The sequence below is a fragment of the Peromyscus californicus genome, unplaced genomic scaffold (genome assembly GCF_007827085.1).
Source record: "Peromyscus californicus insignis strain IS unplaced genomic scaffold, ASM782708v3 Scaffold_24__1_contigs__length_46423439, whole genome shotgun sequence".
Lineage (NCBI taxonomy): Eukaryota > Metazoa > Chordata > Mammalia > Rodentia > Cricetidae > Peromyscus > Peromyscus californicus.
The window spans coordinates 43,923,292-44,048,231 of record NW_026294535.1 but is presented as its reverse complement, the minus strand read 5'-3'; the positions used below and the strand labels follow the sequence as shown (position 1 = coordinate 44,048,231).

The 124,940-nt window shown below is 50.5% G+C and overlaps 7 protein-coding genes across 9 annotated transcripts; 2 read left to right on the top strand and 5 right to left on the bottom strand.

Moving 5' to 3' along the window:
• The first annotated feature begins 6,443 nt into the window (after nucleotides 1-6,443).
• On the top strand, nucleotides 6,444-8,610 carry Gpr182 (G protein-coupled receptor 182). The gene is made up of 2 exons (XM_052753781.1): nucleotides 6,444-6,584; nucleotides 6,984-8,610. The coding sequence occupies exon 2, from the start codon at nucleotides 6,994-6,996 to the stop codon at nucleotides 8,203-8,205; it is 1,212 nt and encodes a 403-aa protein (XP_052609741.1). The 5' UTR covers nucleotides 6,444-6,584; nucleotides 6,984-6,993; the 3' UTR covers nucleotides 8,206-8,610.
• A 1,950-nt stretch (nucleotides 8,611-10,560) lies between these two features.
• Zbtb39 (zinc finger and BTB domain containing 39) lies at nucleotides 10,561-18,268 on the bottom strand. Its single transcript, XM_052753611.1, has 2 exons — nucleotides 18,130-18,268; nucleotides 10,561-16,313 (listed from the first exon to the last, which is right to left on the bottom strand). Exon 2 carries the CDS (start codon nucleotides 16,269-16,271, stop codon nucleotides 14,136-14,138), a length of 2,136 nt encoding a protein of 711 aa, XP_052609571.1. The 5' UTR covers nucleotides 16,272-16,313; nucleotides 18,130-18,268; the 3' UTR covers nucleotides 10,561-14,135.
• A 9,903-nt stretch (nucleotides 18,269-28,171) lies between these two features.
• Nucleotides 28,172-34,751, bottom strand: Tac3 (tachykinin precursor 3). Its single transcript, XM_052753610.1, has 7 exons — nucleotides 34,618-34,751; nucleotides 33,911-34,029; nucleotides 31,678-31,783; nucleotides 31,489-31,518; nucleotides 30,825-30,878; nucleotides 30,465-30,537; nucleotides 28,172-28,426 (listed from the first exon to the last, which is right to left on the bottom strand). The coding sequence occupies exons 2-6, from the start codon at nucleotides 34,022-34,024 to the stop codon at nucleotides 30,482-30,484; spliced, it is 360 nt and encodes a 119-aa protein (XP_052609570.1). The 5' UTR covers nucleotides 34,025-34,029; nucleotides 34,618-34,751; the 3' UTR covers nucleotides 28,172-28,426; nucleotides 30,465-30,481.
• A 4,750-nt stretch (nucleotides 34,752-39,501) lies between these two features.
• Myo1a (myosin IA) lies at nucleotides 39,502-54,697 on the bottom strand. Its single transcript, XM_052753779.1, has 24 exons — nucleotides 54,588-54,697; nucleotides 54,346-54,392; nucleotides 54,164-54,227; nucleotides 53,918-54,016; nucleotides 51,402-51,505; nucleotides 51,145-51,292; nucleotides 50,610-50,728; nucleotides 50,444-50,530; nucleotides 49,358-49,423; nucleotides 49,128-49,232; nucleotides 46,639-46,701; nucleotides 46,262-46,462; nucleotides 45,920-46,146; nucleotides 45,399-45,599; nucleotides 45,133-45,226; nucleotides 44,683-44,832; nucleotides 44,516-44,584; nucleotides 44,148-44,222; nucleotides 41,806-41,940; nucleotides 41,053-41,159; nucleotides 40,660-40,792; nucleotides 40,387-40,539; nucleotides 40,141-40,268; nucleotides 39,502-39,830 (listed from the first exon to the last, which is right to left on the bottom strand). Exons 1-24 carry the CDS (start codon nucleotides 54,673-54,675, stop codon nucleotides 39,704-39,706), a joined length of 2,790 nt encoding a protein of 929 aa, XP_052609739.1. The 5' UTR covers nucleotides 54,676-54,697; the 3' UTR covers nucleotides 39,502-39,703.
• Nucleotides 54,698-60,656: 5,959 nt separating this feature from the next.
• Nemp1 (nuclear envelope integral membrane protein 1) lies at nucleotides 60,657-87,213 on the bottom strand. Its single transcript, XM_052753609.1, has 9 exons — nucleotides 87,062-87,213; nucleotides 77,604-77,725; nucleotides 76,506-76,725; nucleotides 75,209-75,281; nucleotides 68,753-68,846; nucleotides 68,213-68,327; nucleotides 66,988-67,213; nucleotides 66,087-66,260; nucleotides 60,657-65,379 (listed from the first exon to the last, which is right to left on the bottom strand). Exons 1-9 carry the CDS (start codon nucleotides 87,186-87,188, stop codon nucleotides 65,211-65,213), a joined length of 1,320 nt encoding a protein of 439 aa, XP_052609569.1. The 5' UTR covers nucleotides 87,189-87,213; the 3' UTR covers nucleotides 60,657-65,210.
• Nucleotides 87,214-96,327: 9,114 nt separating this feature from the next.
• Nab2 (NGFI-A binding protein 2) lies at nucleotides 96,328-103,150 on the top strand. Its single transcript, XM_052752891.1, has 9 exons — nucleotides 96,328-96,334; nucleotides 96,475-96,504; nucleotides 96,703-97,594; nucleotides 98,928-99,801; nucleotides 100,180-100,313; nucleotides 100,618-100,669; nucleotides 100,764-100,896; nucleotides 101,100-101,291; nucleotides 102,291-103,150. Exons 1-9 carry the CDS (start codon nucleotides 96,328-96,330, stop codon nucleotides 102,398-102,400), a joined length of 2,424 nt encoding a protein of 807 aa, XP_052608851.1. The 3' UTR covers nucleotides 102,401-103,150.
• Nucleotides 103,074-122,490, bottom strand: Stat6 (signal transducer and activator of transcription 6). 3 transcript variants are annotated; one of them, XM_052753606.1, is made up of 22 exons: nucleotides 121,855-122,490; nucleotides 117,518-117,654; nucleotides 117,054-117,192; nucleotides 116,670-116,753; nucleotides 114,512-114,650; nucleotides 114,337-114,389; nucleotides 114,050-114,198; nucleotides 112,768-112,899; nucleotides 112,424-112,612; nucleotides 111,362-111,449; nucleotides 111,111-111,233; nucleotides 109,405-109,497; nucleotides 108,876-109,082; nucleotides 107,224-107,318; nucleotides 106,989-107,125; nucleotides 106,531-106,677; nucleotides 106,277-106,340; nucleotides 106,069-106,173; nucleotides 105,866-105,949; nucleotides 104,666-104,731; nucleotides 104,449-104,577; nucleotides 103,074-104,371 (listed from the first exon to the last, which is right to left on the bottom strand). In XM_052753606.1, exons 2-22 carry the CDS (start codon nucleotides 117,631-117,633, stop codon nucleotides 104,182-104,184), a joined length of 2,529 nt encoding a protein of 842 aa, XP_052609566.1. In that variant the 5' UTR covers nucleotides 117,634-117,654; nucleotides 121,855-122,490; the 3' UTR covers nucleotides 103,074-104,181. The 3 variants fall into 3 exon arrangements, with proteins under 3 accessions (XP_052609566.1, XP_052609568.1, XP_052609565.1); XM_052753608.1 differs by lacking the exon at nucleotides 121,855-122,490 and adding an exon at nucleotides 121,672-121,764; XM_052753605.1 differs by lacking the exon at nucleotides 121,855-122,490 and adding an exon at nucleotides 121,398-121,419.
• Nucleotides 122,491-124,940: the final 2,450 nt, after the last annotated feature.

Here is a 124,940-nt window from a genome sequence, read left to right as displayed (position 1 = left end):
TTGTAAGGGCGTACTCCCCTGTGCTCAGGCATTCTTCATCTTCCAAAGCTGGTAAAGATCTGAGCTACACATGATTATTCAAATCAGTTTCTAGCCCTCAAGGCTACAACATCCTTCTAAGTCAGGGACAGGAACCCACATCTGAAAGGATGTCCTTCTTCCTGTCAGCCATCAATGATCTAGAACTAAACTGGATATAGTAGCATGGGTCTGTAATTCTGGCACTTATCAGGCATAGGCAGGGTGATTGCAAGTTTGAGACCGGCCTAAGCTACCTGGCGAGACCTCATTTCAGTAGAGTCAAGACAGCAAAGCAGGGAAGTGAGGCCTTTTCCTCATGGCGCCCACACATTATGACCCTACTGCTCAGATCTACTGGGCTAGATCTGGCCTCTTTCCTAAAAGGGCTCCAGGAGGGGCCCACACCTCTGGAACATCTTCCCTTGAAGCTCCAAATAGCTCAATAACAAATGCCTTTCTCGGAGAAAAATGGAAGCTTTTTTTGTAGGAACTCCATCTCAGACCTAGCATGGCTTCATTTCCCCGAAGGAACAAGATGGTGTTCTGAGTGGGCCAAACAGTAAAGCTTTGGTGGGCTTAGAGACCCCCCCAGGACAAGATCTGACAACCATTCTGTGTTTAAAGCTGCCCACACCCAACATCCAGCATAGGTGAATAGATAATAAATAAAGTTGAGACAGATGACTTTCCACTTCTACCTTGTCTGACGATATGGGATTCCCTAATGCCTTCATTTTCTTCATCTTTATAATGAGTAAGAATCCAGATGACCTCAGCAAGTCCCCCCAGCTCTAACTTTTTGGGGAGTCTAAGATTCTACCTCCTTTGCAAAATGGCAGAAACAAAAATTGAAGGCCACAGGAAACCCTGGAGAAGCCAGAGAAAGTTCTGTAAGCTGGAACCGAAAAGCTCTGGAGTCGGCGGCGAGAGGTTGTCACCACATCCACAGAGCAGCTGGGGCAGGGGGGCATGGGAAAGGAAGAGGGTGCAAAGGGAGCATGCTGGGAGAGCTCTGGGCGGTGTCATGGTTGGGGAGCCGGGGCTGGTATCTGGTGCCCTGTGGGCCTCTTATCTTTCTAAGTTTCCTCTTCCTTTGCTGGAGTTGCACCTCCCCATTTCCTGCTCAGGAAGGCAGAGAGAGTTAGTAAACCGCTGTCCTTAACCTTGTGGAAGGGTGCAATGGCCATTCCCCCTCCCCGGCCCCTTTCCAGACCACCTCAAACCCACAGGTGGCCTGAGGAGACTTCCCAGGATTCCCAGTGCTGAGTCACCTCCAGAGGTAGGTGTCCAGCTCTATCTTTTCATCCTAGCTGGTGTCCATGAACAGTCATAACATCTGGACATCTTGGACCCCTTTGAGAATCTAAGAAAGTCCTGATTTAAAAAAAAAAAAAAAAAAAAAAAAGTCCACAGCAGACAAAATGTGTGTGTGCAGGGGTCATGTCTGAAGCCATTGTGTTACCAGACAGGCTTACTGAACCGCTGACCACGTGACCTGGGCAGGTTAACCTCTCTGTATATTGTCTCATCACCTACGATAATGTTCATTTTGCAAATTATGAGATTTTTCTTGAGCTAATGTCCTTTACAGCTGTGTCCAAAAAATTCAGTTCCTGTCAGCTGCTACTGTCGCATCTAATCTCTGGAGACTCACAGTGGCCTTCGGGGATGTTTCCATACTTCTGAGAAATGCAACTCAGACAACAAATTAGAAGAGGAGGTTGGTATTGACCCAATTTAGAGGAAAATGGCTGGTGAGTGAAGAGACCAGAGAGGAAGGCTTCCAGGCTCCTGCCAACTTACGTTTACTGTCTACCGTGCTTCTGTGGCGGAAGTATTGCTGTCCTACCAAACAGAAAACAAACACACACATAGAAAAGCGGAGACTGGAAGCCGGAGTGACTTGTCCATCTACACAGCTACTCAGTAGAATCAACGAAATCGGGTTTGGTGGTGTTGCTGTGTTGTGAATGAGCCCAAAGAGCCAAGTATATGGGGGTAGGGCCCATTCTTTGGGGAGTCTGAGGGCAAAGTAGCTCTTGAGGCCACACTTGGCCTCTCGCTCAGTAAACTTCTAGAAGCTGACGCTGGGTAGTTGCCAGTCTTCAGCCCTGACCTTTCCATTACCTACCTGCCCCTACCACACAGGCCAGGCAAGTCAGGCAGGATCCTGGGACTGCGTGTCTCAGCCTTTCTTCAGGGTCAAAACATAAGCCCTTTGCCCAGGCCAACTCTGAGAAGCTGCCAGACTTTATCTCTGCTTCTCAATATCTCTTCCCTCCTACCTTCCTTCCTCTGTAATGTTGATTATAAGGTCTTCTCTATACTTTGGGACGGGGAAAAAAAAAAAGTGTAGTTAGACAGGGAGGGAGAAAGTGAATTTCCAGGAATTGTTTCAAGGTGGCTGCTCTTGCTGCCTAAGGCAAAACTGTATGCCTCAGGATGGCAGGGAGCCTACACACATTCACACACACACACACACACACACACACACACACACACACACGGAAGGGGAAACTATCTAAACTGAAAGCTGCAGAATTTGCACTAATTCCTTCCTTAAGGCGTAGCTGTCCCTCTGAGAGTCTGTCCGAAGGTGCCACCAGGACTCCCTCTTGCTGCAAATGGGGAGTACAAAGAGGAAGGAGGGCCAGCACACAGAGAGGCAAGGCTGCTTAGCGGGAGATGTCCCCTCCTGTGAGGGCAGACTCAGAGAGCCCAGAGGACACCAAGGCATGGCCCTGGTATTCGGTGTATGAATGTGGAGAGGCCAGAGAAAGGCCTTCCTTGGAAGGAAGTGTGGTCCAGCAGAGGCTCCCCCTGTGCGGCTTAAAGGCATAGAGGAATGAGGGCTGGGCATGGTGGTCCACAGTTATGGTCCCAGCACTGACGAGGCAGAGGCTAGAGAATCAACAGTTCAAGGCCAACCTGTGCTACATACTGAATTCCAGACCAGCCTAAGCTATGAGGAAACTTTGCCCCCCAAAAAATGAAGGAAAAAGATGGCAGGGGAAGGGCAGGATAGCCTTGTGGGTAGAGAAGACAGAAGTGCCCAGGGAGAGCAGAGACAGGAGAATTCCAGTGGTTCACTGATCAGCTGACAGGGGAGCTACAAATCCAATGAGTGACACCATCAAAAAAAAATAATGATAATAATAAGGTGCAGGTGAAGTTGGAGAGTTCGCTGCCCTTCCCACGGTCCTGAGTTCGGTTGGACGCATTCATGTCGAGTGGCTCACAACCACATGTAACTCCAGCTCCTCCAGGGGGTCCAACACCCTCTCCTGGCCTTCAAGGACACTCACAAACATGTTGCTCATACATGTACGGACAAACACGTAAAAAAATAAATCATTTAAAATATATAAATAAATAAAGTGGAGAGCAACAGAGAAAAACAGGTAACGTTGGCCTCTGGCTACCACAGGCACACACCTGCGTGTATATACACACACACACAAATAATAATAATAACAAAAACTTTCTGAAGATTTTTAAATGATCAAGAGCCCTCAAGGGGGAGGGAGAAGGAAGTTACAGAGCTACAGCGTCCTCTGGTACGGAGACGGACAGGACAGTGGTGTGGCCGCACTGAACTGTACCCTTTAAAATGATTTAGGTGATAGATGTTTTATCTGGATTCACCACAAGGAAAGACTAATTAGCAAATTTTAAAAATCCCCTTTCTCGGGCGAATAAATACAATGTGGGTGGCATGTACATACAATGGAACATTTACACAGCCATGAAAGGTCCTAAGTGTCAACACATATTCCAGTGTGAACCAGCTCTGGAAACACAAAGCCCCACAGGCGGAGAGCAGATTGGCCGTGGGCAGCTGCCTCCATCACAGCTAAGATCACAGCCTCCCACTGGCCTCAGGATCCGTGGACAGAAGAAATTCATCCCACGTGTATGGAAAGTGTCACAAGGACAGTGTGGATTACCCAAGCAGCATGTCCTTATCAAGGACACTGGGAAGAGAGCAAGGCTGAGAGGCAGAGGAAGCCATTCACTGCTGCGGGGGGCATCCCCCACTACCACCACCCCAATCCGTTCCGTACTGTAGCAAGGAGACCCGGCTCAGCACTGGCAGGGTTCTTGCTGAGGGCAGGGTGCCCGCGGGTACTGTCTGTGCTGCCGGAAGGAGAACGTGGTGAGTGGTGGTAGCTAGACTGAGTCTCCAGAATGACAAATGCCACTGTCGACCGGCAACCACGATGATGGGTAACAAGCTGCCCTCAGCTCGGTAAAGGTAATTTCCTCTGCCAAAAAAAAAAAAAAGAGTAGTGGTTGGTGAGGAACCCTGGGGTAACTGAACTGTTAAACCCATCCTAAAAACCAGCCATACTTACCACAGTAAAAAGGCAAAAAGGAACTGCTGCTGGCCACATGTGCAGCCTGTGCCCATAAACCCTGTGAAGCACCCTTCCTGCGTGGTGGTGGTCATTCGAGTGTGAGCAAACCACCCACAGAGAGGCTACCTGCCAGCCAAGGTAGGTCTCAGCACTGCCCACTGGACCTGGCATCTCCGTGGTACTGCAACTATGTGGACGAGAGAAAGCTGGAGTGGAGAGGTTCCCTAGAGTTTGTCCTGCCACTCAAAAACAAGAAACAGGAAGAGGCCCAAGTAGAGATCCCCATTTAACTAATGCAGAGGTTTTCGGAGGGACAATGACTTAGAAGTGTGCATGAGTCTTAGTTAGGGTGACTACTGTGGTGACGAAACGCCATGGCCGAAAGCAACCTGGGAAGGAAAGGATTTATTTGGTTTCCACATGGTAGCCCATCACTGAAGGAAGTCAAGACAGGAACTCAAGCAGGGCAGGACCCTGGAGGCGGGAGCTGATGCAGAAACCATGGAGGGATCCTGCTTACTGGCTTGTTCATCATGGCTTGTTCAGCCTGCTTTCTTATAGAACCCAGGACACCAGCCCAGGGATGGCACCACCCACAATGGGCTGGACCCTCCCCCATCAGTCACTAATTAAGAAAATGCCTGACAGCCAGATCTTATGGAGGCATTTTCTCAGTTGAGGTTCCCTCCTTTCAGATGACTCTAGCTTGTGTTATGCTCACATAAAACTAGCCAGCATGGAATGTACTGAATGTCATTGAATTATACAGTTTAAAATGGTTCATTTGGAGGCTGGAGAGATGGCTCAGCATCTAAGAGCACTGGCTGCTCTTTCAGAGGACCTGAGTTTGGTTCCCAATACCCACATGGAGTGACTCACAGCCTGTAACTTTGGCTCCAGGGATCCAACACCCTCTTCTGGCTTCTGTTAGGCACCAGCACACATACGGTATACACACACACACACACACACACACACACACACACACACACACACACCATACATTCACACAGATACACATATGAATGTTGTATTTTATTTTTGCTTTTTTGAGGGCCCGCCACCCATCTCCCAAATAAATCACACACAGAGGCTTATTCTGAATTATGAATGCCTGGCCTCAGCTTGTCTTGTTGCTTGCCAGCTTTCCTTAACTTTAAATTACCCCGTTCTCTTATTTCTGTAAATCCCACTCTTACTCCATGGCTTACTGCGCAGCTGTACCTGGAGTCCTCCTCCTCCTCCTCTGACAGATTCTTTCTTCTCCTCTTTCCCAGGTTTCTCCTTCTATCTATTCTCTCTGCCTGCCAGCCCTGCCTATCCTCTCTCCTGCCTCGCTATTGGCCGTTCCGATCTTTATTAGACCATCAGGTGTTTTCCACAGACACAGTAACACAGCTCCACAGAGTTGAACAAATGCAACACAAACAAAAGTAACACACCTTAAATTAATATTCTACTACAGTTGGGAGAGATGAAAGCGTGCGTCTCTGTATTCCTAGAAGACATTTGCCATGGGGGCCGGAGGGATGGCAGTTGGGAGCACTTGCTGCTCTTACAGAGGCCCCAGGTGTGGTTCCCAGCACCCACATGGTGGCTCACAACCACCCATAACTCCAGTTCCAGGAGAGCCAACCTCTTCTATCGTCCTCAGTCACCAGACACACACATGGCGCCTATATGTACATGCAGGCAAAATAAACTCACACACATAAAGTAAATAAATCTTTTTTTTCCTTAGAGAAAAAAAATTTGCCATGAGGCCTTTTTTTTTTAATTTTTAATTCGATTATTTATTTATTTATTTATTTATTTAGCTTTCAGATCTCACTTCTACTAGATGCTGTAGTTGCCCCCATTTTGCAGAGGTGGGAAGAACTGAGGCTTAAGGAGGCCAGTTCACACTGCCAGCGAGTCTGGGTTTCGATGCTTGCAGTTTGACACACACACACACACACACACACACACACACACACACACACACACACTGTCAGTCTTTCTGGGACATCCTGTCCCCTTGGACTGGATTGGGAGGATACAGGAAAAAAACCCAGCCCTCTCCCACAGAGCCTCAGCCAGTGACAGCCACTTCCAGCTACCGAGCTCCGGAGCCGGCTGCACACACCGGCAACCTCTGCAGCCCCCTGGCCGCCAACAGCCCCATCCACAGGCTCTCCGGGAGAGGTGCTCCCAGGAGAGATCCAGGTGAGAACTGTCTTCTCCCTGGGAAGACGGCAGGAAGAGACTGGAGACAAATGGCTTTCCCAGGGGTGCCTCAAAGGTGTGAGGGGGTGGGTGGGTGTCTGTCTGTCTGTGCATCTGTGTTGGAGACCACTGGGGCTGGTGGCAAGCCCGCACTGCCAATGCTGGGATGAAACCTTGTCGGGAGCAATTAACACTGATGTTGCTACAAAATCTCTGTTCTTGGGTCAAACTTAAGCAGTCACTGTTTGAGTTCTAAACATACTTTTCCTGTCTCTTCAGCCCCAGAATCTTTCCCAGATTCCCTTAGCCGCTGTGGCTTTTAGCTGGGGGGTACAGAGGCTGCCTTCAGGAGAACTCTCTCTCTTCTTTCTTTTACAACCCTCCCTTCTTTTCCAACAGGCTGGTCCTCATGTCAGTCAAACCCAGCCCTGGCCCCGACCCGGACCCCGACCATGACTCCACTTTGGCACCCAGCAATGATTTTGGGGAGATTCACAACTGGACGGAACTGCTCCACCTTTTCAACCATACCTTTTCTGATTGCCACACGGAACTCAACGAGAACGCCAAACAAGTAGTCCTCTTTGTCCTCTACCTGGCCATCTTCGTGGTAGGGTTAGTGGAGAACATCGTGGTGATATGTGTCAACTGGCGCCGCTCGGGCCGGGCGGGGCTGCTGAACTTATACATCCTCAACATAGCCATCGCGGACCTGGGCATCATCCTGTCCCTGCCCGTCTGGATGCTGGAGGTCATGCTGGACTACACCTGGCTCTGGGGCAGCTTCTCCTGCCGCTTCACTCATTACTTCTACCTTGCCAACATGTACAGCAGCATCTTCTTCCTCACGTGCCTCAGCGTGGACCGCTACGTCAGCCTCACCAACGCCTCTCCCTCCTGGCAGCGCCACCAGCACCGAATACGGAGGGCCGTGTGCGCAGGCGTCTGGGTCCTCTCGGCCATCATCCCACTGCCCGAGGTGGTGCATATTCAGCTGATGGATGGCTCCGAGCCCATGTGCCTCTTCCTGGCACCTTTTGAAACGTACAGCACCTGGGCCCTGGCAGTGGCCCTGTCTGCTACCGTGCTGGGCTTCCTACTGCCCTTCCCTCTCATTGCCATTTTCAACATCCTGACAGCCTGCCGGCTTCGGAAGCAAGGGCGGCCAGAGAGCAGGCGCCACTGCGTGCTGATGTGGGCCTACATAGCTGTCTTTGTCGTCTGCTGGCTGCCCTACCATGTGACGATGCTGCTGCTCACTCTGCACGCGACCCACATCTTCCTCCACTGCCACCTGGTTAACCTGCTCTACTTCTTCTACGAAATCATTGACTGCTTCTCCATGCTGCACTGTGTCCTCAACCCCATCCTTTACAACTTTCTCAGCCCAAGCTTCCGGGGCCGGCTGCTGAGCCTTGTGGTCCGTTACCTTCCCAAGGAGCAGGCCAGGGCAGCAGGCGGAAGGGCTTCCTCTTCGTCATCCACCCAGCACTCCATCATCATTACCAAAGAGGGCAGCCTGCCCTCTGCAGATCTCCACCCCCAACCCATCCGAAACGCTCAGGCATCCTCTCTGCCTCCAAACACCTCATCTACACTCTGCAGTTCCATAGCCAGCTAAGGTAGATTCCAGACTCCTTCCATCAGTAACAAAGTCCGGATCTGGGGGAGGGGACAGGGGAGGATTTGTTTGTTCTGGGTCAATTTTTTTTTTCCTTTGGTTTTTGAGACAGGGTTTCTCTGTGTAGCTTTGGAGCCTGTCCTGGAACTCGCTCTGTAGACCAAGCTGGCCTCGAACTCACAGAAATCCGCCTGGCTCTGCCTCCCTAGTGCTGGGATTAAAGGCATGCGCCACCACCCCCCGGCTCAGGGTCGATTTTAAATATATCAAAATGTTGCTGTGGGGAGAGGGAGAAGGGTTGGGAAGAACAGAGTATAGGTCCTCTGTTGGTGGTATACTATTTGTTTGGGTCCTCTTCGCTAAGGGAGCCACACAGTTGGGGGGGGGGGTGTGAAATAAATAAATATGTAGAGACGCTTGTACTGGGAATCTCTGAGAACTGTGCACTTCCAGCCGGGCTCGGGAAGGCAGGGAAGCTAAGGGATGTCCTGCAGAGGGAACGAGATGCCCCTGTCTCATAAATCACCCAGGCCGGAAAGCGCCCCACAGGAACCTTACGAAACTTGGCTTTTGTGTCTGCGTGGCTGTTGATGTCCAGCTCACTATGCAAGTTGTGGGGACAGGAGGCCAGAGGCCAAGGACCCAGGAGGCTTCTGCAGGACGCTCCTGAAGAAGCGTGCATCATCAAGTGTGATAAGTGGAGGGGGTGGGGATTACAGCCTGGAGAGCTGGGTCTCAGGCAGGCACCCTGCGCTGGCTCAGCAGGATAGTCCCTCCACCCAGTCATCCAGGAAATGTGGCTCCATTTCCCTGTGGTACCCTCACCCTCCCCCACCCATCCTGCTCCTCCTCACGATGACCTCAGGAGGCACACAGCCACCAGTGACCCCTCCCCCACCCCATCTCCCAGATCACGGCAAAGTATCAGGGAGCATTCACTCTGTGCCTCTGACTTGGTCCCCTGCAGGGAGAGGGAAGGCCAAAGACTGACTTCCCCATTTCCAGGACTCCAGAGTAAGTTCTCTCTAGCCAAGTCTTTTCATAATTTCCCTGTCCGGCACCTTGTCTATTAACACTATGGATAAGATGTCCTCTTGTTAACAAGTGAGCCTCTGGCAAAGGCTCTTTCACCACACCTGGGACACGAGGGTGGAGGACATGAAGAACTCTGACGTAAAAGATTTAAACTCCAGCTTCTGCCTTGCGTCCTTGGCCTCTGGATACCATCTGGAGACTGATGGATTTACATATGCGACCACCCAGTCTGCTCTGGGAATGGGTGCCCCCATAATTTCCTCTGATCTCCTCACTCTCTCTCTCTCTGGTTCTGCTCACCTCAGTGTACCTGCAATGGGGGGTGTGTGTGTGTGTGCGTGTGAACACAAGTTCATGTGTGTGCATGTGTACACCAAAGGTCAACACCAGATGTCTTCATCAGTTGCTCTCCAACTTCTTTTCTGAGGCAGGGTCTCTCACTGAACGCGAGTTCGTCACTGGCTGGCCTGGCCGGCCGGCAAGCTTCAGGGACCTTCCTGTTAACCATGTTTGCTTTCGGGAGCCTCACCCTTTCTTACCAGACAAATTCCTCACACGTTCCAACGGTGCACGCGCTGTCAAGTGTGCTGAGGGAAACCAGTGTTGACTCTGCTCACGGGTTCCAAAGCTAAAAGGGTCTTAAGTTATAGACTGCTACTCAGTGGCAGAGCTCAAGCCTTTTTGACCCAGAAGTCTTAGTGGCTGCTTAAGGCACAGTAAAAATTTAACCAGTAATGCAGAAATGACATTAAGAAGACCTTCTTCACTTGTCCCCACTTACAGTGTAGGTTAAGTCCGGATGCCTGTGCCACTGGTGTGAGCGCTGGTACTTCATCCTAAAGAACCTCAGAAGCCACCTCCCTGAGACCAGGTGTCACTGAATGAATCTCCTGGGGGCCGTCCCACTGTGGAAGGGATGAGCAGAAGCTAGCTATACTGACTACAAGGCTGTTCTGCTTAGCAGACCTTTACCAAGCACAGATGACTGGCCAGGCCTCAGGCTTCAGGACCACAAGGCCATGCTTTCTGACTGTTTGGGCTGAGTCCCTCTGCAGAGGCCCACTGTTCTCTCCAAACTGAGAGGTCACCTCAGGGATGTTTCCCTGATTCATTGAGTCCTTGACCTCAATTCCCACTAAAAAAACAGTCAACAAGCCAGTCCTGGGAAATTCCAGCTGCAGGAAAACACAATGTGTTGCCTGAAAGAATCCTGGCATCTGCCGGGCTGGTGTGAGCTCCTGAGGCTGGCCAGAGCCAGATGTCTGAACTCCAGGACTGAGCGAATGTGCGTACACATGGAAAAAGAACTCCCACTTCAAATCCCTTTCTTTTTTTCTTTTTTATTCTAAATAAAAACCACACTTTGTGCTGAACAATGGAATATAAAAGAATCAGATGTACGATTTCAGATGCCTACTATTTGGGGAAAAAGGTTTACAAAATATACAAAACTTTACAGCAGATAGTAAACACTTAAATATTAGGAGGTCAGTACTTAATTTAATGGAAGGAGTTAGGCAGCAGCGGCTTCTCTGCTTTGTAAGAGACTTGAGCTACTCCAGGTGGGGAGGGTCAAGACATCATCATCACAAGTGTTGTCTCTGTCCTGACCTTGATGATGATCTATGTAACGTTGAAGCGAATGCTGTGCACCCTCTTCCTGACTCACCTGGTGCAGATCTGGGGGAGAGGACATGGAGGTACTCCCGAATAGGCAGAGACCACGTCACAGGGCCCACTCCCATGCCAACAAACTCAGTGTCCGTCTAGAAAGGTTAAATTAACTTTCAAAGTTGAGTAGTCTAGGGTCTGGTGGAAAGGGCACAGCAGAAAGCCAGAAAGGAAGACAATCAGTAGCAAAATCCTGCCTGGATAAAAAGTACTGAAGTTTACAGGTCTGCCCTGTAGACAAGGGGCTGTGAACATGTCACAATAAAGTAAAATGTAATTCTTACCTATTTCCTGGTTCTCAGGGTTACCTGACCCCCACCACCACCACCTCTTTTCTTCCCAACTAATCATGAACTGCGGGGACTCCACAGAATCTTAAAACTTAGAACCAAACACTGGGGTTCATTCAGTAGAGCTTCCAGCCAGTGTGTGGCATCACTGAGCCATCAGGGGTCACCCTCCTGCAAGAACATAGCCTGTCCTCTGGCCACAAGCAGTCCACGCTGTTTATGCCAGCATGCCAAACGAACATTACAGTTCCCCTTAGGAACCAAGCTAGGGATGTCCTAGTCTGGCTTAATGCTCTTCAAACAGCCAACTAGACAGCCCTAATGATTGCTGGACAAGGGAGTTCTGAAACTGTGCAGCTGGTCCTGAGTACAGACCTGGGGGGGGCGGGGGGCGCCAGGCAAAGCTGGAACATTCAAGGGTCAGAGAGAACGCTAAAGCAATACAGCAAGGAATAGTACTAAGTGGGAATCCAGAAGGGAGGGGTATGAAATGAAAAACTAAACACGCAAAATAAAACTGACACCGTCCACCAGGCAGCCTTGAGTACCCTTCACTACCGTGTACTGTTTCAAGTAAATCAACTCAAGAGGAGGAGGAACTGGCTTCAGGAAAAGCAAACACAACTTCACACACGGGGGGAGACAGGTGTGAACGAGGGGCTACCCCCAGGGGCATGGTTTGGACAGGGAACCGCATGAGCCTCTGATTCCGCTTGCTACATGTCTGACTGGGACCAATTGGACCTCCCTGATCAACTAACCTGACGGGATCAGAGGGTACAGTTTGGTTTTTAGTGTTTAAAGGGCAAAACTTCAAAGATCTGCTTTTTGGTTTATGGCAAAAAGGGAAAACTTCACAGTTTCAGGTTAAGTACACAGACCACCCAGCATCCATGATGCCATATGCTAAGGAAAAGGGTTTCTCCACTCTCAGCGACCTGGCTGAGATCAGGTAAGGACAGCCTCTCAAATCAGACATCCCATACTCTTCACCAGCAGTCTTGGGAGGGTCTCCTACATTTGGAAAGTTCAGCAGATACATAATGGTAGCTTGTTACACATCCCCAGCATAAGAAAATGGGAAGTCTGAAACTTAAAAGTCACAGCAATGATTTCCGGATGAAAATGTCACAAGTTTAGACAGCGAAGGCGGCCTTTGACTGGCCACATTCAAGGCTCACTGTTTGAGTTCACCAGAATGCCCTGAGCATTAACTCACAGGCTTTCTCAGTCCACGGCTGGGCAAAGGGGCAGCCGGCCCGACAAGGACACAGCTTTGGTTTGCCTGTCTTAGCACATGGACAGGAGGCTCCCCAAGCCGGAGGGTAAAAAAACTTCTCCGTGTTACTTGATCTAGACTTGTTCTGCTAGAGACTACGCCTGGAGCAACGAAAATGTGCTGTTTCAAAGGCCTGGCACATTCTCTCCCAGTTACACCCCCGTTCTCCAAATCCACAGCCATACCCAATGGCAGAATATGGTTCCTGGCTTGAGAGAAACTAATTTTCCTAAAGACACTTATCAAAAAGAGATGCTGGGTAGTATGTATACAAAACAAAACAAAAAATAAATAAATATTTAATGTCTAAAAAGGCTTTGTGAGTTAATCAAAACCACTCGTTTATGAAACAGCCCAGAGTGCTGCTGAGTCCCACGGGGCAGTGTCAGTGGCCGGGCCCAAAACGAGGGACTCTCAGAGCTCACCTGAGCAGGCTGAGGTAGTGTGAGCTACTGAAGTGCCATCTTAAGTATGCAAGATCAAGGGTCCTCTCCTCCTGCCTCTTTTGGGCAGGGCCCCTTCAAAGACTAAGAAAGGAGCCAAACAGCCACGGAAGGCCTAAGCCTGCTAGCATCCAAGAGCGCCCCCTGGAGGCCAAACAATGACATGGGGATCAACTGCCAAACTCCCACACTTTCACCACCAAGTAAACAAGTTACCCGAGTGGGACAGCGGGCACGCACGCACGCACGCACGCACGCACGCCCTGCGGTAGGAACGCACGCCCTGCGGCATGCCACCAGTTACTCCGGTCCCTTTCATCACAAAGGGCTCTTCTCATCTACACTGCAGGTCAAACCACCCTGAGGGGGGACTCGATGTGAATTAAGGCAAGACTGCTGCTGTCAGAGGGGCCTCCGCCGTGCCCAGGAGGCAGCCAGGTGATACTGAACTGGCCCTGACTCTCTGCTCGTGACAGAAGGTTTGACATCCAGGGTTGCACTCTAAAAAAATCATGTTTCTTTGGAAACAAGGAAAAAGAGGGGCATCTTCTTCCATCCATCCAGGCTCCCCATCTGTGGCACCATGGGACACCCAAAGCTTTCCAACCTAAATAGAAAGCTTGGTCCTCAGTTTGGATCTAGCTGCCAAGAGATTTTCACTGTCCAATCAGGCAATCTGACCTGCGGAGCAAGCAACGCCCTCAGCTCCCGACACCTTGTCCCCACTGAGGAGGGAGGGAGGACCCGAGATGAACTACCCTGCTGCCAGCCCCTTCTGAATGACCACATCCCCAAACCTTCTCATAGCTGTTGTCCCCCAAAATCGGGCAGTCACACCCACAGTGAAAACCTCTCTCCACTTCTTCTATCCAGTGAGGCTGTTGGTCAGATTCTTAGCAGCATAAAAACTATCAGTAAACTAAAACTAGAGAAACTGGCAAGGGGACCTAGTTTGCAGGGCCACTTGACTAGATCCTAAAGACCAGCCTCAAAAGAATCAAGACTAGAACAGGTAAGGAGGTAAATGTAACAGGGCTGTTGCTTCTCAGAAACAGTAACAGCTTATGTGCTATTTCTTCTTTCAACACAATACAGAATAGAATTCTTAGCAAGGCAAAACTGTAGCATCAGCTGGGGCAGGACCAACAGCCTTTAGAGAAGCAGTATCCCGGCTGCCACCTGGGAGCTCCCTCTGGCTCCGCAGAGACCCAGTCAGCTGTCCGGGTTCTTTTCAGTCTCTTTGGAATGGATAATGTACATGAAGGTCTGCTCGATGGTGAAGTCAGGCGGAAGGCTGCCTTTGTGCACACCGACATGTTTGCTCATAAGGTTAAGGGTGGAACTGTAGTGGCCACAGACGGTACAGCGGTACATGAGTGCCCCCGAGTGCGTCTTGAGGTGGCACTTGATGGTCGAGCGACCGCGGAAGAATTTGTGGCAGACCTTACACTGGTAAGGTTTCTCGCCCGTGTGGATCCGCCGGTGGTAGTTGAACTCACTCGTGTGGGCAAACCTTTTCCCACAGACCTTGCAGCTGTACTTGCTGTTCCCGGGCTGGCCCTGCAAAGCTAGCTCCTCACTCAAAAACTCCTCTGCCGCCGCCGGCAGCTTCCGCTTCTGGAGGGCTAGGTGCTGCAGCCCCAAACCAGGCCGTGCATCGAGGCCACTGTTGCATTTGTGCTGGCTGACGTGGTAGCGGTAGGCAGCCTCGGACCTGAAGCTCTGGCTGCACAGGTGGCAGCGGAACAGGGTGTCCTCCAGGCTTTGGTGCACAGCCATGTGCTTCTCCAGAAGGTGCCCGTCCACGAAGCTACTGGCACAGACTGAACAGGAGAAAACCGAAATGCCCAGATGAGAGAGCGTGTGCCACATGAGGCTGCAGAGGTTGAGGTGGCGCTGGTCACAGACACTGCAGGCCTGGCCCTTCAAGTTCAGATGGTCAAGGATGTGGCCTCGGACCACATGGAAATCTTTGGCCAATGCTTTCCCACAAGCGGCACATTTCAACTCGGGGGAGGCTGCCCCTGAAAAGAGACCTAGTTTCCCAGAGAGGGGCTCATTAGGGTGGACAACGATGTTGTTCTCAAATATCCCATCCCGTCGATGCAGGGTTAACTGCCACTGGGTAAAGAACTTGGTTTCACACATGTCACAGGAGAACAGGAAGATACCAATGTGGGACAGGACATGGGTCACCCGGGAGTTCCGGTCCTGGAAGTGGGTCTCACAGACCTTGCAGTTGCCCGTGAGCAAGTCCACGTGGTCCCGAGCATGCTGCCGAATCAGCTGAATGTTGGGCTCTAGAACCTTCCTGCATACCTGGCAGGGCATGGCCTTGCTCTCCCGGCTGTCGCTCTCACCAAAAGTCAGGTCGTCCTCGCTGTCATCGCTCAGCTCGATCACCTCCTCAGCTGTCCCCATCTCTTCAGCCGGGTCCTCGAACTGCAAATCATCTTCCCCCAGGTCCTCCAGCTGGAGCTCATCCACCTGCCCGAAGCCCGGATCCTTGCAGTGGTCACTGTTGCTCAGACAGGAGTTGGTCCCGGTTGTAATGTCTACGGCATGGTCAGAGGGGAAGAAGCTGTTTTTACTGAAGTCTCCGTTGCTCTGAACTTTGTATGGCTGGCAAGAACTTGGGCCGGTCTGGATGCCCGTGCTGACAGTGCCTAGGACTGGCTGGGTCACCATACTAGGAACAGACGTGAACGGAACAGGGGCGTCATGGTCTTCCGTCTTTGGTGGCAGTTGTGGCAGGGGCAAGCTGTGATTAGTGTCACTGGCCACACTCCTCTCTTCCTCTTTATAGCTCCCTCCAGCATCAGTAGGCAACACATAGTTTCTCTCAGGACCAAAGTGTTCCCCACTCCCCCGGAGCTCCCCCAGGGGGTGGGTGGGATCTACTGAAGGACACCTCAGAGCAGCAGACTGGCTGTCACCGGTGCTGGTCAAGGACTTGGCCACCGCGGTGCTCTCTAGGTCGGGAAATGTAGAGTGGCAGGCCTGAAGCAGGTCTTCCATACCCAGGCGCTCGGCGACCTCATAGATGACCCCAACGTTGATCAGGTCTGTGAAAAGCTCTGAGGTGTAGACGAAGCTCAGAATCTTCTCAAAGTTGGCAGGAGTAATGAAGTCCACCACATAGGTCCGGGCGGCGTCGAGCCCGGTATTCAGGAAGAGGTTCTGGAAGTAACCCGCTGCGCACGCCAACACGGCCTTGTGGGCGGGGAAGGAGCGGCTCCCCACCACGATCGTGACGTCGCACATGGTCTCCGACAACCGGCACTTGTTGAGTTCCTTCAGCAGGTTGTTGGGGTGGTTGCTGCTTTGCAGCTTGATTCTCATGCCCATCTTAGCAGCTCCTAGGAAGTTGCCTCTATCAGCAAGGTCAATCTGTGGACAAGAAGACAAAAAAAAAAGTAGACAAAGATCCCTAAGAAAAGGGCTCTGTGCGGGAGAAAATACCACTGTTCTGTACGTGAACGGACAAGGAAACCCAGAGAACAAGAGGAAGAGAATGATCCGTTCCCTGCATACACCCAACTAGAGAACCATCAGGAGAAAACCCCAAAGGGATGAGAAAAAAAATCCATTAGCTTGGTCTTGAAACCCTAAGAAGCTGGGATTGCAGGAACAGCTTTGCCATTCACGCAGAGGACCCAGGTTCCATGCCTGGCACCCACATGTCCGTAATTCTAGTTCTAGACCTCTTCAGGCAACAGAACCACACGGTACACTTACATACATGTAGGGGAACACTCATACACACAAAACAAAAATAAACAAATCCTTTTTAAAAACCTAAGAGGCCAGGTGCAATAGCGTATACATAGAATTGTAGCACTTGGAAAGCTGGGCCAGGAGTATCAATCAGCAGTTCTAGGACAGTCTGGGCTATGAAGCCAGGCTGTAGGTCTTAAAAGGAGGGGCGTGGGCTCTGAGTGTCAAGCTAGGAGTCTTCCAAACGAGTGAGAGATCTACTGAACACAGTCCTCTGTACTACCAAAACAACAGGGTCGGGTCTTTGTATTAACTTCCTAAAGTTTCTTTTGTCATTAAAAGTCTATCCTCTTCCCTGACAATGCCAAATGCCACAAACAGACTTGAACACCATCACACAGCTCCCTTCGCTACCGAGGAAGGGGTAAGGATTGCATTTTTAGCTGTCTATCAATGTTGTCCTTTCAAACCTCCAAATAAAACTCACTTTTTCTTTCTTTCTTTTTTTTTTTTTTTTTTTTTTTTTTTTTTGGAGACAGGGCCTTATGCAGCCCAGGCTGACTTTGAAATTGCTCTGTTACTAAAGGATGGCCTTGAACTCAGGATCCTCCTGCCTCCACCTCCCAAATGCTGGATTATAGACAGGAGCCACCAGACGCAGCTCAACCCATCTCTGGCCCTTCCCAGACCCATTCCGGACGCTGCTTTCTCAATGTTACTGTATTCTCTGGATGAATTAAACTCATAACCAAAGAAAGCAAAGCGAACACAACCGCGATGTTTCACAGTACTTAGGCACGCTGTGTTTCTCCTTACTGACCTTATAGCAACAACTGGATGCCTCATGAAAGACATCGATGGCACAGGAAAGATTCTTTTTAGTACTTTTTCCCCTTTCGGCTCCCGCACACCTCGGAAGAACAGCCAGCTGGCGGGTCACATGCTTGCCCGTCTCACAACTCGCCCTGAGCAGCAAACACATCCCCTTTCTCCGTCGCACCAGCCAGGTCCTACCAACAATTCCCAACTTTTTTTTTCCCCCCCGGGGGCCCAGCACTCAGTCTGAGTATTACTGGGTACCAACCCCGCGGCTCCCCGGGCCCCGGCGGTCACTCATTCACCGTGGGGAGGGCCGGGGTACCCGGTGGCTTTGGAACTTGCAAAGGAGTGCGTCCCCACGGTCTGGCGGCGGCGCCGCGGTCTCCCCGCCCTCCGTGCAACCGCGAAGGCAGGGGCAGGGCTGGGCTGGGGCGCGCCGCCGCGGGGAGGGGACACCTCTGTCGCCCCAGGCAGCGCGGGCCGCCCCCGTGAAGCCCCAGGCCGGGCGCCGCGGGAGCCGGCCGAGTCCGAGGCCCGAGAGCCGCGGCCCGGCCCGGGGCCGGGAGGGAGCCGGCTGGGGACACCGGCAGGGCGCGCCCAGCCAGGGCGACAGAAAGGCCGAGCGGGAGTCCGGCTCGGCCGGGGGCAGCCCTCACCCGGCCGCGCTTACCCGGCTCCGCGGGGTCCGAGCACCATCGCCGCCGCCGCCTTCACACAAAGGCCCCGGCCCGCCGTGCCCGGCCCGACGAGGAGGCGGCGCCGCCGGCCGCGGCCAGACTCTCCATCCGCCGAGCCGCTCGCCGTGCCGGCCCGGGCCGCCCCCGCCGCCCGGCCCGCAGCGCCCCCCGCCGTCCCGGAGGAGGCAGCGCCCCCCGCCGCCCGGCCCGCAGCGCCCCCCGCCGTCCCGGAGGAGGCAGCGCCCCCCGACGGCCAGGCGGAGCCAAGAGCCCACGCTTTAGCCCCTGGGGCGTGAAAAGCTAGCTGCCCGGGTCCCAGCCTGGCTTCCAACAGCTTTGCAAAAACTTAACGCGCTTGGGTGGTTTCACCTATGTCTTCCCCCTGTGAGCTTTCTGAAGGCAGGACTCTGGTTTTGCAAGAGCCCTTATTTCGTGTTTTGCTTGTCACACTTCCTAGGTGCTTTCTAAAAGCCCGTGTTGGGGTGTGGGGGTGTGAGTGTGTGGGATGCGGGGTGGTGGGGCGGGTGGGGAGGGTGAACGGATGAACGAACGGGATATTTCAGGTGAGGTCCCTGGGAAGCTCTTCTGATAATCCAAAACTGACCGTCTGTCCTCCTAGGTGGCCAGATGGAGTCACAGGATTCCCTGTACCTTGGCAACCTCGGTCACTTCCTAAACTGGTCGGTCTCCCTGACTAGAACTCCATCTCTGGCCTTCCCTTCTCCTGAACCCTGTCTTCAAATAAATGTCCCTGCTCAAGACTAGCCATAAAACCAAAACCATCTCCCCTGCCTACATCCTGCCCGGAGGGAGTGGACATCCAGGCCCAGCTCCAGAACAGGCACACGGCAGGATTTGGTCATTCTTGATGGGTACGTGGGAAGGAGAGGACAACAGCGGGTGTCGTTAACTGATCTAAGCAAGTTTGGTCACTTATCAGTAATTCTTTAGTTTGGTAAATGGTGTGTTTCCATCCCCACTACCAAGTGGTAGATGCCACGGAAAGCCAAGTGGTGTGTCAAAGGCTCCAAATACATAGGTTTTATTAGCCAGGACTGTCCTCTGGCAAAGACGAGGCCGTTGCCCTTTTGAACTGTCAGCAGCTCAGATCACAAGACTGGGCCCCTTGACTGGGGGGGGAGGGGGGGCTTAAGCCCTGCCCCCTCCCTGATTTCTGGGAAAGGTCTCCTCTTCCTCCTCTTCTATAATTAGCTACAAAGCAATGAATGGGTTTCCTTACGACGTTTTTATGTCTATTTAGTTTTGTTTGTTTCATTTTTATCTTTTCTATTTTTTTTTTTTTGGTTTTTCGAGACAGGGTTTCTCTGTGTAGCTTTGCGCCTGGCCTGGATCTCGCTCTGTAGAGTTTGACCCACTGCCCGCCACCACCTCTTCTCTTCCTCCTCCTCCCTGTTCCTCGCTCCTGCCGAAGCCCCTCCATCCCTAGGATTCTTCCACTTTCAAATTACATGTGCTCTGTTATCCACCCCGCCACCCATCTCCCTTATGGCCTCCTTTTTTGTCCTCTCCTGTGTGAGACCCTTTCTAGTTCCCTTGTCTCTAAACACACTCCCACCCAAATACAAATACATAAAAGTTAGAAATTAGAAGGACCTTCATATAAGAGAGAATGTGTGATGTTTGTATTTCTGAGCCTGGGCCACCTTGCTTAATAATTATACAATATACATATACAACATTTTCATTGTCTGCCCGTTGATGGGCATCTAGGTTGGTTCTGTTCCCTTGGTGTTATGAATACAGCAACAATAAATACACGTGCAAATATCTCTGTAGTAGGACAGCAGATCCTTTGACCCAGAAGTGATATGTCCAGGTTGTAAGGTAATTCTATTTTTAGTTTTTTAAGAAACACTCTGCGGGCTGTGGTGGCGCACGCCTTTAATCCCAGCACTTGGGAGACAGAGCCAGGCAGATCTCTGTGAGTTCGAGGCCAGCCTGGTCTACAGAGTGAGTTCCAGGAAAGGCGCAAAGCTACATGGAGAAACCCTGTCTCGAAAAAAACAAAAAAACAAAACACTCTGATTTCCATAGTGGTCACACCAGTTTACAACTCCCACCCCACAGTGAATGAGGGCGTGCAATGGCCTGTCTTCTTGCTTCACTTGCACTGACCTTGCTGTGGGTAAAAAGGCACACCACTAAGGCTGTTCCTCCGATGGTGGAGCAGTGACTCAGGGTGGCTGTCTTCATCTACGTGATACGGAGTGGCAAGCCTCCTTGATGAATGAGTCTCCCACAAGAGTGCAAGGACATCACCACAGTGACAGACTAGATTATGTATTACAATCCCGAAAAGTAGCGCACATGGAACGGGAGTTGGAATGGAAACAGCTGTGGCGTCAGGTGCATAGTCCCTGTCCTGGGCAATAAGAGATGCAACTGAGCCTCAGCTATCCACCCAGAAACTGGCCCACGTAAGGGAGGAATTACTGTTAGGGTTTGGCAATGGAAGAGTACCTTGGCAGATGGGGGCCAAAGAATGTCGCAGATATCACACCACACCACACACCAGCTCTCATGCCAGAGGTTTATTGGGGATGGAGAGTGAGCAAGGACAAGAGAGTGACAGAAACAGAGAGCGAACCCATGTATGAGCAAAGGGCATATAGATAGTAGACTCCGAATTGGTGGAGCTGGGGTTGGGGGTCGCTGGCTTGCAATTTACGTGGTTGGGGGAAAGAGAATGTGAATTATATCATGAACTGAGGCCGTTGCTCAGTCGGAAGAATGCTTGCCTAGAATGTATGAGACCCTGGTTTTGATCCCTAGGGGCCACAGAAACCTGGGGTGTAGTGGTGTACGTTCGTAATCCCAGAATTCAGCAGGTAAAGACAGAAGGTGTCAGGTCCAAAGGACATTCCATTTCCCAAAATTCCAAAAGGCAGTCCAAATATCTAGACATGGGCTCAACCTGGTTATTGGAGGATGTCTGGCCGTTATAAGCCAGCACTCCTCAGGAACTTGTAAAGCTGGTTCCCCTCTACTGAAAGAGTCATTTCCCTTATCTCTGGCAGAAGGGACATATGGCTACCCTGTGGTGCCAATCAGCATACCAAAACACAGGCTGGCCTCCAGGCTCCCCTAGTATCACAAATACCTGCTGCACTTTTCAGTCCATGCTAACCCTTCTCACCTCCTCCCTTACCCTAACCCCCACCCTCCTGGAGGACTTCCCTCCTACCCGCTACTCATCTCCCTTATAACCCCGCTGTGTTTCCTCTCCTCTCTGATCCCTCGGGTCCTGCTTCTCTCATGGTCAAGTCCATGGCCAGATTCAGTCTACTTCTTTCTCTACTTTGGACTCTTTCAGATTCCTCTATGTCTATTTCTCTCTCGTATCTACAATAAAAATACCTTCCCTTTTAACCATACCATGGAACGGTCATGTTGTCAGTATATACACAATTATCAGAAGGTCAAGGTCTTCCTCAGCTACAGCTATACAGCAAATTTAAAGCTAGCCAGGGTTACATGAAAGCCTGTCTCAAAGAAAAAAAAAAAATCTGTGCTGACACCCCCTCCTGGGTTCCTAAAACTTGAAACCAGTGGAAGAATTGGACAGTGAGGAGGGGGTGAAGCAGAAGTGATAGAGACATCTCTCAGGCCCAACCTTTAATTCAGAGGAAGGCAAAACCTGTGGCACAGCATCCACACAGGGGCCTTAAAGGCCCAGTACATGAAACTATGATAATCAGAACGTATTCTCTTTGAACTGCTTGTACTGGGACTTCTGGGCCAGAGGAGTTCAGCGTCTAGTTTGACTTTACAACAGCATTAACCGTCTCTCTGACGAAGCCATGCCTGATGGGATCTTTGGCAGGATCCAGCTCAGCTCCTACTGCTTGTTGTGGCAGGGCATGCCAGCTGGGTTCTTTGCAGAGAAAATCCTGCCTCTTTCGTTTTCTGGGGCTCTTTCTCTTGTTTCCCCACTCAGTGCCTTTTTACCTTGATGTCCTTACACCCATACTCCTGGTCTCACAGACACGGTTTCTGACTCACCATCCTCATCACCCCATTTTCTCAAACTGCCTTCCAAACATTGATGTTTATGCCCATATTTTATTGTCGACGTCATCCTTGGCCAGGAAAGCTGCTTTTTGTAGTGGTCAGTGGTTAAGTGCAGACTCATAACTGATAACTGCTGAGTGGTTATTGGATGCTCAGTCCTGAGTGAGATGTCCACAGTAACCCCTCCAGGACTCAAGGAATTGTGAGACCAAAACAGGAACAATACGCCTCGCAAGTTAATGGGAAACCAAAACAGGAAAATTGTACCTTGCAGGTTAAGAGTCCTGTTTGCAGTGAAGACAGATAAGGAATAAGTTCCTGTTTGCCCTGTGTTAAGTCCTTGCGAGTTAAGGTTTCCAGCTGTAATTAAGAAGTTCCTGTTTGTCCTGTGTTAAATCCTAGTTAAAGAATAAGTTCCTGTTTGTCCTGTGTTAAATCCTTGCAAAATAAGGTTTCTATTTGTAATTAGAAAGAAGTTCCTGTTTCTAAGGTCTGATGCAAACTGCTTGCACCCCCATTTCTGCCCTTCTCACTGGGTCCTTCTAACAATGTGCGACTGCCAACCCTCTCATCCTTGTGAACCTTACTTATCTCTCCTATGAGGGACTTCAGGAGGCCAGTGGGAGCTGCTCTCTCAAATCCTGACTTAGGGTGAGGCAGCCAGTCCTGGGTGCACCCCGAAATACAGCTTGCTTTAATTGGACAGCCATGGGCTTGGGGTTTTTTTTCTCCTCACAAATCTCAGGGTTAACAGAATGGCACAGAAGGGTCCGGGGAAAGGGGCCGTGTTGGGGATCACCGTCCTCAGAGCATGATAAGGCAACTGCCCTCCTGAATCTTTCTGTAGCTGTGACTAACTAGATCTGCATAAGACTGGGCCCATTAGTGCCTGTCACGGGTGGGGTACTCACGAGGCCCCACTGCTTTCCGGGACATATCGGTAGTGTTTTTGTTAGGGTGTGTATTGCTGTGATAAAAAACACCATGACCAAAAACAACTTGTGGGGTGTTAGGAACCAGGTCCCCTTCCCCACCAACCCCTCATCCCTCACCCCCTCACAACCCCCACCCTGCCCCAGCCTCCCTCGGCAGCTCAGCACCAGCAGCCAAATGCGAAATGTCATCACCAGCCACCAAATATGAAACACATGCCGTTTAAAAAGTCCACGCCATCGCTGGCCCACTCTTCTCTCGCTCTTGTCCGGGATCAGAGGTGGCCTTTCGCTCCCCCACACCCCCCCCCCCAATAAATCTCTTGCGTGATCTGTTGCGTAGTGTGATTCCTGCGGCATTCCTTGGCCCTGATATGCCAAGGTACCCTTCTGCCGCTAAACCCTAACGTTGGGGAAAGGGTTTATCTGACTCACAGTTTATGGTTCATCATGAAGGGAGGCCAGGGCAGGAACCCAGAGGCGGAAACTGAAGCAGAGGCCGTGGAGAAACACTGCAAACAGGCTTGCTTCTCCCCATGACCTCGTGCCTAGGGGTGGCACCACCCACACTGGGCTAGGCCCTCCCACATACACCTTCAACAAGAAAATGCTCCCTCGGGCTTACCCATAGCCTGATCTCATGGAGGCATTGTCTCAATTGAGATTCCCTTCTCCAGGGTGACTCTAGCTTGGGACACGCTGTCAAGAAGCTAGCTGGCATGGGCAGTTAGTGGTTGCTGGTGTAGAGGGCACCCACTTACCTGAGGGTGTATGATCAGTTAACGACTGTCGAGACATTTTCTTCGGTGACGTAGCCCCTGTAAGTTACCCAGACGCCTGTAAATAATCCCTCGCTCATGTTCCTGTAACTAACCCTAATTAAACTCGTTGGTTTACCAAGCTGTTAGGTTCCAAACCTGGGACAAATAGAGGAGGTGCCATTTTAACATATCAAAGCAGACACCACCCACCAGATTCTCCCTCAGCCCCTACCTGTTACAGGGCCCTTCTGGCTTGCACACCCCATCCCCACCCTAACTTTCCAGCCCAGGGGTCTGGGCTGCCTTTCCCTATATAATCCAGTTATTTTGGTCTCCCACTCTTTTTGAACCTCCTGGCTGCTGCACTGGGTTCCCCTGCTCTCCTCTCTCCCTTCCCCTCCCCCTCTCCCCACACGGCCCAGCTTAGTCTGGTCATGTCCACTCTGGACTCTCCCAGATGTCCATGCCTCTGGCTATGTCTCCCTTTTACCTACAATAAACCTCCTCCACAAGGAACAGTCATGTTTCCTTCTTTTTTTTTTCTTTTTTTTTTTTTAAATTTCTTTTTCTTTTTTTCCATTCACAAACCAAGCAGACTCGAGTGGAGTTATTTCTTTGGTCTGCCATTGGTGACTTCTCTGGGGTGAAAAGACATTTGCCTCCCACAAAAATTCACACAACAGTCAAGCAAACCTGTTCTTTTTTTTTTTTTTTTTTTGGTTTTTCGAGACAGGGTTTCTCTGTGTAGCTTTGCGCCTTTCCTGGATCTCGCTCTGTAGACCAGGCTGGCCTCGAACTCACAGAGATCCGCCTGCCTCTGCCTCCCGAGTGCTGGGATTACCACCACCACCCGGCAAACCCGTTCTTATAGTTTGGGGTGGGGAATTTCACTTTGCTCTGTAGTGGAAGAGTTCCTCGAAGGTCGATGCTGTATTCCGACAACGGGTCCAGCTCCCACAGCTGGGCAAGGCAGCCCCAAAGCTCCCTAACCCTAACCCTGATGAGACAGGCACAGGTCTCGCAAGATCTGCTCATCCTCTCTCACCAGCTGCCTTAGCCATCTTTGGAGTATGAAGCCTAGTCAACTTCACCAGCTATGGAATCACCTGGAAGGTGTAGACCAAAGTGTATATTGTTTATTATCTAGCGCTGTTAAAAGAAAATCACCACACACACAGTCGCAATGATACGTGCGCACAAGGGTACAAGGGAAGAAGGGATCTGGAATTTAGTAGAGGGATTAGGTCTCTGTAGACTTCAACCTCTTTATAACAGGAAGAAGAGGGACTCAATCCTGCGCCCTTCTCCAAGTACAGTAAATAGGAATTTGAGAAGACGGATGTGGTAGGAAGATTTGGGGAATTTGAGGCCAGCCTGGGCTACGTAGTGAGGAAAGGAAGAGAGGGAAGGGAGGGGAAGGGGGAGAGATTGGTTTTAGAGACTGATTTTCCCGAGATCACTGGCGCTGTAGTATTTGCCTGCTCCACCAGAGAGCAACCTCTCTACATTCATGTTCTACTTAGCAGACCATGGTCGCCGCTCAGCACACATGGCAGACTCCAGGTTTGAGCAGAGCCAACTCATGGGGCTTTCACAGACCCAAAACATTCCCCTAGACCCTGCAAAAGTGTCTCAAATACCCTGTAGATAGCTCATTTTGAGAGGTCCAATAGATGACCTCTGGGGAGTGGCTCTAGAATCTGGAGTACTGCCACTTTTTTTTTTTTTGGCAACATAATATTCTTATTGATTATTTGGGAATTTCATACAGTTCGCCTCAATCACACACTTCCCCTTCCTCCCAGGTCCACCCTCCCACCCTTGCCCCCCCCCAAAATGGACCAAATGCAGTCTGTGCTGCCCATGTACTCATCGGAGCATGGCTAGCCCCTCAAAGATGACTGAGTCCTCTTCCCTCCCCCCCCCACACACCAGAAGCCAACTGCGAAGAGCTACACTTCAGCATCTCCATCACATCCTTAAGGACCCGACCCTCCCCAACAGACCTGTCCCTCCCCACCCCCCACCTTTCCTCGGGTGAGAGAGAGGTTGTCACTGAAACCCTTAACGTCTCTCCTCTCTCGTTCTCGACACCAAGTGCGCTCACTTTTGACCTGGCTGTGAATGGGAGCTTTCTCTCCCTTCCCCACCTAAACTGTGTAGCTGTCCGTCAAAAGGAAACCCAGTTGGGAAACTGGAACTTTCCCTGGGGTGAGAAGGACTACAGGAAGCGGCACCTGGCTCCAAAACCTGGTCCTGACGGTGCCTTGGGAAGGCTAAACGTCATCTTTGCATTTCTCCAGCTCCAGTGCACAAACAACTACATAACACCTAGCTGAGGCTGGGAGCTCGGGGATTTCCCATGATGCTCCACTGGGGTACAGAGCCACCCCTTGGGATCAGTGGGGCTGTGATCCTTAGCACATCAGACTGATAAAAGACACCCACGCCCGTGACATGGAAGGCCACATTCTGGGGTCTACTATGCCAGTATTGAAAGGGCTGGTAATGGGCACACTGTAAAGGAAGAATCAGATCAGCCCTTTCTATGACGACAGCAGCTAAGACTGAGGACGTTGCATCTCTTTCGGCCTCTGTAATAGCCTCCCTGTCTAGCCTTCTCACCCCAACCAGATCAAGCTGTGTTTGCTTGTCCATAACCCTGCCATACTACAAAATCCATGAATGAGTGTTGTGGGTTTTTTTTTGGGTGGGGGGGCAATTTTTATTGGTCCCAGAGCAACAACATACCAAAGAGACAATCGTGTCTACGGTCAGCTTGGTAAACCTATGAGTTTGGAGTTTGAGGTTCCTTCCAGGAGCAGGTTACTTGGAGAGCTATGTTATGGGAAAGCTTCCCCCCAACACCCCACCCCAGTATGGGTAACAGTCACGAAAGCTGCATCCCAGGGAGCTTCCTGGCAGCGGAACTAGAAAGAGCTACTCAAGGTCCCCTGCCATAGTTCACCACTTCACATCCTTGGGGAGGAACAGGGATTCTTGGCCTTCCCCTCCCTCCCTTCACACGGGAATGTTAATAAGCCAGCCTCAGGAGGGCTGCATGTGGAGGATCACAGCTGCCCTTGACTGCAGACAGCAATGATCAGATGTAACCAGGAGGGAACAGCCACCCGGCAGTGGTTACCATCTCATCCCCGGGACCTGTTAGAACCCACGCTAACATTGGGGGGCGGGGGCAGAGTCTTTCCACAGTCCCCTAAGTGCGCGCGGGAGTTGCTGACTGAATTTCCCCGTTTCTGAAACTCACCTCTGACTTTGTTACAAACTATCCAAATGTGTTGCGGTTTTTTTCTTGAAACAGAGTCTCCCTTTTGTGACCCAGACTAAGAGCTGGGGTGTACCAGGCTTTTTCTTTGGGGCCACCAATCAGCTCCCAAATCATGACACAGACAATTATTAGTTTTGAATGCTCGGCCTAGCTTAGGCTTCTTTCTGGCTAGCTCTTCTAACTTAACCTGTTTCTGTTCATCTATGTTTTGCCTTGGGGCATTTTATCTTCTTTCTTTCTGTATAGCTTACTTCGACTGCGGCTGACTTAACACCCCTGGTGTGCCCCTCTTTCTCTCCTCTTTTTCCCAGTCTTCCTTCTATTTATTCCCTCTGCCGCCTAGCCTTTCTCTTCCCAGCTATTGGCCATTCAGCTCTTTATTAGACCAATCGGGTGCCTTAGGCAGGCAAGTGAAACAGCTTTTCGTAATTAAACAAATGCAACACAAACAAAAGTAGCCCACCTTTACACAGTTAAAGTCATATTCTGCAGCATAAACAAATGCAACACATCTTTGCCCAGTTAAAATAACATTCCACAATACTGAGGTACAGGAATAACATTCCACAATACTGAGGTACAGGTGTGTGCCACCACACTGCTGTACATTTGTTCTTTTAATCACCAAATCTGATGTTAATTGTGTGAAGAATTGTTTAGGGTTCTAGTAGAACAATTAATATGTATCCAAGATGAAGATATGTCTATTTAACTATCATGTGTAGTGGTTTTTGTTTAAGTGTGTGTGTGTGTGTGTGTGTGTGTGTGTGTGTGTGTGTGTGTGTGTGTGTAAGAGAAAGGGCCCATGCCATGACACAATGTGGAGATCAAAAGACAATCTTTGAGACTCCATTCTCTTCCTTCCATGGTGGATTCCAGGTATTGAACTCAGGTAATCAGGCCTGTGTGGCAAGCTCCTTTACCTGCTAAACCACAATGCAAGCACTATCATCTTTTTGTGTATATGTGTTTCTGAAGAAAAAAAAAAACCATTCTTTCATCAACTAATCTCTCACTTCGCTCCTTTGTAAAAATCCTTTATTGTGGAAGAGGAAACACTGTATTTTAAATGCAGGACACTACAGAAACCATACTGAATACTTAGTGCCCAGGGGATTGAGGCTATTCACATGCAGCTTCTATGCTAAGGAGGAGAGGGAATCAAAAGGAGGATGGCACAAGCTTGGGAAAGAGAAAGGGAATCAGGAGAGCATGCACTGGGATTGGTACATGGACTATGTCTTTATGATGCAGTCCGGGGTCCAGAAGTGGAGTGCTAAAGACAAAAATAAACAAATAAAACTTTAAAATCAGATCGTTGTCCCACAAAGCGCCCACTGTCCCACCCACTGAGGGGAACAAGGGATGGCCACCTCTGCCGAAGGGAAAGCTTAACTCTCAGCTGTCCCAGCAGCCTTTGGGCTGGGGGACTAACTGCTGGCAGCAGGTGCCTGCCCCTTCCCCGATGTGCTAAACACTGTGTCCTGGTCTGTGGAGTGCATGCAGAAAAGTGAAGTCACCAGTTCCTATCACCCAGCACTCCCAGGAGGCTGGCACAGACACAGCCGGTCCACAGTGACCGGTCCCGTCCCCCCGTCCCCCGCCCTGTCCCGCCCGTCCCCGTCCCCCCTCCCTGTTTAACCCAGTCCTTCTTCCCAGACAGGCTCTGAATGACTTCCGTTTCAGTAGCTTCATGTGAATGAAATAAAATGACGCAGTGTTGATCCACTTCCTCTAATCGCCTTTAAATGCTAGCCCCTGGGGACTGCATGTCCCATCTGTCTGCACCTAACAGGCTTAGAATACCGTCAGTGGTGAGATTAGGAAGGCAGCAATTACTGGCTCAGTCCCACTGAAAGAACTTGGATTCACCAGCAAATATTAAAAGTAGATTTCCACAATGCACTTGCATTTACCATTTGTATAAAATACGATGGCAAAATTGCACTGTAATTATCTTTATGGCCAGTGCATAACGTTGGAGGAGAGTATGTCACCCAGATATAGCTACCCGTATAATTATCTGGCCATCGGCAGGACTGAAATAACCATCTAATGAGAGCAAAATGATATGGTAAGCACCATGTAATCAGCAAGTTACAGTTATTACAGTCCTTTGTGCCCTCTCACCCAACAGTAAATGGGGGACCGGAACTGGTCCGGGGTCGGAGGGAGTCATGAACAGGTGGTATCAAGGGTCAGCTTCTGGGGTCTCAAACTGGCCACCCTGAAACCAGTGACTGTGAATTCCCAGAGCAAGGAGAGAAAGGAAGGAGCCTGTGTAGACCGCAGAGGCTTCCCAGGGTCCCCATTCACTCTTGTCTTCCTTCTCTTTAGAAGCCAGAAAAAAAGGAAGGCATCAATTAAGCTGCTGTTGCCGTGTGTGGGTAGACTGCATCAAGGCAGAAGTTTCTGTGTTTTGACTAGACTTCCCCGAGGGACTTTCACACTAGTGGACAAGTGAGGAATCTCTCAGCCCACTCAGTCCTGAGGTCTGGCCTAGATGGCTTTCAGCAGTCAGACAAAAGCCAGCCAGGGGAACACATGAGGACATTCTCCACCCACCGTTGCCAACACTCAGCTTCCAGACCTGAAGAGCCATAATATAGAAGACTCCCAGTGTGCCAGGAACCGTTATGAAGGTCTGTAAAACCGCAACCTTGGGAGATTTTATCACCATCCTTATATTCCAGATGGGGAAACTGAGGCACGGTGTTAAGTCACGTGGCCAAGGAGACACAGCCAGAGAAAGGCAGGCCAGGATTGAATGTAAATCCTGTTCTAATACATTCTGCTGCAGTGGGTGGCTAAGACGTGGTTTCCAGCTATTTCCAGACTTTTAGCATCCCTGAATCTCTTCCTAAATCATAACTGTACTGACTGCATTCTGAGGCTGTAACCCAGCACAGTTCAACCTCTTCGGGAGAGCAAACGCTTCAGCTGTGAATCAGACTCACAGTGACTGAAAGATGATTTCACCATCTTTTGTATAGATCACAAGAAGATAGTGTCTTAAAAAAAAAACAAAACCCACCAGCTGACCATTGGAGAAGCCTCCACAGGATCCCTCTCCCTGTTTCCTACCACACTCACTCTGTCTGCTCAATAATCAACAGAGTCCATGACACAGGAGAAGGAGATGAAACAGAGCAGTGGGGACAAGTACGTGCCCCTCTCTCTGGGCATCATTGCATTTGACGCTCGGTGTGCTGGACACCGGCAGTGTGTCTGTGTTTTAGGGCATTGGTAGTATCTGTGAGCACCACAGCTGGCAGCCCCCGCCCCCTCACCCCCTCACCCCCAACAGTGCTTACCTTATTCTCACGGGTGCCTATTTGAGGGTGCGGAAGCTGGGGGTATTCTCTTCAGTCACATCAGTGGGAGTGTCTGGGTTGGAGCAAGCGGGACAGTTAGGAAGAATTCTGAATCAGTGAAGGGCTGGCTATGAAAGACAGCACCGGAACACAGGGCTGGGAGAACGGGCAGGAGGCAGACCCTTCTGTCCCTCAGCCACAGCAGGGCTGTCCTACTGTGCTCAGGGAAATGGCTGAGGAAGGAAGAGACGCACTCACTACAACGGAGAAAAGTCTGATCTTCCTCTCTGGTGACGAATTGGGAGGCACCTCTGACATATCCTTGGCAGTACCCAGACCTTCTTGCTGGGTGTACCCTACCTGGCTGGCTGTTCCTCTTGCCCATGAGTCCCACAAAGAAATCATGCATGTCACCTGAAAGAAAAGGCCAATGTTGTCCACATACATGTCAAGACTTCTGAGACTGGAATTCATCCTCTCTCTGTCCCTGTCCCTCTCCCTCTCCAGTCTAAGTATCCTACACTGCCCTGGAATTTCTGGTGTAGCCCAGGCTAGCCTGTACTTTCCATCTCTCCTTTCTTAACCTCTGAGCTCTGGAATTACAAATGTGTGTCGTCGCCACATCTGGCTCCTCTGTATCCCCTTGGGGCCTGAACTCCACAGCCAGCAGGGATATTATCCGCCCGTCCTCTCTTCCCGCCCCCGCCCCCCAGCACTCACACACCCACATCTCATCACTTTTCTACCACAGCAGGTGCCTGGCTTAGGACCTTTACTGCCATCAGGAGAGCCCCTCAGTTCCCAGTGACCAGCCAGTGAGGGATGGGGCAGCCTCCCACGCCCCTCACACCTGCTCTCTCCTTGTTCCCTGGCACCATCTCCCCCTCAGAAAGGCTGGCTAGGCAATTGCAGCTGGCGCATTGTCTGCACCGGCTGAGATGAGGTCAGCCAAAATGGCTTGCTGGCTTCGTGCCCGCGGAACTTTGGGCAAATGGTCAGCACAGATGATGGAGAAGCTACTCACGTTTCTGAGGAAGCGATGTCTCCTTAGGTCCTGTGACGCCAAGCACAAGAGTGTAGGAAGCAACAATTAGAGAGAAATTCAAATCACAGCCCTCACCAACTCACTAGGACACCCCCCCCGTCCCCCTCCCCCCAAGGGGTTCCCCAGGCCCTGCCCCTGTGCCCCTCCCTCTCCAGAGCTTCCTCCTACCCACGCTAGCCTTGCTCAGCACTTTCAGCAACCCTTCCAGAGAGACTGAGCGGCTGTCATAGAGTCTCCGGAGCAAAGACTGGGGCAGCTGGTAGTGGTCAGAGTCCTTGTAGGGGAGAGGAGCAGAGAGCTGAGGGGCAAGGTCCACACCCCATCCACCTGCTCTCTTCTGGCACAAAATAGCCTTGCCCCAAACCCCACCACAGTTGAATCCAATACCCCACTTCCTTCAGGATTTCCTCTGGCTTAGCCTGGAAGAGAAATGGGTGTGTAAAGTGTGATGGGTGAGCAGGGGCAGCAGCCCTGGGATTGTGTTAGAAATGCAGAATCCTACCTGAAACCTGGACAGGACCTGAATCTGAATGTGACCCCATGGTGCTCGTGTACATGGTGGAGTTCAGAGCCATGTAGAGACTTCCGGATGGCTGGCCTGTTGGCCTGGCCTTGGACTGACTTCCTGGGGTGCTGACCATGCTGTCCCCCAAGACCAAGGATGATTGTCTCCTAGAACCCCCCACCCAGCTCCTGCCACCTCTCAGTGACAAAGTCAGAGCTTCAGAAACCAGCTTGCTCAAAGATGGGGTTAGTCCATGGAGTGAACCATGACCTCCCCACACCCAAGCAAGGCCCATCACACTTAGCAGGTGTCCTCTAACCTGAATCTCAGCTATGCCCTTCTCTAGCGTCCTAGTATCCTTGGGCTGCAGGGGACACCCAGGATACAACCCAAACAAGTCACCCAGGCACCACCCCACACATGTATTCCACCCAGTATTTCTGGTACCCACAGACCTTGGGGAGAGAGATGGTCTCTTTTGTTGACCAAGAGGGGAGGAGGGGTTTCCTTGGTACTCTAGCACTGTAGTGGGCTTGTCTCTGAAGAACCCAGATCATCGGACCACCCTGACTACACAGGGTCCAGCTGGACTTGACACTTACGGGGCAGTGGGTTTTGTCTGGATCTGGTGCGCAACTGCCGCTACCGGCACAGCTGCCCGGGAGAGCATGCATGTTCTCCGTGTGCGTGTGTGCGCGTGTGCATGTGTGCGTGTGTGTGCATGCGTGTGTGTGTGTGCGCGCGTGCGCGCACAGCGCACGCGCGTGCTCTCTCTCTCTCTCTCTCTGTCTCTGTCTCTGTCTCTCTCCCTCTCTCTCCCTCTCCTTCTCCCCGCTCCTCTCTCTGCCCAGCACGTAGCTTCCCAGAAGCCACTTTTTCCAAATTGTTCGAATACTCAGCCCACCTCCTGTAATGAGATGCTAAGCAGATTGGAGCTGGAGAGGCAGAAGGCTTCACACGCTGAATTTGTAATAAGTCCCACCTGTAATCATCTTAAAAGCATTTGTACCAATGTAACTGCTGTCAACTCAAACCCCTAAAAAGACTTCCTCCCTGCACTCCCCCTACACCGACCCTGACAAGTCCTCTTCTTTTTCTTAGAGGAACTTTGGAAATCCAGGCTCGCCCTGGCTTGCTTTTTGATTTCTGTGTTACCAGTCTAAGCAGAGGCTCGAAGTAGGCAAGGGAGAGAAGAGAAAAGGAAACCTTGGGACTTAGACACTCCTGAGACTGTGGGAGGTGGGCGCGCGCAGAGGATGGGGGCGGTATCTGCATCTTGAAAATAAAAGAACACGTGTCACCGATAGATGAAATAGTCTGCAGAGGGCCACTTGGGAAAGAAATGCTGCCTGCCTCTGGCTCCGTCGAGGGAGGGAGATCTGTCCCTTGCCAAGAGACAGAGCTGAGCCAGACTACAGAGAACTTACGTAGCCAACTTACCCACAGCACCGCTCCATCACCATGTCACCAGCCAACAACTGAACAACATATTCTTTAATTTTAAAAAATTAAATTAAAATATAATTACATTATTTCTCCCATTTCCTTTCTTTTCTCCAACCTCTCCCATGTGCTCCCCTCTTGCTCTCTCAAATCCATGCTCCTCTTTAATTGTTGTGATACATATGTATATATATATGCAATGTATAGATAAATGCAAACTGCTCAGTCCATAGAATGCTGAGCAATATTTTTTAAGGTACACGTTATCTACCAGATATCCAAGACACGGAGAGATGCCCTGGATACAACAGAAATAGGAGAGGACCAGAAATACTGAGAAATTTAGAAACAAAATGCCCAACCCCACCAGCCCACCTCCCTTCCTCCAGCTATCCAGACAGACAGAATCCCAAGTCTCCCTGAGGGACTGGACTCTGTCAGGGGACATCTTACCTTACTGTGCCTCCCACCAGGTGCCACCTGCTCCTGAGACTCCTCACAGACAGCCCCAAAGCTGCAAGCCAAGCTGAGCGCCAGGATGGCAGCGAACAGCATGGCGCACCTCATGGTGTCTAAAGGACAAAGGTGAGAATCAGGGAAGACACAGCCTGGTGGGAACCCGGCGGGCCCTCCTGACCAGCGGCCCTCCCTCCTGACCAGCGGCCCTCCCTCCTGACCAGCGGCCCTCCCTCCTGACCAGCGGCCCTCCTAACCAGCACCTGGGCTCCACCGTGTTTTTCCAGCTCTTCTCCTCCCCTATCCAAGCCCTGATCTGAAGAGGTGAGACGCACCTCTGAGAAGGGGGTCCCCCTATTAAACAGCTCCCCAGGATCTGCCTACCAATGAGCAATGATGTGGTGTTGGGGGTCTCTAGATGATAAGGATGATAGATTCACAGGACATGATCTGGTCTGTGTCTTTAGCTTAAGAAGAGACCCCAGTTACTGTCTCACAGTACAAGATAACCCCAGACTTAAAGAAAAACTTTCTAACCTCTAAGAATCAGTCTCAGTTCTGGCCCCAGACACCTCTCCATCTTGGGGCCTTTTCTGATTGCCTACCTGCCTATCAGAGGCTGCCCTCTCCTTTATCCCCTTCTGGTTCTCAGCCATCATCCTCATGCCAGCTTCAGCCCACCACACTATCCTCCCAGGACCTACCTGTGGAGCTGGCTGGACGGTAGGATCAGGGAGCTGGCTGGTGCTGCTCGGGAGACAAGCGAGTGCAGGGGCTCTGGAAGGTGGCAGGAACCAGTCCCAGCTCCCTGATAAAGGTTCTGGGAGGGTTTGGGGGAGCCAAGGGGAGGGGCTGAGAGTCACCAATCCCAGGGTGGCTGGAGGGGAGGAGGAGAGCTGGTAGGGTAGAAGATGCAGGCTGTAGTCACATACTCAGACACGCAGGCGCATGCACATACACACACACACACACACACACACACACACACACACACACACACACACACACACACACACACACACGCCAGAACCAGCAGGGAGCTACAGTTGTCCAGCAGCCCACTTCCCAAAGGCACCCAAGGCAGGCACTCTGGAGAATGCCGTTGTGTGTGATTTCTCACAAAACTGCCTGCCAGGTCCAGCTCAATAGGTGTGTCTCCTGGACCTTCTTCTCATAACTCACCAGCTCCTCTCCCTTTAAACCTCCGAGCAGCTTAGACCGGTGTCTCTGTCCCTTTGGGGCTGAGGCCCCACTTGAAGACTGGGGGTGACTCTGGCTCCTTCCGCCCTCCTCCTTCTGGTGGATGCTGTCCCATGTCCTGGTCCTTACCCCAAGGGGGAAGCAGAGCTGCTGGGGTGAGGACTGAGACCCTCCCCTCTGCCCGCCCCCCCATATCCCCACCCTTTTCAAGCTTCCTGACTGAATCAGCTGCCTCTTGCAGGAGTTCCACCTTCCCTCCGTCCTGCTCCTGAGGACTGCTCAGCTTGTCCTCACCTTGCTCTGCTTGGCAATGTCCATGTCTTAATTACCTCCTTTTTTTTTTTTTTTCCTCAAAGCTCAGACATCCTCTTCTCTGATCCTTCTCCCTCTTGTCTACATACCACACAGATGAGGGGGGCTTTTCTGTAGTTTCTTAGCCCAGAACAGAGAACCAGAGGAGGAGAGCCAGGGTCAGAATTAGAACTCAGAGAGGGCCAGTAATGCACTGGGAAAGCAGCAGCTGGAACCTGGCCAGAGTGTGGATACACACATCAGGAGCTTAAATATGCAGTGGGATTTGATTTTTCCTCACCTCCACAATAGAAGCAAGAAATATGCCCATTTTTCTGGTTAGGAAACTGAGGCCAGGGAGGTTCAGTGACTTGCTCCAGTGTACACAGCAATCTGGCTCTTCTTACTCCAAATCTCTCGGATTGTTTGTTTGTTTGTTTGTTTCAAGACAGGGTTTCTCTTTGTAACAGCCCTAGCTGTCCTGGAACTCACACTGTAGACTAGGCTGGCCTCGAACTCACAGAGATCCTGCCTCTCCCTCAGGAGTGCTGGGATTAAAGGTGTGCACCACCACCACCCAGCTAAGTCTCTCGATCACTGCACGGGCATGTTGACCTTTGAGGGAACTATTTGCTCTTCCAGGAGGACACAGAGGGACATCTTTCTGAGTCTCAGGGATTTGGAAACTACAACCCTTTTATATCTTGGGATGAGAAGGGAGTAGTATGTGCTCCCTGATCACCATAGACTCCTCCAATCACCCTATTTAAAACTGCTTTCACCGTGAACTCCCCCTACCCCCTTCTTCCAGCACTTATTATATCCAACATGCTGATAATTTATTTCTGTCTCTGTCAAATATACCAACCCCACCAAGCATCGCATGGACAAGAATTTTTGTCTGTTATTGTAATCCCTCACTCTATAGTATTTGGCATATCATAGATGCTCAATAAAACTTTATGAAAAAGGAAGCCAGAGCCAGGTTGGTTGGCTGGCTTTTGTAAATTTCTACCCCCAAACATGAACACCACTAGCACTAATGGAGTCCTGAAGTCCTTCCTCCCCATGCCACACACCCTGGGACTCGGGTCATAGTGACAGAACGTCACCCTGGCTGCACAGGGCCCCTTGTTCACCCCAGAATGTGGGTAACAGCTGGGTATCAAGGTCTCTTTATGATATGAGAGGCTCATGGGGCCTCATTAAAAGCTTCTCATTACCCAGTTAATTGCAGGACTGTGTGTGCACAGAACATGGGCCAGCACCCAGAGCTGTGAACATTTGGTGGGCTGAGGAATAGAAGTGGGAGGCTGTTTATATGCAAATAGTATAACACATTCATTCCTTCGAGGAGCCCAGGTACTGTTTCTAATTGGACCTAGCCTAGACGGCTCCCTCTTCCTCCTCTCCCATCTGCAACAATCTAGAGACAGAAGACCAAGCTGGGCAGGCCAAGGGAGTTGGCTGTGCAGATGAGTTCAAAAGCTCAAGACCAAAAGCCTGGTGGCCCCAGCTCTGTCAAACCCTTCCCCCAAGGCAGCCATCCCCATCCCGAGCCCTGACATCAGGGAAGCAGGGCTTCAGCAAAGGTCCCACCATGAATAATGTCCTTTGATGATGCTGTATCTCACAGAGGATGGCAGGAGTCGAGGTTGGGAGGGGGCTGATCACCCTTGATCTCCGGGATTAGCAAAGACTTGAAAGGGCCGATGCTGACCCAAGCTAGTGAGGTGATGAAGGAGGGAGGCAGGAGAAGCCGGAGCAGGAAGCTTCATTTTGCCCACAAATCATATGCAAATGGCACGTAAAGTGTCTGTTGCAGGAATGGAGCTGCTATGGAGCTATTGAGTTTTGTTTTTTCTTTGCACATTTCTTTATTTGAGGCACATCTCGGATGCTGTCTCCATAGAGGAGAAAGTACATAAAGTCCAGAGTCTATAACAGCAGGTACCCGCCTACCCGTCCCTGACTCCACTGTATTTATGTATGTATGTTCAGTTGTACCGAGGTGAGACGTTAGATGACCAGTCTCTAGGGGGACATGCTTGTGTGGACAACACCACACGGGCTTGTCCACCATGTACTCAACTGTGGACTCCCTTGGTATCTCGGGGCTGGACCCTGTGTGACCTGGACAGAGAAGGAAGACAGTTCTCTATCAGCCAGGATGTGCATGAAGAACTAGGAAGAGGCCCTGAGGGCACGGAGGAGCCATGACTGAGCCTGGACTGTGTTAGAGCCGGATTAAGCTGGGAGGCCCTGGAGTGGCTCCTCGGTGTGGGGGAAGTCCAAGATAGCTTGTGTAGCCTATACTTTGAGAATGCTGGACGTGCTGAGGCAGAAGGCTGGGGCAGGACTGATGGCAAAACCAATTCCCCTAGTGAAAAAGCCAATTCTAGCTCTTTTCCATAGGTGGGAAATCCATAGGTAGGAAAATAGAACCCTATAGACTTCAGGACCCTGGGCTCCGGAAGAAAGGAAAGGCAAAGACAGCAGAGAGGAGGCGGGGGAGGGGGGGAGGCCCGAGGAGGGGGGTGGTGGTGAGCCCCACCCATCCTCGAGCTAGCATCCATCAACATGTTGGAAGAATGATGCCCGACCGATTTAGCCCACCCCTCCCCTCCCCCACCCCCTCCCCACCCCCTCCTCACCCCACCCCCACCCAGGGAGCTGGCGGCTCCCTCAGCCCTGGGAAAAGAAAAGCAGGATTGGAAGCAGCAGCTGCATTTTCTCCTGAAATTGCCTCTGAAAATGACCAGACACTTCACTGGGAAAGTGACGACAATTTGGGCCCTGGGAGCAGGAGATGAGGCGGAGAGCGGGGGCGATCGGGCTCAGGTCACCACCCGCTCCCAGCCAGCCAGGAGCAGTCAAGGCTGGAGTCGTCATCTGGGGAGTGGGAGGCTAGCCAGAGCCCCAGTTACCTGTCCTCCAGCCCCAGCCCTGACAGGACAGGCTTAGCTTCTGTCTGCCCAGGGCCCATTGTAGCCCAGAGCTGGGGGCTCGGGCTGAGAGAGAGAGAGAGAGAGAGGAGGAGAGAGAGAGAGAGAGAGAGAGAGAGATTAATCTGCAGGCAGGAAGGATAGTTAATCAGGTCTCCCTGCCAGCATGATTACTTGGACCCGTGAGCTGCCTACCGATGGAGGCTGTGAGGGACCCAGCCTCAGAGCTTAGTGGAGGAGGCAGGGAGGGTGGAGGTGGAGGAGACACCCAGAGACAGGGACAACGGCAGCCCTTCCTAATCTCTCTCTGGGTACAGATCTAAATTTCATGGCTATACGCAGCATGTTCCCCAAAGATAGAACAGGGTAGTGAGACAAGACCGTCTCTGAGGACAGGAAGATGAAGGACAGCGGGGAAAGGGTACAAGAGATACTACAGATTAACAGGGACAAAGCCCACACAGACTGAGACAGTGAGGTGGCGTGGCACAGTCCAAGACCGACACAGAAAATGAAGGAGGACAAGAGGAAAGGGGTCAGTCCGAGAGACGAGCACGTCTGAGTCAGGGAGTCTGCCCCTGCCGGGGGCTGCCAGCTACGGGACAGTGACTGGCAGCAGCTTGGCATCTCAGAGGCATGGAGAGGAAGAGGGTTCCTGGGAGGCGAGTGTGATACAGCCCATCTCTGGGGTGGAGGGTGACGGAGACTCCAGGAGCAGGGTCCTGGCACACCCTAGTTTGCCTCAGCTTGCATGAACCCTGCACCTTAGGCTTCCTTTTCAGGCTACATCTCCAAGGAGCCTAGTCTCCAAGACAGGCATCCTCAAGTCTTCCCTCCAGGGACACACTTAATGAACCAGCTCATTGGCCACCTGCGACCTGAGCCCTATCCCGGACTCCTACACCCCCACCCTAGTCTCTCTAAACTCCGCCAGAGCTCAGCCGGTCAAGGAGGCCAGAGACAATTCCCCTTCTTTTCCTTATTGTCTGCACTATCTGGTTCCCAGGAGCCTAAGGGGCACACGGCCTGGGGGAGTGGGGGTGGAGAGTCCAAGGATAACTGGGTGAAAATCAGTCGAGTAAATAAGTAAGCATACACAACCAGGCAAGGACGTAAGTAAACATGGACCGGCCAACGCTGCCCACACCTTTCTGAACCACATGATTTATTGGTGGGCAAATGGGCTGAAACTGGGCGGATGCTACATTTGGAAAAGGATTCTGGGAAGGTCCAGGGAACAGAAAGGCCATCTTCAAAGATCCTTCAGCTCTAAGCGCCACTTCATGACCAGGAGAGCTGGACAAAAGTTCTGGTCCAGAGGAAGAAGCTGCGTCTCCAGGAGGCCCCAACCTCCTCACTGTACAGTCACCTCCATGGAATGACTCCCCTTCTTCTTGCAAATCAACTTGCCGTTCCTGCTCCCCTCGGGGCCCTGGATAACCTTCACGGCCACACTGCTGTCCTTGAACCTCACTGAGAACCTGGAGGGAGAAGAGACAGAGAAACCGGAGCTGGGGCCTCGGTTCTCTCACCAGATGACTTTCCTCTCCCTGGAGCAAGCAGACAGACAGTACACCCCCACCCATCCGATGACTCAAGACCCGAGAGAGCTTGGTGCACAGAGTCCTGTGGTGAGGGGAGGGAGGTGTGGTCAGCCCTAAGAAAAACCTCCGAGCCCTGCCCTGACACAGGCTGTTTCACTTTCTGATGACACGAATTTCCCGGTCACCATGACCAGGAAGTCCGGTCATCTGTCCCAGGCTGTCCCTCATCACCAGCTCATGGCCTTACTTCTCAGTCACAGTGACAGAGAGCTGCCTCTGTGTAGCATCCAGCACGGCTTGGTACATCTTTGCCAGCAGTTCAACCACATGGTCACTGACCAGCAGGATGTCCCCCTTGGAGTCTGCCGATGACGTCTGAGGAATAGTAGAGATTAATTAACCCCCCCACACACACCTCGGGAGCAGTCACAGTGAGAAGTTTGGCTCCAGCATATCCAGTCCACCCCGGTCCCAGGGTCCCCACTCCAGTGACCTCACTCAGGTGCAAGCTGAAGAGCCCATCCTGAAGGCTGGTGACTGACACCCCAGCCACATTCTCCAGGCCAATCACGATTTGGGCCTGGGACTTCTTGGCATCGGTGAGAATCACATGGCCCTTGGTGAGGAGGAGAATCCGGGCAGATGTCTAGAGAGGACACAGAGAATGGTGAGGACTGGCATCGTCACCCACCCCCTCCACTGGACGGAGGAGCATGCGCAGCTGGCCCCGGGCCACTTCCCACCCTGGGGCGCAGCGGCTCCTCACCTTGCCATTGCCTCGGTTGACCTTCCTCACGGTGTCCGCCACCAGGACAGGCCCTTCCTCCTTGCCCTTCAGTCTCTGCAGCTTGGGGTTTCCCTGCAGCCCGATGTAATCACCGCGGAATGGGATCGGGACGCTGGGGACACACGAGAGGCGGGCAGTGAGAACGAGGCCCCGCTCACCCAGTGCCACGGTCATCTTGTTTCAGTGATCCAGCCATACGGTCCGGGACCAGGCCCATCGACACCACAGTGTCCCCTCCCCACCCCTGCGGGGTCTGAGGCGTTAAGGGGGACACAGACAGGTGTCTCCCGTCCTCCCAGGCTTCTCTGATGCAGGCTCAAGCTTGAGAGGCGCTGGGTGAGGGAAATGACGGCAGCACTGGCAGGCCCTCACCTCTGAGGGTAGGAAGCCTTCTTGCCCTTGAAGAGCTCACTGGCGCAAAGCTTTTCCCTCAGTATCTGCACCTGCCTCGGGGACAGCTGGTCACGGAACTTCTTGCACTACGAGGAAGAAGAGAACGCTGGATCGCGGAGGTGGAAGGCAAGGGGGCCAGAGGGGGCCAGACAGAGACTGGACACGGGAAGGGGCCTGGAGGACTAGTGAGGGAGACAGAAACTGAGGGGTGTTGAGGAGAAAGCGGACACCAGCAAATCCAAGCCCCGTGAGAGCACAATGCCCAGCACACAGGCCCAGGCTTAGCCTACGCGGGCAGCATCCTGAAGCACTTCCTGAGGGAAAGAACAGATCACACTATGATGTGAAGGAAGTCAGTCGGACACAGAAAGGACAAATATTGTGTGGTTGCCACTTACAAGAGTCCCCTACAAAAGCGAAAGTCATCGAAACAGAAAGTAGACTACTCCTGGTTATGGGGGAGGGGGGCAGGGCAGGGCTAGAGGGCAAAGAGCAGAAGCATGAAGATGGCTGGTGGCGATGGCTTTGTGACAACCTGAACGTGCTTATTGCCGGAACTCCACACTCAGAAATGGGAACGTAACAGATGCCACTTATGTATATTTTACCACAATAAAGAAAGAGGAAACCAGGAGGAAAATCAGGTGTGTGTGCGTGTGCGTGTGCGTGTGCGTGTGCGTGTGTGTGTGTGTGTGTGCGTGTCACAACAGAGAAGGGAGGTGTGGACCTCACCTTCCACTGGCAGAAGAGGCGCCGCAGCTCCTGATTGGCTGTGTTGAAGCATCGGTACGGGGCAGCTGGCCATGTGTTGTCCAAGACTTTGGTGGATGGCAAATTCTTCCTCAGATCCAAGAGAAATTTCTGTGCCTGTGGTGAAAGCGGAGTGTTAGGAGCGGAATCATGAGAGGAGTCACTTTCAGGCGGGTGGAGTCACACCCAGGTCCTGCCACTCAGAGGAAAGCCACCCCCTCGTGAGAAGCAAGAGCAGAGCTGAAGAGGTGGGACAGATTGCCTCTTGGGTCTCTGTCCCTGTGCACTGTGCTTTGGGGCAGAAAGGTAAGGACAGAAATGGAAAGCAGTGGGACATGAGGACCTGACACCCAGGGCAGTGAGGCGCAGTGATTCCACGACAAAGCTAGTCTCTATGTATCGTTCCCCTGGCTTTCTCGTCTCTCGGGTCACAGTGACCTACAGCTGGGATCATCGTCCGTGTTAGTTATTGGATAGACACCAAATCTGCCCCCTCTCTACTCAACTGTGCATAACACCTCAGATAGGTTCCTGCCACAGTCCTTTGTGCTCTCAGGGACAATGACACTCAGTCTACTTCTTACTGATCTGAGAGTTCAACTCCGCCCCCCAGGATTCTGCTGGTGTGTGAGCTGCAGCTGGAAGCCCCCCCCCCCCTACGCTCCAGCATCTCCCACATGAGCCTTCCAGCCAGTGTGGGGTTGCCCAGTGCTTACTTTTTCTAATTCTCCAGAGTCTAAGCCTGCCTAGAGCCACGGGCTGCCAGAACTTCTGTTAGATAGACAATCTTAGGCAGTGGCTGGCAGCTCAGAAATCAAATGCTTTACATTCCAGCTCTACCATTTATCAGCCACAGGGCCTGAGGCGAACTACTCAGCCTCCCTAAGTCTTAGCTTGTTTTATTTTGTTTTTATGAGATAGGATCTCACTATGGAGCTCTGGCTGAACTGGCACTTGCTATGTAGACCAGGCTGATCTCCAACTCACAGAGATTTGCCTGCCTCTACCTCCCAAATGGAGTTAAAGGCGCACGCCACCACACCTGGCCTGAGTCTTAGTTTTTTAACCTGTCAGGTTAAAAGGGGAAAGCAGAGGGCCTGCGTAACAGGGCTGTTAGAAGCCCTGGCGTTGAGCATGGGAAGAGCGTAGCATATTGCCTGTGTTCAAAGGCAATGGCACTGGATTAAAGGCCGCGGCAAAGTGCCAGAAGCATTGGGAGAACCAGTGACCCAGGATTCTTAGGGTGTGATTTATTGAACCACACAGCTCGGGGTGATGTTCAGCAGCTGCCTGACAAAGTCCAGGTGAAGGAAAAGTTGAAAGAAGGAACTGTCAGGAGATAAGCGCAAAATCGGATTGAAGAGCTCAGGTGTCCAGCGAGACAGCACGTACTGGGGGAAGAGAGGAGGCGGTGGGGCCAGCCCAGCAGGCCAGCCCAGCAGGCCAGGCTAGCGCGGGGCCAGGGAGGAACAGGGAAGAAGGGCAGAGGAGGCCACACGCCGCTGCCTCCTCCTCCTCCTCCTCCTCCTCCTCCTCCTCCTCCTCCTCCTCCTCCTCTGCTTCAGAACTCCCACCCTCCCCCGGTCATATAGCCCAGGCTTCAGGAGGACAGAGTACCAAATGAAGGCACTTCGTGCCCAACTGAGCACACTTGGTGAGGGGCCGAAAAACTAACAAAGGCAGTTGCCTAAGATCAGCTACACATTCTTGCAGCCCTCAGGCTAAGGCCCCTACGTTCCCATCTTGTCTGGCCTTTCCCCAAGGCTTCACTGGGGTACTGTTTCCTCTGTGGCTTTGGCAATATCCTCTGGGAAGCGCCACCTCTATCTAACAGACATCCTGCTGGAAGCCATCCACAGCTGGAGGCATCCTCTGTCAGATCCTTCCAGAGATGTCCCTCCTTATTTGCCTGGGGGTTCAGGGGAGACAGGAGGGAGATGTGATCCTTCCACCTCAAAATGGATCTTGGAGTCCAGGCTGGTTAATCCTGTGTCCTCATCAAGCACTTCCAAAAGAAGGCCCCCCCTCCCCTTGCCCTGCCCCTGCCCCAGCCTGTCTGTCCCCAGGTCTATGTGTCCACGGCTCAGATGAGAATACCAGGACTCTTCATTGGCACAGGATACAAACAGCATCTACCTGAGACAAGTGATGTCTGATGTGGCTCCGGCCACAGACACCAGAGCCTGCTCCGTCTCATAGTGTGAAGACGCTCCAAGGGGAAGCTTGGAGTCAAACACCCCCCACCCCACCCCCACCCCCGCCCCATCCTCTCCCAAGACTGTCCCAACTCCTCCGCCGACTCGCACCTTAGCCCTGACACTTACTATGCTCTTATAGATAAAATTCGCCAAGGTTAGGGCAGCGCCTGACCGGAAGTATTTTCGATAATTCTTGCGGGCCTAGAAGGGATGTGTGAGGAAGACGTCAGCAGTGAGACAGAGTCTAGAAGAAGTTCCACTATTTTTTTTTCCCAACCAAAGTACAGAGTCAGAAAACAGATAAATAAACAAATGAAGGGCTAAGATTATAACAGGAAAAATGATTAGAAGTCACCAACAGATAAAGGCAGAAGCACACCCAGACCCGTACACCGTCGCCCGGCTGCACATCCACAGCCCGACAGGCCGGAGCAGGAGGGTGGCCTCAGTGTCACAGCATGACCATAACCCAATGACCCGTCTGCCCTTCATACCTTCCACCCTCTCACGAAAGCCTGGATCAGCAGGGCTGACGCCTTTATCTTGCCATAGTGCTTTTTTTGCTGTAGGAAACAGGGCACTGTTAGAAAAAGCCACACCCTAAACCACGCGCCCCTGCAGCGGGAGTGACAAGGGTGGTGCTTGGGGAGTGACGTGGCACCTTGTTGCCCCGAAACCAAGCAGCGATGAGGATCTGACTCTTGCGCATCTGTTGGTAGTGGGTCCGACAGCGCCAGCCCCGGTAAACCTTCTGTATGAGGGTGGCCAGCTGCTCAATCCTCAGACGCCTTTGTTCCTCCAGGTAGAAAAGCTGGGGTGGGGGCAAACAGGGGCTTGCTCTCCCTTGCACTACACCGGACGGAAGCTCCCCAGCCTGCCTCTTACATGATCACCCACCTTTCAGTGTCTACTACAGCCAGGCCAGGCCCCGGGGTGAACTCCTGGCTTAGGGCAGAAGGTCAAGCACTCAGTTCCCAGGGTGGCACCTTCCTCATGGGCCATCCAGTCCTGCACTGGATGCTGCTTTCCCGGCTAGCCTCTTTCTCAGGTGAGCTAGTCACAGCTCCACATTCTCACCCCACCAAATGCAGCCCCCCACTTTCTGACTCACAGTCTTGGGGCTTCTGATGAAGATCTTTGTCTTCCCATAGGCCAGCTCTTCTGAGGACACAGTCAGGGACTCTAGGACCTTCTCCACACCTTCCCTACAGGGGCAGATGGAAGAGAGAGCTGTAGGTGAGGTACGCCAGGCAGAGTCCTCCTCCACATCTCCCCTATCCCTCTGAAGCCCTGTTGGAGAGAAGCGTCATTTTCCCAAGAACCCATGCACCCTCTTCAGCAGATTTGCCCAGCCCCTCTCTCCCCACTGGGTCTTACCGGTCTCCCCCATTCCAGTGAGGCCAGGTGCTCCGGCTCAGCAATCGGTACCTTTCGAGGAAAGGCTTATAGCTCTGGCGGTGGGCATAGCCAGCCCTCCGCACCCGAACGTTCTCCAGCAACCCCAGGTATCGAGCCTGGACCACAACCAGCTCTGAGGAGAACCTGCCTTGCCGTTGCTGGTCATTGGGCTTTATGCACCTGGTCAGGAAGTCGGGAAGACGCAGGCTCAGGAGCAGACTCCACGCTAGTGACACTGCCCTCGTCCTCGCATGCCTGCTCCCCACACCCCCTGAGGTGGGAGTTTCAGTAGAAGTGAAAGGAGACCCTTCCCAGTTTCACTCTCCTGATACCACTCTGTCGGCCACAGGATGCTCAGCTAGCTCCTCATCTGCTCCCGTCTCCCGTCGACAAAGAGCCTCTAGAATCCTATTCCAGAGACTCCCCGACACAGACATGTTCTACCAGGCTCGGACCCCACCCCACGTGAAGGATGTTCCCCTGTGTGCCCAGCTTTTCACCTGATGTAGTTGGGGTTCTTAGAATACAGGTTCTTCATGAGTATGGCCACTGAATTCTTAAACTGGGCGCCCGCGGTCGGGGGTCGTTTGAGAGAGGCGTCCTTGGGATTACCCTCTGGGAACAAGGACCGAAGGAGGGGGTGTTGGGCCTTCCACATTGTCTGGGATAGGTCTCGGAAGAGCAGGTCATTATTCTTGTCGATGAAGCCGGCCACGTTGTACGTCACCTGCAGAGGAGCAGATGTGGGTTCAGATCCCGTATGTAGCCTTCTTCCAGCACTTGGGTTTTCACTTCCGGACCCGCCTCTGCCTCCGAGTCCCACCACAGCCCTACGACATCACCTTGCCCGCATAGTGGCAGATGCGGAAGCAGCTGAGGCCCATGGTGCGGTCGTACTGGCGCTGGGCATTCTGGGTGACTTTGCTCTCATAGTGACTGTGCTTAGAGAAGAGCTGATTCAGCTTCGCTAGGAAAGTGGAGTCGCTGACCACCCCGGGTCTCAGACACTCCTCGTCCAGCATGGCCAGGATGCCTCGCTGACTCTAGGTCACGAGAACAAGATGGATGTAAGCTTGATCTGGTCCTTCAAGATGTCCACATTATCACTGCCGTCCCCTCCACCCTCTCTCACCAAGTTGGGGAAAGGGAGACAGGGAGACAGGGGAGGGAGGATGTTAGGCAGTCTGGAAAGGGAGGTCCCAGAGCTGAGACCACTCACATGCTCGATGAGGTTACAGATGATGCCGTTGTCAAAGTATTCCACCTTTGTCCATGGTATGCCCTGGCAAAGGGAGTCATCAGTTACAGAAACAAGGCCCAGGACATTTCTTTTCTTTTTTTTTTTGGTTTTTCGAGACAGGGTTTCTCTGTGTAGCTTTGCGCCTTTCCTGGAACTTGCTTTGGAGACCAGGCTGGCCTTGAACTCATAGAGGTCCGCCTGGCTCTGCCTCCCGAGTGCTGGGATTAAAGGCGTGCGCCACCACCGCCCGGCTGCCCAGGACATTTCTAAAGGCTCCCTTTAACCCACCCTAAAAGGAACTAGGGGCTGGAGAGATGACTCAGTGGTTAAGAGCACTGGCTGCTCTTCCAGAGGACCCTGGTTAATTCTCAGCACCCACATGGCAGCTCACGACTGTCTGTAACTCCAGTTCCAGGGATCTGACACCTTCACACCAATGCACATAAAATAAACTTTAAAAAAAATATTTTTTTAAAAAAGGAACTTTAGAAAGGCCTGTCACTCAGAGAGGACCTTGGTTTGACTCAGTTTACAACCCATCCCTCCCAGGTTGGTGAAGAATGTGCGCGTGTGTGTGTGTGTGTGTGTGTGTGTGTGTGTGTGTGTGTGTAGAACCCAGAGCACCTGAAAGAGGAGAGACAAGATCTGGAGACGGTGCAGGCTGGGAGGGGACAGGCTGTGTCAGGTGCAGGCTGGGAGGGGACGAGCCCATCACCGGGAGTAGAGAAGGACCCTGTACACGGGGAAGAGGAGGGGCCACAGTGCTTTGACGTGATCAGTACGTCTAGAGAGCGTGAATCAGGGCTGTCACCCAGCAACAAAGTCAAACCGTGATGCAGCTCCAAAGATCTACACTGTGGTTTTATTCGACGGTGCTCACCGCACACTTGCTAGAACAAGGCTGCTCCTTCCCTGCGCTGTTTCCAACTCAGCATGTCTGGGATGCACCCAGGAGTTTCCAACCTGCCCCCAGTGGTTGAGTTGCTTCCAGCCCAGGACCCCACTGGTGATCAAAAACTGCTGATCCGGGCCTGAGATGTCTCTGAGGATAAACGTGCTTGCTGCCAAGCCTGAGGCCCTGAGTTCAATCCCCAGGTCCCACATGCTTCACGGACAGAGTCAACTTCTCCAAGCTGTCCTCTGACCTCCACACAAAGTCTGGGACACATACATGCCCAACACTCACACAAATAAATAAAATAAAATAAAAACCACTGATAAACACCTATTTTTAGAGCATATAATTTTTTAAAGTAAGGATCGCTCTCTGCTTTGAGCTCCTGCTGAACATCAGGCTTACAGGAGGCTACATCATCATCCCTCCCAGCGGCCAGACAACTCAGGCGGGGTCAGACCCAAATGTAGGCTAAGGTGCACAGTCTTCCCCTCTTCCCTCACAGTTTCTTAGAGAGAAGAGATGGAAACCAACAGGCTAAATGTAAGATGGCACCTTGTGGTACCACACAGCCACAAAGAGGATTACCTTGCTAAGCAATGACAAGGTACAGAACAGAGTGCATTTACTGGCTTTTATATATGTTTTATATATTTTTTTTAAAAGTCTATTTACATATTTGCATGTAAACAGGTAAAAGACCTTCTGGTCTTTGTGGGAAGGAAAAAAAAATGAGAGTTTAGGGGCAGAGGCAAAAGGAGACTTTTACTCACCTATTTTTAAAAGTTTTTTGAATTCTGAAATATAGGAATGTCTCATCTTTGAGCATTTAAGTTGTTAAAACAAAAGATCCGTGAAACAACTTTTTTAAAAGTCTTTGCATTGTAGCCGTGTTGCTGGAAGCCCTGCTGTAGAGACCACAGCTCACAGGGAGCATCTCTGGAAGGTTTAAGGAGTGAGACTCGGCGCTCACACTTGGAAGCGGATTGGCTTAACCAGCGAGCTTTTCTAACACCTAGCCATGGGGTTCACACCGAGTACACTGACTCACACTGAGGGGTTCACACTTAGTCAGAGAAGGGGTGTGGAAACCCGGCTCCGCAGGGCACTTCTGGTGAGTAAGTCTAGAACAATGCAGCTCCAACAGCAACATCATCCAGTGCCCCGGGGAAGGCAAAGGATTCTGATGCATCAGAGAAAGGAGCGGAAAGGGATGTGCAGGGTACCAAGCCCAGGAGAAGTGTCCCTCTCAGTTTGTCTTACAGACTGCCAGGGGCCAAGCAGAGCTGTCCACTCTTATCAGAACTCTCCACACACAAACACCCTTCCATCCATCTGCGCCCTGTCTGAACTGGCCTGGAGTGGAAGGCTGGGGATGTGGAAGATGGGAATCGGACTGTTGGGGTGAGCTGGAAATGCTGAATGCTCAGCTGTGAGAGGGAAACATTTTGTCCTTTATGTTCCCATCTGGGGACAATTAGAAGGAAATTGTGATCAAGAAGAAAGGCGCACATCTGGAAGGGCAGGCAGGAGCCTGGGCTTAGGAAGTCCCTTAGCAGGAGGCTGGGCTTACTTCTCTCTTATACTCCTCCTGTTCCTCCTTCAAGGTCAGCTCTATGAACACCTGCTGTAGTTTCTCGTTACAGTAGTTGATCACGAACTGCTCAAAGCTATTGTCCTGTGAGTGAAAGGAAGGGGGCTTGCCTCAGACCCGTCCTCCCTCACGGCCCCTCTCTCACCCACGGCCAGCCTGTCCCCCTAAATGGGGAGGCAGGCCGCTAAGGCTGGTTGATGCGCTCTCACCTCCAATATCTCAAATCCGTAGATGTCCAGGACCCCCATAACCTTCCTCTTCTCCCCAGTGCCCACCTGAAGAGGAGGGAGGGCACACGTGAGGAGTGGCCCCCAGTGCCCACCAGGGGTGAGAGTTAGAGCAGGGACAAACAGAATGCCATGAGCTGGACCAAGCTGGAGAGGAGCTGGGGCGTCTACCCTCCTCCTACATGGACCGCGGTACAAGCAGAGGAGGAGGAGGTGGAGGAGGGGGAGGAAAGGGAAGATGCAAATGGATTCCATGGTGGTTCCCACGACACGAAGAAGAAAGACATTAAATGCTCTTAGGACAGTGGCTCTGAGCCTTCCTAACGCTGTGACCCTGTAATACAGTTCCTCACGGTGTGCGGGCCTCCAACATTATCTTCATTGCCAGCTCATAACTGTAGTCTTGCTACCGTTACGAATCATAATGTAGGTATCTGTGCTTTCTAATGGTCCTCGGTGACCCCTGTGAAAGGGTCATTCAACCCCCAAAGGGGCCACGACCCGCAGGTTGGGAAATACTGCAGTATAGGGATGATGAACGCAGAAGGTACGCACAACGTGGCTTTTATTCAGCCGTAAAAAAAGAATCGGCCGGGCGGTGGTGGCACACGCCTTTAATCCCAGCACTCGGGAGGCAGAGGCAGGTGGATCTCTGTGAGTTCAAGGCCAGCCTGGTCTACAGAGCAAGATCCAGGAAAGGCATAAAGCTACACAGAGAAACCCTGTCTCGGAAAACCAAAAAAACAAACAAAAAAAAAGAATTGAATTATATCATTTGTATTGATGTGAGTGGGACTTCTGAGTCACACAGCAGCCACGTACATTCTGATCTGCAGGCAGGCATTCACAGTTGTGAGTGGATGTTGCCAAATCGGGAAACTGAGGCTCGGGGTCTTTGTGAGGGTGAGAGACATGTAAATAGCTGGACCAGACTGTGGACCTCAAACTCCTAGAAGCAAGTGTTCCTTTCTCTTCGTGTCCCTCTCTCTTGCATCTCAGAAACCAGAGAATGGAGCTGGCAGCCAGGGCAGGAAGGTGAAGCAGGCTTTGGGGAAGGGCATCTCTCACCTTGATGCTCTCATTGATGCGATTCACTATCCAGTCAAAGAGGCGGCTGTAAACATTCTTAGCCAGGGCATCCCGAGCATACTGAGCCTGGGGTGTGGGGCACGGTCTCATTAATGTGGCAGCCACAGAACAGCCTCAAAGTCAGCTCCTTCAAGAGGGCTCTTACCTGCGTGACATTCAGTACAGTGACCACTTTTTCTTTGGCTGTCTCCATGGTTCTTGAGCACAAAGCCTTCTCTAATTCTACTGAGCTCAAACCCATCATCTCCCCAATCTCCCGAACACCTAGAATGACAAAGAAGTACAAGGCAGCTGGAGAGGGACCTTGTCTCAGTGGAGGAAGAGCCAGGATGACTAATGACCCACTTTGGCGGGGGAAGTCACTGCAGTTGACCCAGGAGGAATGAGACACACTGCCTGTACTATCTACTTTCCTATGAGGATCTCCTGAAACAGGCCAGATTGTCCCCAAATCTCAGAAGATTCGGCTAAGGCTCTGACAGTCACAGGTCAAAGCCTAAACATTTTCAGAAGCTCATTCCAAAGCGCTTCAGTAGAGTCATCGGGAAGCCTCTTCGGAGGAGACTGCAGGAGTGGGCTGAGGGGAAGGGCACCAGGTGACATCAGTCACGTGGGAGCTGGTCCCAAGGCTGGACTCGGGGTAGGAGATTCAGAGTGGGCCCCAACAAGGCGGTACCAACCTTTCCCATCACTGATGCCGCTTGCTGGTATCCCATTAGCCTGGAACTCATCTGTCAGCTCCACGTTCCCCAGCTTCAGCACCAGCGCGGTCACCTCCAGCACTTGTCTGACTTCATCCTCTGAGAACCCAATCACTGACATTGCACTCTTGGGAAGAAAGCAGGGACCAGCTGAGCTGATGCATCCAGTCCAGTGCCTCCATTCACAAATCCCGGGCTCAGAGGATGGCCTGAGGACCCCAGTCCGCCCCACTCACCTGCACAGCCCTGAAGTTGGAGGCGTCATCCATACCATCCACTCTGGACACTTCCTTGTTCAGGTAGGTATAGCTGCTTGTATCCTGCTCAAGCTTCAGGGCCTCTGGTTGGGCAGGTATGGAAAAAAAGGGTTAGCATGTGCTGTCTGGAATACACCAGCCCGACACCCCACGACCCTTGCCCTGGGTCATATTTTAGGTCCATCTCTTGTCTCCTTTGGATGGGGTTAATAGATTTCCATGATGATAAACTAACTCTTTTTTTTTTTTTTTTTTTTTTTTTTTTTTTGGTTTTTCGAGACAGGGTTTCTCTGTGCAGCTTTGCGCCTTTCCTGGGACTCACTTGGTAGCCCAGGCTGGCCTCGAACTCACAGAGATCCGCCTGGCTCTGCCTCCCGAGTGCTGGGATTAAAGGCGTGCGCCACCAGCGCCCGGCGATAAACTAACTTTTAAAGTGCTTTTTAGGGCTTGGGTATTCATACCTGTGAGAGCTCCACAAGGGTCTCACTGATTTTTTTATTCCAACCCTCTGGGTCTAAACAATGAAAACAATCAGGCAAACCCTCCCTCTCTCCTACCAAGGCAAGAAGGTGAGGGAAGAAGGGAAAACACCCATCTGCCCCGACTCAATGCCCTGGGCTGTGTCTGTCAACACATCCAGTATCTGTTCACTGGCCCTGATGCCTCCTCTGGAAGGTGCTCTCCACTGCTGACAGCTGAGCCGAATGGCTTCTTGTGTTCCCCTGAGGTAAATAAGACTCTCCCAGCCCACATCATGAGAGCTAGGTTTTGATTTTTTTTTCCCCCTATCATCCCCCCAATAAGTGATTTGTGTGTTGGGACTGCTTTTCATCTCCATATTCTGTGTTCCTGGTTGGTAAACGGGATTTTTTTTTTTTTCATTTTAATAAATGAGTCAAGGAAATGTCCCAAGCTGTTTACTTAAGATAGGAAGAGTTAGGCTGATCATAGACTAGATGCATGTCAATATTTTATGCAAATGGTCTGAGAACCAGGGTAGTGAGCGTCAGACTGGGTTTTAGCAGCAGCCCCTCTATCACACAGATTCTGAAATAGAAGCTTACTAAGGAAGGGAAGCGAGAGAGAATGAGTCAGAAAACTTGGGAATAATGACTCCAGGGGGATTCACCCAGACTCAACTTAAACTAACAGACATGGACCCAGTCAGAACAAAACCCTAGTGCCTGTGAGTCATATGCATTGAACAGCATAAAGGCCATTATGGCAAGAAGTGGGAGGATAAGACCTACGGAGTCTCCTGAACCAGAGAGATTTCAAGGAGCAGAAAAAAGCTATGCAAAAGTAAAGCATAGCATAACAAGGAATCAAAGAGGTGGCTCCCTGGGGGCTAGGAACCCATGGTTCTCACAGCTGGACACGAGACTGAGACAAGCTCTCAAGAGCAAAGTCCCACCTGACCCCTCAGTGAGGCTCACTTGGAGCCACCTCTGGCCAGTCCAGTTCTCAGGCTGTTGTGGACTCTCCTTCAGGACAGGCAAGGAGATTCACGATGTCTACTCCTAAGGCTGTCTGCTCAGGCTTACTGGTACCAACCACACCACACCTGCCATCCCTACGAGACTGAGTTCTTTGATGACAGGGCCCATGTCATCCTCAGCTCTATCGCTCAACCCTAACATAATGCTGATTAGGTGTTCAAGAGGTCCTTGATGAATGGATGAATGAAGGAAACCTCTATAGAGCTAAGAAAAGAAAACGAGGGCTGGAGAGACGGCTCAGAGGTTAAGAGCAACTGACTGCTCTTCCAAAGGTCCTGAGTTCAATTCCCAGCACCCACATGGTGGCTCACAACCATCTGTAATGAGGTCTGGCGCCCTCTTCTGGCCTGCAGGGATACATGTAGGCAGAATACTGTATGCATGATAAATGAATCTTAAAAAAAAAAAAAGAAAAGAAAACCAGGGAAGACTGCAGGTGGTGGTGGTCCACACCTTTAATCCCTCAGGCAGACGGATCTCTGTGAGTTCGAGGCCAGGCTGATCTACAGAGAGAGATTCAGGACAGCCAGGGCTACACAGAGAGACCTGGTCTCAAAAAATAAAATAAAATAAAACAAACAAACAAAAACCAAAAAGAAAGAAAAGAAAAAAAGAAACCCTGGCAAGCTCTTAGGTGAGGTGGGTGTACCCGCCCAGGCACTGTCACTAAAGTGCGTGCGTGTAAGTCTTTGAACACTCACTATCCTTGAACACTCACTATCCTGCACACTCACTATCCTGCCGCTTCTCTGTGTAACTGTCAACAGAACCAGGCAGGGAAAAAAGGCCCATCTCTGGCAATCCTCCAGCTCCTCCAGACAACGGAGCAGGCACAGGATTCGCTCTCAACCGGGAGTCATGAGGCTCTGAGCGGGGATGCGGGCAAGGGGAAATGGGGAGGGGGCTTGAGAGGAGGCAGCAAGAGGAGTCTAGCGTCCTGGGCACGGGACGAGGTTGGGGCGTTTTGCCACGTGTCCAGGATGAACGAACACGTACTCAGCAGCTGTGCGTCGGCTCCCGCCAGCAGCTGGTAGAAGATGTGGAAGTTCCTTTCTCCTTTGAGCTGCTTTACCACTCGGGACTTCTCCAGCAGATCTGGGAGAGAGTGGGGAGACATCCTCCTCAGAGTCCAGGAGACAGCACCACACCCCTCTAATTCCGCCCTGAGCCCCTGGTTCCCAAGGGTGGGAGGCGGGCGGGAGGGGGGTGGGGCAGAGTTGGCAGGTGGGAGGGGACACATACAGTTTGTGATGACACCGCCCAGGGGGGATCCTTTGAAGTCAAACTCAATATCCATGTATTTTCCCTTCAGAGAGAGACCAGAGGAAGCCTTGGCTCTCCTCCCCTCACCGCTGTGCGGAGGTGCTGCCCGGCTCACTCTCCGCACCCCCCACTCCTCCTCCCGGGCAGATGCCCTCACTCACAAATCGAGAGGAGTTGTCATTGCGGATGGTCTTGGCATTGCCGAACGCTGTGGAAATGAAGGAAGGGAAGGAGAGGGGCTGCAGCTTCGGAGGGTGGGACTCCAGAGGAGGGAAGTCCTGCGCGGTCAGCCCCCGCCTCCAGTCTACTAACCATGGTTCTATTTTGGAATAAATGGTGATTTGGGAAGCATGTCTAAGGCGGAGAGACTGGGGGTGGGGGGAGTAGGGACCAGAGTGCTCACCCTCCAGCACCGGGTTCGACTGGAGCAGCTGTTCCTTTACTGAATTCACCTGCTCTCCTTTCCCGCAGACGGCAGCAACATAGGACATCACCAGCTTGCTCGCCTCTGTGCATAGGAAGCTCTGAGTCCCCAGCCACAGCACCCTCGCTCCCACACCCTTAACTACCACAGAGTCCCCTGCCAGGGCACACCCACTTCTATCTCCCTGACTCCCGACACTGCACCACAGCAGTAAGAAAAAGAGGAAAGATGCCTCAGTGGTTAAGAACACTTACTATGCCAAGTGTGGTGGTGCACGCCTTTAATCCCAGCACCAGGGAGGCAGAGGCAGGAAGGTCTCTGTGAGTTCGAGGCCAGCCTGGTCTACAGAGTGAGTTCCAGGACAGGCACCAAAACTACAGAGAAACCCTGTCTCAAAAAACCATTTAAAAAAAAAAAAAAATGCCGGGCGGTGGTGGCGCACGCCTTTAATCCCAGCACTCGGGAGGCAGAGCCAGGCGGATCTCTGTGAGTTTGAGGCCAGCCTGGTCTCCAAAGCGAGTTCCAGGAAAGGCGCAAAGCTACACAGAGAAACCCTGTCTCGAAAAACCAAAAAAAAAAAAAAAAAAAAAAACAAAAACACTTGCCCCCCCTCTCTCTCTCTCTCTCTCTCTCTCTCTCTCTCTCTCTCTCTCTCTCTCTCTCTCTCTCTCTCTCTCTCTCTCTCTCTCTCAGTAGCCTTGGCTGTCCTGGAACTCACTCTGTAGACCAGGCTGGCTTCAAACTCACAGAGATCCACCTGCCTCTGCCTCCCGAGTGCTGGGATTAAAGGCGTGCGCCACCACTGTCCAGTGTTACTTGTTACTCTTGTAGAAGACCTAGGTTGAGTTCTCAGCACCCACATTAGGTGGCTCAAAACCACCTGGAACTCCAGTTCCAGAGGACCTGACACCCTCTTCTGGATTCTTCAGGCACCTGCACATATGTGGTGCAAATACACACACACACACACACACACACACACACACACACACACACTCTCTCTCTCACTCAACCATACATATAAAATAAACACATCCCTAAAGAAGGAAGAGGAAAAAAAAAAAACTAAAGAGGAAGCAGGGGGTTGAGGACAGGGACAGGCCTGTCTTGGAGAGAGGAGGAGACAATTCCAGACATGAGTCCCTGGTCCCCCCAAGCCAGACGCCACCTCACCTGTCTTCCCAGCTCCACTCTCACCCGTGATGAGGATACACTGGTCTCGGTCCCGATCCCTCAGTGACTGGTAGGCCATATTTGCCAAAGCATAGCTTGCAGGAAGGAAGTAGACAATAACAGATGTGAGGCCAGCCCAAGACAGCATCTTTCCATCCACAGCACTAGGTTCGTCCACCCTTCTCACATGGATGAGATTAGGCCGGAAGTGACAGGTCTTGGAAGGATTCTTAGGGGAAGAAGGATGCTGGAGAACCTCTTTGGGGGAGGGGATGGGGGAATTAAGATGCTCCGTGGACACCACGCTAGAGCTTTGTCAACCCTCCTCTGGTCCTTTACTCACATGTGGGGCTTCAGCTCATAGAAAGTGTAGTCCCGGTATTTGGCAATGAACTCTGGGCCATAGATGGGAAGCTGCTGGTAGGGATTCACTGAGATCACCACATTCCCAATGTAGGTCTGGGGTGGGGGGGGGAGGGAGTTGAAGCAAATGAGCCTGGCAGGAGGAATACCAAACCCTCTGGGTACCCCACCGCCTGGCACCCCTGAGCTCACATAAATTTCCTTGTTTTCATAACGAAGCTGGAGGTTCTTGATCAGAGAGTCCTCGTCCAGGGGTTCCAGGAGGACAAGGTCTTCCACCCCCACGGGGCCTTCCAGGAGAGGCATGTCAAGAGGGTTGAGGATCCTAGGCGTAAACATGGCAAATTGCTGTTGCTTGCTCAGCTTAAGGGCTAAGTCATGGAGGAAGGAGGAGAGGGCAGAAGTCCCTACAAGTGCCCTCTTTTTCCTCTCTGCGGAAGAGCCGTCTAGTCACAAGGGCCTCTGGACTAGCCTGGCCAACCAGGGAGGTGGAGGGACCCTCTAACCCCTAGGTAGGGGTGGGATGGCCGTTAGATAGGCCCATGTCTGCCCACCTGCCTGGGGAAGGGTGGCATCAGTGGGCACTGATATAGGAGCAGAACTGTGCTTGAAGGGCAGGGCTGAAGTGTGACCCAAGCTTCGTTCCTCAGCTGAGCACCCAAAGTACCCTCCCTCCTCAGGGAGTGCTCCCTGGCAGCTTGCCCAGTGCTCGTACTCCACCCCATTTCAGGCACCTAATCCCTCCACAATGCCTGTCTCCAGAGGCCTCTCTTCCCTGTCATTACCAGTGAACTTCATTTTTAGATGATGTTGGACAAGGTGATGAGTTCAAGAATACAGATAGTCCTCCACAAAAGATGGAAACTGTCATGTCTCTCTGGCTATCCCTCCTGCCCTGTCTTTAATTGTAAAATCTTCAGATTTTATACCCATCCCTATCATCTTCTGGCATGGACTTTGCCTGCAGACACACCCCATTCTTTAGTAGCTGGTGGGGGTGAACAAGAAGGAGCGCTACAGGAAGGGCTGTGGGCCCGGCTGCACGCAGCAGGCAGGGGGCAGGTGTTTCTGCAGGAAGAAACACGCCCTCTTCATGTGGACTGAGCAGGCGGGTGGCAGAATTAGTACAGTGGTCACTGCTACTCCCGAGCAGGACTCTTAACACATCCCCCATTCTCCTGCTCCTCTGAACCTAGACCAACAGGGATACCATGTGGGGCAAGGAAGGGAGCCGGCCTTCTTTTCCCTCCATTCTGCTTTTCCCAAGCTCCAGTAACTTCCTACATTCCTAGGCTGCAATGTGAACATTGGTAACAGCAGCCTCTGGGAAGCATGCAGCACTCATCACAGGCCAGGCAGTTACAATAGCCCATGAAGTCCATACTCTTAGCATCCCTTGTATTTCAGATTAAAGCTAAGTAGCCATGCATGGTGGCTTATACCTGTAATCACAATATTCAGGAGGCCAAGGCAGGAGGATTGCCATGAGTCTGAGGCCAACCGGAGTTACACAGTGAATTCCAGACCACCCTGAAGTGCAAAGTAAGATCCAGTACACACACACACACACACACACACACACACACACACACACACACACAGAGAGAGAGACGCACACATAAAGAGAGGGGGAGGGGGAGAGTTTAAAGCCACTTGGCAGGGAAGGGTGTGAGACAGGTAGGGAAGGAGTACACATCTTTGAGTCTGAATTGAGAGGAGTTAAGAATAGGGCTTTGGAAGTGAGAAGGGAGAAATAGAAACAGATCCCAGAAGTGGCACCCCAGGGTGACAGGTCAAGGCAGGACTTACCCGACACTGGAACAAGAGTGTACTTCGGTGCCCCTCGGAAAACGGGGGTGGGGAGTCTCAGTCTGTCAGACAGTGGAGGAGCCACAGATGCCGAGCGAGGAGAGGCGGCCTCCTTAGCAGGAGCTGTCCATGGTGTCAGGGAAGCCTGGTGTCCCTCATCCGACCTTCCTCTGTGCTGCCTCCTTTAGTCCAGGCTCCCTGTGCCACTCAGGCCAGAGATGGCTGCTCAGCACAAAGTCCAGAGCTGTTCCTGCTGAGGGTGTGGCTCCCTTAACCCTTCACAAGCCCATGACGCGCAGCCTCCCTGCATTTAGGGAAAGGATCTCTGCCTGGCTTTTGCTGAGGGGGCCCCAATAGAGATGAGTTCATGCCCCACTATTGCAAGAATTTGGAAATAAGAGCAAAAGAAAGAGAATTTGTAGCCAAGGAAAAAGATTTTCAAAAAAAAGGGTTGGAAATTTTGCCATGGGTGGAAACAGGCTGGGGGTGGGGGTCTTCCTAGCAGAGAAATAGTATCTCCCTTAAATCTACCTTTCCTATCTTCCTGGGAGACCCAGAGTTCTCAGATTACTTGGAGGGCCAGTGACAAAATTCCAAATCCTGTCCATTTCCCTTCCCTTGAGACCTCATTATAGAGACCCACAGATTAAAAGCAGAGCTGTGACTCCTTACATTTCATGGACCTACCACCCAAATCATGAACGAGTAGCCCACCCTTAGAGGCAGGCAGTGCAGATAATTCATTCTGCGGGAAAATGGAGGCCGACACCATGCTCACAAGTAACACCCAGTTCTACAGCTAACACATCAGGAACCAGGAACAGGACACACTTCTCAATCTTGCCTACCAAAGAATGCAGCCTCAGTTCTGAGGTTTCTGTCTTAATCATTTCTCAGCAGTAGGATACCAAGTAAGATCCCGAGATGCTGTTTCCTGGGCATTAGTCCAGCAGAAGATGGCTCCCCAGACAGGTAAAAGCTTATAAAATCCAATTTCCCAACATGCCTTCACCCATCCAGGTCAATTCCTAAACAGCATGCCCCTCTGCCTACTCTCTTCTCTCAGAGACACGCACAAAGAGAAAAATTAGGTGATTGTATCACTTAACTAACATGGAGACCTCATTTTCCAACTCTCAGCTTTTGCTGCTTGGTTCAAGGTCCGAGCTCTATTACTCCAGCAGAAGCACTCTGCATAAACCTGGTACATCAGCAGTTCCGTTTTCAACCTGCCCATACATAATTTATTGATTTACTACATCTACTTGAAGGAAGGGAAGCCAGGTAGGGAGAAAGCTGAGCAGACGTGGTATCAAAACATAATCCCCTATTACGGGGGGGTGGGGGTCCTGTGATTGTGTCAGAGCCAGGGCGACTACTGATCCCACAGACCTAGAGTAAGAAACTCTTTCCCAGGACCACACCACTGCAAACCTCCACAGCAGGGACTAGAGCCTGGGGTCTTAGGTGCACAGCTAGGAGTCCAAAGCCACTTGGGGCTTGTCTCCTCTACCCATTCACTCATGTATGTGCCTACTGCATGACTTAAAACAAGATGGCACTTTGGTTTTAAAACAATACTAACATTACAGCTCCTGCTACCAACCATGCTGGCCTGCCTGGGACCCCCAGTGGACTCCTACATAGCTGGAATCTACGAGCTAAAATGAGGGAAGTCCATGACGGAATGCTGGCACACTTTTAATCCCGGCACTGGGAAGGCAGAGGCAGGTTTGAAGCCAGACTAGTCTACACAGGGAGTTCAGGTCAGCCAGCGCTGCAGAGTGAGACCCTGTCCTTCACCCTACCATAAACCAGGGAAGACCTGGGGAAATGTGGAACGGGACACTCTCAAGTATACAACATATGAAACACACATCCAAGTCAGCTGGGATTCTAACATCTGCCATGCGGAAGTGGGGTGGGCTGGCACAGCACTGTCATCTGCTTCCCAACTGACTTCTAATCACCTTCCTTTGTCCCTATCTACACCAGGGACAGGCATGGCTCAGTGGGAGCCTGTGGCTAGCAGAGTTCAAGCATGACCCAACCTGAGAAAGGGAACAAGCCTGTTCCATACAGTGAGTGTAGAGGAACCTGTGGGATGCAGAAATGGCTCATCAGTGACTGTATGATTATACAAATGACTGCCAAAACTCAGCCCAACTATACAGTAAACGTAGACTTTACTGTTTATGTAACTTACACTCTCAAGCAGCAGACAAAAAGACAATGAGGAATTCCAATCCTGATAGCTGACCACCATTTGGGCACACTGACTCACTCAACAAGCCTCCCAGCCATAACTTCTTAGAAGATGCTAGGCGTGGTGGCTCATGCCTTTGATCCCAGCACTCCTGAGACAGGAAAATAAGGAGTTCAAGGCCACCTGGGCCTCATGAGACAGTCTCAACACGTGCCCCCGCCCCAGGCTCCAAGACAGCAAACCAATACCCAGGACAGTGAGTTGTGGTTACTAAAAGGTAAATACATAGTATCTGAAAGCATGAGATTCACACAAAAATGAATGTTCATTAACAGAGAGACTCAGTGGGCAAGGGCGCCTGCTGCCAAGCCTGATGACCTGAGTTTGACCCCTGGAACCCACACGGTGGGAAGAGAGACACTCACACAAGTTGTCCTCTGATGCCCACGTGTCCAGCATGAGCACACTCACATACAAATTAATATACATACACAAGCCAAATATTGAGTATTTTAATTTAAAAAAGACCACTATACAGCATATAAAACTTTATTAAAATTGGGATAATTTACAAGCCATATAATAATAATAATAATAAAAAAATACACAGCATCACTTTTTCTTACAGAAAGGTAGGGGGAAGTGAAGAGCCATGGCAAACAGCCATCCCTGATAATTTTGTTCTTCCTGAACATTCTTTAACATTTATGAAGTATAAGTGACAAATATTTTATCTAAATAACACTAAGGCATTACCCACAGGCTAACTTACCTAGTAGTTCCTTGGCCTTGTTATTTCAGCATCAATTCCATAGACATGAAACTGTGGCCACTGTGGGTTTAACAGGCTTTGAGGTCCACATTGGCGGCAATCTGCCACACAGTGATGCTCATGCTTCCCAGAAGTTCAAAGCCAACTGGTTTCACCATTTTCAAGTTATTGTCAAGAATATGAAAGAGGACGCTGGACATGGTGGCTCATGCCTATAATCCCAGCAATCCAGACCAAGGCAGGGCTGCCGTGAGTTCTAGGCAAGCCTGGGCAATATATTGAGTGAGTTCCAGGCTACAGACTGGCACCCTGTCTAAATAACAAAGTGTGTCAAAGGATGACGACGCATGTGGGATGTGTATGGGTCCAAAGCCTCACGTGTGAGTCTGTGACCACACCTGACCCTGCTGAGGTACAGGGCTAACACTGGTGTTTGTATGCTTTGCTTATTCACAGGGTTCTACGTCCTGCCATGTAAGGCACCAAACACTCTCTATTTTAAGATGGGGATCTCCTTTGCTGCCCCTACTAATTTAAAATGTCCAGACTCAAGTGATCCTCTCACTCACCTTTCCAAGTTCAAGTATACACTACCATGCCAGACTTCCAAACCACCTTTTCAAGGCAGTAGCCATCCTGACTCCAACAGCAACAGTATCCATAGTTAAGCCACTACGATACCACTGGGTAACCACAGTTGTTTAAGTTCCCCCAAAAGAAATCATTTCTGCTACATGGAAGGCTTAGGCAAAGCTGTGCCGTGCAACTGCTACCTTGTGTATTTATCCCTTGCTCTCAGTGCCTCGCTAATGTGAGAGCTCAGTAAATCTGCCCCACTGTCCTTCCTGTGTTCAGATAAAATTCTCCATTAAAATGCAGACGACTGTCTCATACACTAGACCTGAGTCCAGAGGAATACTAGAAGGGGTGTATCTTCTGCCCTCCTACTTCAACTCTTACGAGGACACCGCTAGGGACCATTTTAACACAGACATCCATCTCAGCTCATCCTTTTTTTCTGGAACAAAAGATTGAGGGCAATTACATAACTCATTCCCAAACCCTTCAAGGGTATCAAGGCCTCGGGGGATTCTCTGGCCTATTTGGGTCCTTTCATTCATCAAACCTCCATCACCTATGCCAAGTGGGGTAGGCTAAAGGGAACACAATTGATTAATAGAGGGCTGTGCCCTAGGATAGGATGTGATGTGATAAAATACAACAGTGGGACCCCAAGAGCCATCACCAGCAAAATCTCCACTGTTGCTCTAACAAGAAGGCAGGTGGGAGAAACCAGTTCCTCCTATTTCAAGTCATCGAAGTTGCTAAATCTTTTTGGCTTTGGTCATCATGTTCTAATGAGGAAAGGGACATTATAAATTCTTATGCCAACTGCCTCTTACGTTCTCATTAGTGGCAGCCATGTTCTATAAACTCGAGTCAGACCCATTAGAAGCAATAGATTTCCAATGATGAGACCCTGAGCCCTGGAACCAATTTATGGCTTGACAGCCGCTGAGCACAGAGGCTGACAGGGCACAGCCACGGCTCCAGTGCCCAGCTCGCCCCCGTCCTCCCTCCACCCCTGCTGCGATCCGTCAGACACGCAGGCAGGTGGGCAGGGCAAGGGTACACAGCACTCAAAAGCAGCACACCCTTCACTGACAGCAGCTCTCACCACTCAGTTCTCCAACTCCCAGACTCAGGGTAAGAAAGTGAGCTGGGTTTCCTCACCCCAAATTCAAACACAGTTCAAGAGACAAATGGCCTTGAAATGAAATCCGTATTTCACTGGGAGCTCACCACACAGAAGAGCAAAGTCATTCACAGTGATTTCTCATTAAAATAAACATCTAAGTCAGAAGTCCCCTCCCCTTTGGCAAGCTGCCGTCCTCAGGGAGTGAAGTGGGGAAAGGCACCAAGGGCTTCCAGGACCTAACGCCACTTGTACAGTTGAACTGGCTTTTACACTAAAATATACTGGGTATCAACTTCTATAAAGGAGGTTCCAAATAGTGTGTTTTAGAGGCTTTTGTTGTTAGCAATGGGTCTTGTTTTTGTGATGCCAGGAACTGAACCCCAGCCTTGTGCCTGCTAGACAAGCATGTACTTCCTCTGAGCTTCATCCCCACCTTTTCAGAAGCTGTGATGGTTCTTTGAAAAGGGACAGATTTTTACCATATTCCTAATTCACAAAGACATCTTGTACTCTGCAGCTTTAACCCACAGCACCTGCTCAGATACTGCTCACGTCCCGTCTCTCCTGCTTCACTTTCTACCAGTTGAGGTAGTTGTCACTTTAGGACAATTTAAGGCTATGGGGAACAATGGTTGAAATAACCCACTGCCACCTGGAGATGCGACTCAGCCGGCATTTTGGATGCTAGCAGTAGAGCCCAGGGTCTTTCAAAACTAGCAGGTCTGAAGAAACCCTAAGATATTCTTGAAAACACCATCTTCCTTCTCGATGATCCTGAGACAATGAGTCTGATGCTGTATACCTGAGTCAGCACCCCCCTTCCTGGCTGAAGGAATCACAGAAGTAAGTCACACGCTTCTTCTAATGTGACGGTGGAGATCACAATGAAAGAGCCAAGCAAACGGCAGAGCCTTGGGAGTCTGCTCCCTCATAAACGACACCGTTAGCTTTTAAGGGTGTCTGCAACGGCAAGGGATTCTCAACTGTAAATAAGGACTGTCAATTCAGGGAGAACGTGTCTGGTGCTGGCAGCTGAATGAGCGTCAGAGGCAGGAAGATCGCCTTAAGGTCTATGATCCGACATGCAAAGTCCGTCCGGCAGCTACATAACCCAAACTGCATATTAAGAACTTAACAGGTGGTTTCAGGACTTACAAATTACCAGTCTGGGAACATGCAGGCAGTGAGAAGGCGGAATGAACAGAATGGGTATATGAGAGGAGACAGGGACAAGGAGGTAGGGTTGGTTTTGTTTTGTTGTGGTGCTAAAGATCCAACCAGGGCCTTGCATCCCGAGCCAGTAAGCGCTCTACCACTGAGCTACATCCCCAGCCCTGGGATAGTTTCTTGATTGTGTAGTAAGTCATATGAAATCTGATGGAGAAAAAGAGGTAAACAAGACTTCTCTCCCTAGTTATAATGTAGGAACCAAGATAAAGGGATATATAAAGGATATATATATTAAAAAAATAAGGCAAGAAGGTTGGCATGCCAGGTGTGGTGGCACACACTTTCGATCCCAGCACTCGGGAGGCAAAGGCAGGAGGATCTCTCTGAGTTCAAGGCCAGCCTGGTCTACAGAGTGAGTTCCAGGACAGCCAGGGCTACACAGAGAAACCCTGTCTCAAAAAAAGAAAAAAAAGAAGCTTGGCATGGCAGCATAGGCTTAAGATCCCAGCACTGAGAGGCTTTGATCAAAGGACTGACAGCTTCAGACCAGCCTGAGTTACAAGGCAAGACCCTGGCCCTGAGAGAAAAAACTCAAAACAAAATGGTCAGAAGGGGAGGAACCTCCATGTTAGGAAGGGGAGGGAGGGAGCAGAGAAGAAGAAAACCCGCACACGCGGCACAGGTCAGGAGCCAGGTCAGGAGCCGTGGTGAGAAAACGCAGATGTTAAACCACGAGCTCAGGGGAGCAGCACCACAGAAGGCTGGCAGACGTCGTTCTAAATGTTAAGTAAAACCCAGAATAGCAGATTCATGAGAATCCAAGGCTCAACACAACAGCTCCAGGGGTTTTCATGGAGATCTGTACCAATAAATATCCGGGGGTCAGCAGAGTTTGTCACTCTGGAGCACTTATTGGTTCTAAAACATGAATTTGCTGCATTTAAAAAAATAATTTGTTTAAAAAACAAGATAGGCAACCATCTATTTTTCCTTAAGTCAAGGCTTAAGATCCCAGCACTTGTCACTTAAGAAGCAGACAAGTAAAAATGGCTCAAATTTGTAGATTTCTCTTTAGGAGATGCAGTCTATGATCTGAATGCATTACTGCACTTAATTTCTGAGGGTTTGTCACAGTGATGGAATCACCATCACTCAGTGAACTTTCAAACAGGAGCTAGACTATCATGCTGGCTGTGGCCAACCAGTTTCTTCAAGAATAGCAAAGTGGACCAATAGCTCAACTGTCAGAATCAAGTGACCACGGCACTCACTCCTTCCTCCACTCTTTCCTCAGGGATCCCTTGGAGACCACCAAAGCACTGCCAGGGTGACACCCCCAGTCCTCGGCTTTCAGCAGGCGAGCTTCTGCACCCTCGCACACCAGTCTACATGAAAATAACCGATTCCCAACTAAGTCAGGAAGCTGTTCTGGGTGACCACAGCAGGGTACTCTGAGCCTTCCTCCTCTGAGGACAGCTCCTCATCCTGGGCAATAATGCTCCCTAATCCATACTCCTGCTCGTGAACAGAGACTTCATTTGGCGTGAGGTGAAAAGAACCTTCCACAAAGTCAGCGAATCTGCAAAAGAGAGGGTTGCTCATTAAGAAGCTGCTTGTCCTTCCTGAACGGCTCTCAAAATAAGAACAGACTGAAAGGCTCAGCATGCCTGCAGTTCAAATGATACTGAATCTAACTGAAATTCCTGTCCTTGCTTTGGCAGACATATAGACTGAAGAAATCGGCAGGAAACAAGGCTGGGCTCATAAGCCAACATGTTGGGCATTCTCCTCCTGCTGACAGTGGCTCCCTGTCCTCAGTTACGAAGTGCTAAGGTTCCTTCAGTCGCCATATTCCTGATAAGAGACTGGGACACTACAGTTCTTTGCATTTATGGCCCTATAAACTTTATGCTATCATGATTCCAAATTAAACTTCACATACAACCACTCCCAACCATAGGGGGCCAGGGGGCAACTCAGGACAGCTAGGACTACATGGACCGTCTCAAAAACCTGAAATATAAAAAATAAGTACAACATCTATGTCAAACTTAAAAGGGCCACATTTAAATATAGTACTGAAGTCTTCACATGTTAATGCCTTGGGGAAACAGGAAATAGATTACTTCTAATACATGATGACACAGATAACTTTCTCTTGTCTACTCCTAGGTTAGCAATAATCAAAGGGCAAAATATATCACAGTTATCTAGAAGTATGATCTCTGTTAGAACTCATGGTCATTAACTACCATAAATACCTGGCTTATCAGGCCAAGCATTTACCTTTTTGGAGACTGAATCCGAGATATAGTCTTCCAGGCAGAGCACTCTGGACTATTACAAAACTCTCGGAGCTCCTGTAAAGCTTTTTGGGTCTCCACCTCTCCTTGTATCCGATACTCTTCTTCTGTCAGGAGGCGAGGGGGGACAGGCTTTTCTGTTGCTTTACACATCTTTCTGTGCTCACCAAAATAACATCATGAATCATTAATCAGCAATCCATATCCATCCTTACCTCCACGGTTTCAGAAGACCAAGCACACACCCGACAAGACTAAACACTGGGAGTCATCACCCCCCCTCTCTTCTATACACATCCTTCATTCTAGCGCACTCCTGACATACCAAACTGAGGGAAAAACCAGAGTAGTCAAACTCACTTATTTTCCAATAAATGTCAAACAAAGTATTTATTTTCCGATAAATGGAAAAACAACAACAAAATGATGTCATAATATGGTTCGCGAACTCCGTTTCTGAAACTAAAGGTTCCACTTTGATTATCTGCAATGGAACAGCCACTGACAACCTCAGAATCAAGGACCATTCCATATTTACTCTCTTTAAAGATAACATGCTATGAATTACATCTTAAAATAAGATTGGGATTTTTGGAGCAATCTGGCAGTCAGTGTGAAATGATCTGAAACCTGAACCTGAGGCCTAGGGTTAAAAACAAAAACACCTATAATTTGCACCACCTAGTGGTAACAGGAACACATGACACTTTACTGGATGCTTTTATTTTTATAAAAAAGAAAAAACAGACTCAACTAAGAAAGAACAAGAGTGGAAACCCAGCCCAGCGATTTCTCACTTACAAAGAAAAGCTCTGTCTCCCTGTGCTGCAAGTGTGCCCACACCTCACATGTCAACCCAGAACGACGACACTGCCTTTAGTCACCTGTAGGTGGTGTACAGCCAGTGAATGGGATACTCCAGGTTCTTGGTACACAGTGCAATGATGACCAGCGCAAAAGCAATGTGTGGCATCTGGATGCTGGAGTACATGAAGCCCAGGCCCAGCAGCTGCAGTGTCCAAGTCAGCAGGTTGATGCTCCTCTCATTCTCCAAGGGCCCGTACTTGTAGCACACTGCAAAACTCATGAATCCAACTGTGAGGACGTAGCCTATCAAAGGAGACAGCACAAGACATTCTTTTCCAGCTATTACGTGGAAAGCGGTAGTGAGTTCACTAGACGGCATCAAACAAGCCAGATGAGATAAGACCTGTACTTTATTGTGTACCTATTTCACACACACACACACACACACACACACACACACACACACACACTCGCATCTTATCCTTTGTGTAACAGATGGGTTCCCATAACAAAGGTGTTGAAGAGAGGCTCAGAGGTTAGGAGCACTGATGCTCTTCCAGAGGACCCAAGTGCAGTTCCCAGCACCACATGGTGGCTCCAGGGGATCTGACCCTACAGGCACCAGCACTTGACTGCACATACCCACACACATAATTAAAAACTCAATCTTTTTAAAAAGCTACATGTTGAACATTTATAAAATTGTCTATTTTAACCCCAAAATATAAAAATCCATAGTAATGTTCTCAAATAATAGATCGAGTTCCTATCAAGAAAAAGTTTCTATCTGCATGATCAAAGGATTCTTTTTTGTGTGTGACGGGAGGGTTTCAAGAGGGTTTCTCTGTGCAGCTTTGGTGCCTGTCCTGGATCTCACCCTGTAGACTAGGCTAGCCTAGAACTCACTGATCTGCCTGGCTCTGCCTCCCGAGTGTTGAGATTAAAGGCGTGCACCACCACCGCCCGGTGATCAAAGGATTCTTACTGTTTACAAGATTCATGGTGGTCTTACTTCTCCAGGTCCCCAAGCATTATTTAAATTAACATTAATAAAGACAATTTAAAGGTTTTAAATTTTGCTTAATGTAGAATAAACATCAGCAAATTAAAGTTTTATTCTTACCAACAGCATCTAAATTTAAAAGATGTTAAGATGATGTTAAGATGCAGTATTAGAAATAAGTAGGGAATTATAATATTTACAAGTTAGCCTTCTTTGTTGGCAGGCAACATCTTCTCACAATCAAATTAACCAACAGCCTATCAACACAAACAAAGGAAAGCAAAGCCACCAATACTTACTTAGAAGATAATGCCAATAACATCTCCATATCTCCTGTAAATTCTTAAAAACTAGCTGAATGAGGTACAGAGAAAAGGACCAGCCTCCTACCAGGATGACGTAAATGGGACTTCTCTAGACAAAGTAAGAATGAAAGAAAAAGTTACAAGACTTTTATAAAAGCAAAGGGGGTAATTTTTTTCTTAAAACTCAACCTACTCAAAATGCATAAAAACATTTCTCTTAAAAAAATATGCTGCTTTATAATACCTAAAAAGGTACAGTCTGCAAGGAACACCAGAAGATGAGATGCTAATAACTGGAAGGCCTGAGTGTGCAGTTAGAGAACAGAAAGTGGCCCTCAGTTCCCACTGAGCACGATTTCAAATAAAGAGTCTGCAGGCTCGAGGTCTTCCCATGCAAGTACTTTACAGAATCACGCAAGAGGACAGACGCTGACTCATCAGCCATCAATGCAAATGTTCGTATTCTAAGATTTGAAGACTATCCTCCAGCTATCCAAGCGTGTCCTAAAGACTTAGGAGGACTGGACCACTTACCTTGGGCATAAACTTGGAGAGCATAAAAATGATGATTAGCAGAGAGGCCACAATTCCCACACTCACTCCAGTGGAATAGTAGAAAAGCTGACTCCTGCAGAGAAAGTCATTGTTCTTGACTGTGGAATACTGTGGTTCAAGTAAGCACTGATGAAATCACAAGTGACTAGAAAAGTTCCAAGACAGGAACTAGAGAAGGAATCTGCCCACTAGTTAAAGCTGCAGAACTACAGGCTGATGTAGCTGCTGACAGACCATGAAGATCAGTATCAACAAGGTCCTCTCAAATCTCACTCCCATCTCCATCGCTCTTTAAATCCACCACATGTTATAGACATGGGGCATAGAAAAATCAAGTTGGAACTGGGTTGGAAGCTCCCTTCCTGCTGGGTAGCCTTCATGGTGCCAGAATGGGCTGTGGAGATGCTAGGGGAGAACTCCCACCAACAGTCTCACTCAGCTGTGGACCCTGTGTGCAGCAATACTGACCTAGTCAGGATGAGCACACTGCAGCAGTGCACATAAATCTGCTGTAGGAGGAACCAGCCACTTCAGGACTGGATTTGATGCCCATTCCACAGAACACTGTATACATAATAAATAAATAAAATCTTAAAAAAAAAAAAAGTCTCCCAACCAAAAGAAGACCAGGGTCAGACAGTTTTAGCACAGAATCCTCCCAGACTTTCAAAGAGTTAATACCAATACTCCCCTCAAATTATTCCACAAAACAGAAACAGAAGGAACATTGCCAAATTCATTTTATATGGCTACAGTCACCCAATACGCAAACCACAGAAAGATTCAAGAAAGAGAATTACAGACCAATTTCCCTCATGAACATTAATGCAAAAATACTCAATAAAATACTTGCAAACCGAATCCAAGCACACATCAAAAAGATCATCTACCATGCTCAAGTAGGTTTCATCCCAGAGATGCAGGGATGGTTCAACACAGGAAAATCTGTCAATGTAATCCACCATACAAACAAAATGAAAGAAAATTACATATGATTATCTCATGAGATGCTGAAAAAGCCTTTGGCAAAATCCAACACCCCTGCATAATGAAAGTCTTGGAGAGATCAGGGATTCAAGGGACATACCTAAAAATAATAAAGGCAATTTATAGCAAGCCTATAGCTAACATCAAATTTAATAGAGAGAGAGAAACTCAAAGCAATTCTGCTAAAATCAGCAACAAGACAAGGCTGTCCACTCTCTCCCTATCTATTCAATATAGTACTCAAAGTTCTAGCTAGAGCAATAAGACAACAAAAGGAGATCAAGGGGATATAAATTGGAAAATCAAAAGTATCGCTATTTGTAAACGATATGACAGTATACTTAAGCAACTCCAAAAATTCTATCTGGGAATTCCTACAGCGGATAAACACCTTCAGCAAAGTAGCTGGATAAAAGATTAACTCAAAAATCAGTAGCCCTCCTATATACAAATGACAAATGGGCCAAGAAAGAAATAAGGGAAACAACACCCATCACAATAGCCACAAATAGTATAAAATATCTTGGGGTAACTCTAACCAAGCAAGTAAAAGACCTGTGTGAAAAAACTTCAAGCCTTTGAAGAGGATATCAGAAGATAGATCTCCCATGTTCATGGGTCTGTAGGATTAACACAGTAAAAATGGCCATCTTACCAAAAGCAATCTACAGATTCGACACAATCCCCACCAAAATCCCAACAAAATTCTTCACAGACCTTGAAAGAACAATACTCAATTTCATATGGAAAAAATAAATAAACCCAGGCTAGCTAAAACAATCCTGTACAATAAAAGAACTTCTAGAGGTATCACCATCCCTGATTTCAAGCTGTACTGCAGAGCTACAGTAATAAAAACAGCATGGCATTGGCATAAAAACAGACAGGTCAATCAATGGAATCAAATTGAAGACCCAGACATAAATCCCCACTCCTATGGACATCTGACTTTTGGTGAAGAAGTGAGATGTACAATGGGAAAAAAGTAAGTATCTTCAGCAAATGTTGCTGGTTTAGCTGGATGCTGGCATGTAGAAGAATCTAAATAGATCCTATCTATTACCCTGCACAAAACTCCATCAAAGACCTCAACATAAACCAGGCACACTGAACTTGACAGAAGAGCAAGTGGGGAACAGCCTTGAACACACTGGCACAGGAGACCACTTCCTGAACAGAACACCAACAGTGCAGACACTAAGGTCAACAACTAATACATGGAACCTCGGTGGGCAGTGGTGGCGCACGTCTTTAATCCTAGCACTTGAGAGGCAAAGGTAGGTGGATCTCCACAAAGCTAGTTCCAGAACAGCCAGAGCTACACAGAGAAACTCTCTTGAAAACCCAAAAATAAATAAATAAATAGACAGGATCTCATGAAACGGAAAAGCTTCTATAAGGCAAAGGACACCATCAAAAGAACAAAATGGCAGCCTACAGAATGGGAAAAGATTTTCACCAACCCTGACAAAGGGCTAATATTCAAAATATATAAAGAACTCAAGAAACTAGACATCAACAAACCAAATAATCAAATTAAAAAATGGGGTCAGATCTAAATAGAGAATTCTCAACAGAAGAATATCAAATGACCGAGAAGCACTTAAAGAATGTTCAACACAGGAGGTTGGAGTGCACACCTGTGATCCCAGCACTCAGGAGGCAAAGGCACGCAGATCTCTGTGAGTTCAAGGCCAGCCTGGCCTATATAGTGAGTTCCAGGATAGTCAGAGCTATTACACAGTGAAATTCTGTCTCAAAAAAACCAAAGAAAGAAAGAAAGAAATGTTCAACATCCTTAGTCATCAGGGAAATGCAAATCAAAAAACTCTGAGATTCCATCTTACACCTGTCAGAATGGCTAAGATCAAAAACACCATGACAGCTTATGTTGCAGAGGATGTAGAGCAAGGGGAACACTCCTCCACTGCTGGTGGGAGTGCAAACTTGTACAGCCACTATGGAAATCAATACAGTGGTTCACCAGAAAACTGGGAATCTACCTCAAGACCCAGCTATACCACTCTTGAGCATATACCAAATGGCCTCCACAAGGACACTTGTTCCACCATGTTCATTGTGGTATTATTCATAGCAGCCAGAAACTGGAAACACCCTGGGTGTCCTTCAACTGAAGAACGGATAAAGAAAATATGGTATATATCCACAATGGAGTATTACTCAGCTATTAAAAGAATATAACATCACAAAAAAAATGGATGGAACTAGAAAAAAAAATCATCCTGAGTGAGGTAACCCAGACCCAAAAAGACAAACAAGGTATGTACTCACTTATAAGTGGCTATCAGCTATAAAGTTAAAGGATAATCATGCTACAATCCACAGATCCAGAGAGGCTAAGTAACAAGGAAGGCTCAGGAGGGATGCATGAATATCCCTGGGAAGGGAAAATAGATTTCATGGGTAGACTGCGGGCAGGTGGGGATAGGACAGGATGGTTTCAGGGGGAAGAGTACTGCGAGAGACGACTGGAATGGGGGGCGCATTTTGGAGGTGAGACAGAAACCTAGTGCAACGGAAACTCCTAGAAACCCACAAGGGTGACACTAGTGAAGACTCCTAGCAATGAGGGACATGGAACCTAAACTGGCCATCTTCTGTAACCAGGCAAGGCTTCCAGTGGAAGAACTGGGACACCAACCCCACCACAAAACCTTCCACCTACAATTAGTCCTGACTGCAAGACGTGCCAGGGTAATGGTGGCACAGAACTCATGGAAGTGCCCAACCAATAACTGGTCGAAATTGAGACCGACATCACGAGAGGGAGCCCATGCCAGACAATGCCTGGAGGGCAAGGAACTAGAGTCTGGACAACCCAGACCAAGGATGGAACCAAACAGGACAGGCAAAAAAAAAAAAAAAAAGTCAATGAAATGATTCCTAATGATGATATGTTCAGATCACTCATAAACCAGTGCCTAGCACAATCATCATCAGAGAGGCTTCACCCAGCAACCGATGGGAGCAGATGCAGAGACCCACAGCCAAGCATTAGGCAGAGCTCGGGGAATCCTGCAAGAGGGCAAGGAAGGATTGTAGGATCCAGAGGGGTCACGAACACAAGAAATAAGCCAACAGAACCAATTAACCAGGCCCATAGGGGCTCACAGAGACTCAACTGACAATCAGGGGGCCTGAATGGGTCTGACCTAGGTCCTCTGCACATATGTTATGGTTGTGCACCTTGGTCTTCTTGTGGGACTCCTCACAGTGGGAGTGGGGGCTGTCTCTGACTCTTCTGCCTGCTCTGGGGACCTTTTTCCTTCTACTGGGTTGTCCATCCAGCCTTAATGAGGGGAGGTGCCTAGTCTTATTGTAACCTGACATGCCATCTTTGGTTGATACCCCTGGAAGGCCTGCCCTTTTCTGAAGGGAAAGGAGGAGTTGATATGGGGGCAGGGGATATGAGGGAAGGGACTGGGAGGAGAGGAGGGAGGGGAAAACCACAGTGGAGATGCAATATAGGAGAGAAGAATTTAAAAAAAAAAAGCATGGCTAGTTGGGTCCTGGGGTAAACATGATCAAAATTAATTATGTACATGTACAGGCATGTCAACAATGTAACCCATCCTTATATACAATCACTACATGCTAATAAAAACATTTTTAAAAGAAACAATATAACTCTTCTGAGGAACTGGACACCTTGTCTAGGAAGAGAGGAGCAAATCCAAGCAGAGACTGAAAAGTGAATGGAGCTGATTACCCAGGACAGACAGATCCTACTGCCATTCCAAGGGTTACTTTTCCCTGAATGTGAGTTTCCCTCAGGAGTCCCAAAATAAAGAACAACTTCTCAGCCAGGCGGTGGTGGCGCACGCCTTTAATCCCAGCACTTGGGAGGCAGAGGCAGGCGGATCTCTCTGAGTTCGAGGCCAACCTGGGCTACAGAGTGAGTTCCAGGACAGGCACAAAGCTACACAGAGAAACCCTGTCTCGAAAAACCAAAAAAAAAAGAACAACTTCTCTCAAGCCCAACATAGCTCAACTTCAAATTCCAATTGTTTACCTTTCACTTATGAACTTAATGTTGATTCAACCTTCACTCAGTATTTACTTAACCATATATTTATTTAAATCTTTTTCATACAAAAATACCAGAACAAAAAGTACACACACACACACACACAAAAAAAAAAACCCAAAACAAGGGGCTGGAGAGATGGCTCAGAGGTTAAGAGCACTGGCTGTTCTTCCAGAGGTCCTGAGTTCAATTCCCAGCACCCACATGGTGGCTCACAACCATCTGTAATGAGATCTGGTGCCCTCTTCCGACCTGCAAGGACACATGCAGGCAGAACACTGTGTGCATAATATATAAATCTAAAAAAAACAAAAACAAAAATCCAAAACAGCAACAAAACAGCCCCCAAGGAGTCCTTTTTGTGTTGGTCAACTACTCCTGGGAATGAAACCTGTCCCCAAGTGTGGCTGATGGACCCAGTGACACTGCTAGAGAAAACTCATGTTCCCTTTCCCAGCAGGTATCAATTGCAAACAGTTTCTTGGCTAGGGGTGGGACTCTGCATCCATTTCCCCTCTCAGTGCTGGGATTTTGAGTGGCTGGAGTTTGTGTAGGACTTGTTGACACTGCCATCACCCCTGCTGTGTCTTGGAGTCATCCACCACCTCTGGCTCTTACAATCTCACCTCCTCTTCCTCAGGATCCCTGAGCCCTGAGGGGAGGAGTCTGATAGACCCCATCCTCCCTGTCCTCTGTGGGTCTGTGCGTTATTACAGGCCGAGCGGAGTGGAGCGCCAGGTCACCAGGAGTCACTGTACTGCAGTGCTCTCTCAGCAGGACAGCAACGCTAGCTCTCCTCTAGCCCACAACTTACCCAGTCCCAGCTTCTCAGCTGCTTCAGCAGTATTTAGTTTTATCTCAGAGAGTGGGCCTTTATATTAGAGCATGTCAATTTTACCTATCACAGCTAGTCGGTTTCTCAAAAAAGAAAATGGGCAAGTAATTGATGTTTGTCTCCCTCTCTCTGAACAGTAGGAAACCATCAATGTGTAACTTGGCAGCGATTTCATTAGAGGCGCAATCACTGCCTGTAATTCCAGGTCCAGAGGACCCAATGCCCTCTCTCTTTCAGTCTCTGCAGGCACCACATACCACACATGGACAGAGGCACAGATACACACTGAAAGAAAAAAGCTGGGCATGGTGGCACACACCTTTAATCCCATCACGTGGGCGGCAGGACAGCGGAGCTTTGTGGCCGGTCTGGACTACACACTGGGTTTAGGCCAGCCAGCACTGAAAGTGAGACCTTCTCTCAAACAAACAAAACAAATAAGTCTAAAAAGTACCCAAGCAGGTAACATCTAAGCCATACAGATCCTGGAGAAGGGAATGGCAGTACTTACAATTCTTATGATGAAAGTCAAATAATGTTAGTGTCTTATCAAGTCCACACCTACCTGCTCAACAAGTCTCCACAAAAAAATAGCGTAAGTCCAAGGAGGAAAATAAGGAAGAGTTTGGGGTCAAATCCTGAAACAAATGAAATGTTTGTTTAATAGAAGAGCCAGTTAAAGGTATTATAAAAGGTGACATTAGTATTACTGGTCAACTACAGTAAGGCAAAGAGCCCAGTTAAATGCAGTAGAGAGATCACACGGAATCCTGGCACTCTTCCAAAGAGAAAACACTGTTAGGTTTCTGTCTAACCTGTACCTTTCTAAATATCTTATTTTGATTTTAGCTTCCTCCACTAAGGATTTAAAAAAAAAAAAAGGAACCACTGGAATAAGCTAAACATGACGCCATCATCACCTCATACAGTCACACAATGTTTACAGGCTTTTTTTTTCTGGCTGTTCAGCTCACTATTACACCAACCAGGTGCCTTAGGCAGGCAAGGTAAAACAGATACAACATATCTTTACATAATTAATCGAATGCAGCATAAACCAATGGAACACATCTTTGTCTAGTTAAAGTCATGTTCCACAACACCACACACATCAGTAGAGCCCGACAGTAGGAAACTGTCGGCATAACCTTTTATAGCAAACCTATAAGCATGAACCCTGAGCAGTAACCAAGAGAAACCAAATCAGGATCTGATGGTATCTACCTCCTCTAAAACTCTCAGATGCCTTCAAAGAAGGAAAAACTTTTCCCACATCCAGCAAATAAGCCTTAAACTACAGTGTCTTCATCTTTAATCATGATTTCACAAGCACTCTTGTGAATTTACTAGTTTTACTGTTCACTTTTCCTGTCTTCAAATACAGACCTGAACATAGTCAAGGAGTCTCCAGAAGGCATGGATACAAAAGTCTGACATACTCCAGTAGTGCTGACCATATCAACTGAGGACCTGCCGATTCTAGGCAATGAGTTACTGAGCTAGACTCTAGGTTCTTTTTTTTTTTTTTTTTTGGTTTTGCGAGACAAGGTTTCTCTGTGTAGCTTTGGTGCCTGTCCTGGATCTCGCTCTGTAGACCAGGCTGGCCTCGAACTCACAGAGATCCGCCTGGCTCTGCCTCCCAAGTACTGGGATTGAAGACGTGCGCCACCACCGCCCGGCACAGGCCTAGAGTCTTATGTGTGGTGGAGTCTCCATAGCTGGCTAGTGCCATGGTATAGTCAAGTTGGTAATCAAAACCAAAATGGAGTTGTCTTGGACTGACTTCTCTGTCTAATTATACCCTCCAAAGCTCTGTCCCAGCTCATTATAGAATCCATCAGAAAAACCAAGGTGAGACTTACTCCGGGTCACAATGACACTGTATTTGGTGTCCTTCTCTATAATCTCAACTTTGAGGCAGGTTTTTGTGCTGTATAGACCCACGTTAACATAGGTGTCATTCAATTTCTCTTTTAAAAAGGAAGAAAAAAAGTTCCAGATACTAAACTGCTCTAGCTCCTTCAGCTTCTCCTCATTGTCCACCTGGGTGACTCGGACCAATTTGGAACTATTTACCCGGACCTGTAACACAGACAAAATTAGGATGAAAAGTAAGAAATTTTCATAAACATAATTTAAAAAACCCTTACTGGAAATATACAGATGCAGCAAAAACATGATTTGGAAAATGACGCTGCTCTAATAGAGGCAGCTGCCACAATTTCTTCTTAACATTGTCTGAATCACTATTAGGCCAGAAAAGGGGGTGGGGGTGGGGAGGAGATCCCAAGCAGAAAGAGTATCAATACAGCTATTTATGCACGAGATCATACAAAGCAAGGATCTGGAATATTAAGAAAATTGCCAGTCATAAACAGCCCCAGAAAACTGAAAGTGTTTCCATAATGACAGGCTGAGACGCTCAACACATTGTCACAAATCACTGATTAGGGATAAATGTTGGCTATAATGTGCCCCAGATACAGTACGAATTTTGTATCAGAAAATTAAAAAAAGAGAGAGAATGTTAAAAAGCCTGCAAGCCCAGCTCTCGAGTGTTGATGTGAACAGCAAACACCCTCACCAGTGTCCGTCACAGTTACTGCATAGTTACTGCAGCAGCTCCAAAAGGCTCCTTTTGTTCAATCACTACTACAGCCAGAAACTCTCCTGACAGTGCTATGAAACAGTCCAAAGTCGTTCTACACAGAGGGAACTTCTCTCACAGAGTCCAAACAGAATGAGAACCACAAGTCAAGAGTTTACGTTCAAACAGGCACCCCAGATTCCGGCCCAAAGAAGGCAGTCACTTCACAGGAGGCCTGAGTGTGCACACTGCAGAGGGAGGCAGTGTGTGCAGAGGGAGGCGCAGAGAAGGAGGACAAACGTTTCCCTCAGGGTCACACTACTCTAAGCTGGTAAAGGGAGCTGAGATACCCAGGGAAGGGGCTTCCATTTACCTGTATCCGTGTCCATATATCATACCACTTTGGGATAAGCACATTTTTATAACAGAATTGTTGGTTGGAATTCATATCAACTTGGGACTCCTGAAGCATGACCACATTTACATCAATTCCAGCTTTATGCAAAAAAAAAAAGGGGAAATAAGAATTAAGTAGAACAGAACAAGCTCATAACTATAACTCATATTATAAAAAGAATTAAACTGACCACTTTACTACATTTGGGCTTAAAACATGAACCAGACCAAAAAAGAAAACCTGAGATGAAAGAAATAAAGAAATAAAACACTTTTATCTCTGTCCAATTTGTGTGTGTGCACACACTCACTCACATGTGTGCTTGCTTATGACTGACTAGAGGATATCAAATACACTAAACATATGCTGTCACTAACTTACACTCAACCTTTAATTATCTATCACAGATAGTTAATATAACTCAGAAAAATAATAAAAGCTACTTTTTAAGTTTCATTTTATGTGTATTATGTTTTACCTGTGTGTGTGACTGCTCACCACATGAGTACAGTGCCCAGAGGGGATGTCAGATCCCCTAGAACTGGAGTCACATGTGGTTCTGGGCCCTGGGAACCAAACCCGGGTCATTTGCAAGAGCAGCCAGTGCTCTTAAGTGCTGAGCCATCTCTCCAGCCCCGTAAGAACTACTTCTAAGTGTTTCTTTACACAGAGAATGCTGTCTGCTTCACTTAACCCTCCCAACAACGGTAGGCATTTTCGTAATCTCTATTTTACAAACAAGGAAACTGATGTCTAAGGAAAATTAATTCCCAAGTCACACAGCTAGTAACAGTCCGTGATCCTCACATCTAATCCAACTTCCCCCTTAACTATCAATACTCTTCCTCCCTTACAACAGGACAGAGTGACCGACAATAACCCATCTGATGGTTTTCTCCACCCCTTTGCTGAGTAGAATGGACAGAACTGGCAGAGGTTTGGTTGGGTTTATTTTTTTATAAATTTATTTATCTCTATTTATTTATTACGTATACCGTGTTCTCTCTGCATGTATGTCTACAGGCCAGAAGAGGGTACCAGATCTCATTACAGATGGTTGTGAGCCACCATGTAGTTGCTGGGAACTGAACTCAGGACCTCTGGAAGAGCAGCTCATGTTCTTAACTGCTGAGCCATCTCTCCAGCCCCTTGGTTGGGTTTTCAAGAGCCCACTAAGTGGCACTAAAGGACTACAAGGCGGCTGTTCTGTTCCAGCTGTTTGCTCCAGCTGTTCTGCTCCAGCAGTTTGCTCCAGCCAATGATTATCCATCACTCTTTGGATTCAAACTATCAGACTCTGCCTCAGTTTATAATTGTTCTTACAAGATTTGAGAGAAACCACTCTCCCCACCTTCCCGCCCAACCTACCTTCTTTAACACAAACATTTAAATAACTTTTTCCTTTGTGGTATTAAGAGATTAAACCCAGAACCTCTATTCTAACTATTTCTTTGTTGAATTTCTATATGATGAAGAACTTTAAAAAATATTTTGTTTCTGCCATGCAGTGGTGGCGCACGCCTTTAATCTCACCACTCAGGAGGTAGAGGCAGGGGGATCTCTGTGAGTGTTAGGCTCAAATAGTCTACAGAGCTAGTCCAGGACAGCCAAGGCTACAGAGAAACCCTGTCCCCAAAAAACAAAAACAAAAAGCATGAATGCCCACCAAGCTAAAATGGGTTTTTTGAAAATAATTTCCTTATTGTATTTTATTTATTTACTCTGGCGGGGTATTTATTTACTCTGCCATAGTGTGGAGGCCAGAAGGCAACTTCCAGGAGTCAGTTCTCTTCATCCATGGCTCTCAGGGACTGAATTCAGGTCGTTATACTTGATGGGCAAGAACCTTTACCCACCGGGCCATCTTGCTAGCCAAAATGGTTTTAAGTGAAACTAAGACTAATTTTCCTTTTCATTGCTGAGAATCCACAGGGCTTTCTTTGTACATGCTTAACAATGTACATTGCTACAAAGCTGCTAGGCAACTCTACCACTGAGAGACATCCTCAACTCCAAACTAAGACTAACTTTGAAGTAGGTAAAGCATTGGCCGCTCATGAGGACCTGAGTTCAAATCTCCAGAACCTAGATAATGCCAGGCATGGTAGTACACATCTGTAACCCCAGTGCTCCTGCAGCAAGGCCGAGTTGGAGACGGAACCCCTAGAAGATTGCGGCTGTTGTAAGCAAAAGCAAATGAGATCTTGTTTCAAACATGATGGAATGTGAAGGACCAGCACCCAAGACTGTCCTCTGACCTCCACAGACATCACAACATACACATACCCAAACACCCTCGCACATCACACACACACACACACACACACACACACACACACACACACACACAGAGCCAGGTATGACAACATGCATCTGTAATGTGACAGACACTCTCTGGTCAGCTCACTGGTCTAGCTGAACTAGTGAGCTCCATTTTCAGTGAAAGACCCTGTCTCAAAAGATGGAGCCAGGAATGGGCACATAACTTTAATCCCAGCACTCGGGAGGCAGAGGCAGGTGGATCTCTGAGTTTGAGGCCAGCCTGGTCTACAGAGTGAGTTCCAGGACACCCAGGACTACATAACACATAACAGACACCCTGTCTCAAAAAAAAAAAAAAAAAATGGAAAGTAACTGAGAAAGAGCTGTGATGTTATCCTCTGGCCTCCCATGAACAGGTACACACACGTCAAACAAGAACCCATCACTTCCTTAAAACAAAGTGCAGTCTATTTACAAACTCCAAGTAAAAACACCCATTGCCAAACCAATATACACGTATTAGCAACTGTTCTCTCGCCTTTCAAAGTCCATTACTGTCATCAAGCGGGTGGTGAGACACAAAGAATGTGTCGGTAATGCCAGCCACTTGAAACATTTAATGCCAGGAAAGTTACTCTAACTTTAACATTCTACAATGGGGCAGTGCACAGTGGTGCACTCCTTTAACCCCAGCACTCAGGAGGCAGAGACTGGTGGATCTCTGTGAATTTGAAGCTCGCCTAGTCTACATAGCAAGCACCAGGCCAGCCAAGGCCACATAGTGAGACTCTGCCTCTAAATAAATAAATAAATAAATTTATTAATAAGAACTTTTAAGACTCCTGCTACATCTGGCGCCCAATGTTCATGGTTTGAATTCAAGAAAAAGCTGCTTGCCTGTGGCCTTGTGGGCCCCAGCTCAGATCTGAGCTACAAAAAGCCGGTTGTGGTGGCTCACGCCAGCAGGATTTGCTGAAGAAGGCAAAAGCAGGAGGATCCCGAGTTTGAGGCCGACCTAGGAGGCTTGCTAAGGAAAAGTTTCGGCCCGGAACCTGGCCACAAGCTGTAGCAGTGGGACCATGGAGGCAGCGGCTGCTGCTCCAAGTCGCCGGCTGCTTCTTTTTGTGTTGGTGACTGCGGTGATGCTGCTACCTGGGACGAAGGGTTTACTGCTGCTTGTTCAGAGAAGAATTACAAGAGAGCATCGGCAAAGGTCAGTTTGGAAAAGTTTGGCAAGACAAATGGTGGGGAGAAATTGCTGTGAAGATTTTCTCTTCTAGGGAAGAACACTCATGGTTCCAAGAGACAGACAGACATTTATCAGACTGTGATTGCTCCAAACCACATAGGAGGCACAAAAAAAAAAAAAAAGCCTGCAGGGAACCATGACCACACCTAACACCAAATTTGAAATCTTCAAAAGGATGACAGGACCCCACAAAGATGATTCCACAGAAAGATCAGCTTTGGACTACAAACTACTCAGAACAATCTTGAGATGGCTAGCTGAGATGATCCAGTCTGACGGACTACTCGAACAAGGACTTGTAACAAACCCTGAAATTTCCCATTATGCAGAGAGTGGACAAATGATACAGGACTTGACAATTAACACCCCCAAAAATTTCTTTTCAGGATCCCCTAAAGATGTCTTCGCCCCTAGAAAGCAGGAAGTAATTTTAAGAACATGACGTCCACATACCCAAGAGGTGGGGTGGGTGATTTTTCATCATTTAATGAGTTATGGATATTGTCATTGTTTACAATGGTTGGTTACAAGTTGTTAATTGTTATTGTCAGGAAAAAAGCTGAACATGGGGGCTGGAGAGATGGCTCAGCCGTTAAAGGCTAGGCTCACAACCAAAAGCTGAACATGGAGATTAGATTCAGAGGTTTTGTTTAAAAAAAAAAGGAAAAAGAAAGAAGAGAATATAGATATGAGGTAGATCATTGACTCTACTCTGAGAAAAAAAATAAAGGAATAACAGGATAAATGGGAAGATCAATGAATCTACTCTAAAAAGAAAAAGGGGAAGATATAAAAATGACAATAGGTAGATTATTGAATCTATTATGAAAAGAAAAAAGGGAATATGGATATAAGATAAAAAGGTCAATTATTGCCGGGCGGTGGTGGCGCACGCGCGCACGCCTTTAATCCCAGCACTCGGGAGGCAGAGCCAGGCGGATCTCTGTGAGTTCGAGGCCAGCCTGGACTACCGAGTGAGTTCCAGGAAAGGCGCAAAGCTACACAGAGAAACCCTGTCTCGAAAAACCAAAAAAAAAAAAAAAAAAAAAAAAAAGGTCAATTATTAAAATATAAAATCTACTTTTAAAAAGGAACTACTTGTTTTAAATAGGATAAGTAATGAAATATTTTGTCTGAGTTTATCAAATGTTACTGGACTGGACATTGTTATATATTAATGAAGTTTTTCGTCTGAATCTGTCAAACGTTAATGGACTAGACATTGTTAATGTAATTCTTGACTGTATATATTGTATATATTTATTGGATATAGTTTTTCTTGTATTAGTTATAAGCTTTTTTTAATTTTAGACAAAAAAGGGGAAAAGTGGTGGTATTGTATTCCCCAAAATATTGTGCATGCTAATAAAGTTATCTGGGGTCAGAGAACAGAACAGCTACAATATTAAACATAGAGGATAGGCAATGGTAGCATACGCCTTTAATCCTAGCATTCCAGAGGCAGAGATCTACCTGGATCTCTGTGTGTTCAAGGATACAGCCAAGCATGGTGACTCACACCTTTAATCTGAGAAAGTGAGCCTTTAATCCCAAGGAGCGATGGTAGAAAGCAGAAAGGTATATAAGGCGCGAGGACCAGGAACTAGAGCTGGTTAAGCTTTTAGGCTTTTGAGCAGCAGTTCAGCTGAGATCGATTTGGACAAGGACACAGGAGTTTCCAGTCTGAGCAAACAGGATCAGCTGAGGAACTGGCAAGGTGAGGTAGCTGTGGCTTGTTCTGCTTCTCTGATCTTCCAGCATTCACCCCAATACCTGGCTCCCAGGTTTGTTTTTATTAATACGACCTTTTAGATTCGGGCAACATCTGTACGATGAGGGCTGGAGAGATGGCCCAGCAGTTAAGAGCACTAGCTGCTCTTCCAGAGAACCAGGATTCAATTCCCAACACCCGTATGGTAGCTTATAACCATCTCTAACTTCAGTTCTAGGGAATCTGATGCCCTCCTCTGGCCTCAATGGTACCAGGCATGCACATGGTGCACAGACACACATGCAAACACTCATACACAGAAAATAATTAAATAAATTAAATTCTCCAATATTATATCTTACACAGATATCCAATAAGATAGTTCTGCAAGTAAAGGCACTTGCCACCAAGTCTGAAGCTTTATCCCAGGACTCACATGAAGATATCTGACTCCCACAAGTTGTCCTCTGACCTCCACATGAAAGCTGTGTGGCACACATGCTCACACCCACACCCACAATCATAAGTAAATAATAAATCGTAATAAAAAAGTTAACTGCTGTGCTGGACAGTTTTATGGCAACTTGACATAAGTTAGAGTCAACAGAAAGGACGGCGCCTCAGTTGAGAAAATAACTCCACATGAATGGGCTGTAGACAAGCATGTAGAGTATTTTCTTAATTAGTGATTAACAGGGAAGGGCCCAGCTTATGGTGGGTGGTGCCATCCCTGAGCTGGTGGTCCTGGGTTCTATAAAGAAAGCAGGCTGAGCAAGCCAGTAAGCAGCTCCCCTCCATGGCCTCTGCATCAGCTCCTGCCTCCAGGTTCCTGCCCTGTGTGAGTCCCTGCCCTGACGTCCTTCCATAACAGACAGTGCTGTGGAGGTGCAGGCTGTGTCTCATCACTTCAATGACAACCCTAACCAGGACAACTGCACTCCTCCTCCAAAGAAAATCCACCTTAACCCACCATGATTCAGCTAGCCCCAAAGCTGCCATCATTCTAGGCTCCACTAGGTAATTCCAAATCCATGACCATAGCCACGGCCCCAGCTAAAGTCAGGGACAAAGCAAACAAAAGTGTACGAATTAGGGAAAGGGACTTGCAGGGAGGAGCACGGGCTGAGTGGGGCTAGAGAGTGTGGGAGGGAATGGTAATCAGAACAGACAGACAGCACATGTATGAATTTGTCAAAGAACAAATTTAATAAAAGCTGTTTTTAAAACTTACCATCTTCAATAAGTGGGTTTAGTAAAGTATTATTAAATTACATGCTGGGACAAATGATTATTTGAAAAATAAACCAGATCCTCACCTCACACCAATACAAATTATAAATTAAAAATAAAGAGGCAGGGATACCTTAGTAAGACCCTGTTCAAAAAATAAATTAAAAGGGCTAGAACTGAAATTCAGTGGTAGAGCACTAACATTGAATGCCTGAGGCCCTAGGTTCAATCCCCAGCTTTGCTACTAATATTAGTAAAGTTAAAATTTATCCTTCAAAGTCCAAATATAAAATATGAATTTAACCTTAGCGATCTCTTTTTAATCTTATTGTTACCATTACTGTGTATATGTAGGATGTATGTGAATGTGTGTGTACACATCCTGGTATACATGTGGAGAACAGAGGACACAATGCAGTCAGTTATCACCTTCCATTATTAGTTTCATGGATCCAACTCTAACCAAATCTCTAAGATCCAGGCCCAGTGAGGGAGCCTGTCCCAAAAATACGGTAGACAGGGATTTACATAGACAACAGATCCCAACCTTTGGCCTACACATGCTCACATGTGCACACGAACCCTCCTGAATATGCTCCAACACAAGAACACAGACACAACTGAAATAAACTGCAAGGGTTTTGCCTCCTTCTTTATACCTAACTGGATTAATACTTGCCAAATAGTCTAAAAACACCAATTATTCTTAGAATTAAATGTTTCCAGAATTTAGAGTGACAAGAAATGAACCTTTGAATAAAATTCCATTCTACCATTTGAGCACCTAGCTTTTTTTTTTTTTTTTTAAGATTTATTTATTATGTATACAATGTATGCCAGAAGAGGGCACCAGATCTCATTACTGATGGCTGTGAGCCACCATGTGGTGGCTGGGAATTAAACTTAGGATCTCTGGAAGAACAGCCAGTGCTCTTAACCTCTGAGACATCTCTCCAGCCTGAGCACCTAGCTTTTAAGAAGTCACAAGACTGTTTTTTTTTTTTTTAGGCTTTTCGAGATAGGGTTTCTCTGTGTAACAAGGCTGTCCTGGAACTCACTTTGTAGATCAGACTGGCTTTGAACTCACAGAGATCCACCTGCCTCTGCCTCCCAAGTGCTGGGATTAAAGGCGTGCGCCACCACGACGCTCTTTATGGCTGATACACACACAATCGGGTCATCATTCCCTGAGCTGTCCCTGGAGATTACTTGTCTGCAAAGGCCCTGAGCCTCCCTTCCCAGAAGGAACTTTGGAGCCTGGCTGTGATGCTTGTGACCCCAGAATTCTGGAGGATGAGGCAGCAAGATCTTGAGTTGCAAGCTAGCTAGAACTACACAGTGAGTTCCAAAGCAGCCTGAGCAACACGCTAAGACCCTGACTAAATAAAAGGGCAGGGAATCAAGCAGGCAGAAAAGTTTGCTTTAGGGTTCTTTTTATTGTTTGTTTTGAGGCAGGGCCTCACTCTGTAGTGCCAGCTGTCCTAAAACTCACTACGTAGACCATGTTGGCCTCAAACTCAAACGATCCACCTACCTTGGCCTCCCAAGTGCTGAGACTAAAGTCGTGTGCCACTTAAACCTGGCTTTTTGCTTTAGGTTTTAATCCCCAGTACCCTGTAAAAGAAACTTCAAAGATGGGAACTGCTTATGGTTCTTGTTTTGGTTTGGTTTTTTTGAGACAGGGTTTCTCTGTGTAGTTTTGGAACCTGTCCTGGAACTCGCTCTGTAGACCAGGCTGGCCTCGAACTCACAGAGATCCACCTGGCTCTGCCTCCCGAGTGCTGGGATTAAAGGCATGCGCCACCACTGCCCGGCTTTGCTTATTGTTCTTAATATTTTCTTATTTCCTCACAACCCAAGACCCCATTCCAAAAGTTCATTCAGATATTAGTTCTTCCAAATGCTATTCTAGGCCTCTGGGCCCTGCATCTGTCAAAGTGTCCTTCCTGGACACCTACTCCCTTCGCAAAAAGAAGTTTTCAGTCCCTTTTGAACAACATACTATGGGTGTGTTAAACGATCTAAGCCACAAACGAGAGCGTGTGATAGGCAGGAACAGGAGGGGGCGCTATGAGTACATAACGTGTGCTTATAAGCGCCGATTATTTTCTGGAGTTGCTACTCCCTCCAGTGGACGTTGGCCAACATCGCTTATTTTCCTGTCCACTAATTTTAACGAGAATAATAATAATAATAATAATAATAATAATAATAATAATAATAATAATAATAATCTATTTCTTACAAGCTTTTTAATTTTTTTCTGGACGGGAGCACAAAATAAGTTTCCTACCCAGTCCAGAGTTGACTGTTCAGCAGCAGGTACAAAATGAACGTGCTTGAAAAGAGTAAACTTAGGGAAAGATGCCCTTACTCAAAGCCGGTGGCCCGTCTATCTTTTCTGAGCAACTGGACGATAACCATCCCAGGGCTGTTCTGGAGGAGGGTCCTAACAAGAGCAGTAGTCACCGGGCCGGTGGTGGCGACACACGCCTTTAATCCCAGCACTCGGGAGGCAGAGGCAGGAGGATCTCTGTGAGTTCGAGGCCAGCCTGGGCTACAGAGCGAGATGCAGGACAGCCGGGGCTGCACAGAGAAAACCTGTCTCGAGAAACCGTTTAGGAGAAGTCTAACCTATTCCACAGTGTCGAGCCTGGACGCACCTCTCCCTGCGGTGTTCTGGGTAAACTGAGTGCGCGGGGCGTTTCTTTCTCACGGTCCCCACACCTCGTCCGGGGACCCCAGCAGCACCACGCCGTCAGTCCCGCCCGGCCAGGCCTCCCTTCCTCGGGCGGGCTCCGACCGAGGGCAGCCCCGGGACCTGCCCTCGGTCCGGACGACCGCCGGCCCCCGACGCGCGTCCCTCGGCATCCCGCGCCGCCCCGCCGAGTAACGGGCCGCGCCCCGGAGATAAAACCCACTTTCCCGAGAAGGACGCCGCCCTCGCACCCGCCCTCCCGGCAGCGGCTGCCCGGGTGGTACCTGAGCCGCAGACCACGCAGCCGAAGAGGACTAAGAGCAGCCAGGCGACCCCACCGCCCCCGGCCCCGCAGCACCAGGGCCCGGGACCAACGGCCGACCAGACCGCCACTTTGATTCCTCCCGCCATGGGTGCCTCACGCCGCCGCCGCCTCCTCGCGAGCCCCTCCTCGGCAACCGTCCCCCCGGATAAGCGGCGCCGGCAGCCAATCAGCTGCGAGGCCCGCCCCTCAAAGCCACGCCTCCTGACAACGCCAACCCCCTAGCAATGGCAACAGGAAGAGCCCACCCTTTACCCAACCCGCTTCCGTCCCCGGTTTATTTACAAGGGAGATGGATGGGGAGCTTGCCCAATAGGAAACCAGAATGGGCGAGGCCCTCCTGGACTGCGTCTTCCCATCGAAACTCCGTTCCCTCTTGGTTTTTCTTTCCTTTCTACGTCGGTCTTTTTATTAATTACGGGCAAGCCAATGGTAACTCTTCCTTTTCGAATAAGGTTCTGACGTGACAGTTTTTTAAGGTAAAAACGATTGACAGCCAAAGTTCTGAAAAGATTTCAACATAAGTACAGGACTACTGTGCGCTGTCAAGGTTTTGTAGGCATGAACAACGTTTTAAAATGTAGTCGTAGGAAAAACAAAGCGTAGTGGTAGAGCCGAGAATGTACCTCAGTGGTAGAGCACGTCAAGCATGTGCAAGGCCCCGACTTCGATCCCCAACACGAGAAAACAAGTCACCAAAAATCATTTTAGTTCCCTTTTTTGACTGGGGATGTAGCTGGACCATGCTCAAGGCCCTGCTTTCCATCACCAGCGCCACAGAAATAAAGCATCAGTCACGGGGGTTTGGGTTTTGGACCGAAACAGGTGAGAATCAAGACGGGGGTCTATCAACTCCATTTAAAAGGAAGCCAAAGACAAAAGTAGTTCATCTGAAACAAGGGAAGACTTAAGCTATCCCACATAAGGGAGAGTAAGTAGACTACATGCAATGTCATATCATAGACCTTGGAACCTGGGGGGTGGAGTGGGGGGCACAAGCCGGAGGAAACCAAACAGGGATTACAAGCAGGAGTCACCTCTTCCCTGCCCACCTTCAGAGCCTCATGTTTTTTGTGTACATGTACTCTGCCTGGCCTACAAAAGTTAAGCCATGTAGTGGGAAGGAGCCTAATGCACCAAAAACCAGATTTGCGCTCAGTAACTATTGACAAAACTGTGAACAGGGGCTGCAGATCCAGCCCCACAGTTAGGAGTATGTACAGCTCTTGCAGCACCCCCACTTTGGGTGGTTCACTACCTCTTGTAACTGCTGCTCCAGGGGTTCTGCCGCCCTCTTCTGGCCTCTAAGGGCACTGCATTCGTGTGTACACATAGCAAGACATAACTGATAACTTTTAAAAAGAAAAATGTTAAGCTTATCACTATTATTAACGAGGCAATTCCACATAGTTTATCTGGTAATCAAGAGGGGTTTATTTCTGGGGTAACTTACAGCCAATAAGGGGTCGGTTGAGAGGGGAGAGGGGAGAGAGAAGCATGAAAGCACCTAGGATCTTAAGGGGTCTCCTTCTCCACCATGTCCCAGGAGCAGGTCAGATGTGGCAGTTACCACTAGGGGCAGTGTTTCAAGGTCAAGGCTGGAACAGCTACCCACTACATAAGCTTGGGGTTTGGTTTGGTTTGGTTTGGTTTTTGGGGGGTTTTTTGTTTGGTTGGTTGGTTGGTGTTTTGTTTTGTTTTTTCAAGACAGGGTTTCTCTGTAGCTTTGGAGCCTGTCCTGGAACTCGCTCTATAGACCAGGCTGGCCTTGAACTCCGCCTGTCTCTACCTCCCGAGTGCTGCGATTAAAGGCGTGTGCCACCATCGCCGGGCTAAGCTTGTTTTTCTTAGTATGAGTAATATACACTAAGGGTGGCAAATGTACCCTATCAGTGGAAGATAATAAGGGGGAAATCGATGCAGATATATGGAAAGTCTCCACTATCCTTTCAGTGTTCAAGTAAGTCAAAGCTATTTTTAAAAAGTAAATTCTAGCAATGCACTTGTGTATGTAAATATATGGATGCGAATTCATGTGACATATATAGATTTTATATATGTGCATTTTTTTAAGCTAGGGTCTGGTTATATGGCCCTGGCTGTCCTGGAATTTGTATAGACTAATATCAAACTTTCAGCGATCCTTCTTCCTTTGCCTGCCACGTGCTGGCATTACAGGCATGTGTCACCAGCCTGGCACACTTCCCTTTTCTTTTAGGCCCTTTCTTCATTTCTTGGTTATGTTCTTTTGGGTTTTTTGTTTGTTTGTTTTAGATTTATTTATTTGTGGTTTTTCTAGACAGGGTTTCTCTGTGTAACAGCCCTGGCTGTTCTGGAACTCTTTTTGTAGACCAGGCCTTGAACTCACAGAGATCCACCTGCCTCCGCCTCCCAAAAGTGCTGGGATTAAAGGCGTGTGCCACCACTGCCTGGCTTGTGTCTTTCTTTTAATACTGAAGATACTGCTCAAAACATTTCAAGAATCACCTTCAGCATTTTATATAGCAAAAGCTACAATGAATATTCATTATCTGCAGGTGGCTCTCACTTATGAAAATAGCCAAAAGAACTCAGGCCAAGACTGATGAGTAAATAGGTATGAAATATGGATGGTAAATACGCTTGAGAACTTTTTTGAATTTAGAAGGATAACATGGGGCATATTCACTATATAAAAGAGCAACCCTTTTTTTTTTTTTTTTTTTTTTTGGTTTTTTGAGACAGGGTTTCTCTGTGTAGTCTTGATGTTTTGGTGCCCGTCCTGGATCTCACTCTGTAGACCAGGTTGGCCTCGAACTCACAGAGACCCGCCTGGCTCTGCCTCCTGAGTGCTGGGATTAAAGGCGTGCACCACCACTGCCTGGCAAGAGCAATCCTAATGTCATCTAGGACAACACAGTCAGTGTTTCTGTAATAATATCTATGAGTAGTGGTGTCGTGCTAAGGCAAATGAAAGAGGATGAATAAAAGTGTACTTCTGCGGGTTTTGTTCAAGTTCTCTGTCATGAAATGAGTTCTGGTCAGAGTGGATGGGCTTGGTTTTGACTGTTTGTTTGTTTCTATGTTGGAGACCGAAAAGGGTCTCCTACGAGCTAGGCAAGTACTCTACCATGAAACTATATCCCCAGCCTCCAGAACTAGGTTATGAAAAAAATTATTTATCACAGTTTTTGGATGTAAGAATTGTAAAGGATGAGCTAGGCAGTGGTGGCGCACGCCTTTGATCTCAGCACTTGGGAGGCAGAGGCAGGCGGATCTCTGTGAGTTGAGGCCAGCTTGGTCTCCAGAGTGAGTTCCAGGACAGGCTCCAAAGCTACACAGAGAAACCCTGTCTCACAAACAAACAAGAATTGTAAAGGATTGAAGACGATGACTCTTTGGTGACTATAAGTGAACCAATCAATCACCAAATCCCAGTGCTTTTGTGTTTTGTCTTTTCAGTCTGCCCTTTCCCTCGCCGCTGACGCCACCCAGCACCTTGACACTCTGACTGGCATTTTCAAGTGAGAAAGTCTTTTACTCTCTTTCACGCTTTCCTCCCTAATTTTTAAAAATTTCAGTTACTTCTTTAAACTTACTTAGGGGAGGGAGCGCATGTGGAGGCCGGGGGACAACTTGCAGGAACTGGCTCTCTCTTTCCACCATGTGAGTCACCGGTATGGAATTAAGACTTCGGCCTAGAAGCAGGTGAGTTTACTCGCTGAGCCGAGGCATCTCTCTGCCTCACCCGCTTGGGGCGCAGGGCGGGGTCAGAGAACAGCTTTGTGGAGTCTGTTCTCTCCACCTTCACACAGGTCCTGGAAGTTGCCCTGTGAGCCATCTTGCTGTCCTTCCTAGTGTTTCTGAAACACACGTTGTCCTTCCTTCTCCTAAATGCAGGCCTATCCCTTCCACTCCCTGTTAGAATCTTTATGGTTCCACCGTGTCTCTAACCAGCTGTAAAGAAACTACAGCTGGGGATGGCTCATCAGTTAAGAGCACCGGCTGCTCTTCCAGAGGACCGGGTTAGAGTCCCAGCACCCACATGGCTGCTCACACATCTGTAATGTCAATTCCGGACTGTCCAACACCCTCTTCCGACCTCTACAAGCACTTTGCACACATGGTGCACAGACACACACGCAGGTAAAACATCCATACGCACACATATTTTAAAAAGAAATAACTATAACACTATTCAATGTTTGATGCCGTTTGATATCTGATACTCATCAAATGGAGAAAATTTCAGAAACCAAGTATATTTAGAAACATTTTGTCATTTTTGTTTTGTTGGTTTTTGTTTTTTTTTTTTTTTTTTGGTTTTTCGAGACAGGGTTTCTCTGTGTAGCTTTGCGCCTTTCCTGGAACTCACTTGGTAGCCCAGGCTGGCCTCGAACTCACAGAGATCCACCGGCCTCTGCCTCCCGAGTGCTGGGATTAAAGGCGTGCGCCACCACCGCCCGGCTTGTTTGTTTTTTTTTAACATACGGTCTCACTATGCAGCCCTGGGTGACCTGTAACTCCCTCTGTAGGCCTGGGTTGCCTCAAACTCACAGAGCTCACCTGCCTCTGCCTCTGCCTCACGCCTGACTAAATAGAAGATTTTTTGTTTTGTTTTTCTCATACCTATGTGTGAGTGTCTGTGTGGGGGTATAGAATGTGAGTGTAGGTGTCCACAGAAGCCAGAAGAGGGCGTCAGATCCTATGGAGCTGGAGTTACAGGTAGTTGTCAGCCACCTGATGTGGGTGCTGGGAACTGAACTCGGGGCCTCCTGGAGAGCAGGAAGTGCTCTTAACTGCCGAGTCGCCTCTCCAGCCCTATTTTAAAAGATTAATAGCAACTTAACAAAGAAGCTCTACGTTTACTGGATATGAGTCATCTTTAGTGCACCTTCAGTGTGTTTTATAGTAGTAGGGACAGTTAGGCAGACTGGCACAGCTCCACAACCTCAGTGCTGGGAATACAGGGGTTGCAGGAGGCCAAGTTCAAGGTTAGCCTGGGCGACATACAACCCTGTCTCAAAAATTAAAAGAAATTAAAAAATTTTTTTTTCAGTTGAAGGAGGGGTTGGAGAGATGGCTCAGCAGTGAAGAGCACTTGTTCTTCCAGAGGACCTGGGTTTGTTCCCCGACACCCACAAGGGGCTCACAACTGTCTCTAACTCCAGTCCCAGGGATCCAGCACCCTCTTCTGGCTCCCTTGGGCGTTGCACACAGGTGGCAGAGACACACAGGCAGGCACCAACCATAAGCTGGAAAATTAAGGAAAATGAAAAACAGAGCACAGGACTAGGTTGGATATTTTTATAACTGGTCTGGTCCCAAACCACAGCTTCAGACACAATGATCTATAACCAACCTTAATGTAATGGCCTTACACAATCTTCATTTCTAATAGCCACCACCCACAGCAGTGAATTTTAATTTCTAGTTCCTGAAAAATTTGGTTTTGTTTCATGCCTCCATGCAAGCCAATATTCTTGTCTTTCTCTATTTGACTGCCTTTCTTCCTGGAAAACTTCTATTCATACTTCAATTTTTTCTTTTTCTTCGAGATAGGGTTTCTCTGTGTAGCTTTGCGCCTTTCCTGGATCTCGCTCTATAGACCAGGCTGGCCTCGAACTCATAGAGATCGACCTCTGCCTCCCGAGTGCTGAGATTAAAGGCGTGCACCACCACCGCCTGGCTCTATCTCAGTCCTTTAAACAGGCAGCCTGACAGCAGTGGGGAGGGGGTGGAAGCAGGGGTGGAGTGGAGAGGGTGAGGTGATCATTGCTGGTCAGAATTCCCACAAAAGATCTGGAGAGATGGCTCAGAGGTTAAGAGCACTGGTTGTTCTTCCAGAGGTCCTGAGTTCAATTCCCAGCAACCATATGGTGGCCCACAACCATTTGTAATGGGGATCTGGTGCCCTCTCCTGGTGTGCAGGCATACATGCAGGCAGGACACTGTATAGGTAATAAATAAATGAATCTTTCTAAAATGATTCAAAAAGCAAAAAGAATTCCCACAAAAGACTAGACCTCTCACCTTTTATATTTATCTCCAATTATTCACTGTTGTTGTTTGCATAGTGATTTCTTCTATCAGCCTGTGAGTTCCTTATAGGTGCAGGCTAGGATGACTTTTGAGAGGTGAAGTATTTCTTGCAAAGTAAATCCAAGAGTAGCACTTCCTAAATGATGAATTCTGGCATAGTATTCAAAATGGAGAAAGGAGTCTCATTACTTTTTATTTGTATTTTTTGAATCCCAGCAAGGATTTAAGCCTTCTACCTAGAGTACTTGGTATATTAATTTACCAGCTTAGTGGACATCTCAGGATATCAACAAGCTAGACTTACAAGGCTCACTGTAAACTAAAGGGGGGCAGGGCACAGAAAACTGTCTTGGTTGTGCCAGCCTTTAATTTCAGCACTCCAGTGGCAGAGGCAGATGGATCTTTGAATTTGAACCCAGTCTGGTCTACATACTGTGCTCCAGGCCAGTCAGGGTTACAGAGTTGGGGTGGGGGTGGGGGGAACACACCTTTAATCCTGACACTCAGGAGGCAGAGAGGCAGGGAAAATCTTTGTGAGTTCAAAGCCAGTCTGGCTTCATAGTGAAACCCAGGACTACATAGAAAGACCCTGCCTCAAAAACAAACGGGGGGGGGGGGGTGGCAGGGCAAGCTGGAGCGATGGGTCAGTGGTTAAGGGGTACTGCTTTTCAGGACTGAGTTCAGTTTCCAACACCCACATGGCAGCTCACAATGATCTGTCACTCGAGTTCCAGACGATCCAATGACTTTTCTGACCTCTGTGAGGTCTTTCACAAAACATGGTGCACATACATACACCCAGGTACACATAAAATATTTTTGTTTTTGTTTTTGTTTTTTTTTGTTTTTTGAGACAGGGTTTCTCTGTGTAGCTTTGCGCCTTTCCTGGAACTCGCTTTGGAGACCAGGCTGGCCTCGAACTCACAGAGATCCGCCTGGCTCTGCCTCCCGAGTGCTGGGATTAAAGGCGTGCGCCACCACCGCCCGGCCACATAAAATATTTTTAAGCGGCAGGGTAGGCTGGAGAGATGGCTGGGGGTTAAGAGCACTCCCTGCTCCTGCAGAGGATCCAGGTTCAGTTTCCAGCATCCATGTGCCAGCCCAGTGGGTTCCTGCATACATGTGGTGCACACACACACACACACACACACACACACACACATGAAATAAAACACATTTCTTAAAGGACACAGAAAACAATGTCACCCACAGAGGGTGGGAGGAATTAATTCTGCCTGGAAGCAAGGGGGAGGAGGGTCCAGAAGGGAGTGAGGTCCGAGGCAGGGAGGTGCGGGAGTCTCATTTGGCAGGGTGAGGTGACGGCGTGGGGGGAGGAGTGAGCGGAGCAATCTGCTAGATGAAAATCTCCACGTGCCTGAGAAGACAATCCTGGCACGCAGTATCCTCACTCCTCTTCCACCCACTCTCCCCCTTCTTCAGTCTCATCCCCCCTTTTCCTTAAGAACTACGACTGGGGATAGTTTCCCTTCCTAGAACAGACAGACCACTGTAGACAATAAAGGGGAACCTTAAAACTTTGGTTAAATGACATCAGTTGGTCTATTCTGCCTTTGAGACTGAGGGTGGGAGGGCTGGGGAAGCAGGTAAGGATGTGGTCTTGAGAGTCCGGGCCGAAAAAGAAATGCAAAAAAAAAAAAAAAAAAAAAAAATTGTCCCCACTCCCCTTTTGTCAACCCCCAACACACACCTGTCTGTGCGCGAGCGAGCGCGCGCACACACACACACACACACACACACACACACACACACACTTTGCTAAAGGCTGGAAATTCCTTGTTCTCAGCGGAAGAGAGTAGGCGGGTGTGTGGGGGTGGTTAGCAGTGGGAGGAAAGCGAAGAACAGACATCTCAGCAGCTCCGGCTGCGGGGGCGCTCTGGGCCTCTGGTGGGGCCTGACAAGTCGACGTTGCTTTTTGTATTTTTTTTTTAACGTATGTATTTTAAAATACACACATAAGGACTCGGATACGGTCCTACAGACACACAGATACACAAGTAGAGATAAAGAAACAAACACGTAAACTCAGAACACCGTCAACAGTCTTCGATCGGACCAGCGTTCTACCATTGACAGTTTCCACACACAGTCTCTGCTTAAACCCCACGGCAAGTCCTGAGAAGCGAAGCTACAGAGGATACCCGGTAGTTTCACTCTCACAGGTTCGCATCGGGACCCATTCCGACTTCCAAAGGGACCCGGACAAGTGTCTCAGCGAGATCGGTCCCCTCTCCTCCTTTTCTGGACCCAAACCCGGGAGCGAGGGCCTGAGAACCGGCTTCCCCCTCCATCACCCTCTTTCCTGGACCCGGACCAGGCGCCCAGGGAGCTCCAGCTCCCTGGCTTCAAGCCCTACTCTTCCCCACCCCCTACCGCTGCACCGGCTGCCCTCTCTCCTTAGACCCCAGGACTCGGTGCCACCCCAAGGGGGCCTGTGGGAGGGAGGGGGGTGCCTGGAGCGAAAGCCGCGTGGGCGGAGGATGTGCGTCACGGGGAGCGTGGGCAGGGGGAGGGCGGGGGCACGAGGAAACCCGGGGCCGGCGCTGGCAGCCCAGACTCCAAAATAACCGGACGGGGAGTGGGGGAGGGGTGCCACACACACTCGCGCACACACACGCACCGAAGGGTCCGGGAGCACCTCCAAGGGAGGCCGTCTAGTCGCGCCCTCCATACCAGCTCCTCCCTCCCATCTCTCTACTCTGTGGGGCGTTAAATGTGATGAAGACAAAACCCTAAGCTATTGGGATCGTTCCTCCTCGATAAAGTAACCCATCCCTCCACTGGAAACCGAGAGATCCCCCCCACACCCCCCTCCCGCCACTCGCCAGTCTGGAATGAATCTGGAATGTAGAACCCGCCCCGGCCCACGCCGCCCACGCCCTGCCAGGGCAAGCCACTCGCAAGTGCGGAGCAGAGGGGCGGAGCTGAGGTTTCCAACTACAGGGACGTTGCCTCTGGCCAGGCCGCCACGCTCCCCACCACCCCTTTCCCCCCCAGGCCTACACAGCCCCCGCGTGCCCAATACCCCCCCCCCCCGGCCCTCCCAGCCGTGGGCGTGCGTAATGGGAACCAGATGGGGCTAGAAGAAACGGAGGGGGTTGGGCTCCTTGAAGGCGTTCCTCCTCCACGGTGGGCTGTCTCGTAGACTTAGCCTAGCCTCTCCTTCACCTCCCATCACGCTGTCCGGAGATGTCCGGTAACGTAGGACCCCAGACAAGGTAGCCGCCTTTCCCTGGCTTGGCCACCCCATCGTCCAAGCCATAAGGCCTGGTCATCAGAAAATAGGGTGCCACGGATAGAGGAAGGCATGGCATCCCCCATCCCTGCCCTACCTAGCCAACCCCGACGTGCCTAATCGACGCTCGAGTAAGTTGTAGCCTCCAGTATAACCCACCTAGGTAAACTTCGACAACTAGATGCAAGGGAGGGAGGGAGGCGACCAAGGTTTCTGAGGGCCGCCTCTTCAAATCTACAACTTGTAGGGCCAGAGAAGGGTGCTGAGACTCCGTAGGGATTCCTGCGCAGCCCGGCGCTCACAGGTTTAACCCTAAGCGTACCATCTAGGGGAGCCGAGCCTTCGCCAACTTTTTCACCGCTCACTTCTAAGCATTCAAACGAACGGCTCGGCGGCGCGGCCGGAGCGTGGGCAACTGCGGGCGTCCGCGTTGTTGTTTAGACGCGTGTGCACGTACGTGCGCTCCTGTGTCTTTGTATACTTGTGCGTGGTTGTGAAACCGCGCTCTCGGCTCACAGGGGGTAGGAGTGGTGCAGGGAGTAGGAATGTAGCCGGCGGGGCGCTCACGTGGGTACGTGGGCGCAGAGAGGGCCGGCTGTGCATCCGGCGTGGGCGGCGCGGAGCGACCTGCCCCGCCTGTTGGGTCCCCCAAGCTCCCCTCCCCTCCCCTCCACAGCCCAGCCTTGGTCACCTCGGTCCCCAACTTGGCGCCCGACTCTTGAGTCCCCGCCTCCGCCTCCTACTCCACACCTCCCCACCCCCCCAAGTCTCCTCCCCTCCGTCTCCGCAGCAGCCTCTCGGAGGCCCAGAGGCCTCGGCTCCCACCCCCCGCCTCCGGTCCCAGCCCCCGGTTCTGCCCACGCCCCTCCTCCCGCCAGCCCGGCAGCCAGCGCAGCGCCCGGCCTCGCTCCCCCGTGCGTCCTGCGGGGGAGGAGGCGCGGAGAGGCGGCAAGCGCAGCCGGGGAGGTGGGGGCAGAGGCACACACACACAGGCGCGGAGGCTCGGAGAGAGGAGACGTGGAGGGAGGGACGGAGCCCGGACAGCGGTGGACCGGGGACGCGCGCCGCCCGGCAGAGCGCAGCGGGCAGCAGGCGCCGGGAACGGAGAGGGGAGGCACGGGTGGTCCCTGGCCGCCCATGCCACAGAGCACCCTCTCCCACAGCGGAGCAGCCTCCTGGCCGAGGGGATAACACTCGCCGGACCCCGCAGCCCAGACTCAAGTTAGTGAGCAAAAGGAGGTGTCGGGGAGTGGAGGTGGGTGGAGCTGGACTCGGGACTGGGGGTCCGGAGGGTGGAGGTCGAAAAGAGGACATGAAGAAGCGGCACGGGGGTGGGAGGTGGAGACGGATGGGAAAAGGGGGTGAGTGTTCAAATTAGGGGACCTTAGGAGCAAACAAAGACCCGAGGAACCTGGAGACTATCGATAGAGTACTGCCTCGTTTTCCATTCCAGACTTTGCTCAGTGGGCATGACCTGGCACGGGAGCCCCCTGCAATGTCCCCAAGCGCCAGGGGAAGCTCCAGACCTTGACCTGACTACAGTGCGAGGGGTGGGGGCGCTTAGCTGGCTTAGTGGGTCACTGGAGGGAGCGCGCCATCCCTAGGTCCGGGAGAAGGTGGTTCGTTTGGGGGGTGTGCTTCGGGCGTCCCTTCTCATTAAGTGACCACAGCGTAGGGAGGGGGTAGTCTCCGTGTGCAGCCCCTTCCTCAAGAGGCCTTTAGCCGCTCCCGCCACTCCCTTCCGAAGATCAGGGTGGAAAACGAGGGAGAAGAGAGTAGGCGGGAGCCCCCAGGCGGTTTTCGCCCACAGACGCTGCCGCTGTAGGAGTGTGTGGGAAGAACGGCCCAGAGCAGAACAATCGAGGCTTCCCTCCCCCATTGCCTGAGAAGCAGAGAGGGGCTTGCTGAAGAGTGGGAAGGGCCACACAAAGGGAGGGGAGCCACTGAAGGGTACTGGGCAGCCTGGGAAGTTGGGACAGATACTAGGAGGGTGCGGTAACTTCTAATCCCAGAAACGGAGGGCCGGGGAGCAAGGGTTCACTGAAAAGCCGAGGAAGAGGCCACACCCCTCCCTCTCAGCTACCCGGGCAAGGAGTAGAGCCCCTGGTTTCCTGAGTTAACTTTAATGTGGGATGTTACATTAAGTAATGTTGAGGCTGCTGAGTGTTTAGGGGAGAAGTGAGGACTGTAATTTGGGGGAAGATGGGTCTAGCCATTTCAGGGAAATGCTGGTGGGCCTCAGTGTTCAAGACTGTGCTGCCCCAGACCAGAAAGATCAAAGTGAAAGATGAGGTAAGGGTTTTCCGGAGAGCTGTAGATAGGGCACCACTGGCTTTCGGTGCTTCTGGCTAGTCTGGGACGGCATGGGCATGGCTATGCCTCTGAGCAATGCTCAGTTCTCAGTGTGCTCAGCCTTGGGCACTGGGCAGAGTAAAGCATTCAAAAGAGAGCAGGGATGAGGAGGAGGCAGGAAAGAGAGGACAATTGTTAGTGTGGGTTGGTACCCAGCAGGGGCACTTGTACTCACTGCCTCTTTCCTGCCCTTCCTTCTCAGGGCAAGTGCTCCAGCCATGGCCCTGCCTCGAACACTGGGTGAGCTGCAGCTGTATCGGGTCCTGCAGCGTGCCAACCTCCTTTCCTACTACGAGACCTTCATCCAGCAGGGAGGGGACGATGTGCAGCAGCTGTGTGAAGCGGGTGAGGAGGAGTTCCTGGAAATCATGGCACTGGTGGGCATGGCCACCAAACCACTCCATGTCCGACGTCTGCAGAAAGCTCTGAGAGAATGGGCCACCAACCCAGGGCTCTTCAGCCAGCCTGTGCCTGCTGTACCTGTCTCCAGCATCCCACTTTTCAAGATCTCTGAGACGGCGGGTACTCGGAAAGGGAGCATGAGCAATGGGCATGGGAGCCCGGGAGAAAAGGCAGGCAGCACCCGAAGTTTTAGCCCCAAGAGTCCCCTTGAACTTGGAGAGAAGCTGTCGCCGCTTCCCGGAGGACCTGGGGCAGGGGATCCCCGGATCTGGCCAGGCCAGAGCACTCCAGAGTCTGATGTCGGAGCAGGAGGAGAAGAGGAGGCTGGGTCACCCCCTTTCTCCCCACCTGCAGGGGGAGGAGTCCCTGAGGGGACTGTGGCTGGGGGGATGGCTGCAGGTGGGACTGGGGGTGGTCCAGACCGCCTGGAACCAGAGATGGTACGGATGGTGGTGGAGAGTGTGGAGAGGATCTTCCGGAGTTTCCCCAGGGGTGATGCCGGAGAGGTCACATCCCTGCTGAAGCTGAATAAGAAGCTGGCTCGGAGTGTGGGCCACATCTTTGAGATGGACGATAATGACAGCCAGAAAGAAGAGGAGATCCGAAAGTACAGCGTCATCTACGGCCGCTTGGATTCCAAGAGACGAGAAGGCAAACAGCTTAGCTTGCATGAGGTGAGGGCCTGGCTCCTCAGGACCGCCCTTAACTCCAGGGGTTCGGTCCCTTCGCCTCTGAGGATTCTTGCATTCTCAAGCTCTGTATCGTGGTCCCCTTGGCCACCCAAGTCCCCCACACTCCTGGCCCCACATGCTGCTTTACCGAAGGGGAAACATGAAACAGCAAGCCCAACTGTTCAGCCCTGTGCTTCCGAAGGCCTCCCCAGACATAGAGGTGGCCCTAGTCAGGATGCCGAGTCCCCCCTACCCTACCCTCTACCCTCAGGAAGCCTGGGCTTTGTTTTTAAAGCAAGCATCCTTTGGATGGGCCTCCTTTGGTGGTGAGGGGGTGAAGCGGGAGAGTCGGGATTCACACTGGCTACCCTCTTGCCACAGCTGACCATCAATGAGGCTGCAGCCCAGTTCTGCATGAGGGACAACACGCTTTTACTTCGAAGGGTAGAACTCTTCTCCCTGTCGCGCCAAGTAGCCCGAGAGAGCACCTACCTTTCCTCCTTGAAGGGATCCAGGTGAGACCCCCTTTCCCTGGGCCGCCTTTGGTTGGAATCCTGCCAAGGACTTGGAAGTCTCCCTACCTTGCAGCTCAGCTCGGGCAGCTCTAGGCTTGCCTCCCACCCACCCTGCATGTCGTATGCCAAGTTAGCTTGTGTGAGGCCTGCTCTGTACTCCCAAGCCCCACAGTAATGACTGACTGGAGATTCCTATCCAACCAGCAGCTTTGTGGAGTTTTTAAGTAATGCCTATTTCCTGGCCACATTGTGTGCTCTGTGCATTCTGGGGCCCTCCCTAATCCCACCTTCTTTATTCTCCTAGGCTCCACTCTGAAGAATTATTAGGCCCACCACTGAAGAAACTGAAACAAGAGGTATGGTGTTGGGGGTGGGGGAGGGCAGGGAAGGACAGCCTACCCCAACCACAGCCTTGCTAAGACCTCATTTCCTAATTTTGGGCGTCCACAGGTTGGGGAACAGAGTCATACTGAAATCCAGCAGCCTCCCCCAGGCCCTGAGTCCTATGCACCCCCATACCGTCCCAGCCTAGAGGAGGACAGCGCCAGTCTGTCTGGGGAGAGCCTAGATGGCCACTTACAGGGTGAGTGCATTACAAGTCCTTCACCTTGGGAGGAGGTGGGAGTGGGTGGGTGGGTTGCAGGTGCGAGCCAAGAGTCAGCTGCCTGGAATCGGGCTGGGAGGTCTGGCTGGATGGGGCAGAAGGACCTATGGGAGTGAGTTGTCGGTTGAGGGTGGGTACCGTTGGCGGCAGCCCCCTGACCTGACCAGTGCCCATGCCCACAGCTGTGGGGTCGTGCCCAAGGCTGACGCCGCCCCCTGCTGACCTGCCCCTGGCATTGCCAGCGCATGGGCTGTGGAGCCGCCACATCCTGCAGCAGACACTGATGGATGAGGGGCTGCGGCTCGCCCGCCTCGTCTCCCACGACCGCGTGGGCCGCCTCAGCCCCTGTGTGCCTGCGAAGCCGCCTCTGGCAGGTGAGGCAGCGGCAGTGCTGTCCCCAAGCACCCCAGCTACATGGCCCACACCAGGTCCTCGTTTTCTAGGACCAGAGGGGAGGAAGAGGAGGGATACGACAGACAGACCAGTAGAAGGGGCTCCAGCTAGCCAGACCTTGAGCGGGGGGGGGGGGGGGGGGGGGGGGGGCGGCAAGCTACCGTGGGATCGTTTCCATTGGGGAGGGTCTGACCCAGGTGGGGATCTTGGATGGGGAGCAGAGAACAGAATGAGGGGTGAACAGTAGAGTCAGCAGCAAGGGGAGCCTGGCAAGAATAGCTTAATGCAGGGTGGGGGGGGTGGAGTCATGGGGAGTTGTGGGGATAGGGTTCCCCAGCTTGGAAGCCAAGGAGCCCAAAGCTGGGCGCTTTGTGTGTGGATAGGAAAGGAGTGGGGCCGGTAGAGGGCCGGGCAGCCGCTGGGCTGAGTGTGACGCAGTAGACAAAGCCACCAACCCTGGCTTGGTATTTTTAAACTCTGCGTGGGTGGGGAGTGGGGGCGGGGACTGGAGGGGGGGGGCTTTTCTTGAGGGAGAAGCTGGGAGTCTAGCTTCCTGTGTTTCCCCTGATTTGGCTACCAAAAACTCCGGGGGGAGGGGGCGGTATTTGTAGGGTGGGTGAGGCCTGGGAGGGGGCCAGAGATGAGTTGGGGGTGGCTGAGCCTGGGGAGGGGGGAGGGGGAGAGGTCAGAGCCAAGCCGCCCCCGCAGCTCCTGACAGAACCAGAAATTCCAGCAGAGCAGAGGCGGGCGAGACAGAGAAAGAGAGAGAGACAGAGACAGAGAAGCTACACACAACCAAAATAAGAGGGGGAGCCACATACACTTGGGCATGGAACCCCCATACACACGCAGTGGGCAGGAGGCAGTAATGGAGTAAATGGGGCAGATGCCGCCATCTGTCTTCCGCGTGCGTTTTTCTGTACCTGGCCTCGCTCAGCCTCCACCCCTGTCTCCTGACCTACACCTTTTTTCCCCTACAGAATTCGAGGAAGGCCTGCTGGACCGATGCCCGGCCCCAGGACCTCATCCGGCTCTGGTGGAGGGTCGCAGGAGCAGTGTGAAAGTGGAGGCAGAGGCCAGCCGGCAGTGAAAAGTGGGGATGTCTCAGACCCAGGACCCAGGCTTCTGGCTCACTTAGACTCCCCACCCCCACCCCCCCCACCGCGTTCTCCGGACTCTAGTCACCACCCTAGAAGGATCCTTCTGCTGCCCCTCTGCCACCCATCTGCCCCATGGGCACAGGACTATGGGGCTTCAAGCAATAACAAGCAAGGGCCTGGCCAGATGGCACCAGGAGGGTGCAAGGTGCGCCCTCACCCGGCTCAGGGGCATGGACTTTGCCTCCAGTCTGCTGGGGCTCTCCCTCCCCTCACCACACACACCCATTCTCCAGGTGTCCACCAGTGGTAGGAGCCGCTGGAGTCCAGCTTGGACATGTGGGAAGAACTTCCTGGAAAGGTCTAGCCACTGAAGATGGCACCGTTGGCCCTGAGACTGGGGGGCCTGGGAAAACTGGGTCTCCCCTCCCCGTTTTTTTTTTGTTTTTTTTTTTTTGTGCTTCTAGTTGGTTTCTTTAATTTAACAAGTGCTGCGGTTTGCCCGCCCATTCTCATCCCCCTGCCCATTCCTCCCAGCAGTTCGTTCTTGTACTGTGTGTGAGGGTTCCCCCACAGTTCCCCTCGGACCAGCCCCTTAGAGGCCTGGGTTGGACCCTGGGTCTCCTCAGGCCAGCAGGGATGCAGCACCTGTCAAAACACTTAGAGTGTCTTTCTTTTCAGATTGTGTACAGTAGATTATTTATTTTGTTATTTTGGAATAAAATTTATTTTATGGCTTAGGATCCATGACCCCCCTCCCCCCAGTGAGGGAAAAGGGACTGCATGAGACGTGGAGAGAAGCCGGCAGTGGACAGGAAAATAGAGAGTAGTTGGGGCACCCAGGGCGTTACACAGCAAGGCTTGTACCCCTCCTCAGTCCTCGGGGCCCTGGGAAACGGGAAAAGCATTGAGTCACCAAAGCCATAGCTACACGCACATGTCACAGCCGCATAGTTACACCCAAAATGGCATCAGGTGTGACTCTCACACCGTTCTCAGCCTTTCAAATACGTGTTGTCGCACAGGCAGAAGCAGAGATACATGGTCTGTGTGGTCTTAGTGAATGTGTGACATCTGTAGGTTAACATGTCAGGGGTAAACTACGTCACTTAGCTCGTGTCTCGGGTAAACGTCGTCGGCACAGCTACACACAAAGCTTAACTCGTGTCTCGGGTAAACGTCGGCACAGCTACACACAAAGCTTAGGTCTTGCGAGGCACAGTCTGGCCTGTCACAGAGCCCCTTGACAGTAAGATTTTGGAGGAACTTGGTTTTTTAATCTAGGCGAAGTCCACACCAGTAACCATATACCTAGGCCCCCTTTTTCCTCCCACCAGGGTCTCCTGAACCCCTTCTTCAATGCCCTAGGTCTATGCCCTCTATCTGTGGCATGGTGTCTTACCTGTTGGTGCATGTGTGCCCCAGGCCCTGCCTCAACACAGGAGCCCTTGGTACCCTAACCTGTGCTTGCCTAGTCCCTTCCTGCCCAGCATGTCCTGGTCCTCTGCGTGTGTGTGTATGTGTGCGTGTGCACGCACACAGGTGCCTGTTACCGCATTAGCGCCTGAACATCCTTTCCCTGTGTTGGAAAAGGGGCCCTGATGTGGTAGGAAGAATGGAGTGCAATGGTTCCATATGCCATGCATTCTCCTAGCAGTTCTTCCCTCCTGACCAAGGAACAGCTGGAGATGGGAGGCGCCTGCATGAGCAGGTGTCCACAGGGCAGGTCCATAGAGACAGCAGAGGCTCTGTGTCCGGGATTCGCCAGCTGGGATCACCAACTGGGGTTGGTCCTTAGGTCCAGGTGGGACATTGAGATCCCAGATTGCCCATAAGGAGATGGTTGTAGGAGGGACTGGGCCCCCAAGGGCCCTCCTCCTGCCTCCCCTTGGCCCTCCAGGAGCAGCTTGTTGAGGTCCTGTTCAGTGGGAGGCAGCAGGGGAGCGTACATGTCTTCGCCAACCCTGCAAGGAGGAGGGGAAAGTAGTGGAGCAGACCCGGCACCCTGTCTCCCAGCCCTCACCCCCAGGCTCCTACTCACCAGGTGCCCTGGGAGAAGCCTCCCACAGCCTGAGCTAGGCAGCTGTCCTCTGCCATGGTCACATCTGGGCAGAGCAGGGGTTCAGGGCTGGACACGGCATGCTCTTGGGGCTGGCATTGCAGCAGGTTGCTGCCAGGGGCCAGGAGAGGACGTTAGCAGGGGTTGGCAAGGGAGGAGGCATGGAGAGGGTGGGGTCCGGAGGGGGTTTGTCACTTACTGGGGGTGAGGCTGGTCAAAGTGTAGGTTCATCGGGCTCATGTTGGAGGGCATTTGCAGGTGAGGCCTGGAAGCAGGAAGGAGAAAACAGGAAGGGAAGTAGGCAGAGAGTATTACCAATCAAGACCCGTGAGTCAGGAAACAATCTGTTGGGCCTTATCCTGACTTAGCATTTCACTGACCAGCATTCCCTCAGCAAGCCATTCCTAGGCTCCTAGATCAGGTTTCTCCCCTGAAAAATGGTGTGTGTGTGTGTGTGTTTCCAATTTCCAATGTTACTCCTCCCCACCCCACCCCCAGACAGGGTTTCTCTGTGTCGCTGTGGCTGTCCTGGAACTCACTCTGTAGAAATGGCTGGCTTCGAACTCAGAGATCCACCTGCCTCTGCCGCCCGCGTGTGCTACCCGCCGCCTGGCATGCCCAATGTTTCTTTTTTTTTTTTTTTTTTTTTTTTTTTGGTTTTTTCGAGACAGGGTTTCTTCTGTGTAGCTTTGCGCCTTTCCTGGAACTCACTTGGTAGTCCAGGCTGGCCTCGAACTCACAGAGATCCGCCTGGCTCTGCCTCCCGAGTGCTGGGATTAAAGGCGTGCGCCACCACCCGCCCGGCGCCCAATGTTTCTTTAGACTGAACCATGGTTCTGTTTCCTAGGCCCACTCCACATCAACTCCCAGGAAGACAGAAAAGCCCTTGACTAAGAGCTGATTAAGCATCTTTTTTTTTTTTTTTTTTTTTTGGTTTTTCGAGACAGGGTTTCTCTGTGTAGCTTTGCGCCTTTCCTGGGACTCACTTGGTAGCCCAGGCTGGCCTCGAACTCACAGAGATCCGCCTGGCTCTGCCTCCCGAGTGCTGGGATTAAAGGCGTGCGCCACCACCCGCCCGGCTGATTAAGCATCTTAATGCTACTTGGGGAAGGAAAAGGTCTAGGCCATTTCAAGGATAATAAAGATTGACAAATAAAAATCATCACAACTGCTGGGAGGCAGCTCAGTGGTAGAGCACACACACACTCAGCATGTGTTCAGTGGCATTCCCTCAGCAGCAGGGAATGTCATTATTATCATTTTCCCCTAGCGATCCGAATCTTAGGCATCACTCCCATAAACACACAGGGGTGTGCCTGTGTTGCTGTTCCCACATAAGCCCCACTACCCACTGTGATCAGATGCCGCCCCACCTCATCCTCCACAGGCTCCGACTTACTCCGTAAAGGCTGGAAGCATATTGATTGGCTCTTCTAGGGGGAGGCTTTGAAATGAGTGGATGGAATGAGACTGTGGAGGGTACCTGAGGGAAGAAGGCAAACTCTGATGCAAGCCCTTCCCCTGACAACCCCACACCTGGTCTCTCCTCTGAAAGGCCTGCTGGCATGTGCCAGCCCCCTCCTTATCTCTCCACCTCCTTACCCCATATCTGAGCCGAGCTGCACAGAGGCATCAGTGGCCATACCAAGATCATAAGGTGGTACCATGGCGGGCATCTGGGGCTCCGGAGTAGGAAGAGGCTGGTCCCTGAAAGAGAGAAGGAAGTACATGTGACTGACAAAGACCACTCCTTCCTACAGATAAGTGCCAGCCCCCAGTCTCCACCCACCACCCACACCCTCTCACTCACCTTTCCACGGTCATCTTGATAGCAGTTGAGACATAACCCCTCCCGTCCTTGCCCATCTGTTCAGCTGTGGTGGGGAGGAAAGGAGAACTGGGGTGGACCCCACTACCAAGGAGGTGGGAAGGGGAAGGTTGATGGGCAGGTGGGGGCGGGGCCGCACAGATGGGAGGGAGACAAGGATGACCCAGGCAGACAGAGGGGTATAGCTGGAACAGGGAGAGAGTGGGTGACGGGAGGAGTCAGAACTGCCTGCTCACGCTTATAGTGGTTCCGGAAAGCCTCATCCTTGGGTTTCTTGGGGTAGAGGTTTTTTAGCTGAGCAAGATCCCGGATTCGGTCCCCCAGTGAGCGAATGGACAGGTCTTTAGCAGAAAATGGCTGGATGTTCTCTATCTGTGAGGAGCCTACAAGAGGGATGAGACCCTAAGGTCTCCTCTGCCCACACTTCTCTCCCCCCAGCCCCATACAAGACCCATTCTCAATCCACCACGGCCTGTGAGAGAAGGCCTAGGGTGGAAGTCTCGCGTGAAGGAGACTCATTCATGCCCATTGCCATGGGAGTTGAAGGCGAGACCATAGGAGGAAGGCAAGAAGTCAGACCTAAAGAAGAACTTCCTAAAGATCAGGCGGACATCAAAGATAGCCAGGACATTTCCTTCCCTAGGAACCCAAGAGAACACAGCATGGAGTCGGAGGGCTGGCTGTGGTGACTCACCATCCTGACCCCGGATGACATGGGCAATAGTGATGCCCCCAATCTCAGAGTCACTAAAGCGGAGGAGGAAAGTTCCATCTGGCTCGTTGAGGAGAAGGCTTGTGACGTACTGTTTGCTAATAAAGCCGATGATCAGCCTGGGCAGAGTGAAGGAGGAGACATGGATGTGGACACAGTGGGTGCAGAGAGGGAGCCATGGGTACAGATGCGTCGCCTCCTGGGGCCAGGGACTCACCGGTCTGACCAATAGCTCCGGAGACAGCGTTTAGTGAGATCTAGGACACCATCAAACCACTGCCAAAAGGTGAAGCCACGGCCCAACAGGATCTCCTGAAGGGTGGAGACGAGCAGGGGTGAGTAGGGGAGGGGCCAAGCTGGAGCAGGCACAGGGCTGAGAGTATGAGAGTCAAAGGTTGAGGACAGAAGTGAACCTAAGGCCCATCAATGGCAACCCCTTACCTTGACCACATTGGACATTCCTTCGGTCTTTGCTGTATATTAATTTATTTGGATATAACACAATAACCATAGCAATTAAATGGATTCTGAGAAAGGTAAGTGACTTCCCAAGGTCCATGCTACTGGTAAAGGACAGAATCGAGATTTGAGTCAAGCAGTCTAGCATGGCAGCCCCTCATAATCATTCTGCTAAACTCTGTCCTCAGTGGGACCTGGTAAAGGCCCATTCCAGCAGAAGATGATGATTGCCTGTCACTGTCCTGCTGTCCTGTTCTCTCCAGTAATGTATTCTCTGGGCACATGAGCTTCTCCCCCACCGTCCATTTTCTGTTTGTTTGAAAGTGGGAACCAGGGGAAGGAAGGCATTGTATCATGAGAAATAACTTCAGCATTGTTTTGGTGGATGAGCATAATGACCACCCAGGGCGGAGACATAAGCTCTCCTTTCTCTGATCTTGTAACCGATTCAGTCCTGAGCCACGTCATTTTGGAGACAGAAAAATACAGCAGCTAATACGAAAAGTCAGAAATACAGGGCTCCTGTTGAGCATGGTGGCTCATGCCGGGAAATTTCTGTACCTAGGCTGGAGGCTAAGGCCGGAGGAGCTTGAGGTCAAGGCTAGCCTGGGCTGTACAGTGAGTCTGAGGTTAGCCTGAGCTACACATCAAGACCTTAACTCAAAAGAAAGAAGAAATCTGGGTTTCCACCCGAGCTGTGTCACTTGCGCTGAGACCTGGAACAAACAGTAAGACCTCACTAAGCACAGGCTTGTCATCCTTGAAAGACTTACAAATAACACCTACCCGAAAGGGATGTCGGACGGGTTAAGGTAGGTAACATACATGAAGTGTGAAACTGTGCCTGGTACGTAGTGAGCTGTCTGCACATGGCAGCAGTCAAGTCCCACACGGTCTTGTGTGATTTCACCCAGGTTTTGCAATAGACTGTTTTTCTAATGGGTCAAAGTCGTTTTTCAAATCAGAGCTCTGTTTGCCCACAATCTGACTGAATCATGTGAATCACTGCTTAAAAAAAAAAAAAAAGGGGCGGTGGTGGCGCACGCCTTTAATCCCAGCACTCGGGAGGCAGAGCCAGGCGGATCTCTGTGAGTTCGAGGCCAGCCTGGGCTACCAAGTGAGTTCCAGGACAGGCGCAAAGCTACACAGAGAAACCCTGTCTCGAAAAACCAAAAAAAAAAAAAAAAGAAAGAAAGAAAGAAAGAAAGGAAGGAAGAATAGGGTCCCCAGACCAAAACTGTGGGATGCCAGAGAATGCCACAGAACGGAAGTGTTTCCTCTCTGGGTCACAACATGATGGCGGCACTGTGAAGACCCTAAAAGTCTATCCCTGGGCGGAGACTAGGGAGGTCTCGAGCGCCCCAGAGGTGAAGAGCTTGGAGTAGGAAATCGAAAGAGCAGGGAAATGACCTTGTTGAACTGTGACCAAGACACACAACGGTGCTGGAAGGCCTCCATGCTAAGGCTGTTGTCATTGAAGATCTTCTGGGCCAGGAAGAGGAAGTGTTCTGGTAGCAATCCCCGGCTGGTCCCCACCTCAGCCATGAACTTGAGGTTCAGAGTTTCACACATTTTCTCCCAGGGCACTCTCTCAGCTACCACAAAAGGCACGCGGTCCTGGGTAAAAGAAGGAGAGAGAGAGCATGGCTAATCCTTCCTCCAGTGGCCTTCATTCTTCCCAATTCCCTGAGCTGCCCTTACAGCACTGTTGTCTGAGCTGGCCCACAAACAGTGATTCCTCAACAGCTGTTTGTGGTGCCATGGCATGCCAGCTGTTAAGACCAGCATGGAAAGACATCAGAAGCCCAAAAGCAGACCCACCAGAAAGACTTAAGTTACACATTTGAGTCTGCCTGCCACCTACCAGCTAGGACAGCACCTTGTCTTACTGCATAAGAATCCACCCGGCCCCTGTCTCCCACTCCGAGTCTCTCCTTACCACCTCAGAGAAGGCATTGTCCCACAGGATGGTGGCTTTGGCATTATTGTCTTGGTTGCCGTGGACAATGACCACCAAGGGCAGAGACAGGGCCTAAGGGGTAGGGAGAAACGTTTACCCTCAGTGCAGTCAGAAGTGTCTCAAAGAGTGGGGTGTTACTCCAGTGCCCTGGGGAGTTGTTAGTTCCCATGACATAGTTAAAGGCTGGTGGCATATCACTGGACACTTTCCGAAGCTTAGTGGGGACGTCAGGGTAGAGAAGCAGTTACAAGTCAATGCTACTGGGTTGAGGATTTAGCAAGCGCAAGGCCCTGGGTTCAATCCTCAGCTCAAAAAAGAAAAAAAAAAAGAAAGAAGAAAAAAAAAAAAAAAAAACAAGTCAATGCTACAAAGCCAGACTTTCAGGGTTCAAACACCAGTCCCAGTGCCTAGAAGCTGTGTGACCTGGGCCAACGACGGAATCCACGACCCAATGTCATCATCTGTAAAGTGAGGCTAGTCACAGAACCTATCTTATACTGTTACCTAGCAAATGTCCTGGTTGGTTTTTTTGTTGACACGGGCTAGAGTCGTCTAAGAAGAGGGAACCAGAGTTGAGAAAACGCCTCTATGAGGCTGGCCAGTAGGCAATCCTTTGGAGCCTCCCGTGGGCAAGCGGCCTTGGTGTACATGAGCAGGGTGAGCAAGCCATGAGGAACAAGCCAGTAAGCAGCATTCTCCCATGGCCTCTGCTTCAGCTCCTGCCTCCAGGTTCCCGCCCTGCGTGAGTTCCTGTCCTGACTTCCCACAGTGATGGACATTACCTGGAAAAGTAAGGTGTAATAAACCTTTCCCTCCCCAAGCTGGTTTTGGCCATGGTCTTGTGTGTGCTTGTATATCACTGGAAACAGTGCCCTGATCTACAACAAGTTCTTGATGTATGTGTATGTGCACAAGTGTGTGTATGTGTATCGTTTATCACGGTGCCCTGATCTCCTGTTACATAGAAAGCACTGGTAAGAGTTAGAGAGGTGGGTGTGGTGGGTTAGGCCTACAATCCCTAGCACTTAGGAGCCAGAGGCAAGACCTTGAGTTTAATGCCAGCCTGGAGTATGGAAGAAGACAGAAGACAGACAGACAGGGAGAAGGAAGGAAGGAAGGAAGGAAGGAAGGAAGGAAGGAAGGAAGGAAGGAAGAAAGAAAGAAAGAAAGAAAGAAAGAAAGAAAGAAAGAAAGAAAGAAAGAAAGAAAGAAAGAAAGAGGAGGGAGGGAGGAAGGAGAGGGGAGGAGCAAAATGACACAAAATGAGAAAAAGTGTTTGAGGGTCAGTAAGATGGCCCAGAGGACAGAAGAGTTTGCAGCACTAGCCTGGTGGCCTGTTAGATCTCCAGAGCCCCAAGACCCCCAGAACCCACATAAAAGTGGGAGGGTTATCCTCCGATCTCCACATGTGTACAGTGACGTGGACATGCTACCTCCCCCACCCACAGTAACAATGACAGTAACATTTAAAGGAAAAGAGTTTAAAGCCAATGTAGACTACGTCATGAGACCCTGCCTCAAAAAAGCAAACAAAACAAAACACCTTGGTTGTGACACAAGCCAGATCTTGTTCCTCTCAGCTCCATCTGGCCCCGTGTATTGTCCCAGAAACATGGGACATGAGGCAGTCCTGAGGTGAGGAGGACTTGGGTCCCGGTCTGCAGCAGGGCGGGGGCAGTTCTCACCTGAAGCTGGATGAGGAGCTTGTTGGGGCCCAGGGTGAAGCTGGTGGAGAAGAGCACAGCGCACTTCTCCTCCGTGACAGACTCTGTGCCCTTCCGCTCACAGCGCTTAATTTTCTTCAGGAGCTGCCAGGGTGAGGAGAAGGGAGAAGAGGGGAGGATGAGAGGGCAGAGGTGTTGAGAGCATGCTCTGTGGGCCCTCGACATCCTTCAGTCTGGGGATACCCCTCCCCCTGTACCCGAAGGCCTCTCACCAGGTTCTTGAACAGGGCGGAGCAGCAGTTCCCAGGAATGCTGTTCTCCAGAGGCACGGTGTTGTTCATGATCTCTCCTGTGCTCTCCCTGCAGGGAGGGGGGGGGTGTCAGAGGGTGAAGAGCCTGGCTGCCTGTGGTGAGGAGCTTGGGTCCACGGGAAAGGCGCTGACCACTGCTGTCACTGGTCCTGGCTCTCCATGTCCCTATCTGTGTTCTCTCTCTCTCTCTCTCTCTGTGAGTGTGTGTGTGTGTCTATCTGTCTGTCTGTGTGTGTCTGTGTGTGTCTGTCTGTCTGTCTGTGTGTGTGTGTGAGTGTGTGTGTCTGTCTGTCTGTGTATGTCTGTGTGTGTGTGTCTGTCTGTGTGTGTGTGTGTGAGTGTGTGTGTCTGTCTGTCTGTCTGTGTGTCTGTCTGTGTGTGTGAGTGTGTGTGCGTCTGTGTGTGTGAGTGTGTGTCTGTCTGTGTGTGTGAGTGTGTGTGTGTGTGTCTGTCTGTGTCTGTGTGTGTGTGTCTGTGTGTCTGTGAGTGTGTGTCTGTGTGTGTGTGTGTGAGTGTGTGAGTGTCTGTGTGTATTTATATATATTGCTCACACTGAACCCAGTACCTTGGCAAGCTATGCACCCGTCCTACCGCTGACCTACACTGCCCTCCCTGCTTGTTTTTAACTTTTATCATTACTGTTGTTGTTGTTCATACGCACGATGTGCGGGTGCATTCGTATTGAAGTCAAAGGACAACTTTTAGGAGTCAGTTCTCTCCTCTACGTTTGCATCGGTTCTAGGAATCAAACCGGTGTCGTCAGGCTCATGCAGCAAGCCCCACTGTGCCAGCTTGCTGGCCCCCCTGTTCTTGGGTTTTTAAAAGAGGAGTCTCCGCCTTGGCCAAATCCTGATGACTCCCCTCGAAGACACTCCTTTCCCTTCCTCTGCCGTGACTAGTCAGAGTTCAGTCTCCGCACTCCAAAGGTCTCTTTCCCTCACTTCTCTTTATGAAGCCAGCCTCCCAGCCTCACCTCCGTCACCCCGCCATGCCGTCTCCAACCCAGGGCCAGTCTCCACTTACACTCCAGCCCCAGGCCCCTGCGGCAGGCTTAGCTCTCTGGCCTGTTTCTCTGTCACCATGTCAGCCCTGACCAGCGGAGGCTTGGCCGAGGTCCCCAGGAACTGCAGACCCAGCAGGAATCGAACTCCAGCCTGGAACTTAGTTTGTGTCTTCAGAACCTGAGGAGGCTGCTTCTCTACCAGGAAAGAGCTGGAGGACCGAGGAGGAGGAGGGAGGAGGAGGAGGAGGAGGGGGAGGAGGAGGAGGAGGAGGAGAGAGGAGTGTTAGGGCCTGGGTCCCCTCCAGGTGGCCTCCTTCACTCCCTGGGGTCTGCTTACAGCCGAGCAGGGGCTTATGGTGTATACCTGGTCACAAGGGCGCGCAGGACTTCATCCAGTCGGCTTATCAGCGAGGCCCTGGTCTTGGGTTCAAGCTCCCCGCTGGCTGCCCCAACCTCCTGCTGCAGCTGGGAATAAATTTCCACCAGGCTTTCACACCTGGGGCCAGGGCGGGGCGTCAGGAAGCACAGAATGCTGGCTGTTCTCTTCAGCCCAAGCCCAGGAGAACACAGGAGATTGTGTGAGCAGGCATGGGGTGAGTAGTTGCACCGGGACAGAAGGGGGTTCTAGGACCTGTCTTGGCTCCCATGAGGTGCTCTCTGTCAAGGCCTAGACTCCCTGTGGAGAGCCCAGCAGCCTCTTCCTATAGTTCTAGTGCCTGAGGCACCGAGTGCTGTAGGGAAAACTAGAAAGTGCCATCACCCAACAGACCAAATATAAAAGGGTTTCTCAAGCCTGGCGTGGTGACTAAACATTTATAAATCCTGTATTTGGGAGGCTGAGGCAGGAAGGTTACAGTGAGTTCAAGGCCAGCCTGGGTTATATTGTGAGTTCCAGGACATCTTACAGTGTAAGGCACTGTCTTAAAAACAAACATACAGGCCGGAGAGATGGTTCAGTGGTTAAGAGCACTGGCTGCTCTTCCAGAGGTTCTGAGTTCAATTCCCAGCAACCACAAGGTGGCTCACAACCACCTACAGTGGGATCTGATGCCCTCTCCTGACATGGAGGTGTACATGCAGATAGAGCACTCATATGCATAAAATAAATGAATAAATTTAATAAAAAATAAAATAAAAACAAACATACATAAGCCAGTGGTGGTGGCCCACGCCTTTAATCCCAGCACTCGGGAGGCAGAGGCAGGAGGATCTCTGTGAGTTTGAGGCCAGCCTGGGCTACAGAGCAAGATCTAGGACAACCAGAGCTGTTACACAGAGAGAAACTCTGTCTCGAAAAACCGAAACAAAAAACAAAAACAAATATACAAGCATACAAATATACAGGCCTCCTCCTCCCTTTTGGACATGGACTTGAAGAGGAAATGTTGGAAAACTCTCTATTTGTGTCTCCTTAACTGAGCTGCATGTGAAGGATCTACACGAACAACCCCCCCCCCACCCCCCCACCCCCCACCCCCACCCCCCCACCCCCCCACCCACCCCCCCCCACCCCCCCCACCCCCCGCACAGAACTGCAGGAACTCGCTTCTGTGAGTCTCCGCCCACTTCAAAGCCGTCATCCTCAGTTCCCTCTCCCTCACACCTGCGGACACAAGGGTACCCACCCCACCACGCCCTGCCCTCACCTTTTCTGCAGCCCCGAGAGGCTCTCCTCAAAGGGTGTACCGTTCCCTGCCAGCTGCTGCTGCCGCTTCCAAATCTGGATCCTTTTCAGCACCAGGGCCTGGGTGGCCTCCAGGTCCCCCACAGTCCCCTGCAGCATCGTGGCCAGATCCTAACAGCAGAAAGGAGCCTGAGCCAGGGCCACACATTACCTTCTCCCCATCCCCTCCCGCACCTCAGCCTGTGTCTGTCAACTCCATCCTTCCAGCTCACTTGGAACTCAGTCTCCACCTCTCAGTCCATGACTCACCTCGCTCGGACCGGTGCCGTTGGCAGGAGTTTCCATCAAGCTGTGCAGAGACACTGAGGGCAGGGGCAGAAACCGGGGTGCAAAAAGAATAGAGGTTCACTCAAGGCAGAGGTCCAAGAAAAGATCACGTTTAAACCCTCCCCAAACCCCTCTGGAATCCAGGCCTTGGACCCACCTTGTCCAGCCTTGGTCCCTTGCTGCAGGGCTTCTCGGAGAAGGCGGGTCTCCCTCACTCGGTGCTGAAGCCTCCCGAGGGCTGTGGTAAACTTGAGTTCTTCCTGCTTCTGATGGAAGGGAACTGGCAGGTGGCGGAACTGCACAGAAGGAGCAGATACCAGAGGTGAGCCTTCTGCCAGTTCCTCTGCGCCCACCTCTACCCCTCCCGGAACCTCCTCAGGATGAGACCATTCTCCTGGCAGAACCAGCCTCTTCGCCCTCGTTCTCTCTGAAGCCTCCCCAGACTTGGTTTAGGGTTCACTCTAACCCCAGGGACTTCCTTGGGATATCTCGGGCCTAGACCACTGAGTCTTTCCTGAGTTTAAATTCTTCCTAGGTTTTCATGGCTTGGGCTGGGATCCAGGAATCAAGGGATGGAAAGGGGATAGCTTCACTCACTATTACTCCTAGTGACCCACTAGAAACATTTTTGCTTCCTGTTCCTGCAACATTAAGTTCTGCTGGCCTAGAAGTCTTGGTTCCAGAGAGCGAAGCTCTCCTGCCAGGGGACACAACATTCCTTTGCACAGGAAGCTCAGACTTCCTCCTGGTCACTTTGGGCTTCTAAGCCAACAGGCTAAGAAAGGAGTAACCGTGTTAAGAGGGGTGACTGGTCCAGATTGCCAAGAGGAAATTGGATTGCCTCTCCACAATGGAAGTAAGAGAGATTATGTTTGGAGTGCAGGAGATCCTTTAGGGCATCTCTTAGTGCTACTGTGTCCTGTGATTAAAGTCAATGGGAAACTACAACAATCTAATCCAGGCAGGATGACAAAGGGCACAGACCCATCAGAAATGAAGGGATGGGTCACTCCTTCAGGAAAAGACCCAAGACCTGCTGAGGTGCTTGCAGAGGGTGGAGGAAATACAGAATGGGTAGTAGAGGAAGGTAGTTCTAAACACCATCTAAGGGACTGGAGAGATAGTTCAGCAGTTAAGAGCACTGACTGCTCTTCCAGAGGTCCTGAGTTCAATTCCCAGCACCCACATGGTGGCTCACAACCATCTGTAATGAGATCTGGCACCCTCTTCTGTATACATAATAAATAAATAAATCTTTTTTAAAAAATTAAAAAAAAAAAAGAATGTATTTGTAAGGTGGTGCATGCTTTTAATCCCAGCACTCGGGAGGCAGAGGCAGATGGATCTTTGTGAGTTGGAGGCCAGCCTGGGCTACAGAGTGAGATCCAGGACAGGCACCAAAACTACACAGGGAAACCCTGTCTCAAAAAACCGGGGGAAAAAAAGATATATAGAGAGAATATCAGTGGTTATAATATTTAAGTTTGAGATACTAAAGGGGTGTCCTTCAAGGGACATTGCCATCTATTTTAAATATATAATGTGTTTGTGGTTGTACATGGGATAGTTATATCATGTTAGGTATAATTATGACCTGGTTATTGCTTTCATTTGGAAATTAAGCATGGCCTAAGAAGATGTGATTGTGGGGTGGACTTGTGATGGCTAGTCTTGGTTGTCAATTTGACTATATCTGGAATTAACTAAAACCCAAGTGGCTAGGTACACCTGTGAAGGATTTTTCTTTTTGCTCTCTCTCTCTCTCTCTCTCTTTTTTTTTTTTAGATTTTCAAGATGGGGTTTCTGCGTAGCTGTGGCTGTCCTGGAATTCACTCTGTAGACCAGGCTGGCCTCGAATTCAGAAATCCACCTGCCTCTGCCTCCTGAGTGCTGGGATTACTGAAGATACACCTTTAATCCCGATCTTTTGGGGTGGGAAGATCCACCTTTAATCTGAGCCCCACCTTCTGCTGGTAGCCTACATAAAGGACATGGGAGGAGGAAGCTTGCCCTCTTTGCCTGCTTGCTCTTGATGGCGCTAGCCAGTCCATTCCTTCACTGGCATTAGAGCCTACTTCTTCAGGACTCTGGTGGAAACTGAGGCCAGCTGAGACATCCAGCTTTATGGACTGAACAACCAGTGGACTCTTGGACCTTCCATGGGTAGACAGCCACTGTTGGACTAGTCGGGCCACAACCCGTGTGTGTGTGTGTGTGTGTGTGTGTGTGTGTGTGTGTGTGTGTGTACATCCTGTAAGTTCTGTTCCTCCAGAGAACCCTGACTAATACAAATGGGAAGGAGGGTACCACAATACCTCTTCTATAACAGCTTTTTTCTCCCCTTGAAGGATCTGTCTGATGGTGGCCACCAGCTTCAGGGGGTCCCTCTGATAGATACTCTGTAGAATTGAAGTGACCAACCGTGAGCCTCACCCTTATCCACGCCCCCTCCCTCCTCCAGTTCCTCGCCCCCCTCCCTCCTCCAGTTCCTCGCCCCCACTCATGTATACACTGGCGGAGGGCATAACTGTAGACTGTCAAGTTTCACACATTTGCATGCTTTAAAAATCAGTTTGCATGCCAGCCAGCGCCTGACCACAGGAGTACCATTTGCTCTCAACATCTCCCATCCGTTCTGGTAGCCAGCGCCCACTCCCGCTCCACCCTGACCCCACCCCAACCTTTCCCCTTCACCTCACCTCCAAGGTGCTAATATGCTGCAGAATGGCACTTCCTTTCCCCTGCTCTCCTGCAGAGGTCTGCAGACGCTGGACAGTGGCGGAGAGTAGAGCACTGGCCATGTTGTAGCAGAAGGCATCTGAGCCAACCAGGAACTCCCTGTGGGGACATCACGGTAAGGTCGCTGCCGCTAGCCAGGGCTTCCTTAGTGTCTCTGAGCTTCCACCCTATAGCGAGGAGGAACCCAGTGGTGCTTTCCCCTCCTTCCTCTCTAGACGGTTTTCTGCAGCTGCCACCCATGCCTCCCGCTCCCCGCTCTGCCAGCTACGATGAGGAGGTGCCTCTGTCCCAGCCCTGACACACCCCACCAAGTCCAGGCTATTACCTACACACTAATGAGTCCTCAGTTCTGAATTCTACCAGCAGGAAGGGCTCTAAAAAGGGGGAAGATACTTAAGGGGAGACACGGGGCAGGAGGACTCACCAGGGCTGGCTCTCTAGCCAGTCAGCCAGGAGATGCCGGAGGTGTTGGGGAAAGTCAACATAAAGCCGTTGCAGTTTTTCTGGGGACATCTTGGAAACCAGACTCCACAGAGACATGATCTGGGGTGTTCGGGGTGCCTGGGAAAGAAGAGTGAGGCCATTCAAAGACGCTCCCAAGAAACAAGCTTCTGGGGCAGCCGTGGCCCTTCCCTACGGATGGTCCGGTTTTCCTGGGCCTAGAACATTCCGTCTCTCCAGAGCTTCAGATTCTTTCTAGTTTCTCGTGGTAAAGTCCCAGAGGGTTGAGTTAGGATGTGGGGCATCACAATTCTTGCACCACAACCTTTTTTTCTCTCCCATCATCTATTTGATCATATCCGCTGCCCGGGGCACCTTAAGCCACAGGCTCCCTCGGCCAATGCCTGAAACAGGGCAATACCTTCAGTGGAAGCCATGGGCGAGCTGAAGAAATACAGCCAGCGGGGTAGGATGACAAGAAGACACGAGACAGAAGGCAGAGCAGGCTCCGTGAGGACAGGCGGGTCCCACTGTAGCTCAGGACCTGCTCCGGTTCTGGGGGTGAAAGGACTGTATTCTACGGATCTTTATCTTCTTATCATGAAATAGGAGGGCTGAATGAATACAGCACTTTCTAATTTTTTTTTTATTTTAAAGATTTATTTATTATGTATACAGCATGTTTACCTGCAGGCCAGAAGAGGGCGCCAGATCTCATTACAGATGGTTGTGAGCCACCATGTGGTTGCTGGGAATTGAACTCAAGACCTCTGGAAGAGCAGTCAGTGTTCTTAACCTCTGAGCCATCTCTCCAGCCCCTCTAATTTTTTTTTTTTTAAGATACCTGGCTCTCTATACCAATTTGTTCTGAGCTCAAGGAATCCTTTCCTCTCAGCCTCTCATGTCCTGGGATCACAGGTACATGCCTCCATGCCTTAGCTCTTTCTAAAATTTTGAAAGTACTAGATAATTTTAATTTCAGTGGTGCTGTGAACAAACTCAGGGCCTTGTGTGTGCTAGGCAAGTGCTCTTGGGTATATCAGAGGACCTCCCTATGTTGCTTAGGTTGGCTTCGGACTCAGAGAAATGTGCCTGCCTCTGCCTCCTGGGTGCTGGGATTACAGGCATGCGCCATGGGATCCTCTGGTCTCCACTTCCCAAGTGCTGGGACTACTGATAAGCACCACCACACTTGACTCCAATTTTGATTTTTAATCCATGTGACAGTAGTGTCCAGAAAGGACACTCCAAGATGTCATTTGGATACTTGAGACCAAGGATAGGGCCTGAAACAGCATGTAGCATCTACTCTTGTGTCTATTACATTTTCTCCCATATATATATATGTTTAATACATAAATTAGGCACATAAATTAACAACCACAATGATAAAATAAATACAACATACTGAATAAAAGTTGTTTAAAATCCATGAATTGCCTTTTCTGGTATTTTCCATTTCATAGTCTCAGAGTGTGGCTTCCTGCAGATAACTAAGACCATGGAGAGCAAAACCATACAGGTAGGAGGGGGTACAAAGCACTGCTGAAGGGGAGCGCGGACGGACAGACCGACGGACGGCAGGGAGTCCACTGGGTCTACTTCCTTCCTCCCTGTCTCCTGACCCCACATGTGTCCCTTGAAAACTTTCAAAATTCCAAGATCCTGTGAGACAATGAGAGACACCGTGGTGGTCAGGTGCCCGCCTCGCATTTGCAGAACTCTGAGTTCAATGCCCGCATGGCCAAAATCTCCACGCTGGATAGGAAGGCAATGGCAGAGTGGTAATGTGTACTACTTACTGTGCACTATTCCCTAGATATATCATACTCTACACGTTAGCTCACTGGAACCTCACAACCGTGTGTGTGTGTGTGTGTGTGTGTGTGTGTGTGTGTGTGTGTGTGTGTATGTGCGCGTGTGTGTCTGTGTGTGTGCATGCGTGTCTGTGTGTGTGTGTGCGCATGTGCGTGAGTTGTTAGGGAAGAAGCCCAGGTCCTCATGCATGCTACACAAGTGCTCTATCCCTGAACTACACCCTTGTCCCTTCACAACAATTTATTTTAGTTGTTTTGGTTTGGTTTGGTTTGGTTTGGTTTGGTTTTTCGAGACAGGGTTTCTCTGTGTCGCTTTGGAGCCTGTCCTGGAACTCACTCTGTAGCCCAGGCTGGCCTCGAACTCACAGAGATATGCCTGGCTCTGCCTCCTGAGTGCTGGGACTAAAGGCGTACGCCACCGCTGCCCGGCTAGTTTTTTTACTTTTTAATTTTAATGGAAATTTTGCCTGCATGTATGTATGCCTCTGGAACTGGAGTTATAAACAGTTGTGAGTTGCCATGTATGTGTGGGAATCAAACTCAAGTTCTTTAGGAGAGCAGCCAATGCTCTTAACTACCGAGCCATCTCTTCAGCCCTATTTTAAAGTATGAACTTATCCCTTTTCCTAGATGAAGAAACTAAGGCCCAGGAGGTTACTTAACTTGGCCAAGAAGCTGATAATTGGGCTCCGAATCTCCGTAAGGATTAATCACTACACTGTGCTGTTAGGATTCCTTCTAGCTCAGAAACCCAGTCGCCTCAAGAAAATAGAGAGGGCGGGAAGAATGGGGAGGGTAACAGGAAGAGGGAGACCAGAGAAACAGCTGGGTTGGCCAACCTGGAGTGAAGAGCTGGAAGAGTGTGAGCAACCAGAGAGAAAAAAAAAGGGGGGGGGGGAGAAGAAGGCAGAGGCAGGAGCAGTCCGCTTCCCCAGGGGCCTCAGAGTGGGCTGGGTAGATCAGTGGTTTCCAGGGGGAGGGGGCTCTCAGTTCACATTTCTCATAGTGTCATCTCAGAGAGGAAGAGGAGGAGGAAGGTGGATGGAAACTCCCTGGGTGTCCCCAAGTCCTGCTTTTTGAGCCTCTCAACTCCCCGAGGGCTCCCAGCTGGAAGAAAAAGAGGCCCCTTTTCAGGACATTGCTACCCCTAACCATCCTGCTTCTCTCTCTCTCTGCGCTCTTCCTCCCAGGGCCCTCACCCCTGCTCAGGGTCCTCCACCAGACTTTCTTTGCTCTAAAACTGTCTACTCCTGTGGGTGGGGCATCCTGAGGAGCCACATCCAGTTTATTTTCAAATTCAAGGGAGGATTCAGTTCTGTCTTCCTCCCGGCCTCTGGAGTGCTCAGATTCCAGACCTTTGGCCCAATCCTTAGCCTACTGGGGACTGGGGACCTCCAAGCCACAGGCAGCTCCCATTTCCTCTAAATCCCCTTGGAGATTGACTCAGGTCCCATCCTGTCCCTCCCCAGACACCACGAAGCCTTACTTCTCCCCTGTGCACCTGCTAACGGTGCTGGGTCTATAGGTCGGGCCAGGACCCAGCACCTTTGGCGTTCCGTCCCCTAGGGAGGGAAGGCGGAGCCACCCTGCAGCAGGCGGGGCCAGCGTTCCCTTCCAGACTCCCCCCTCCCCGCCGCAGGGGAAGCCCGACAGCCCAGAAGCTTCTTCACAAGCCTGGTTGCCCAAGCCCTGTCCTATCCCCTCCTCCCCTGCATTCCGAGCCCGCTGACCGTGGGACCCCAAGATCAAACGTCAAGGGCTTTCTCTGGAGTTGCCCAGTGTGTGTGTGTGTGTGTGTGTGTGTGTGTGTGTGTGTGTGTGTGTGTGTGTGTGTGTGTGTGTGTGTGTTTGGCGGTGGCGGTGGCAGTGGGGGCGGGAAAGGGTGCGAGGAGGTGGAGCCAGGTCAGCATGAGGAGGGTTAACCCCCCGGGCCGGCCGCCCTCCCACGGGGAAATCTCAGCGTTTTCTGCAGTCAAGCGAGCCGTGCGAGGGGGAAATTCCCCCTGCTCTGGGGCACCATGAGGTCTGCATCTGGGTCGCGCTCACCCTCCAGCCACACCCTGAACAGGAACCTTCGGCGGGCAGCAGCGAGGGCTGGACCGGGCGCGCGCGCGCGCGGGGGTCCTGGAGCATCCACTTCCAGGGAGGGGCAGCCGCGCTCCCCCCACCCCCCACCTCCACCCCACCCCCACCCCCGGGCCCAGAGGACCCTCCTTCCCCCCTGCCCCGCCACTTTCCACGTCCCAAGGAGGCGCAGGGCTGAGGGTTGGGGAAAGTGACGTGACGCGCTGGGGAGGGGAGTGTGGAGGCCTGTACCCACCCGAGTCCTTCCAAAGTTGGAAACTGCCAAAAGCCCAGTGCCACCAGCTACGAACACCAGCAGAAACAATTTCCAGGGGACCGGCCGCCCCGCCCAGGGGAGGATCCCGAGAGGCCCCGAAAATCCATCCCTTACGTCTCCTCCAGGGCCCCCCACCTTCCTCGCCCGCAGACATCCCCTCACCTCGGCAAGCCCCTCTGCTCTCTTCTCCCTCCTCTCAGCGGGCACTGCCAGGCCCCATGGGGTCTGTAGCTCTGTCCAGCGGGGTTCTGGGCTGGCCCTAAAAACTCAGTGTGTACACACACACATGCACGCACACACACACACACATCACACACCACACACACAAACACACGCACGCACGCACGCACTGGTCTCCCGGCCTTCCCTGGCTGCCCCGGCCTGCTGTTTCCGGCTTCTCTGTCTGCCCAGGTCCCTCCCTGGAGCTCTGACGACACAGAGAAGAGAAAGTGGGCTGGAGGAGGAAGAGGAAGAAAGTGGGGGTGAACGTGTTGTATGCATGCCTCCCGGGGCCCGGTGGGGAAGCACGAAGTGCGGGGGGCGCAGCCGGAGCTCCACGGAGTCGGGCTGGAAGGAGGCTGACCTCCCCAGACTGCAGCCCCCTTGACAGCGATCCGTTTTTTTTCCCCCCTCTGGAAAGTCACCGGCTGTCGGGGAGAGGCTTGCCACCCCGCACGGCCTGGCTACCACACACCAACTTTCTCCGGGGCCCGAGGGACTGTGCTCTGGGGCGCCCGATCCCTCGGGGCTGTGCGCTCCCTCCAGCGGAGGACCCTGAGAAGCCGCCGGGAGCCGGAGGCCCCAGCCACCGGCTAGGTTCACCTCCTTCCTCGGCGGGAACGCCTTAGCGGTCCCGTGACGCCCCGTGGAGGAAGTGGGGGAGGGGAGCCCTCCGCTCAGCCTTCGGGAGGACTCCCCGGATCTGGAGGGAGAGGGGTCCACTCCGGGTACCGCGCCCCAGACCCTAGCGGGAGCCGCGGAGGGCTGCCGGGAGAGTCCTAGGGGGCCGAGTCCGAGTGTGAAGATGCTGTGCAACCTTGGCACAGTCCCTGTCTGTTTCTGGGGTAAACACTGAGACACACCCCAAAACATGTACGATTTCCCTTAGCCACAAGACCACACACACACACTCACGCACACGCACACGTTCACACATGTAGCAGCAGGCTCATACACATGTCAGCCCTCAGAGCCACTTAGAGTCACACACACACACACACACACACACACACACACACACACACACACACGCACGCGCTCCTGGTTCAGCTTCTGAGTCACCGTCATAACTAGAGGATTGTTCTGTAGTTTTTACTGGGGGAGGATAACAAGGGACCCAAACCCCGACGGTCAGGGAGTGTGCGGAAGGATGGTGTCTGAGGGTTGGCGGGGTCAATTTAGGATTTCTGGCTCTCCTCTTGCCTTCCAGGGCTGGGCTGAAGAGCCAAAACCAGTCTTCGGCTGCCCCCTGGTGACTGGACTGGTTTCTCCCCTGCACACCCCTGGGCTCGGTATGCAGTGCATACACATGTGTAGTCATGGACTTTGAGCAGGGCTCTTTGTGGCCAAGTCCTGACAAAGGTGCTAACCGAAAAACTGGCCGGTTCATTGTCTGTGTAAGATGGAGCACACGACGGTAACTTAGCCCCCGCGGTTCCGACGATAAAATACGAACACAAAGGCTTAGAGCGGCGCCAGCACGTAGGAAACAGCAGGCACTGGGCACTTGGGTTGTGGTGGCTTAATTATTTGGTTGGGTGTATGTACTTGATGTTGTTGACACAAGGGCTCATTAGCCCAGGCTGGTCTTGAAATTGCCAAGTAGCCAAGGGCAAACTTGAACTTCATCCTCCTGCCTCTACCTCCTGAGTGCTAGACTTGGGATCATGTGGTGTTAAGAACTGAACCCAGGGCTTTTTGCATGCCAGGCAAGCAGCCTACCAAATGAGCCACATTCCCAGCCCATCACATACTGTTTGATTGTTTTTCATGTGTGTGGATATATTTATTGTCTGTATGCGTGTGTGCCGTGTGCAGACCTGGTACTCTCAGGCCCCAGAGGAAGACATCGCATCCCCTGGAACTGGGGTTACGGATGGCTGTGTACTACCACATGAGTCCTGGTCATCAAATCCAGGTCCTCTGGAAGAGCAGCTCGAGTCCTAGACCATCGAACCCTCTCTCCAGTCCCAGACACTGTTTTTGTGGCCCAGACTAAATGTCATAATGAGGAAAGCCGAAGGTTCTCCATGTTACCTGGAAGTTCCTGGATTGGGGGAGAGTAATACTGTTGCCTCAAAGACCGAGCCTAGAAGAGGTGTGTGTGCTTTATGAATGTCTTGGGTCTGCGAGCAGGGGTGGAGATGGCAGGCAGGAGTATGCCCAGAGACTGGTCCAGCAAGTAATGTTTACACTGTGGTGTGAGCGAAGGTGAGCTCATGCATGGCACACACCCCTTTATGTGTGTGCTTTCCAGGTGCCCACTGTAGATGTGAATGTCCACAGACAGTAGTGAAGCCAGGCTCTGCCATCTGAAGCTCTCAGGAGGTCTGAGTGCGAGGACAGGCAGAGAGACAAGAGCAGCTGCAGCTTCGGTGGGCCTGGAGTACAGTGAGGTGACTAGGGCACAGCTCATTTTAGATTTCGTAATTGTAGGGTCAGGCCAGCTTTCATTCACCCGCCTGCGTGACACCCCATTGCCTCGCCTTCCCTCCAGGCCCTGCATCCCACCCAGTGACTGCAGAGATCGCATGAGAGAAAGCATTAGGGAGAAGAAAAACCGACTTTATGGTGTGAGAACTTCTGGTTACAACCCAATAGTGAGTCACAAAAGCAGTCTGATGGGTGTATTAGTTTTGCTAGGGCTAAAACGCCGTGAGCTGAATGGCTTAAACTACAGAAATTTGACTCATGGTGTTGAAAGCCAAAATCCCAAGATCGAGGTGTTGTCGGGTTGGTTCTTTCTGAAAACTATGAAGGACATTAGCTATTAATTTTTCAAGGAACATAGCTCATTCCTTAATAGTATCTTGACCACTTTTAAAAAATAAAATTGAATAGAAGGGGTTGGAGACATAACTCAGTGGTTAAGAGCACTGACTGCTCTTCCAGAGGACCCAGGTTCAATTCCCAGCACTCACGTGGCAGCTCACAACTGTCTATAACTCCAGTTCCAGAGGCTTTGATATGCCTCTTCTGGCCTCCAAGGGCACCAGGCACATATGTGGTACACAGACATACATTGGGGC

Coding starts and splice junctions, on each gene's coding strand:
- Zbtb39 (XM_052753611.1), bottom strand. CDS start 16,271: ATGGGCATGAGAATCAAGCTGCAAAGCAGCAACCACCCCAACAACCTG.
- Gpr182 (XM_052753781.1), top strand. CDS start 6,994: ATGTCAGTCAAACCCAGCCCTGGCCCCGACCCGGACCCCGACCATGAC.
- Nemp1 (XM_052753609.1), bottom strand. CDS start 87,188: ATGGCGGGAGGAATCAAAGTGGCGGTCTGGTCGGCCGTTGGTCCCGGG. Junction 75,282..76,505: donor CAGTGTCATTGTGACCCGGA/GTAAGTCTCACC, acceptor CATTTGTTTCAG/GATTTGACCCCAAACTCTTC. Junction 66,261..66,987: donor TGGCTGTACACCACCTACAG/GTGACTAAAGGC, acceptor TGGTGAGCACAG/AAAGATGTGTAAAGCAACAG.
- Tac3 (XM_052753610.1), bottom strand. CDS start 34,024: ATGAGGTGCGCCATGCTGTTCGCTGCCATCCTGGCGCTCAGCTTGGCT. Junction 31,784..33,910: donor CTGGTGGGAGGCACAGTAAG/GTAAGATGTCCC, acceptor CTCCCCTACAAG/GACTCTGACCACTACCAGCT. Junction 31,519..31,677: donor GCTGAGCAAGGCTAGCGTGG/GTAGGAGGAAGC, acceptor TTGGCGTCACAG/GACCTAAGGAGACATCGCTT.
- Myo1a (XM_052753779.1), bottom strand. CDS start 54,675: ATGTCCTATGTTGCTGCCGTCTGCGGGAAAGGAGAGCAGGTGAATTCA. Junction 54,017..54,163: donor GGGCGGTGTCATCACAAACT/GTATGTGTCCCC, acceptor ACTCTCTCCCAG/ATCTGCTGGAGAAGTCCCGA. Junction 50,531..50,609: donor CTGTACTGAATGTCACGCAG/GTAAGAGCCCTC, acceptor CCCACACCCCAG/GCTCAGTATGCTCGGGATGC.
- Nab2 (XM_052752891.1), top strand. Junction 97,595..98,927: donor ACCCCGCAGCCCAGACTCAA/GTTAGTGAGCAA, acceptor CTTCCTTCTCAG/GGCAAGTGCTCCAGCCATGG. Junction 101,292..102,290: donor TGCGAAGCCGCCTCTGGCAG/GTGAGGCAGCGG, acceptor TTTCCCCTACAG/AATTCGAGGAAGGCCTGCTG.
- Stat6 (XM_052753606.1), bottom strand. CDS start 117,633: ATGTCTCTGTGGAGTCTGGTTTCCAAGATGTCCCCAGAAAAACTGCAA. Junction 117,193..117,517: donor TGGCTAGAGAGCCAGCCCTG/GTGAGTCCTCCT, acceptor ATGTCCCCACAG/GGAGTTCCTGGTTGGCTCAG. Junction 106,678..106,988: donor TGTCATCCGGGGTCAGGATG/GTGAGTCACCAC, acceptor TCCCTCTTGTAG/GCTCCTCACAGATAGAGAAC.